The sequence below is a fragment of the Muntiacus reevesi genome, chromosome 3 (genome assembly GCF_963930625.1).
Source record: "Muntiacus reevesi chromosome 3, mMunRee1.1, whole genome shotgun sequence".
In the NCBI taxonomy this organism is placed as follows: Eukaryota; Metazoa; Chordata; class Mammalia; order Artiodactyla; family Cervidae; genus Muntiacus; species Muntiacus reevesi.
The window spans coordinates 144,236,777-144,351,134 of NC_089251.1; the positions used below are offsets into that span (position 1 = coordinate 144,236,777).

Consider the following 114,358-nt stretch of genomic DNA (forward strand, 5'->3'; position numbering starts at 1 on the left):
ATAAATATATACAATGTAGGAATATAGCTTTTTAAAGCATGAAAAAGGCAAAAGGAACTGCATTGAAAGTACAGGAATAGAGGACATTATTCAGATGATTACGCACAGCTCGGTAAAGATGAAGTTACAGTTTTTCTTTCAGCTTTGTTGCTATTATTTTCTTCTACTTAAATGTACACTCATTTCATTATGTGCCTTGCTCCCTGATTGTGCAAACCTATATATAGATATATATATATGAGAGATATATTCAGTACTACTGACGATGTTTTTGTTCTACTGCTGGATTAAGTTATTTTCCAAGTTACTTATTCTTGCCAAGTTACTGTCAGTAAACTATTGTAATGGCTTAGGACAGTAGTCATGCGGTCAGTGTAATTTACGTGTTTCCATTATGTCAGCTTATCCAGTCCTTAATAAAAAGAATACATAGATTCATTTAAACATCTAAACTGGACTGGACTGTTTGTGGATCGGCACCGTAAGAACCTGGTTTTGCTGTTTATGTTGAGGTACCCAAAACAGATTGTAACATGCACATAAAGTGTGAAGGTAAACTATAATTTGATGTGTTCAACTGAAAATAACATTTTTACCCCTTTAAACAACACAGTTGGGTAAGAACTAGAACAAAAGAGGTTGCTTTTTGTTTGAAAGTCTTGGTATCGCAATCATGTGTTGGACTGCCGTGTCAAGGTACGTGTGAGTGTGGATTTGAATGTATTTACAATCATGTTGCTGCTGCGTCGCTTCAGTCGTGTCCGACTCTGTGCGACCCCAGAGACAGCAGCCCACCAGGCTCCCCCGTCCCTGCGATTCTCCAGGCAAGAACACCGGAGTGGGGTGCCATTTCCTTCTCCAATGAAGGAAAGTGAAAGTGAAGTCGCTCAGTCGTGTCCAACTCTGTGCGACCCCATGGACTGCGGCACGCCAGCACTTGTAACTTACCACCCAGTGGTAAGGATTGCGGGCTTTCACTGGTGTGGCTCAGGTTCACTCCCTGGTCAGGGAACTGAGCTGCTGCACACGGCACGGCCAAAAAGCTTACTTGCAGAAATACGTTCTCAAAGACATTTGGATATACCTTGTAGGATTTTATTTAGGCCAAGTTCTTAGTACACAGCAACAATTAATTCCAAATACAGTTTCAAACTTAAAAAGTGAAATGTCCCCCCAACTCATCTGGAGGTGGTTTAATGGCACACACAAGAAACATTACTGGCAACAGATGCTCCCTCAGGTTTTCCTACATCATTCTTACTGAAGGCGTAACACCAACCCTTCCCTCCGGGAGCTGTAAGCACACCTGGCCAGATCACAAATTGTTTACATTCTTCTCTGTAAACTATTTTGTTAAGAAAAAGATGCATGGACACAAAATATGATAAAAACTGCTTTTCCATAGAATTCTGAAGTTGCAAAAGACATTTCCATTTTAATGTGAAAATAAGCTTTTTGTCTGCTTTTTAATTTTTTTACAAAAAAACCTCAAGATATTTAGCAAGGATCATTTATACACAGGCCCTGTCATTTTTTGTCAATTTTTTCTTTTAAAGTATGAGATTCTCAAATCAACAAAGCTCAGCACAAAACAAACTTAAGGTAATGAGCGCGTTGCCTCCATTCAGGAACTGTTTCCTAAGGCTCTCAAACAAGGCTGTGCCGCTCCTTCCAGTGCTGAGACACTGCCTCATGAAAAAGACCTTTGTACTGAGTGTAGTTTCAAAAGGGCTAAAATGAAGGTGACTTTTACTAATTAAGGCTGCACTCAATACACTCCTTTAAACAACACTTTGAATTGTATTAATTGAAACATAGTGTTAACTTTTCAAGTATCTTCCTGAAGACATCAAGTAGAACTTTAAAATAAACATATAACACAATTAAGACAGTTGCAGAAAGAGTACCAGGCGCTGAGTCAGGGATCCTACTGTTGTTAACTAGCTGTTACTGAAATGAAACATCTAACCTCATCAGTAAAATGAGACTGAACTAAAATTTCTGAAATCTCATCTAGCTTTGAAACTCTAAGTAAATCACGTGAGGGAAATTATCACCTTAACACTGATCAGGAGTTTCTGGCCAAAGAAGTTCAGAAGCAAAACAGGTGAGAAGTGATGCAGATCCCCATTCTTTTCCAAAATGTGTCAACCACCTGCTAGCTCCTCCATCAAAGCCTTTTCCAAGAGAGGTGGCCTTCAGGTCATGCCATGCTCTCTCCATGGAGGAAGAAAGGTAAAGAAAAAGTACCAATTCTTAATGCAGAATGGTCACCTGCTAAAAGAAAGTGAGCATAAGAGGATAAAAGCACACTGTCATTTTCATGCCTCTCAGACACAAAAATCTTAGTGATCATGAGATTGCTGAGGCGCACAGCTACATTACAGAGACCACTGTGAAGACACAGAAAAGTCTCTCTGGCTGGGTAATAAACAGCAGCAGGAGGGGAAGAGGAGGAACGAAAATGTCTCACTCGGTGACTCTTAGGAACACAGCAAAATGCAGGTCCTTAACCCTGCGGTAGGAATAGCAGGTGTCCTGGAGAAGACAGAAAAGCAAGTCGACAAAAGATGGGAAGTACTAAACAAGACACTGTAAGGGATTCATATGTATTTCAAACAGGCTCAATCTCTCAAATCTAGATTTCGACATGTTGACAAGATTTAGGTTTTCAACTTATTGCCTAGGTCATAAGGTCACCAAGAAAATATGCTTTCGTTGAAATCCCCATGGCCTGTCCAATTGTAATACTTTTAAAAAGGGAACAACTTGTAAGTCAAATCCCTCCCTCTTTTTTTTTTTTTAAAAGGCAAAAGGGAGTGGACACAAGTCAAAAACACTTCAAGAGGAAATGGACCTCCTCTAGCCCAATAAAATGGTTGCCTATTGGTCAGCAGATTTTATACCTGAATCACCTTTGCCACAATACTATGTAGCATGTAAGATTTCTGCACTCGTTTAGAATTCCTACTACCAACCATCTTGTAGTTTATTTTACAATGGGATGAACTTACAATAAAACAAATACTACCCTCACAGACTATTAATAACATGCAGTCTATGAAATATTAAAAGTCTCCAATGACTTTAAGCCTGGCCCATCATCATTACATAGTATCCTTCCAAAACAATATGCAGAATTTAAAACTGTACAAAAAACATAAAATATGCAGAAAATCCAACAGGTATTGTTTTTAAAACAAAAAACTACACACACACTAGTACTAAAAAATATAGGAAAAGTCGGCTGACCCATGGATCCCTGTGCTGCAGGTCTTCAATAGTATCTTCTCAGCTCCCCAATCCAGCAGGGGTCCAACAGGCGAGCTGACCACCACCAACTTTTTTTTCCTTCACCACCAACTCTTTATGCACAGTTGTCTTCTGGGCTTCTGAAGGTGGGAGCTGTGGGAGCTATTTGCTGGATTTTAAAATACCTTCTGCTTTATTAGTCCACTAAGCTTTCTCAGCAAAAAACTATTTAAATAACTTTGAACATCTAATTTCAAAACAGTTTTCCTAGTTACACACCAACACTAAAAGAGTTTAACCTCTCCAAGTCTAGTCTTGGTTGCATCCATAATGAAGCTGAAGGCTCAGAGGACACTCAAGGGCCATTACTTTGAAGGAAGACGGGGAATTAAGAGTATCAAGGTGACCTAACAAAGTATGAAGTGTAATTTACAGTGTACTGGAGGCAAGTTAATGAAAATGAAATGCAGTCTCCGGGAAATCTTTGCTAACTGCAATGTGTGAGGAAAAAAAACCTGCAACTCTGAAACAAAATTCTTAAGGAAACACTATCTGGGTCTCAGCTACACGGTGATGAGTTTTGTGCTCTGGTAATAGATTCATAGGTAGAGTATTAGCTCTGTCTGCACTCCCTCACACCTACTACACTTGCTCACTTTTCAGTCACGTTCCTCACCTGCGCTATCATGTTCAAGGCCCATGTCTGAAATACACTCGGCTGCCGCCTCTCACCTCTCACCCAGCACGGGGAAGTCACCTGCAAAGCTCTCTCCCGGCCAGGTCACCGAGACCAGGACGGACCCGTGGCAGCTCTGGCCTGTGAGCGGGCGCGTCACCACGGTATTTACCTGCCCAACAGCCCGGCCTCCTGGATTTTTTTCAATATCTATTACACAAGAGATGACTAAAGTCATCTGCCTTCCAAACTCCACTGAATTCAAAGTTGTAATTGTGCAGATGAAGGAAAAAAAAAAAAAAAACTTGGATAAGCACTTGGCCTTATACCACTCATCCCACTATTCTTAATCTGAAATAGAAGGTTGAGATTCTCACCAAGAGCAGCTACTGCAAAGGCCAAACACAGAATCAGAGGAATAGTTATCTTTTCTAAGTGAGTAAACAAATTCAACAGTAGCTAACACTTGCCATTAATAACATTCAGAGAGCACAGGAGCGAGCCTTTTATTCCCAGTGACTCTCAAGAGAATTGAAAATAAACTTAAAAAAAAATTTTTTTGTTTGTTTCCTAAATAGTGAAAGAAGTAAAGAAATAGTTGGTCGGACCTCTAAGATCCTACTCCTCAAAACGGCACCTAAGGCCAGGGTTTAGGAACTGAACCTCGTGAGCAGGGCACTCCTCCTGTCCACCTGTCTAGAACCTCAGGAGCCTTCCGTCTACCTCGGCACGCCCACCTGAGCCCCTGCAGCCGGCCGCACCGTCACCCCGGTGGGCGCACAGCCAGAGCAGCCCAGTAAGACAAACCACCCTCAGAATGGAGACGCAAATCGATCTCATAATCTACGAACTGAGAAACATGAAGGGATGCAAGTCAGCTCAACATTAACTTGTTCGGAGCACTCAAGTGCTGAGAAAATGCAGAATTTACAGTGCCGAAGAGGAAATAGGCCATCTGAAACAGTTACAAAAATGGTTATGTATGATACTTAAATATCGGTTCCCCCTCCTCATACAAGTGGAAGCAAGTGTGGGCTCGGGCACGCACTGGGCCACGCGGCCACCCTTTAGCACAGGCACTGCAGGTCGCCCAGTGCCACAGGCTCCGCAGGAGGAGAAATCCCAAGGGGTACAATATTCCTGAGAAAGATCCCAGATTTTTTTCTGAATCAGTCTTAACCTGATTTGTTTCACATAGTTACGCTGTTATACCTCTGATATATTCAGAAACTGTCACTTTATTTCAATCCAAACAGCTCAGCATAGTATAAGTGATGGCAGAAAGATCCATTTGTTCAAATTCAGCTTGCTTTTTTGTTTTAATACTGAGGGATAAACCAAAAAAAAAAAAAAAAAAGGTAGCTTTTGTCATTTGTATCCTTCATTCATTTCACTGGAGGGGAATCCCCAGGGCCTTTCGATAATCTGGGAAGACCTGACTATTCCTGTGAGGGAGACAGCCCTGTTGAGCTTTACTCAGAATAATGCATGATAGACTCCACGTAATTCCCAGGAAAAAGCCCAGTCACTCCATTCATAACTCCCTCATACCAACCATCGTCATTCTTCTTGATGACATAAATAATGGCTCCTTCCTGAAAGGACAGCTCATCTTCCTTGTCTTTTGTATAATCATAAATTGCCACAACTAGAGGAGGGAAAAAAAAGGATATGAAAGAAGAATAACATTCATGGAAAGGTAGAACCAAATAATGAATACCCTTTCGAACTTCTGCAACACATCAAAAACTGACTTTCTCAACACAGGACCCACCCCGCCTCCCACCCCCAAGTTCATTGCCTAATACCCAGCCTCTACAGTGGAATTCCATGTTGAAGTTAGGTTCAAAACTTCATAAATGGCAAAAAGTAATGTTTGGTCAAACTTACTGATCAGTCTTGTTGAAGAGATACACACAATCCGAGAATGGGGAAAGATGGCTGTTTCTTCAGTAGAGCTTGTGTTAAAGCACCATATTACGTAAAAACATGCATCTTTAAACACTGGAGTGACACTAGAGCAATGAGATAAACTAGGAGAGGCCAGTGAGAAAGTGAAACTGAGGGACTAGCAGACTGTGTCTCTCTTCTCAGAGAGCCTATGCCTGTTAACTGAGAACAGTGACAATGTGTGAGTGATGGCATCTACCATATATATTCTTTGAAAACACATGCTGTCTTATGCCACCAGTTTAACACCTCCAGGGTAACAGACTGAAAGTGTTAAGAAAACAGATACCTGTGAGCGCTCCTGTGATTTTCATTACTTAAATCACTTGTTAACTGGGGCCTGTCAATGATTTCTCGGACAATCTTTGGTTCTTAAGTATTACATTTTCCTCAATGGTAGAGTTAAATTGGGACACCCTATATTGGGCTTCCGCACTGCCTCAGATGGTAGAGGACCCGCCTGTAATGCCAGAGATCTGAGTCTGATCCCTGGATAGAGCAGATCCCCTGGAGAAGAGAATGGTAACCCACTCCTGTATTCTTGCCTGGAGAATTCCATGGACAGAGGAGCCTGGTGGGCAAGAATACCCGAGTGGGTAGCCATTCCCTTTACTAGTCTCCCTCAAACTAAACCTTCTATAAAAAGATCTTCTGTACCTTTATTATGCCACTCGGAATTTCACTCAATAAAATCTCTGTTTTGAGAAGCATATATTGACTGTTTCTTATGCAACCTTAATCCTAAACAAATAAGAAACAAACTAAAACAGGGACTTTTGAGATAGTAAAACTTGCTCCAGTTAACTTGGATTTCTGGCCTGCTTTAGTGAAAATTCAACAGCTTTCCTAAACTCTGAATATTTGCCAGTAGTGTGACGGAGGATGCCAGAAAATACTTTAGCGGAAACTATAAAGAGTCTGTGTGTATTTCTCAAAGTATAACCAAACACCTAAACAAATACAATTAAATGACATACAAGTTTAAAGAGAATACAAGATATGTAGAGTATTTAGTATTCCCAGTCAACTTAATATTTTTGACTTTTGTTTTTTTGGATTGATAACATTCCTGATGCTGACAGAAATGTAAACCCACTGCAAAGTAATTCAGAGGAAAGTACCGCAAATCCTGTTAATCCCAGGCCTTCTGAACCTCTCAGACCCACACTCTCCTCCACCGTCACAGTCAACGCCCTCGTCGTGCTCAGTCTTCAGGCTGGAATACACGTGTCACCAGGGGCACCTGAAGACTTTCTAAGCAGCGTGAGTGACATGATTTTTTAAAATCCTGCATCTAGATCTGTCTGCCTGGGACGATACCATCAGTCAAGCATCAGTCATAAAAGTTCTCATTTCCTGTTTATCTTTCTCCTACTTAACAAAACTACAGTGGTGCGCTATGCTTATGTGCAGAAACACCCTGGGGGCCAAAGAGCCAATTCAAATTACCAGCATGGTGTTAAGTCGAGAATGACTCCCCAGACCACCCCACCGGTTCACAAGTGGGGAGGCTCCCATTCCTTCGCTTTCAATGACAGTTAGGGTAGACTTTAATGAGGTTATCAGATGACACATCATATAAAACATAATTTTTAAAGACAGAACATCAACTGATTTTTGGCAAACAACTCTGAAGGAGTTAAGAGAACTGAGAGTCAGTGCTGCGGGAAGAATACTGCCATTTGCGTCTGTTTATTTATGTGGACAACATCTGCAGCACCGCCACCTCAGCTGAGGCCCTAGTCTCTTGCTGAGAAAGGTACCCAACTCCTATTTTTCTTTCTTTCTAATGCACTCTACACTATTATCAGGTATCTTTAAAAAAAAAAATTATAAGTAAATGGGAACTTATCATTAACCTACTTAAGATCTTCCACAATTTTCCTTTACTATCAGATTTTTCAAAAAGAAAAAAATTCCAAACACCCTCTTCCTGGTATTCAAGGCCTCCCAATATTAATTATAACTCACTTCCCTTCCGGCACCCTTAGCTCACCCCCTCCCTCCTGACAACTCACCAGGTCCCCGGGCACAGGACATTAGTCACCATGCCCTTTCAACTCAGAGGATTCTCTCTGACTGGAGGGCCCTTCCTCTCTCTCTTCTCTGCCTGAGAAACTCACACTCAGCATTCAAAGCACATCACACATGCCATGTTCACTGAGAAGCTTTCTGGACTCCTCAGAATGACTGGCACATTCATTTTTGGACAATCATTAATGGAGCATCCATTCTGATTTTTAGAGATACAAAGATGAATAAGACAAGTCTTGTGAGGACAGAAATGCTATCTGATAAATTATCATACACTGCTTATGCTTCTACCAAGAAATTATGTCACTGAGCTGGAGGAACACATGAACAGATGACTTGATAAGAAAGGGAATTAAAATCGGCACTGACAAATAAGTCATTTTGTCACAAATAATTTAACGCCAGTAAAAATTAGAGCCAAGACTCGATCCCAGGTCTGTGAGAGTTCAAGCGTAAGCCAATGTTCAGAATGTGGGCTCAGAAGTTAGGCTGTCAAGTTTAGATCCCAGCTATACCACTTAACATTTTACAGAACATATTTCACTTTCCTAAACTGCTTTTTACTCAGCTATATAATGGGTATTATAATAATGCTAATACCTCAAAGCACTGTTATAATAAATGAGGCAATGCACATATAATATGTAGCCCAGGGTCTTGTACATAGTAAACATTCTATATAAATGTTAGCCCTTTTTATTATCATTAATAACTATTGTGATATACTATCTCCAACACATTTTCTGTTATATAAGTTACTCTGAACCTCAAGTTTTCTAGTTTGCAAAATGGGCTGTCTCACATGTAATAAGTCTTGCATTATGCCAGGCACACAATAAATACAAGAAAATGTCTTTTCTCTACCGATGTTCAACCAAGATACTTATATATACAAGTTATCTCCACTTAGGATAAACCTATGCAGTGCTGCTCAACCTTGAAGTTATCTGAGGAACTTTAAAAAATTCTGATGCTTGGGTCCCCTGTCCACAGACTGATTTAATAGGTCTGGAAGCACGGACACATTAAGCACTCCCGAGGTGACCCTAGATGCAGGCACACGTGAGAACCAGGGCTAAGTCTACAAACTTTGTTAGCAAAGTCTATGAATCTAAGTCTAAGAGCAAAGACAGACATCGGGCAACAGCCTTAACGTGGATACACACTCAAAGAGCAGTCCAGTCATAAGCTGAACACAGCTGGTTATTTTTGTTTTGCCAGAAAGAGGAAGGAAGAGCTTATCTGATTTTTACATTTTAAAAGATTTGAGCTTAACAAAGATAAACTTTGAAAAATATCAGGCATTTTCTTTTAAAGAGTTATTTGGACTGAAAATAAACTTACTTTCCTCTCTTACAAGTCTCCCCAGATTCTTGCATATTCACTGAGGAGTAGATTTTTTAACAAGCGTATCTTTTCGTTATGCTTTCCTCTTAAGGAATCACTAAGCTGGTTTTTCAGAACTGAAAACGGTCATCCCTGTCCTGGCATCCCTCTGTCCAGGACCATGTTCAAGTCAGCTAACAAGTTTGCAGAGCCTGCCAATGTCCAGGGCCACACCCTAGAGAGTACTTCTTTTCTTAGAAGCAGCTTTATTAAGATGCAATTTAGACACAACACAATCAGTTAAGCGTAAAATTCAGTGCATTCTGATACGTGTATGTACCAGGACACATACAAATGAACAGCTTCCACCACAACCGTCGCACTGGACCGTGGTGGTCATCCCCGTGTCCTTGTGCCCCTGGGTGAACTCCCTCACCTGCCAGCATGTCTGTGGGCTGTCTGACTCTCTGCGACCCCGTGGAGCCCACCAGGTTCCTCTGTCCATGGGATTCTCTAAGCAGGAATACTGGACTGGGTTACCATGCCCTCCTCCAGGGGATCTTCCTGACCCAAGGGTTGAACCCGCATCTCTTAAGTCTCCTGCATTGGCAGGGGAGTTCTTTGTCACCAATGCCACTTGGGAAGCCCAAACCACTCATCTTCTGGATCTCATTTAGAAAGAATCATAAAGCCTGAATCTTCTGTGCCTTCTTTCTTTTTCATGACGCTTGAGGTCCATTTAGACTGCTGTGTGTGTTAGTTGCTCAGCTGTGTCCAACTCTTTGAACCCGATGAACCACAGCCCACTACACTCCTCTGTCCGTGGTATTTTCCAGGCAAAAATACTGGAGTAGGTAGCTATGCCCTTCACCAGGGTATCTTCCTAACCCAGGGATCAAACCCACGTCTCTTAAGTCTCCTGCATTGGTAGGTGGGTTCTTTATCCACCGTTACCCGTTCTTTACCTGCTGTCAGAGCCAGGAAGAACCAGTAGCTTAATCCTTTCCACTGCTGAACAGTATTCCATTGAATGGATGGATGACCCACAATTAGCTTATCCATTCACCAGCTGAAAGACATCTGGGTTGTTTCCAATCTTGGCTATGATGACTAAAAGCAGCTATGAACACTTGAGTTTAAGTACTTGTGGGACTGTACACCTTCGTTCCTCATAAATTAATGTGTGGTAAGGGACTGCCGAATCAGCTGCCAACAGTTTTCTGAAGTGGCTGAAATGTTGCATTCTTACCAGTGATGTATGCTGTACCACCTCCTATTTCACCACATTTCTCCAACATTTGGCATCTTGTTTTTAATTGTAGCCATTCCAGAGGGTATGTTCTGGTGTAGTTTGATTCACTGTAGCTTTAATTTGCATTTCCCTAATGATTAATAATGTTGAACATCTTTCCATGTGCAATTCATGCATCTTTTCTGATGAAATGTTTTTCAAACTTTTTTTTCTACAAGTTGTCTCCTGAGGTATTTTGTAAATATTCTTCTCAGTCTATATGGCTGGCTTTGTCATATAACATCATTCTTAACATCAGAGTTAAAAAAGAAAAATTTAATTGAATGAAATTCAATTTATTGACTTTTTTCTTTTAAGCTTCATGTTTTTTAATGTGCTATCTACAAAAAATTTTTCCTATCCCAGAATACAGTTTTTCTCCTCAATTTTCCTCTAAAAGTTTTACAGTTTTACACTCCAGCCTAAATACATTCTGAGTTAATTTCTGTGTACAGTGAGGTAATAAATGTGGAAGTTCATGTTTTGCAGATGCACGTCCAGTTGTTAACAGTTTATCTTTTCCCCATTGAATTATCTTGCACTTTCATCAAAAAACACATGTGGATCTTTTTCTGGGTTCTATTTTCTATACCGCTGTTTTTTTATTTCTATACCAATACCACACTGTCCTGCTTACTGTAGCTTCACACTAGAACTCTGAGATCAGGTAGTTTAAATCCTTCAACATTAGTCTTCTTTTTCAAAACTGTTTTGACTAAACTCAATTTCTGCAAGAATGACTGCTAGAATATTTACTGAGGTTGCATTCACTTTATATATTAATTTGGCAAAACAGTCTCTTCGCAATAATGGTCAAAAAACATTTATTTCAATTTAGACTTTTATTTATCTTCAGTTTTATAGTTTTCATCATACAGGTCTTGCATATATTTTATCAAATTTATCCCTCAGTATTTCATATTTTTGATGTTATTACAGAAGGTATTATTTTGTAAATTTGTCTCTAATTGTTTGTTGCTAGTATATAAAAATGCAACTAATTTTGCAAATTAACTTTGTAGTCTGTCATCTTGATAAGTTCACTTTTTAGTTCTATGAGCTTTTTTTTGTAGATTCCTTCCTAAGGATTTGCTACATAAAAGATAATGTCTTCTGTGAATAAAGTTTATTTGATATTGCTTTACGCATCTGTTGCTGGTTTTGTTTTTTTCCTTTGTGCCTCATTTTGGATAGTTTCTAATGTCATATTGTCAAGGTTGCTGATCTTTTCTTCTAAGTGTCACTCAGATATAGCATTTTTCATCTCCAGAAATTCTATATGGGTTTCTTTTTAAAAAAACAACAACAACAACATATTCTACTTTTCTCTCATGTTCATGTTTTCCTTTACCTTCTTGGATATATGTGGTATTTATACACTATAGCCATGTCTGCTAATTCCAACATCTTGCCACTTCTAGGTCTTTCCTTTTGACTGTCTTTCTTTTTAGTTTCGAGTTATATTTTCCTGTCTTTTTACATGTCTTGTAATTCTTGACTGGATGCTGGTCACTAAGAATCGTACTGTTTGGTGCACTGGTTTGTTAAGTCCTTTCAACAGCGCTGGGTTTTGTCCTGGAGCCTTAAGTTACTTGAAATCAGTTGGATGTTTTCAGAGTTTGCATTTAAACTTTTGTTAGGGCAGTCCAGGGCAACCTATATAGTCTAGTGCTAATTTGGCCCCACAAATCACAATTTTGACACAATTCTGGGGCCTCTTCTCCATGCCTTGTGTATTACAAGGTCTTTCTATTCTCACTGGTTTGGGAGCATGAACTATTCCCAGGCCTGTTATTTCCGAGACTTTTTTCTGCCTTTTACTTTCTAATTGTTCCTTCTCCAATCTTAGGTAGTTTCTTCACATGCATGTACAGATCGGCACGCTGTCAAAAGACTCAAGGAGACTCTTCTGCGGTTATCCCAGAGCTCTGTCCTTTGTCTTTGTGTAGTTACCTATACTCCGTGGCCTCCCAAAACTCTGATCTCTATCTTCTCTACTCAGTGAGACGTCCAGGCTTATTGGGGTTCCACCTCCTTGCACCGTGGCCTGGAAACTACTGCTAGATAGCAAAGCTAGGACAATTAAAGGCTCACACCATGTTTGAGATCCTTCTTTCTGGGATCATAGTCCACCAGTACTTGTTATCAGTGTCTGAAAACTGTTAATCTTTCATATCTTTTCCTGGATTCATTCTCAATTGTTTTAGGAGGAAGGGTAAATCTGATTACTGTTGCTCCATCTCAGCCAGAAGTGAAAATCCACTACTTGTTAATGCAAGCTCCCAGGTGATTCTAATGTGCAGTTTTGAAACCCAGTACGCTAGTGGCTTTAACTTCCTTAACAGAAAATTCCTGAGACAACACACATTTTTCCTGAGCTGACCAGTCGTGATGACACCTGGAAGCCTCTGTCCCCAGACTGCCATATGATGGTTAGCTGATACATTCAGAGAAACTTTTCATCCAAAGAAATGCCAAACAGCTACTTTACAAAGAAACTGAGAAACCATTCTTCTCTGGAAGAAGGTTTCATATGGAGATACTTCTGATATAAGATACCACAAAAGAATGCTTTAAAGCATGGGAGCAGAAATAAAATAATTTGGAAAAATCAGTCTCTTCCTGAGTCATTCCAGAAAAACCCTATCTTTTTAAAATTTTTGCCTTACAGAAACCATTCATAAAAAGCATGTTCAACAGGAAAAATTATATAATCAAGCAAAAAATCAGTCACAGAAGTTTTACTAGTGTGACCTTCAATACATGGAACCTTGTAAATGAAATTAATTAAAGTACACAGGCTCCTGTATGTACATAAAGGTTTCTTCCCATCCTTCCAGACATTCCTCTGAAACTCACCCTTTTCCAAGTAAGACCGTGGGGCCCACGGTGGGTCCTCTTCAGCATAAGGATCACTATACTCAACCACGGCGGCCTCTTCCTCTTCGTAGTCTTCTGGAGGCGGCGGCGGCGGCGGGGATTCATCAAAGACTGGCTCTTCCACAGGCGGTGGGGGGGGTGGCGCATCTGAAACTAAGAATGTATCAAGCTGGTGACGAAACTACACACTGGGCAAAGTTCAGTGTTTCCTATCCAAGCGCCTATGTTCAAGGAATATAAACCTAGACCTGAAAATAATAATCTTTAAAAAAAAAAAAAGAGTAGGCAAGAGAAGTGTCCCCACCAACTACACTGTTTCAAATCTCCAAGCTTGACTTCCTCCTTCCTTTGGGTTAGTGCTAATAGATGATGAATAAAGAATAGCCAAAATTATTATTATTAACTAAGCTTCTGGACTCTGTTTATGCTAATACATAATCCTTTCTTTCAAAGAAAGATCAGTACAACATGGTTTGGCTTCACATTATATCCAAGGAGGAGTGGTTACCAGAAATACTAGCAATTTAGACATTTTAGCCATACTCCATTTATAACAAATTATAATGAGTCCAGTGAACAGATTTTAATAATCTGCCACATTCCTCTCAATGAGTTTAAAATATTTTTTTTACAAAATTAGTGGGGTAGAAATCACAAACATCTCTGGGTAACTTGATCCATGAAGATATTTGTTGTCTGTTTCATTTTATTTTTATTCTACAGAATTTCAAGTAATTCAGACTAACTTATGACCCAGTAATTTAAAATATTTGAATTGTGTTCTTACAGAAATCTGCTTCCACAGTTCAGGTATCAGAATGCAGTAATGTCTAAAATATCATCTCCAAACTCTGGGAACCCAAGCCTTTCAAAATGCTGAGTACATATTTGAGCTTAGCTTAACAAAATAAACCAAATGAAGCTGCATTTATTCATCAGTGCTCCAATTTTAATGAACAGTATTAATGCTTATTTATGACGTACCAGTACTATTACCATGAAATTCTCTGAGCAATCCTCTTTATTTTCTCTCTTTGATCTAAGCTGAGGGATCTAATTAAACGGATTTTAAATCAAATGGATTTTAAAATATGAAGATTAGCCATATCAACATCATACTCTGTTGTGTTCCAGTATCCTTCCAGTCTGCAGTGCCACTCTGTACTCATGACCTGTCTACTTTATGAACCTCAAAACTTTCTTTACTCAGTAGAAATAGTCATTTTAGTTCTAATGGGATTTTCAGTAAAGAAAAAATATAGACACACGATTTTTGCATATACTTTATGGACAAATTACATGTGGTTATGGTAAGAATCAATAATATATCCTAGTTGCATTTATAGGGTAAGGTGATTAAACACACACACAGAAAAGGATCCTAAGAACTTTGCCTTTCAAAACAATCACCTTGGGAAATTATACCAGAAAATTACTCCAAGATGCTGCCGCTGCTCCTTTTTTCTTAAAACTGCCTCAGAGTCAGTGTAATAAGATTAACATAAGCTACTATTTTTACTTAAAATGTTCCAATTACTCAGCACTTCACAATACAGTATTCATTTAATCTTTATTTTAATCTTTACCTTGGGAGATGGTGTTTTTAATCTTCATTTTATGGATGTGGAAACTAGCCTCCCAAGATTAAGTAAGTACTCCTAAAGTAAGTGGACGAGCAGGAATTTGAACCCCAATGCCTCTTACCTTAAAAGCTACACTGATGAGATGAGCAATTCAGTAACTTTAAAGTCATGTTTCATTATTCATTCAGAAACGTCAACTGTAAGCCTGCTATGGCCAGCTACTATGCTCGGCACTGGGAATACAGCAGTGAGCAAAAGGCATGGAGACATGGACAACCAATCTTCCATTTATAGTTAAGTGCAGCCAGTGCTTCAAGTCATCATGGCAAACAGCAATAGATCAAATCTCTTATGTGGGTCAGGAAAGACTTCCTGGAACCTGAAGGATGAGGAGAAGTTAATGGCCCAAGGTGGGGGTAGATATTTCATGTCAGATGTAACAAAAACAAAGGTAAGAAAGTAGGAACCCTTCAAAAGAGCTGATCAAAGTTCAGTAGAAAGAGGCCTGAGGATGCTGAAGAGTACTAAGCAGAAAGGGTCTTCTAACAGTCTGACCTCTCTCCAAAGAGCAACGGGGAGCCAGAGAAAGGTTTAAGAACAAGATTATAGCTGTACTACTTAGCCCAGTATAACTGGTTCCAAATAATTCCAGTCTTCTTCCAAAATATCTGCTACCAGAGAGAATCTTCAAAATAAAGTACTTGAAAGCTATAAAGACAGCTCCAAAAGATAGGTGTATATCTTTCCAAGGTGAATGTTTTGAAGAAGACAACATTCATTTGAATGTATAAGTCCTGCTATGTCTATAAAATTAGTCAGGGCTCACCTCATATACAGAGTTTCTTGTTTGTATACACTTTGTAGGTGAGAAAATGTATACAACTATGGAAAGAAATGACAAAAGATCATCCTAAAAGGTAATCACACTGTGGGAAGTATTGGAGGTGCTCATGGGTACCATCCAATAAACACAAGTAAAACAGACTATTTTCAGAAATTAGCAAACAGAGATGCAAAGGTACCCGAAAGAGAACTGAGCCCTCAGGCCAATACAACTGGCTTATAACCAGTTAAAATACAAGAAAGAAATGTATTGATAAAAAGGGGGCATTTAGTTAGCTGTGGAAGCACACACACAAAAAAGGAACTAAAAGTGTCTGTTATGTGTCAGACACTTTTCTAAATGCCAGTGAAGAAAACAAGCAAAAATCCCTGACCTCATAGAGCTTCCATTCTAGCACTGGCGATGCTCATTTCCAAAGGAGCAGGAGTCTTAAGCAACAGAATGCAAGTGTTTCTGTCCCACTGGTGAGGCCAGCCCTGCTATGAGATGTAGGCACTGGGCTACATCAGCCTGATGATGTTATCTCTTTTATGAGTGTAATTCCCCTAGTTCAGATTTCACACCCATCGTGCAACCTTTTGATTGTGCCATGCCTCCTATATAGACTGCTCACAAGAGAACTCATCTATCGTACAGATTATGTTCACTGGTCTCTGTAACAACAATTCCTCACTAAACGCTGATACAGGTCTCCTGCTTTGTAGGTATCAGTCTCCTGAGCTTCCATTTTAATGCTTCCCTAGAAGAAAACTCATCCTGTCAATAAAATTAGTTACCTGTTCCTGCATTGCTCAACACCAGACCACAGGCCAACTTAAATTCATTGCCAGTCTATGAGGCATCTTGGGAGACAGACTGACAATTTGGTTCTCTGGGACCCACCATGGCATGGTTCATCTTTACACCTGGAATCACAGGACTGGAGAAAGATTCTCAGGCCAGCCACAAAACCGTAAAACTCCAGTGACAGACTAAGTGTCTGAGCAATCCAGAGAGAAAAAAGAAAAAGGTGGGCTGCCTGGTAACTAAAGAGCATCTCCTCAATTAGATGTGATTTCTCTTTTTACATGTGCCTTATTTTATGTTTGTCTTATCTTCACTAGCAGACTTTAAGCTGTTTGAAAGTAGAGAATTTCATCTTCGTTATTTTATCATCCACACTAGTGGCTCATACAGTGAGTGACTTGTTCATAATAATCAAATATCTGACATACTGGTGAATGAATGACTATTCAGCCAATCATATATAAATGACATTTTACACCTATAATCTGATCTACAGCATAAAGAAGACATAAACTTACTATTTTCTTGGACTCTGGCCACAAATCCCATTAAAGGTAACTGAGGAGTTACCTGTAGGATGGAGGGAGGAGGAGGAGCAAGAGATACTGCAAAAACAAAAAAGGTGTGGAGGATAAGGGGTAAGGGCAAGTCACATTAAAAGGAAAGGATAACACAATAAAACAAACATACATGGGGGGAGCCACTGTGCATCACCATTTTACAAGCAGTCTTAAGGCGCTCTTTTGAGGGATAAGTCATTAACACAAAAAACAAAGTGTGAGGGAAGTTTTAAAAGCTTACAACAGGAAGCATTTATCATATACCCATCTATTCTAAGATACAATGGCAAATTATCTTTTCATACAATCGCATGTCTTCAAAAAAAGGATTTCTTCAGATTACCATGAGTAGTTTGGTTTTCCAAATTTTACCTTGAAGGTTACAAGTTTAAATGTTCATCAATACAAGGGAAAAAAGACCATTACATGCCAGCATCCTAATTCCATACTTTTCATTACTTCATTAAGCAGGAAAAATTAACTGGTGATTAAACAAACGTTTACCTACTTCCCATTAAGGGGCAAGCACTCTGCTAAGAGACCAGTATCAAAACCATTCTCTGTGAGTAAGGTTTGTATCTACCGTTTCTCACAGTCCCAATTCATACCACCTATTTCAGGGACATTTTCACCGTGACCCTATAGAAAAACGCTCGCCTCATTCAAATCATTCCTTTCCCCACAAAGCTGTCTTTCCCTCTTAAACACCTGGTAAGCATCTAGCACTAGTGAGTCTTCAACAAACATTTAATATAGGTAAATATACGCATAAACCAGATACACGTCAAACAACTTCCGAAGATTAACTCTACAATTACGGTTTCCTTCAGAATGGGTAAACAGTATGATGTGTATTTTCTTATAAAGAGAGAACAGCTTTATGAGCTTCAAATCACAGGTAAGACTAATAAAACTAAAAAAGATAAATAAGACTCACTGCTCTCAAAAAAATCACATTCTAGTTGGGAATGGAAGGTAAAAGTATAGCACAACCCAATAATAGTTGCAGCATTCCCTGCAGGTGGTGGTGGTGGAGGAGAGGCAGTGGTGATGATGTGGTGTTACGGTGATGAGGAAGGGGGCCAGGGTTTGGGCAGGGGTGAGGGCTACACAGAAATAACCTCTGAGCAGGTACCTGAAGAACAGGAGTTCGACAAGCAGACAAGGGTTGAGAAAGACAAGCTGAGAACCAAATGAGGGGCAAAGGCTTTGAGGTATAAAGCAGCATGACCAGTTTACAGACCAAAAGTATTTCCATATGGCTGGCATAAGATGCCTGAGAGAAAAAGTGCAAAACTTTTTTTTTTTTACAGGTGGGTATGTAACAGGGAGGGATCTTAAATGGTAGGTGAAAGAGTGCTAAGTGGAAACAGCTTGGGACTTCAAAGTCACCTAGCGGGTCTTCCCTGGCAGTTCAGGGGTTAAAGCTGAGCTTCTTCTGCAGAGTATAGGTTATCGGGGAACTAAGATCCCACATCCGAGGCGGTGCTAGTGGTCAAGAACCCGCCTGCCAATGCAGTAGAGATCCAGGTTCCATCCCTGGGTTGGGAAGATCCCCTGGAAAAGGAAATGGCAACCCACTCTGGTAAGTACTTTCGCCTGGAGAATCTCATGGACAGAGAAGCCTGGTGGGCTACAGTGCATGGGGTTGCAAAGAGTCAGATATGACTGAGCAATTTAGCATGCTCAACACACTAGATCGCACACACCTCGAGGTGCAGCCAAATAAATAAAGTCACCTAACATCAGAAGCCTGATTTGCTACTTCCTTACTATTAGAGCAAGTTATTTAACTTTTTCAAATTTAAACCATAAATGTGAAATGAAAGATATAATGCAACCTACTTTACAGTGTAACTGCAAAGATTAAAAAGGAAAAAAAATGTATATAGGAAGTCTAACTCAGGGCCTGGGACACAAAAATCAAGGCAATAGAAGCAGAGAGAAAAAGAGAGAAATTAGTAACAGTGTGGACAAAAAGAGTATTTGGTAACTAAGGATTTAGGTACCACATGAAGGAAACAGCTGAAGATATTCTTAGATTTTTTTTTTTTCCTTCCTAACTATGAAGGTAGAGGTGCCATTAACCACATTAATGTTGGTGAGTAGTACATGGGATGAAATAGGCTCGAAGTACAGGGAACGGCAAGTCAGGAAGAAATAATGGCATGATAAATAAGATGTGTGAAAGTAACTTAAGTATAAACATGGGAGGCCACTGGAAAGTCTGGGGTGAGTCTGTAGAAACAACAAGAGGTCCAAAGGTGGTAGCTAGGAGCGATAACAGCTGAGCTGTGGGTAACTGCAGGGAAAACATGCACACGTATTGTGCGAACAGGAGTTAACCAGGTGATTCTGAAGAATAGCCCAGATTGAAGGGACAGAGTCACCTAACCCTAGAAATTGGTAACTTTCTTTAAAAGATACCTTTTGGATATGTTTTTATACTTCTTGGCTGCAAACCCGTAAGTCGTGTGTCTGTCTCCCACTCTTAGAGGCCTAGAACAATTGCTGATATGTTCACAATACTCTGTTTCCAAACTTGGGGAAAGAAGACACAATGACCAGAGAAGGTAGCAGAGATAAAGCAGGTAAAACTGAAAAACAGCAGCAGAGAACTGGCTGCAGGAGAGAAAGTGCACATGTTCATTTCAAACAAGATGGAATTCTCCTCTGACCTGTGAGCACCAGTACCACCCCACCAGTGATGGAAAAGGAGGAAATTTCCCACTTCAGTCTTTACCATTAAAAAAAAAGAAAAAAGAAAACAACCTAGTATTGAGCTAAAAAAGAACGATTAGGCACCTAACTTAGAACAGATTTTTTGTATGTAAATTAAGTGCTTTTTTTTTTAATGAATTTTTTTTTCTTTCCTAGTTCTGAAAGTGAAAACCTGAAACTACTGTGGTCTTTTTAGGGACGTCCACCAATGGCAGCACAGGTAAAAAGATCTGGTCCCAGATCTTCCTTAAATGGAATTACTTTATAACAAAACAAGTTAGGTTTTTTCAAAGCCAGTCCAAGGCATGTTAAAAAAATTCAGTTTCAAATGGAGTTTACAAATGTTGCCCCAAATTCTATCTTTGCCCAAGGCAAACATTTTACATAATGATCCAAATTAATTTAATTACCATAGCATTTTCTTTCTGGTCAGCAAGATTTCATCAGAAAACCTGTGAACCAGAAGATCCTACTTTAGACTAGATTTATCTTCCTTAAAATTGAATTGAAAATGAACTATTTTAGGTGAATTTAAGCAGGATTTTGATGTGAACAACTGTTTACAATATTCAGTTCTAGTCCAAGTAGCTCAGGAACAGGCAAGAGCAAAAAGCAGCTATGAATTTGTTTCCATTCTCTCTGGTTGATTCCTCATAGGACAACCCTTTCCCTATAATCACCAAAAGATCTCAACATTTAAGATTCAGTAATATTATGTTCACATTACACAACAATGAAGTTGATGTGAAGAGAAAGGCTCAAGAAGACACTGGAGTTAATAGAGAGATCTTATGTAGAACAGCTATAAAACCTATAGCTTATGTGCACTCAGCAACGTGTAGGTATAAAAGGTAAAGCAAACCAAACCGAGAGGATGAGCCTGCGCTGATGAAATATACAGAACTCCTAGCGTGAGCTTCCTGATTAGTCACAAAATCATGGAACACTCTGTGTGTTAAAAGGTAAACAGAGTTTTGAAGAAAAATCAGACTACTACATTGTTGTGTGTGTTTTTTACAGCTTTCTAAATACTCTAAGAAAATTAGACAAAAGAACCACTCTAAACACTATTTCTGAAACCACTAAAGATATCATCTTTAGAGGCCATCCATTTGATAGTCCATTCAAGTTTAGTTGCTAATATTTTACATTCCAGTGATGGAATTAATGTAATCATTTTAAAAGGGAAATATTTTCTAAACATGGATAGGAGTATTACTTAGGAGTATTTAAAAGTGAACCTAACTAATCATACTCAGTAAGAAGAGCTTTTTTGATGGAAAAGAATATGGTTATCAAATAATTATCACTCCTGTAAGTCTCAGAAGAGTTAAATGAATTCTGTCACTTTTGTTATTCCTTATCAAATGAAAAAACAATATTATGCCAAGAAAAAAACAGCAAATTAATCCACATAATTTAAAAACACAGCGTGTATTTTTAATGATGAAAAGGGTCTATTTGGTTACTGATTCGTCTGACAATATACTTACATTTTCCAGCTTTTTCCTTGCTTTTTTGTTCTCCCTAGAGCAAGCATTCACTGAGAGGGCAGTAGCAGCCCACCCCAGTGCTCTCGCCTGGAAAATCCCATGGGCGGAGGAGCCTGGTAGGCTGCAGTCCACGGGGTCGCTAGGAGTCGGACACGACTGAGCGACTTCCCATTCACTTTTCACTTTCATGCACTGGAGAAGGAAATGGCAACCCACTCCAGTGTTCTTGCCTGGAGAATCCTAGGGACAGGGGAGCCTGGTGGGCTGCCGTCTATGGGGTCGCACAGAGTCAGACACGACTGAAGCGACTTAGCAGCAGCAACAGACACTAAAGACTGCCAAAAAATGAGGATTCAAAAACAGCTTCTGGATACGGCTCTTTATTTATACTTTCCTAATCCCTCTTCCTACATCTGTATTCTTCTGGAGATTTATAGTAATGTTATAAGTTAATTATCATTTAGAGAATATGTGTTATGGCTTTTCTTTTACAATACCACCAACCCAACATTGCTTTCTCAATGTTTCTTTTTAGTTATTTATAATAATATTCAGGGAAGCCTGACATCTTCCCTGTATAAAACACCATACTCATTCAGAAATTCCTTTCTCACATAATTATACACAGTCACGTTGCTTGGAGCCAACATTCCACTTTATGGATTAGATTTTTTTTAGTCTTTGTTATAATATGAATGGTAAAATTTAAGATACCTTTTACCAAAGGCCTTAGTACTTAAAACACCACATTACTGATTTCCTATTGTTAAGGACTGAATATATCCCCCCAAAAATTCACATGAAATCCTAACCTCCAACGTGACCGTATTAGGATGTGGGACTTTGGGGAGGTGTTCCACACAGTGGGATATACTCAGTCACAAGAGGGAACAGAATGTTGCCATTTGCAGCAACATGGACAGACGCAGAGGGCATTCTACTAAAGTGAAATAAGTCAGACAGAGAGACATACTGTGTGACACCACCTTCATGTGGGGTCTAAAAAGTACAACACACTAGTGAACACAGCAGGAAAGCAGCCGAGTCACAGACACAGAGAACGAACCAGCGGCCATGAGCAGGGGGTACAACACGGGGACTGGGGAGTGGGAGGCATAAACTGCCGGGCGAAAGACAGGCTCAAAAAGTATATTAGGAAAAACTGTTAAAAGGCACTGCCACAACAAACAAACAAAGACAACCCCCCCCACCCCCCAAGAGTTCTCTCTCTCTTTCTGCCATATAAGGGTACAAGAGGTTCCCAGGGGCTCAGGGGTAAAGAGCCTGCCTCCCAGTTCAGGAGACATGGATCAGGAAGACCCCCTGGGGAAGGAAATGGTAACTCACTCCAGTATTCTTGCCTGGAAAATCCCATGGACAGAGGAGCTTGGCAGGCTATAGGCCATGGGGCTGCAAAAGAGTCAATCATGACTTTGCAACTAAACAACAAGGACAGAAGACAAGCAGCCTAAAACCTGAAGAGGGTTCTCACCAGAACTCAACTGTGTTGGCACATTGATCTCTGGCTTCCAGCCTCGGAACTGTAAGCAATAAATCTCTACTGTTTATAAGCTACCCAGCCGATGGTACTTTGCTATAGCAGCCCAAACTAAGGCACTTACCAAAGTAGGTTAACGTGTTACAGATGTGCAAGTACAAATATACATGTATATTCTTCTTTACCACCGAAGTGCTTCATATTTATATTGAAGGTAAAAACTGTCAAAACTTGTGATTAACCCTAGTTGTTTCACTGCCTCTCTTGATGATGACAAGATGAATGATAAACTAATATTCTTGTTTCTCTGGTTGGATTAGATTAACAAACAATAAGAACCACATAGGATTCAGTTCTGTCCTGATTCAAGTGCTCCTTTCATAAACTTGTTTCTGAAATAATCCCATTAGAAAACAATCACTGTGCTTCCAGAACTTGGCACTGCCTATCAGGTGTTCCATGTTTTCATCCCTATGTTATGACGGCCATTTCAAACTCAACCCAAATATAGGAGCAGTGCTGTTAGACGTAATGTTGCACAGAAAACCTCACTGAGTTTACACTCATGTGAATCCTGCCTGTCAGCTCACTTCCTCAGAGGCACAAAGCCAGGTCAAGCCTCCAGCTGCAAAAAATATGCTCATAAAACACAAACCTGGGATCATTTTGTTAAATCAGGTAATTAGTTACTTAAGAAAACACAACAAATTTTCTCATTCTAAATGCAAAAAACAAGGCCCATTTTAAGACAAGTGGGAATAATGTGAGACTTACGTCTCTGAAGCAGACAAAATGAAAGTCTATCTAACAGCCTTAGAATACTGGCTTACAAGGCATTAAGTCTTGCAAAAAGAGGATTTCAAAGAACATGATTTAATTAAAAACTTTTTTAGTTAAAAAAAAGCACTTGATTATTCAACTAATAGTTGAATTCAACTGTAGTCATCCTCTTTAAACAAATACCAAATACCAAACCTCTGGAGAAGAAAGACAGAACTTAATCAAGAGAAGTACATAAAAACTAACTAAATTGCTTCACACATTATGCTGAAGGCTCAAAAATCCAATTCACTTTATACTTCTCATGAGTGTGAAAAATGCTTTAACACTCATTCCTTAGAGTCAGTTATTTTCTACTTTAACATATACTTTCAAAATATGTGCAAAATCAGATTTACAGAGAAGTGTTAAAATACATATTTAAAATACATTTAAATACATACTTAAATAAGCTTCAAAGAAATTCCACCAAGAGAGTTCTCACAGGACTAGTATATTAGTATGTACATGTACATAGCATGAAATACCCCTATATATACTTTCTGAATATCATGTATACTTGGTCCCAAGCTATAATAATGAAGCATCTCCCAGTTCCATTATGGAATCGGGCCATTTTGGATTGACACCATTCTTTTAAAACACTATGTAAGGATAAAGAAGGGCATAAAGGCCATAAGCAATAACTGTCTAGACTTCCAAAAGGGTCAGGGAGAGAGCTTATCTTTAGCAGAACTATGAAACAGGCCATATCTAACCAATTACAATTTAAAAATGAAATATGCATTTAGGTACAAAATAGCATCTGTACAAATATGGGTTTGGAACACAATTTAAAAGTAGAACGTAAGAAGACAGGCGTATCTGACAAAACGAAGCTCAAAATGAGTTAAAAAGAATGGCACACTCAAAATCATTAAGTGTGATCAAAGACAGCAGTAAGAGATATATGCCTGTATCACCGAAGCACTTTGCTATACACCTGAAACCAACCCGACACTGTAAATCAACTACACTTCAAGAAAACAAGATCTTAAAAAACAGAATAACCCAAAGGGTTTTAAATTAATTAAATTTTAATTATAGGTTTTAATTTGGTGAAACACTTGGAAAAGAGCAACTACTTTTATTTAAGACTCATTAAAGAGAGCCCCCGACCCTGCAGCAGGCCGCCACCAACCCACACCTCCGCTGGAGACTCCTGGACAGTCACGGTGCTGTATAGTTGGAGGAGTCTTGAGACTACTGGAAGAATAAAACTGAAATCCAGAGGCAGGAGACTTAAGCCCAAAACCTGAGAATACCAGAAAACTCCTGACTACACGGAATATTAAGTAATAAGAGACCATCCAAAAGCCTCCATACATACACTGAAACCAACCACCACCCAAGAGCCAATGGGTCTGATAATCTATGTGAGCCTACTTCTGCTGACTCCAGAAATCCTGAGTCTGCCGTTAGATCCTCAAGACAATGACTTCCTGTCCTGGGCTCACTTCTATGCTGCATTCCACAATCAGTCTAACTGCTGGGTCTGTGAACCACTCCCTTCTTCATCCGTGAAAGGCATTCCATGGTGGACGTCTCCACTTCAAGGAAAGGACTTCCTCCAAGTCTGCAAATACCTTCAACAATCGCATGTGATGCCTCTTCTTAAGCTGATGACATCTAACAACATTAAGATGAACTGATGTAACTATGGACATAATGTGACTTTTCATTTTGATTTTAACTTGGTTTAATGACTATTTTGCCTTACATCTGTAACTGTATAACGGGGTTTTCTAACCGTCTAAAAGCTTTTAATTTACAAATAGTTGTCCGAGCTCCTATGAGTGCCACAGCCTCCTCCAACTATTACTTGGAGCGCCTGGATCAGACATCCTCACTATGAGGATTAGGAGAATATGTTGCCTCACCAATTTAGGGACAACGCCCCTTGTCAGCTCGGAAGCAGTTATGGAATGAGAACGATGCCCCTTTTCCCTAGGCAACATAATTCTCCTAAAAGAAAAGGGGGGAATGAGAGAGTCATTTCCTAGGCAGGTTGATAAGAAGTCTAGGGGTCCCCAAGGAGAGAGAGATCTGGGATATTCAAGGAGGAAGAAAGGACAAACTTTTTTACTTTTTTTCCTCTACATTCCTTAGGATTATATAACAATAATGTATCCTGCCTGAGGACTGTCTTTGGATCAAACCCTCTGGCTAATTCTGTTATCTTAAAATGTAAATTATGGGAGTGGGTCTGGTCTTTACAAGGATGTATCCTGCCTGAGGACAATCTTTGGATTAAACCCTCTGGCCAACTCTGTTATCTTAAAATGTAAATTATGGCAGTGGGTCTGGTGAGGTCTTTACAATCTCCAGACATTCTTTGGATTCACTGGAGAGTATATAACTCCATTGCTAACACTAGCAAGGGGGCACTCTTTCTGCCCCCTTCTGATGCCTATGTCAGAAGCTTTCTCTATCTCCTTTATACTTTAATAAAACTTTATTACACACACACACAAAAAGACTCATTAAAAATGCACATGCATGTTTCTCAAAATAATCTAATGTAAAATTTTTTTTAAAAACATGTCTATTTAAGTGTCACTTGTGTCTCTTTGTGACCCTGTGGACTGTAGACTGCCAAGCTCCTCTGTGCACTGATTAGACTATAAATGTGGCATTTAATTTACAAGAGGGACCCAAAACAATGAGAGGATCTGAATAACAAGGGATTCATTCCACATTCAACAAGTAGCTACCAAGCATTATTGCCAGGATGAAACAGATGAAAAACTGTTTACAGCTTTTTACATTACAATGTGGGCACCCTCCTTTCCCCCCTCCTACTGTTGGGAGGATAAAAGAAAGATTTTTTTTAATCTTAAAAGTAGGATTAGTTAAGTCGCTCAGTCTGTCCAACTCTTTGCGACCCTGTGGACTGTAGCCCACCAGGTTCCTCTGTCCATGGAATTCTCCAGTCAAGAATACTGGAGTGGGTTGCCATCTCCTTCTCCAGGGGAACTTCCCGACCCAGATGCTTTAATCTCTGAACCACCAGGAAATAACAGGAAACTTAAGAGTCAGATGACCTAAATTCAAATCCTAACTTGACTACTATCTTAGTCTGTTTCCTCACTTGTAAAATACAGATGAAAATGATCACATGATTATAAGAATCAAATGAGGTAAAAAACAAAAAAGTATTCTTTAACCTCCATTTATGTAACAGGAAGATCAAATTTGTTCTGTAAGACTCCAAAGGATATAACAAGGTTTCATCATAACGTAGACAGATTTTAGCTCCGTACAATGCAGGGCTTATCCAAAATGGAATAATACTAGAGGTGATCACACATGGGCTTACTGGTCTCTTGGCAAAAATCCAGAAAAACACACCAAGTTCACATAACATGTCCACAGCAGTCACAGAGAATAATATTTGCTCTTACCCTCTCTGGGGAAGAAGCAAAACAAATGAGTGTTAAGTATTAAATACGTGCTATTTTAGTTCTTCTGTACACATGATGCAACTGGAAGATGACTGTTACATCTGGATCAATCTGTTTAAGGTGCAGTTGTTCCATCAGAGGTTCAGTAGCAGAACTGAAGAAGACAGTGTAAATGCCCACCACAAAGCAGTTTCAAAAAATATTTCCCTTTTCCTTTGCTACTTATAAACCCTGTTCATGTATGCTCAAATTTCATTAATTGCTATTCATATAGCAAGGATATCTAACTAAATAAGAAGGAAACACTGATCACCACAGTATTAATTAAAAAAACAAATAATCACTTGCATTCACATTCAAAAATATTCTATTCAGAAAAATTAAGTTTTAAAACTCTATATGGAAACCATATGTTGATTTTTCAAAAAAACTGGTAGATACAGTATCGGCAACCTGTATTCATTCTTCCACTCATTCAACAAATAACATTAATCATCTACTATATACCAGTCATTTGCAATTAAAGATTTTTTTCTCGGTAATTGAAGATTTTTAAATTAGATACATTCCATAAGCTGCAAAAGAAAGTCTAACCTGGGTTCTGGCTATAAAAAGGTCCTCCGTTCATCTGAGTCTGAAGGCTTGTTTGTGAAGTGATGGAAGGAGGGCGTCTATAGGGCAAGGAGCCCCCTATGGTTGGGGGAGTGTGGCGAGCGGCAGGTCTATTCATGCTGTAGAACTGAACAGGGTGACCTGGAAAAGAGACAGAACACACATTTGTCATTAAAATTATCTCAGACAATAAAACACTTTAGGTAGAATGCTTGAATCTCACCAAGATTATTAAAAAATAAAAATATTTAGTTAACTGCCATCTGACAAATATTAATGCAAACTGACAGTTAATGCTCAGTTGACAGTATATCAAAGTGCAGAAACAGGAAAGTAGGTAAATAAAATTATGGTTAGGTTTGGAAAAGCTATATCTAAATACACTACTAATCAATATTATGAGTTTATTAAATTAGTAGTTTGACAGGGTTTCACAATCATCACAATTAAAATTTATGGCTCACTTCCTCTGCAAACACCAGCAATTAAACACCAGAAACTAAGTTTAACGAGGTAAGAATAACATTTAGGAAAGCAAAAGAAAAAATGTTTGACACACAGTCTTATTCCAAAATAATAATAATAGTAATTTTAAAGTAGCAAGCCAATTTGTTTAAAGGAAATCATAAAATATTTCAGCAAAAGGTCAAGTGACATAATTCTGAATCACATTTTTCAATCAAAAATATCCTTCTCTAAAATTAGAGTTTAGAAAATTTAGTTATCAAAAATAGCTAAGACACAAAATGTGTATCAAAATATATCTAATTTTAGTATCATCCTGGAACTTGTTCATATGTATCAGCAATTTCACTACATTTTGCTCAGAGTACTTCAACAACTAATGCAAACAGAAGACACTCTTTCCTAATCCATCCAATCGCCTAATGCAATCAAGTTCTTAAATTTTATCTTGATTGCGCTCCAACTTAAAATCATTAGCTAAGGGCCTACTACACAGACAGATCAAGTCCTGGAGCACCCATGAGGGAGCAGGGCAAGAGAAGAGAAGAAGGGAGGGGAGGGGAGAGAAGAGGAGGGGAGAGGAGGAGGCAAGAGAAAGGTGAGGGAATCAAAGGCGGAGGGAGGGGAAAGAAAAGAAGAAGAGATGAGGGAGGACTGGAGGGAAGAGGCGATAAGAGAAAAATCCGACAATTCATCTTTTCCATGACTGTCAAATGGTTTTACATGCCTAAAACTGATCTACAGGAGCTATAAGATTGATCAAACTTGGATTCATATGGATACTCATATGAAGAATGTTATAAAAGCACTCAAGAGCTGCTACAGGGTTTACTCTTCATATATATGACAGTATCAAAACCTAAAACTCAATTCTGTTGTATAAAAATCTTGAGTAGTCGAGCTTAAACGTAATCCACTGTCAAGTTTACATAGCCATGGTAAAAATGTAAAAGCATGTAAACTATTAAACAATTATAAGAAGGTATATTCTGTCATTTGAATCACCAGATACACATTACTGGCATTTTAGGAATCAATCTGTAACATCCTAATACAAACCTAGAATCACTGAGTTAAAAACTCTGAAAACACCATTATGAATTTCTTATAGTTAGATTCAACCTAAAATCTCCCATGTTATAAGCCCTCAGTGATCCAAAGACATTACATAATAAAGATTCTATTCAAACCATTAACAAGGGCATTTATTCTACTTTGAGTTGAAAAACAAAACTATAGTTCAATTACCACAGCCCTAACTATAAAAACCTAAGACTAAAAACTTCTAGAAGAAAATAAGACAAAGATCTTTTTGACCTTATGTAAAGAGTCTGTAAACACAACATCAAAAGCACAATACACAAAAGGAAAAAAAAGCAATGAACTGGACCTAACCAAAATAAAGAGCTGCTCTTTAAAAGATACCACTAAGAGAAGGAAAAAGTAAGTCACAAAATGGAAGAAAACATTTGCGAACCACAAAATTAATCTGACATATTCAGAATATATAAGAATTCAATGAGAAAACAAACAAACCAATTAAAAAGGTGTGGGAGGGAAGCAAAAACATTTGAACAGACATTTCACCAAAGAAGATACACAGATGGCAAATGAGCACATGAAAAGATGTTCTACATCATCATTCACTGGGGAAATGTCAATCAAAACCACACGAGAAACTATTATACGCCTATTAGGATGGCTGACTTAAAAAAAAAGAAATATATATATGTAATGACAATTACACAGTCCGCCAGGCTCGTCTGTCCATGGAATTCTCCAGGCAAGAGTACTGGAGTAAGTAGCCATTCCCTTCTCCAGGGGACCCTCCCGACACAGGGACTGAACCCAGAGCTCCTGCACTGCAGGCACATTCTTCACTATCTGAGCCACCAGGGAGGCCGTTATGCCAGCACCCTGCACTAACAAGTGTGCAGAGTGACTGGAAGTCTTACACACTGCTGGTGGGTGTGCAAAACTATACAGTCACTTTGGAAAACAGCTATCCAATTTTTTATAAAGTTAAGCATTCATTTACCATACAGCCCAGTAACCCTAATCCCTAAGTCTTTTACCCAAATGAAATGAAAGCCTGTGCTCACACACAAGTCTGTGTACGAATATACTTGGCAGTTTTATTCATAATCACCTAAAACTGTAAATAATCCAAATGTCCCTCAATTGGGAAAATGGTAAACAAACTGGTAAATCCATTCAATAGAACACTACTCAGTGATAAAAAAGGAACAAAATAACAAAACATGTAATAATGGATAAATCTCAAATGCACTGTGCCAAAAAGCCAGACTCAAAAGATTACATTACATATGCTTCCATTTGTGATATTACTACAAAGGCAAAACTTTAGAGGGGAAAAAAAAAAAAAAAACAGATACAGAGCTTGCCAGCAGCCAAGAGTGAAATGAGTAAAACGGAAGGACTGAGTGCAGAGGGGCATGGAGAAATCTGGGGACGACAGGGCTGTCGTGCACCTTCACTGTAGCTGTGGCTGTATCACTGTGTGCATTTGTCAAAGCTCAAAGAAGTCACTAGAAAGGGTGAGTTTTACTGTACATAAATTATACCTTAATAAAAAGAAAAAAGTATCTGGAAATTCAAAAACAGTAAAGAGATTATATAAATTGTTATTAAGGCATTAATTATGCTTTTTGTTTAAAAAAACTTATTGTTCACTCATACAACAGATATTACTCAATGCAGACTAGGAACCAGCCCTGTTATTAAATTATAATGCTGACTCTAGGTGGGGATGATTCGTCCTTTCTAGACCTACAGCAGATTTCAAGACATGTTCCTTACTCCACCAACATAGGAGCGTAACAGGGCTTCTACATTTAACTAGCATGTGGCCTAACAGAGCTGTATGTGGATCAAAAGGACAGCTCAGCTTTAAATACACCCAGTACAGAATGCTTTTCTTAAAAAGTGCTGGTACAGAAACTAAGCCATAATACACCATCCAAAACGGGTGAATTAAAATGAATTTTTTAAAATGTCTTTTAAAACATGCAAACATTTTAAAACATTAAACATCTAGATACAGCAGCAGCACAACACACACATTCTACGAAGTGCTTTATTAACTGGACTTCCAAAGTGCTTCAGCGGTGAAGAACCCAACTGCTAATGCAGGTGGGTTCAATCCCTGCTTCGGGAAGATCCCCTGGAGAAGGAAACGGCAACCCACTCCAGTATTCTTGCCTGGGAAATGCCATGGACAGGGGAGCCTGGCGGGGCTACCCTCCACGCAAAAGAGCCAGACACAGCTGAACTACTCGGCACAAACACATTAGAAAGATGATAAACTTGACCCTGATTTCCTCAGCTGATGCTACTCTTAGGTCATGAGCCACTTTCCAGTTGGTGTATTATTCTGCAGATGTGTTTTTTTATACAAAGCACAGACCAAAAACATGAAGCCAGAGTTCCAAGTTAAGAGGAGCCAGAGCCAGACGACTGAGTCGGCCTGCAAGGAATAAGCCAATACTCACCTGTCGGGGGAGTGGAGGAAACAACAGGGGGAGTTGGAGAAGTGAAGCCATCGGCAAGGGTCTGGGCGCCCCCAGCGGCGGCGTCTGGGGCCGCGGAAGGAGGGGCGGCGGCAGGGCCGAGCGGGGTGGGGGCGGACGCGGGAGCGGCAGGAAGGGGAGGAGGAGCGGCAGAGCCAGCGGGGGCTGCGGGCAGAGAGGAGCGAGAGGCGGCGTTAGCGGCGGTGCCGGAGGCGGGGTGTGCACAGGCGCCAGGAACTTAGGGTTAGACGCGCAGTGCTCGTCAGTACCAGGGGATAAAGGGGAGGGCTAAAAAATAAAGAGAGTGAAGCTATGGTAAAGGGTTATTAGGTTTACAGCAAGTAATTCAAGATGCTAAGGATAATGCCCAGAGTTATCAATTCATTAAAAGCATTCCTTTTTACCTGAGAGCCAACACACTGGAAGAAAAGTGACCCTTTATGTTGTTGTTTTTAACATAACATTCGGGAAATAGTACACAAAGCTAAACATAACACTGGAAAACAACAGTATTCCACTCTGAATCATACAAATCAGAAAATAAACATTCCAGACATAAAAATCTCATCAGGTAAAAAGGATTTAGAGAAATACAAACCTCTTTTTCATGATTTTTTTAAAAGATATTGTCTCTTTGTTATAATAAGTAAATTAAAAATGTAATTTTCTATCCTTGTGTCTTCTGTGTCGGGTATTTAAAACTAAGTTTCGTATCCTCAGATGAAACGAGTACATTTTTCTGTTTCAGAGAAAAGAGGATAGAGTCTCAGCAACTCAAGTTCCAAGAGTCCACTAGGTTGAACTGTTGAAATGATATCTGCCCAATCCTGTTACCGACATGGTTCCTCACACTGACGCTGCACTCCATCCAAAGGCATGCACTGTCCTTACACCCGCTGCAGTTAAATGCGTCACCCATTCCAGGGTGCAACCTCTAAGCGCCAACCAAGACCCAGCAGCAAATCACAGAGAAGTAAGTGGACATAAACTGACAAATAATGTGGTTAAAAATAGCAAAATGCAGAAAGATTTCTCAACATTTACAGGGTCTTCAAGAGAAAAAAAAATCATGATTATGAGGAAAGCTCAGTGTAATTACATTAGAAACTGCAAGGACAAACTCAGCAAGGACAGGTGAAGACGAAGCACAGTTCATGCTTTACCTGGAAAGACGCTGGGAGGAGAGGGGGTGGGAACGGCGATGGGGACCCCCACACTCCCACTTCCACTGTTCTCCCGACTGCTGCTCCGACTGCTCGGGTGGCTTCCCCCACTGCTCCCGCTGCTGCTACAGAAATAAGAGTCACCGAAACATGAGCGTCCATGCACAGAAAGACATCACCAGCATTTTCCAGAATGTTCTGAAATGAATATAGCTACTAGATGGGAATTCAAAAGCCCTCCATTTCAGAGATGAATTTCTTTATAAAGGAAGGGAAAAAAGTTGAGTTCAAGAAACTTGTTTTGGCCACCTTTTTTTTTGGCCACCTTTTAATAAACATATACTAAAGAAATTGAGAAAAACAAAAATTCTCCATAAATATAAGGGATAAATGATGGGGCTCAACACATGAAAATAATATTACTTTCTTTTATTCCAGTTTAATGGCTGTCTGAAGAAATAGCTTTTATAATAAAAAACAGTTTTCCTAAACAAATTATTTGTCCAATTTTATCTGTAATGATATCATGACATATTATGCCATATTAATGTTTTATTGCATATGGTTTTTCATCTGTAAAGTACCACCAAAAAACAACTTGAAATTCCCCGTATCTGGTCAGTGATTTTCTTTTTCAGGTCAACTCTAACTATCAGTCTTGCAGAAAAGTTTGCACTTTGAGATGTCTGTTCTTTTTCAACTTCCTGGCTGCTCAAAGTTGCATCAGAACATGAGGAGAGAGAGGTGGAATTAGATGAGGTTTGGGGGAGTAGTGTGAGGAAAAGAACTTAGTGCTTGGAAAATGAGAGAGATTTAGCTGAAGTTATCTGAACAAATTATGGTGCTGTGACCATCCCACTTTGCACTGAGGTAGAGAAAATACCTGTAAGTTCGATTTCTCTGATTCACAGAAGCTGTCCTCACAGGGCTCTGCTGCGAGGGAGCCATGTTACGGGTTGGGCTAGGTACGTAATCATTTGGTACCACTGGAGGACGCACTGGCTCCAGTGTGCGATAGGGGGAGTGCCGCCTACAAAAAGAAGAGCGTATGTATCGTGTGGTTAGCAAGTCTCGGCACAAGAAATTCAGAGCTGCCAGTAGTGAAATACAACTTGTACTTAGAGGTAGTAAAATGTGTTCTAATAAAACCCAGCTACCAATTTCCATCTTCCCTTAAGTATCACTTCTCCACCATTAGGGCTTTGATGCGTATTGTTATTTTTTTTAGTCTTTGACCTCATTTCCCTACACTAATTTTGTTCATTCATTTTGAGAGCATGAAGTTTCTCCCCAAGGTAAGCCAATGCTTCCCAGACTCTCTTCTTAGATGAGTTCAAATTTGTTTACTGTCATGTTAAATTCTTCCAACTGCACTTCACAAACGCACTAATTATCTTCCTCACCACTCTCTCCCTAACCAAAAATAATCAAAGGTAGGGTAAATAAATCTACAGAGTCTGGCTCCACAACCCCCACATTGATGATCAACAGCAACCATTAACAACTCATTTCTCTTTCTATGTAATAAGTACATAGAAATAAAACTACATCCACACACAGAAATACATAATTTAATCTCCTCTCCTTATATTCTCACTTCACATCCTCCTTAACCTTTCACCATGATCGCTCTTACCTCTTACCCTCCTCAGAGCTCAACATTTAAAAGAGAGAAGAAAAAAAACAGATCACCTAAGTCTTTCTACCTTATTTACTTTGAAGTACAGAACAGACTGTATTTCATTAGCATACTTCTCTTTTTCTCAAACTTTCTTCTTAAAAGAATGACGACCAAGAAAGGAAATATAGGAAATAGGATGCACACTGGTACACCAGTAATTATTAAGCTAATTCTCATCTTTAAGTTTCCATCTTTATGGCTATGATTAACACTCAACTGACATGAAATTGATATTGTGTAGATGAGATTCTGATCTTTAATGGGATCTCAAGATATGAAAATTAAAGAGTTTTTTTCCCTTAAAATGATGATGCTCACCTGACTTCTGTATTTCTCAATAATTCACTTCCTCAAAAGCTCCCAAGGTTCCTTTAAATATTCTTCTCTCTCATCCATTCAAGTTTTGGCTCACTGATTCTGGATGAGATTACTCTGCCATGACCCTGTCTACTACTCTCAAAATCCTCTTGCATAAACAAATATACACATTATTAAAAATAAAGAAGGGGCAGTAGATAAGATATTGGGTCAAAAAAAAAAAAAAAGGAATGTCAGGGCCTTGAGTTTAAAACATTATAAAGAAGTTTAGGCATCTCTGAAATTATGACGTACATATAAAACACCATAAATAGGAAACTGACGGATTTCCAAACAATTTTCTCCAGACAATAAAAATGCTCTTGTGTCATCCAAGGGAACAGAACAAAAACTTTGCTGACTAAGAACTACACAGTGAAGGGAAAGTTGCTCAGTTGTGTCCGACTCTTTGTGACCCCATGGACTATATATACAGCCCACGGAATTCCCCAGGCCAGAATACTTGGAGTGGGTAGCCTTTCCCTTCTCCAGGGACCTTCCCAACCCAGGGAATGAACCCAGGTCTGCCTCATTGCAGGTGGATTCTTTACCAGCTCAGCCACCAGGGAAGCCCATACAGTGAAGACAATGATAAAAACAAGGTAAAGAACTAGGGAGAGAGGACGAAATACGGCGGCCGAGCCAAGACTGTGAAGCAGCCGGGCTGTGGCCATCAAGTGGCTGGTGGTGCTCGGCCCCCCTGGCCTCCAGGGATCCCGCAGAGCCCTTGCTAATACACAAGGAAAACAAATACGAGTGTACAAGTGAATCTGTAAAATTGGGGAGCAATGGATATTTTTATTTTACTAGGATTACCTTGCCAACAATCTTGATTCAAAACCTAATAAAATCCATTAGAAACTATACATGACAGAAATACAGACATTTCGCAGGAAAATAAAACAAATACTCCCTCTTGACCTGATCTCTACTCTTGCCCTGTACAATTATGACATACCATGACATCTACATTCTACTCTGAAGCTTACATCTTATTTAAGCTAGTAGAGCTTTCCTTTCTAACCTAAGCAGAATTTTTTTTTGTCCTCCCCAAATAAAATCACCCTATTTCTAGCCAGAAATCTGATTTTATTCTTTTTTTTTCCACTGCCCTAATTTTAATTACTCCTCCAACATTATCTTGCTTTGATTGATTAGGTTGCTGGGTTTTTTGGTCTGGTTTTCTTGTTTGCTTTTTGGTGAGGGGGCCAAAAAACAAGATTTCCAATTAAAAACTGTTAAGCATATATCACAAAGCCAATGGTAATAAAGGCATTTTGTCTTTGTCTTACACATTTTTTTTAAAAAATCCAATTCATGGTACAGTGACCCTGAAAAGTTGACAGAGGACAAATATTACCCCCTTTTACAGATGAAAAAACTGAATTGCTAAGAGGCTTACTATGCAAGACCACACATCAGGACAGAGCAGGACCACGAGTTTAGTCACCCAACTTCTGGGCAATATTATGCCCAACTGATCACAAGCCTTGATCGTGATAAACCAAGTTTTTGTATTAAGATGCTATAAAAGAAACAAGGTCAAGTTTTTCTGTTAATTGACCATTTATGTCAAATCTGGAGCCCAAGTCTGTAGACGGAATGAAAGCTCATAATTTCTCATAAAAAAACAAGATACACAGAATTCGGTAATCTGCACAGTATTTTCTTCAGAAGACTAGTCAGAATAAGAAGAGTCAATTATAATGCAAAAGACTAAAAAGTTTTTGAATAGCAATGAGAGTGCAATTTATAATAAGCCATGAACTTAGGCTTGGACTTTACCTCATTTAAAATTTATTAGAAAATTAATTTCTAAACAGAGTATTTTTTAAAGTAGAGAGATGTCTCCCAGGTATAATTTAAAGTGTAAAAGATGTTTTCCTTTTGGGAAAGTTACACACAAAATGGATAATCTTAGGAAGAAAATATTCTCTTTTCAAATATTTAAAAATAGTGTAAACATACATATAGTGTTTAGTTTTCACACAGGCCATGAAATGGTTTGCAATCACCACTTAGTTACATACTCACCCAAGTGTCCCTTTGCCTGACAGAGGGGGGCTGGGGGGCTTCTGTGTTGGAGGTGTTGTACGCGGCAGCCCACCCATCTTCATATTCTGGGTACTCACCTAAAAAAATTTTGAGGAAAACTCAATTTAATTTGAATGCAGTGAAACAAAGTGCCACTTTTGGGAAATAACATTATGCTATTTAACAAAGGAGGGGAAGGTTTAAATAGGAAAAAAAATTAGAGGCCATGCATTTCATATGCAATTTCTACTCTACTACCAGTCTACAGTTGTACTCAAAGGACTCTTCCTAACATGAGATTTCCAAATGATTATAAACGTGTATGCAAAGACTTTATTTGCCATTAGCTCATCACACCAACAGATCACTGGTTAGACTGTTTGATACTACATTCAATTGAAATTAGATAGGTTAACTATAAAAATTTCAATTTTAATAAAGAGGAACTCAATCAGAAACAATGCCTTTAAGCAATTCCTTGTTTTTTTAAATAGCAAGCTTATCATAAGAGAACAAAATACATGTTTTCCCCCAAAAGTATGCAACTTTAGACTTGATCCACTCTAAGTAGAGAATATTATATAAAGTTAAATCATAAAGAGAAAATTTCCTTTTTATAAATTGTGGATCAGCCTTACAATTCAAATTTCATTAATGTTCTCTTATGAAGGAATCACCTACCTGAGAACTGCCAGAAGGTAAGGCATGTCCCTAAACATCTGACCCAGAAAGGTGGGGCTGAGGTATACCATTCAACTGTGAGTGGTACAGTGGCCACTGGCAATGCCCTAGTGCCAATGGGAATTAAACCCACTCAGGCCCAAAATGAAGATTAATTTAGGCATGAGAAAGATGCAGCACAGTCCTAAGAGCTAAGAACACAGAGCTAAGCTATCTGTTCTATCCCCACTATTCTATCCTCACTATTCTATCCCCAGTTGAAAACCCAAGTGTGGGAAAGTTGGGTGACCTGGGAACAAGTGTGGACTGCCACCAAAGGAGGAAGTGAGCACTTACACAGAAGGCCCTAGAGATCTGGGTGTCTTAAGGCGCTAAGAGAAGTCATGCATGAGTATAGTTCAAATGCAATCTCAAGTTGTTTGAGATTACCAACGGGTTAGAGTTAATAATGTTCACCACGTGTGTTCATGCCTGACCCTATTTTAAAGCTCCTAATATTCTGGACTGCCGAACACTTCAAAAAAGGATCTTAACTTTTCCACTAAGAGTATGTTCAGAGTATTAAAATTATACTTATAAAATGAAACTGTAAGACATTATACTTTTGAAATCAGAATACATTTATAAGCTTAAAATACAAAATCTAAGAAAACAAATCATAATTACATACAGAATATTGAGGCTGTCAAAATTAACTCTGGCTTAAATGGAATATTTTTAAATCCTAAAATACCGCTTGTTATCTGAATAGGCAAGAAAAAATATACCAAGAAACAAACTCTTCAAATGAATAGCCCAGTGAACAAGTTGTGTGTGATGTTAAAACAATCTTTAATGACAAATGATACCTTTGAAATAGCAATATTTTTAAGGCTATGCATTTTTCTGCACTCCTTTGTTATTACTTTTAAACAACAAATACAAAACAAACTGGTTATCAAGGAAGAATAAAGATTAACTTATCTGTGCTCTCCCCCTCATTAATAAGCAGAGGGTATACTGATCATATCTTAAAAGTACCAGAAGTTTTTAAAAAATTAATCCACATTGGGGCAAATTTTTAGGAGTAGTATGACAAATAACCAGTAGCTTAAAAAACCGTATATCTTAATTCATGATACCAGGAGATTTTTTTAAAGTAGTAACCAAAGTCCTTTAAGCTCAACCTTAAACAACATAAAACCCAAGGTCACAGTATTTAAGTGATGAAGGAGAAGTAGGTGAGCCAAACACTAAACTACATCAATTTGCTAGAAATAGGAAGAAAAAGGAGCAAGGACAGAAAAGGATAAAACAGAATTTTATTCTATACATGGAATAGCTAAAATATTTGAAAACAGCTTTCCAACTTTAATTTGTTTAAGGTTTTGGTATGTAAGGTGTTCTGTTTAAATTGCAGTATCTTCTCTATAAATCTTGAAATCTACCCAAAAAAATAATATGAAATAGACAACCTATAAATTGAAACATAGTGGACAATTCCATACATAAACTTTGACCTGTAGAATCATCAAATGGTTCTATTTGTTTGGTTAATGGGATTTGCATGAGTAATTTTCACTTTAAAAAACCAAAGAGTCCCTATGGAATGTCCAACTAATATGTAGTTCTGTACTACCTGTGTATTAAGCTAAAAGAGAACTCAGTATTTCTTCAAGGTAGTTTTCCTTGAGAAAAATGCTTCTGTACTAAAAGTAAAACAATGAGTATGCTATGCAGAATATAAATACTGCCATCTAATTTGAGGAAAATGAAAAAAAAAATAAGAAAAATTGCCAAACAGAACAATTTTCATGGGTGAAATCTATATTATAATTAAAATTAAACTGTATCTCACATCTAAAATAATTTGGTAAAAAATTATGTATGGGATAGTTATCATGGTTCTAAAAACTACTTTGAGGGAAGTTACAGGGCAACCCAGTGTTTCCAGACAAGAAGCAAAACACAAGACTAACTGAGTGTGGTGAAGGAGAAGGTAACTAGAGAGAGAAGATACCACAAACTCGGGACAAAGAAGACAAAGTGACACTGCTCCAATTCATAACAGCAATTCCACATGAAACTTTAAAAACACCTGGGCAAAACTATCATCTGACACCAAAGTGTGTAGTGTAGTTAGAGGTCTGAATCATGAATAGGAGTGCTAATTATTCTTTCCAAAGTTTTATCTGGGAACTGGAATGAAACTTTGGTGGCTGATTCCAACAATAGTTCAATTAATGTGGGTATTTTTTGATGCCACGAAGGGAAAAAGTCATCACTGAGAGCTGAGTGAAACAGGTAGCAGGCACATGGAGAAACAGCAGGAAAAGTTTTTTTTTTTTCTTCTTCTTCTGCCAGAAAGAAACACTCAAGAACAGAAGAAATATTTCATTTAGGTGACAAAAGGTTAACGCACGACCAAGCTCAAATACTTTCCCACTGGCCTGGACTAAGAAATGCAGACATTACTGAGAGTAAGAGCAGTTCCTTTAGGACCAGAGTGGTCTTCTCTGATCTCCAAACTCTGGAGATCACAACTAGCACCAACTCTCAGGCCAATCATTATACCTTAATACTGTTTCTAAAGGGCTCCTATCTTTCTGGCCCTAACCTTTTTTCATATATGCAGTACCTCCTTGAACCTTGATATATTAATATCATGCATATCATATGTAATGCTCATTACAAATCTCAGTGCTTTCCAGTACCCTGTGAACTCTAGTATTTGTTAAAGAGTATTTACAAAGTATCTTTGTATCTTTAGTTCATAGAGCATATCACCTCTGTTATGAAACAATCTCCCAGGAATAGATAACTTGCTGCAAAAGTGGGGGAGACATTCTAAAATGACACCTGTGCTATATCACTCATTTAAACCACCAGACCTCTAGGCACAAGAGTAAAAGAATAAGAAAAATAAGGGGAGACAAAGGTCTATAAAATGATTTCTCTGCTTTCAAGGAACTTATTTTAGCATAACTAAGACACCCTGCTTAAAAAGTGATTTCTACAGAGGAGTATGTATAGTTTATGTCTGGATGTGGCAAAGCGAGGATGGGCAGAGCTGTGGGCAAACACCTGAAGGCTTTCATTCCGTGTCCAGTGTTGTTCCCAGCAGTCCCATCCACTGCATAACTTCTGGCTTCCTAGAGACCTCTATCCCTCTCCTCAGAGGATATATGTTTTTATTTAAATTCTCTGAGCCAACAGGAAAAGGACCAGGAGATTCTCTGAGGGAAATCAAAACTGAAATCAGGAATTTGAGTGTAGCTTCAGGAGAAAGGTAAAATTTTTAGTAAGACAGGAAGACAAAAAGCCTAAGGTAACAAGAGTTTTAATATGATCCACTACAGAGCAAAGTAGGGAAAACCACTAGGCCACTCAGGTGTGACCTGAATCAAATCCCTTTTGATTATACAGCGGAAGTAACAAATAGATTCAAGGGATTAGATCTCACAGAGTGCCTGAGAACTATGGATGGAGGTTCATGACACTGTACAGGAGGCAGTGATCAAGACCATCCCCAAGAAAAGGAAATGCAAAAAGGCAAAATAGGTTGTCTGAAGAAGCCTTACAAATAGCTGAGAAAAGAAGAGAAGCTAAAGGCAAAGGACAAAAGGAAAGATATATCCATTTGAATGCAGAGTTCCAAAGAAAAGCAAAGAGATAAGAAAGACTTCCTCAGTGATAAATGCAAAGAAATAGAGGAAAACAATAGAATGGGAAAGACTAAAGATCTCTTCAAGAAAATGAGAGATACCAAGGGAACTTTTCATGCAAATATAGGGACAATAAAGGACAGAAATGGTATGGACCTAACAGAAGCTGAAGATATTAAGAAGAGGTGGCAAAAATACACGGAAGACCTATATAAAAAAGACCTTCACAACCCAGATAATCACGATGCTGGGATCATTCACCTAGAGCCAGACATTCTGAATTGCAAAGTCAAGTGGGTCTTAGCACCACTTCAAACAAAGCTAGTGGAAATGATGGAATTCCAGTTGAGCTATATCAAATCCTAAAAGATGATGTTGTGGAAGTGCTGCACTCAATATGTCAGCAAATCTGAAAAACTCAGCAGTAGCCACAGGACTGGTAAAGGTCAGTTTTCAGTCCAATCCCAAAGAAAGGCAATGCCAAAGAATAATCAAACTACCGCATACTTGCACTCATCTCACATGCTAGTAAAGTAATACTCAAAAGTCTCCAAGCCAGGCTTCAACAGTACGTGAACTTCCAGATGTTCAAGCTGGATTTATAAAAGGCAGAGAAACCAGAGATCAAATTGCCAACAGCCGCTGTATCATCAAAAAAGCAAGAGAGTTCCAGGAAAATATCTATTTCTGGCTTCATTGACTATGCCAAAGCCTTTGACTGTGTGTATCACAACAGACTGTGGAAAATTCTGAAAGAGATGGGAATACCAGACCACCTGACCTGCCTCTTGAGAAATCTGTATGAAGGTCAGGAAGCAACAGTTAGAACTGGACATGGAACAACAGACTGGTTCCAAATCAGGAAAGGAGTATGTCAAGGCTGTCTACTGTCACCGTGCTTATTTAACTTAAATGCAGAGTACATCATGAGAAATGCTACACTGGATAAAGCACAAGCTGGAATCAACACTGCCGGGAGAAATATCTAGAACCTCAGATATGTAGATGACACCACTGTTATGGCATAAAGCGAAGAACAAAAGAGTCTCTTGATGAAAGTGAAAGAGGAGAGTGAAAAAGTTGGCTTAAAACTTAACATTCAGAAAACTAAGATCATGGCAACTGGTCCCATCACTTCATGGCAAATAGATGAGCAAACAGTGGAAATAGTGAGAGACTTTATTTTTTTGGGCTCCAAAATCACTGCAGATGGTGACTGCAGCCATGAAATTAAAAGACACGTGCTCCTTGGAAGAAAAATTATGACCAACCTAGACGGCATATTAAAAGCTGAGACACTGCCAACAAAGGTCCGTCTAGTCCAAGCTGCAGTTTTTCCAGTGGTCATGTATATTATAGTCATGTAGTAGTCAACCTGAGAGTTGGACTGTAAAGAAAGCTAAGTGCTGAAGAATTGATGTTTTTGAACTACAGTGTTGGGGAAGACTCTTGAGAGTCCCTTGGACAGCAAGGAAATCCATCCAGTCAATCCTAAAGGAGATCAGTCCTGAATATACATTGGAAGGGCTGATGCTGAAGCTGAAACTCCAATACTTTGACCCCCTGATGCAAAGACCTGACTCATCTGAAAAGATCCTGATGCTGGGAAAGATTGAAGGCAGGAGAAGAAGGGAACACAGAGAATGAGATGGTTGGATGGCATCACCGATTCAATGGACATGAGTTTGAGTAAACTCCGGGAGTTGGTGATGGACAGGGAGGCCTGGCGTGCTGCAGTCCATGGGGTCACAAAGATTCAAACACGACTGAGCAAGTGAACTGAACTACAGAGATAAGAGTAAGAGATTAGGAGTAAGGAGGGAAGAACAGTTAAAAAAGAAAAGAAGAATAAAGATGGATAAATTTCTGCTTGAATTTTGAAATTATTTTCCAACAACTGGCTTTTGCCAAGACTGAATTGGTGGCTCAAGACTGGAACAAAGAGGCAAACACAGACGATCCTCCCAAAAGGTGTTGCTCTTGTGGTGTTTTTCTTCCAAGTGTGTCAAATAAATGCTTAACAGTGAATCCTCAGCTGTACCCAAAACCTAGAAATGTGAGGGGCAGTTTTCTGTAGATAATGACACACACAAGATGACACTCAAACTGAAAAGGTTAAATCATATTTTACAGAGTTAAATTATGAATCTTCATTATCCCAAGCAAAACTTTCCCAAAGTGTTATATGCTTAATGTGTTAAACGTAAATGGGACTTCCAAGCCTTCCTTGTTCATCATTAAGAATCTGCTTGCACAACGTTCAACTGAAAAGCTACATTAACAGATCAGAAGCCTTTACTATTTTTGACTGAAATAAATATACTTATTTTAAAAGTACTTAAGTGTAGCTTCAGTAGTGGACAACTTTTTCACTTTTCAACAGAAAAATCTGTTTCAAATACATCAGTAACAAGACCTTAAAAGTCTTAAATATTAAAATAAAGAGTGGGGAAAGGATATCCCAGTTCAAGGTATGTGCCACTTTTATATGACCTCAGATACATATCAAAATACTTCCATACAGAACAGACTTTTGGACTCTGTGGGAGAAGGCGAGGGTGGGATGTTTCGAGAGAACAGCATCGAAACATGTATATTATCTAGGGTGAAACAGATCACCAGCCCAGGTTGGATGCATGAGACAAGTGCTCGGGCCTGGTGCACTGGGAAGACCCAGAGGGATGGGATGGGGAGGGAGGTGGGAGGGGGGATTGGGATGGGGAACACATGTAAATCCATGGCTGATTCATGTTAATGTATGACAAAAACCACTACAATATTGTAAAGTAATTAGCCTCCAACTAATAAAAATAAATGAAAAAAAAAATACTTCCAATATGGCACTCTACCATCGACTTTGTATGATATTACCCACTGCTTTCCAAGGTCTTATGAATTAAATCCTACAATTTATTCTTATTTGACTGAAGGAAAAACAATTAACCCAAATTTCACCAGAGAAGAACTATTAAACACAATCAGGATGTAATGTATAAAAGGTTAAACTTTTAAGCATGGAGGTCTCTTTTGAGTCACATCCCATGTGTCTGGTCCCAAAGATGGTATTTGTTAAGAGTATACCTGAAAGCCATCAAGTCTGACAAGACTGGGAGCAAAGACAGAGCTCACAATGAGATGAGGAGGAAAGCAAGGATCAGGAGACTTACAGAGCACACCTGATGTCATCCATGGGTCTCCAAAAAACTCAGCTGGAAAACCACTGGACTAGTTTACTATTTGCAAGTTCCTTCCAACTTCAACATTTTAAAATTCTATTTTCTATCTTAATACATTAGATTATTCCATTAATCAACCTTCTGAAGCCACTCATTTTTTTTCTACCAGCACAAAAAGTTAACAACTTGCTATATGATGAATGGTTTTTTCACTTTACTTTGCTTTGGTTCACCCAAAATGATCCACTGTGTGCCACAAGTTTATGGAGGAGACAGACACACTTCAAAGAAGGACAGGAAGAAAAGATAGACCGAGGACTGTCACAGTCTAGCTTCTAGGATGATCTCAGGCTACACTCCTTACCCTGTCCACCCCAGCCCAACAGAGCAGAAACAACTGCATTGAGCCACAGTCTCGGGGAGTGGGTTTTTTGTTGCAAAGAGCAAAGATGTTAAGGAATCTTCTCCAAGTGGGATGTTTCCTTATTGGATCTTTCTTCCTAGGAACCTCTCATTTCCCACTCACTCTGGCCTCTCTCTCACACAGAACAGGATCCTGAACCCAGAAAGGTCAAGAAGGAGTCATAGTAGGGTTTAGAGGAAATGAGCCAGGGGTAGTTCTTTAGGCAAGATGGTCTAAACTTGAAGGAGAAAGAACTGGTCCATTGTTTTGTTTTTCCTTCGGTTGAATTTTCTGCACACTTCTATCACTTTGGAGGTTCATGTATCCATAGCCGAAATTTGAACAGAGAAAAAGCCGAGGTAGCCACAAACACTACTTTTGGTCTATTTCTACCTCTTTTATGCAAAGGAATCTCCTCACAGCTCCACATGCTTCGCTCACTCACATGAAGTACATCTGCCTGGGCTCCTCCAGTCACATCTCTACCACAACTGTTTAACTTTCTGTGGCTGTGGTTAGTAGCTAGTTAATGATTCAGGCCTCAGTTATCTTGTCTTCTTGTTATCACTTTCTACACTGAAGACATGGCAAACAGCACAATATATAGTAAGAATGGTAAAAATATATACGTATATATATATGTGTGTGTGTGAAAAGGAATCACAGAATTCAGCTAAGAAAAAAAGTTAAAAAAAGAAAATGCACTTTCAGTTCAGTGACAATAATTTTAGGATCGCTCTATCTGACAAGCTCCTTGATTACTCTTGAACATCTTTTCCCAGTTTTCCCTCCAATGTTACTGAAACAAGTAAAAAAAGGTGATATCTCTAGTTCTTAACTTGCATTTTGTTAAACACTATCATGAGCTTTTGATGTTTTGCATGTAATACTACCCAACTTGAAACCTCTTAAAGTGGGTTATACTGAAATATATAATTTATAAGCAATTTGAAAAAAAATGCTAATTTTATTTTTTGCAAAATATATGATACTGCAACTTAAAAAACACCCATAACACTGAATATTTTCCAATTATCAATTTTTTTTACAGTGATTGAGTCAAGAGATAATGACATAGTGGCCATAAGGTGTATCATCAAGCACACCATTTATAGAATAAAAAGGTATTACACAGGGGGAGGGTTAAACAAAGCACATTAGCAGCCCTCCAATCCATAACAAAATGTCTCCATTTACAAAAATCCAGCTAATTTTATTTCATAATGACATTTTATGATAGGGTAACTTACATTTCAGTTTCATAAAATATATTAACATTGCAAAATAATCATTTATTCAACAAATATTTACTAAGTGTCTAATGTGTGTCAGGCACTATTTCAGGCACACGGGATAGGGCAATAAACAAAACGGTCAAAAATATTTGCCCTCATGGAACATAAAGACACACAAAGTTGCATGACAAAAATAAAATAAGAAAAAGGAATTATTTCTTGGTTTTTAAAGGCCAAGTGCCAAGTATCTCTTCACTCCCCATATGTAATAGTCTACATAAGGACAAAGAATGGAAATCCAGCCCTGGAATCTCTTACCTTAAATCTAAGCAACCACTTAATGCATAAATGGAGCAAATAAAAGAGGTAAGGGAAAAAAAGCATTGAAAGGTTAGTTGGAACTTCAGGATGTGAAGAGAAAGGAAAAAACAAAAAACAAGTTAAGCATTCAGCATTAAAAAATAATGTTTCAGTAGATCATAGAAAGAGTGGTTAAAGCAGAATGTGTCATGAACGGGAGTTTTTGGATGAAATTATATAAGACACCTTTATTTAAAAACAACTTTATTCCTGATTTCTTCAAATTAGTGGCCCCTAAACATTAAAAGTCCAAAAAAATAAAAGTGATTACAGAGTTCCTAAAGAACAATTACTTGAGAATTAAGTAAGAGTTGGGGATAACCTTTTTATTATTACATAAGTGGGCAAGTACAAATATGATGTTTTATATTTTAAGTGTCTTTTTGCCATTAGATTCTGGAAGGATCCTAAAATTTTCTCTTAGTTGTTAGCCTCAAATAAATCTCAAAAAAATTTCCCAAGTTAGAATAAATCTCAGTTATCCATCCAATTACACATCCTATTTTAAAAAGCTCTAATTTGTAGTGCAACCTAAATGTATTAGGTGTTCCTTATAAAGTTAAATATCAAATCTCAGATGATAGTGCTTGATTCAAAACTTTGAAAAAAAATTGTTTTGTTTTAAAGTTACACTGTACATATTCTCTTACCTAGATCTACATTTAATTTATTAGATTTAACTGATTTCTAGCCATCCTTGTGTGGGATATATTTTCTAAATTTGCTTATATAAATCAACTGCATGAACTGTATGGTTTTACTGACAGGCATATATACACAGTTGCTCAGCATCACATTTGAAAAGTTATTGTCTTTCAAATCACTGAGGAGACGCAAACTTTAAATAAACTAATACTTAGCTGAAGCTCTGAACAGTTTCTTAAGTATCAACTTAAATGAAAGTTTTAAGTTCATCAGTTGTGATTACTGTACTTTATGTACATAGCAGGCACTTAAATACATTTTAAAAGCCAAAATATATAATGGCTATATACTGAAAAGCAGTAGAAATACTAAATTAACTTATTACTTTTATCTACATTATCCTCACCCAAAATGTTGAACTAAATTTGTTCTAGAAAAATTCAAAGTACATGTTTATATATATTCTTTCTGAAAACTAATGCCAGAAATATGCTGATATTTTTGAGATAAAGCGAATACTTTAATAACATACTGAATATTTAATTAGTCATATTAAATCATTAAAGGATTTAAAATATACTATGTTTATTTCCAGATGTACATGATGTATTTTCATAACTGATTAAGCAAATGCAATTCACTCAAAGATGACTGTTTAAAACTTGAGAATCCAACACTAGGAAGAAAGGTGACACAGTTATTAGTGGTAAGAAATCTTCAGAACTACAACTAGGCCAAGAATGGTCCTCTGGAAAGAAAAGATTAGCATTTAATTTTCTAAAGAGTTAGCTCCATCATAGGCTATTTTTTTTTTTAAAGTTTGACAAAACTTATGCTTACCTTTACTCCATGTCCAATATCATCTAAAATTGTATAGTCGATAGGTTTTCTAATATATCGAACTGGTCGTTCAAGGTTGGCTGGAGCAATAATCTTATGTGTCCTTGAAGTGTTTTTATTGGTAGTCAAAATACCAATTTCTCTTCTTGCAACTTTCTCTTTATGAATATCAACGGTCTACAAAACATAAACACAAAAATGTACAGCCCTAATAGCCAGAAAAATAAAAACATAAATACTTAGAGATTTAACATCATTATTCATATTCTTAACTGCAATTGTGAATTTCTCCTTTTGGGACCAATACCGACTTTCTCCATTTTCAGGCTAAAAGAAGGGTTGAGAAACCCTGGCTGGCAAAACAGATCTGGCCCATCACCCATCTTTTTACAGCTGAAAAACTAAGAGTGTTGTTTACATTTTTTAATGGTTAAAAGAAGTCAAACGAAAAATAAGATCTTGACATGTAATTATATGGAATTCAAACATCAGTTTCCATAAACAATATTACTGAAATACCAGTCATTCTACCTCCTTAAATATTTTCACAATACAATGGCAGAGGTGAACAGCTGCGACAGAGACCTTATGACCTGCAAAGCATAAAATATTCATTAGCTGACCCTTTACAGGAAAAGCTTACCAACCTCCAGATTAAAGCATGCTCATTTTTTCCTTCTCCACTAAGATTTAGCCTAATTAAGAAAGTACCAGCAACTATTAATCTGGTAACATTTAAAGATAACCTATTAGTATAACATCTTTTAGTGTTTAAACAGCTTTTTATTTAAAAAGGCCTAAAATATAAATACAATGTTAAAAATAAAGTCATCTTTTACAAAGAAATGAGTGTGCTGAGGTAAAGTTGCTTATATTTTATCATGATAAAATGCTAGTAAAATATTTTCATTATTTTATTAAATGCTCAAAACAGGATACAATTACATAACAACAATGTGTTTTTACTCAATTTTCCATTTGCTAATAGAGTCGGTGAACTTCTCCATAAACACAGGTAATTAATACACTAAAACAGCATTTTTCAAATTGCAAGTTACAATTTAGTGAGATAATGAGCAGCAATTATTTTAAAAGAAAAAGAACAGAACTATCAGACAACATACACACTGTAAGGTATTTTTCTTAAAATATTTGTTATGTACATAAATACATACATTAAAGTGTGTACGGATGAAATATAAGATATATTTTTAACTGTGGGTTTCAGTTTTAAAAGTTTTAAAACTTTCAATTTTAAAGTTTAAAACTTTCAGTTCTAAAAGTTTCAAACATACTTCACTAAATTGTTTACCTCTTGCCTCCATTCATGGCTTAAGCAGGAATTATTGCTGATTCTTCCCCAAACCTACTTCAAATGTACCCTTTCCTAAAGAACAGCCAGGTAGTAACGCAGAAATGGAAATGAAAGACAATATTATGACATTATTATGTCATATTATGACATTATGACAATATTAAATACAACTTTAGGAAATCTGAACACTGATTACTTATCCTTCTAAACTACATGAAGTCTGAAGGAAACCTGAAACAAATTTGAAGCCCCTTATTTCAAACAAGAGATTTTAAAGGCAACAGACTCTTTAAGTGTATAATAAATACCTAAGTGAAGCATCAGATCAAACATTGGTGAAGGTAGGAGAGACCTTAGCATTGTTAAGTATTTCATTTTAAGACCAAAATAGGCTTTGAACTTTCTCGGGGCACATTAGACAAGTTACAAAACCTGCTTTCCTTTTACACTGGTTGGGGGAGCTATAATACAAAATAGAAGTTTGTGTGTTAGTGACAATATTGGAATTTATTTATTTTTAAACTTGGAAAAAATAGAAATTAACCACATTTACTTTTGAATAATTTCTAAAGAGTCATTCTGAAATTATTAAAAATATGAGCTAGGAAAATTTTATATTTGTCAGGTATACGTCAAAATAAATGAAAAAAACACAAAATACGACCATTATTTTTTGTATATAACTGGTCTCTATTGTATTAATAAAGAAAATTTATTAGAGAATGTTATCCTTTCAACATTGTTTTCATTCTGCTTAGCTTTTAAAAATATAATTATCTCATCCAGAAATGAAAATATAAGAATGTAAACCTAACCAACAATAACAGAATTCTAAATTTGAGGCAAACTGGAACTTCAAATTCAAATTTTCCTGCTAGAAATATCGATATGTCTCTGGAGAATGAAGAGGGGGTAACACTTCACTTATTCTTTGCACTAATATATAGTTATATTTTATAACAAACACGTATTTTAAATTCTTTGAAAAAAGTGAGACTCTAAAAAGAATGAAAACAATCAGATTAAAGCCAGGCCCTGTAGGCACTTACATCTTACTTATCTATTCTCTTCATGTACACATAAACACACAGCCCAAGCCTGTATCTACCATGACAGGAAGCATAAAAGGAAAACCAATATGGCAAAAGAAATGATCACAGAACTTTCATAAATAATCCTAAATAAGGGATAGCTGCTATAATTGGGCATAAAATGAGCCTCTCAGTTCAGATTCCTAGAGAAGGCAAAACAGAAATCAGTTACAAGGAAATACATACCCCTTCATTAGGAAAGTGACCATTTGCCCAGCACTAAACTCTTAAAGGAACTAGTTGAAGGAGATATGAGAAAAATGTTCTTTGTTGTTTCTTATATTAATTCTCATTAAACTTGAAGGCATATTTTAAAACATAATTCTTAACAGTATATTTCTATATTTAGAAAGCCAGAACAGTTTGGTTACACATTTCTAGTTGTCTACTCTAAGACTGCCTATACCTCAGGAAACCAGAGCAGGGTTTAGAAAATACCTCAGATATCTAATACCTACTGGTCCTTAACCATTCTACCAGACAACCCTTAACAACAACTCTTGACACCAACTATTCCTATATACACATCATCTCACCTTTGACCTGACTAAACTTCCAATTCTTTGCTTCTTCAATTCCTTTTCTCTAAATTCCCCCAACACAGTATTTTTGACTCAAATGTGAAAAAAACTGACCTCAAAATATCTTAATAATTTTGACTCCCTCCATAAACAAAATAATGTTTTAATAAAGCATAATGACAATAAAATTTAAGTACCACACATTTGAAAACCATTATTTTGTAGAGCAAGAACGTCTAAACTAAACCATACATCACAAGACTGGCCCATTGTCTGCTGGTATATGGTGTACAAGCTAAGAATGTTTTTTACATTTTTAAACAGTTGCTTAAAAAAATACAACAAAAAAATAAAATGATGCTGAAACCCTCTATGGTCCACAAACTCAAAAATATTGACTATGTAGCACTTTACAAAAAAGTCTGCCAATCCTCGTTTACACCATTTACTGAATATTTGTTTTAGAAAACATTTCCTCTTATACTATGGAATAATAGAAAAATGGAATAATATTCCATTCTGATGAGCATCAAATAGCTTTGACATTGAGTTGACTTTTAAAACAAAGGACTCTACCTGTACATTAAACGTAACAAAAAAATTTTAATCCTTAAGGTAAATGCTTTTAAAAATTATGTATATTTTAAAAAAATTACTCGTTTATTTGCTATAGCTTCCACTAGCCCGTTTCTCCTACTCAACTCTTCATCCAACTACTTGAATATATTCTGTATAAAGTTAACAGCCATTGCATAGTTGCAGATCCTTTGCTTTTCCAAGTATTGCCCTCTATAGATACTTGACTCCAAATGAAAGTGGCACAACTTATTCTCGAAAGTTGTGACTCAAGCCCCTTATTTCTAGTCTACAAATCTCTGTCCATTCAACTCTCCCATTTTTAATTTATTCCATTCAGTTCAGTTCATCGATCAGTCATGCCGAACTCTTTGCGACCCCATGAACTGCAGCACACCAGGCCTCCCAGTCCATCACCAACTCCCAGAGTTTACTCAAACTCCTGTCCATCGAGTCGGTGATGCCATCCAGCCATCTCATCCTCTGTCATCCCCTTCTCCTCCTGCCCCCAATCCCTCCCAGCGTCAGACTCTTTTCCAATGAGTCAACTCTTCCCAGGAGGTAGCCAAAGTATTGGAGTTTCAGCAATGAACACCCAGGACAGATCTCCTTTAGGATGGACTGGTTGGATCTCCTTGCAGTCCAAGAGACTCTCAAGAGTCTTCTCCAACACCACAGTTCGAAAGCATCAATTTTTTGGCGCTCAGATTTCTTCACAGTCCAACTCTCACATCCATACATGAACACTGGAAAAACCACAGCCTTGACTACACGGACCTTAATTCACAAAGTAATGTTTCTGCTTTTCAATATGCTATGTAGGTTGGCTATAACTTTCCTTCCAAGGAATAAGTGTCTTTTAATTTCATGGCTGCAGTCACCATTGCAGTGATTTTGGAGACCAAAAAAATAAAGTCTGACACTGTTTCCACTGTCTCCCCATCTATTTCCCATGAAGTGATGGGACCGGATGCCGTGATCTTAGTTTTCTGAATGCTGAGCTTTAAACCAACTTTTTCACTCTCTTCTTTCACTTTCATCAAGAAGATCTTTAGTTCTTCTTCACTTTCTGCCATAAGGGTGGTGTCATCTGCATATCTGAGGTTATTGATATTTCTCCTGGCAATCTTGATTCCAGCTTGTGCTTCCTCCAGCCCAGCGTTTCTCATGATGTACTCTGCATATAAGTTAAATAAGCAGGGTGACGATATACAGTCTTGACGTACTCCTTTCCCTATTTGGAACCAGTCTGTTGTTCCACGTCCAGTTCTAACTGTTGCTTCCTGACCTGCATACAGGCTTCTCAAAGGCAGGCCAGGTGGTCTGGTATGCCCATCTCTTTCTGAATTTTCCACATTTATTGTGATCCACACAGTCGAAGGCTTTGGCGTAGTCAATAAAGCAGAAATAGATGTTTTTCTGGAACTCTCTTGCTTTTTTGATGATACAGCGGATGTTGGCAATTGATCTCCGGTTCCTCTGCCTTTCCTAAATCCAGCTTGAACATCTGGAAGTTCTCGGTTCATGTATTGCTGAAGCCTGGCTTGGAGAATTTTGAGCATTACTTTACTAGCATGTGAGATGAGTGCAATTGTGCGCTAGTTTGAGCATTCTTTGGCATTGCCTTTCTTAGGGATTGGAATGAAAACTGACCTTTTCCAGTCCTGTGGCCACTGTTGAGTTTTCCAAATTTGCTGGCATATTGACTGCAGCACTTTCACAGCATCGTCTTTCAGGATTTGAAATAGCTCAACTGGAATTCCATTACCTCCACTAGCTTTGTTCATAGTGATGCTTTTTAAGGCCCACTTGACTTCACATGCCAGGATGTCTGGCTCTAGGTGAGTGATCACACCATCATGATTATCTGGGTCATGAAGATCTTTTTTGTACAGTTCTGTGTATCTGTGCTACCTCTTCTTAATATCTTCTGCTTCTGTTAGGTCCATACCATTTCTGTCCTTTAATGAGAACATCTTTGCATGAAAAGTTCCCTTGGTATCTCTAATTTTCTTGAAGAGGTCTCTAGTCTTTCCTATTCTGTTGTTTTCCTCTATTTCTTTGCATTGATCACTGAGGAAGGCTTTCTCATCTCTCCTTGCTATTCTTTGGAACTCTGCATTCAAATGGGAATGTCTTTCTCCTTTGCTTTTTGCTTCTCTTCTTTTCTCAGCTATTTGTAAGGCCTCCTCAGACAATCATTTTGCCTTTTTGCATTTCTTTTCATGGGGATGGTCTTGATCACTGCCTCCTGTACAATGTCATGAACCTCCATCCATAGTTCATCAGGCACTCTATCAGATCTAATCCCTTGAATCTGTCACTTCCACTGTATAGTCATAAGGGATTTGATTTAGGTCATACCTGAATGGTCTTGAGGTTTTCCCTACTTTCTTCAATTTAAGTCTGAATTTGGCAATAAGGAGTTCATGATCCGAGCCACAGTCAGCTCCCGGTCTTGTTTTTGCTGACTGTATAGAGCTTTTCCATCTTTGGCTGCAAAGAATATAATCTATCTGATTTCGGTATTGACCATCTGGTGATGTCCATGTGTAGAGTCTTCTCTTGTGTTGTTGGGAGAGGGTGTTTGCTATGACCAGTGTGTTCTCTTGGCAGAACTCTATTAGCCTTTGTCCTGCTTCATTCCGTATTCCAAGGCCAAATTTACCTGTTACTCCAGGTATCTCTTGACTTCCTACTTTTGCATTCCAGTCCCCTATAATGAAAAAAGGACATCTTTTTTGGGTGTTAGTTCTAGAAGGTCTTGTAGGTCTTCATAGAACCCTTCAACTTCAGCTTCTTCAGCGTTACTGGTTGGGGCATAGGCTAGGATTACAGTGATATTGAATGGTTTGCCTTGGAAACAAACAGAGATCATTCTGTCATTTTTGAGACTGCATCCAAGTACTGCATTTCAGACTCTCTTGTTAACCATTTGACTAGCTTTAAAAGATATTAATTAGACCTATTATTTAAATCATAGAGATTTATGTGAAACTCAAAAAGAAAAAGTTCTTATTCGCTAAATACATATTCTTACAGTTTATTAATAACTTAATCACTTTTGTCCTTAAGGTTGCCACACTTTTCTACCAAAGAATTACAGAATTCCAATCAGAATACAAATAATTACTTTTGTTCTCATTTTCTTATTGTCATCATCTATCCACACCATCTCACCTATTTTCTCTTGCAAACTAATAAAAAGTTGTCACTCCTTTCTAGAAACTCTAACATATTAATTTCTCTTTGGCATTTGCACTTTTCTTCTTAATTTCTTTTCTGGGTTCTTTGCCCAAATTTCAACTATGCAGAAAGGTTAAGACTCTGATGTATAAATCCCAAAATTTTATATTAAGATTAGTGATTTGTCAACATCGCTTTTTCTACAGGAAACCAAGTTCATATATTTCATCATTTAAAATGCCACTGACTATTTCCTCCAGGAGGTCCTTTCAGAATAAAAATTTACCTCTCTCTCATTAAAACTCACCAATACTTTTTTTTTGAAGTCTAAGGTACATAGCAATACGACAAGCAATGAATTATATGTTGTCTACAGAAGTTTATATGGAATGTGAAAAAACCCTTAGAATGGCAAATTCAGATTTAAGACTGCATACTATTAAATAACAAGAAAACCCTCTGAATGGTCTGATGAATTTAACAGAAATATAAGGTAGACTTTACATAGTAATTTGATTAGGTAGAATACATTCAATTTAATTACATAAATTAAACATCAGACTTTGAAAAACTGATGGACTGGTCAATTTCAGAAGAGTTCTGAACTCTTAAGATATACAAAAGAAGATAATATGCACATTTTAAAACTCTTTCTATTCCAGAAGAGTTCTAATCATTTAGTTCTAAAGAGTACTGAATGCCACTAAGTTATGCAAATGACAAAGTGCTAAAGTAGAAATGCTACAAAGATCTCAAAAAGAAGATCAAAATCTTTTGTTAGTATTTTTAAAAATGTATTTTGAAATTATAAACTGTTTTTACCACAGTAATATTTTAAATGGTCCCCAAATATAGGAATGGTTATGAAAACTATGATATAGATATGCAACATTATCGAGGCATTGAAAATGTTTATGAAGAGCTTATAACATCAAGGAAAGATGTTTGCTGTAATGGTAAGCTAAAAGAGCAGAGTTCAAAATTCCATCCATACAATAATTCCGGTTAAATTTTAAATAAAAATTATTTAGAAAAAAAAGAATATTGGACAAAATATACCAAAATATTAACAGGAAAAGTTTGAGTAGTGGGGAAAGGGTTTGTTTTTCTACTTTTTCTTTTCTATATATTCATGACATTTATAATGGAAAAAGTATTACATTTATTTTTTCTAAGTTCTATACAAAGATAATTTTATAAGGTCACATATTAATCTTTACATTACTGAGGTAATAGAAAAAGGCATTTAAAGAAATCATCAAGCTACCACATTTAAAATGTAAAATTCAGTAAAAATTGGAAGAAACCAGGCAAAATTTCACTCTTGAGGCTGATTTGATTATTTTAACTTGACAACTGAGGTTTTTTTTTTTTTTTTAACAACTGAGTTTTAATGAAACCATTAAGGTTTTCTTCTCTATGAAAATCACAGAGAAGATAATCATGAGACAAAAAAGATGGAAACAAAAAAACAACCTAACACTGAGTTTGTATCTTCCAAATCATACATGTGAGTAAAGTCACACAATAAAGGCTGCCAGCACTATAGACTGCATCTGTTTATTATGTATTCCTCATGGACAAAATAGGAAAACAGTGTGGTCTCACTTGTGAAATATGATTGATTGAAGACTCCATCCTTCGTAGTTGGGATGCCTGGATATCCAGCATCTGCAGGACATTGTTGGCCAAGGTATTGATCAGATAGGCAACACTTGCTAAGGACTGGGTGGTGTAGGCTTTGGTTTCTTCTAGGGCCCGCTGCTTATCCGCTGACTAGAAAAACAAACAAACAATCATTACTTCAAAGATAACCCATTCTATCAATCTAATCTTCAAAAATACTCACCCAAATCATTATGTTGCTGAATCTATATGCACTAATTTAAAATGCTTTGAAAACCAATTATCAGTATTCATGTAACCCCAACAACTACATTATTGACTTGAGTTCATTAATGTTTTCATGTTGAATAGATACATCTTTGCATAGATGCAAATAAAATCCTGAAGCCACTGTTTACAAATGAGGTCTGATGGATATTTTGAAAAATGGCAGCAAGCACAAAAACAGCCTCATGGCTGCTGCTTGGAAAGGTAGCACCTGTTTGAAAGCGTAAATCCGGTGCACATTTTTCTACGCTCCTGAGATATCACTTTCCTTTCACTCTAACATACACAATGTGACTATAAAGTAATGGTCTGATAATAGTTATAATAACAAAATAAGAATGATAATGATAAAATGCTAAAGTATATAATACAGTAATAATTGTGATAATGATAAAATAAAAATAGTAAAAGGATCCTTTCTTCCCAAGCATCTTAAGTTATAACCCTATGGAACATAAATAGCATTATATCATAAATCCTACTTGATAAACAGAAACTACACAGTAAAAAAGTGGTGAACTGATTATTTCCAAGGTCACAAAGCAAAGCAACAGTAAGGTTACATATTCTATGCTGCAACTGCCAAATACCATTTTCCTGCCCTAGTTCTATACAAAGACTCTATGGTTCAGTAGGAAGGACATAAGACTCTGAATAAAAATCCTTTTACCTTCATGTCAGTTCTACTACTATAGTATGTCATATTCTAAGTAGTTTTGAACATAAAATAGGATAATGACTATAAAACCACTTTCCAAAACTATACATCATTTAATCTAACAACTGTCATTCCATCTTTGAGTAGTCATCAAGTGTTCAAAATCCACTACGTTCCACTCTGCCTTCTGCCGCACAGTATAGGACTCAGAATCAGGAAACCTAGACAATAATTTCTTCCAGAGGGAGCAAAATTCTTTTGAAGAAGTAGTAGTTAAAATAAATCAAATAATGTTGCTTTAACATGAAAGGAGTTAAGAATCACTGAATTGATTTTTTTTTCTAACCTCTAGTAATCTCAGTTTTATTAACACTTTAAATTTACAAGAGTTGAAACCAAATCTGGTTAAAGATAAATACTTGTTTAAAAACATCATATAGATTTCCAGATTGTTGTTGATGTTCAGTCACTAAGTTGTGTCCGACTCTTGGTGATCTCAGGAACTGCAGCATGCCAGGCTTCCCACCCCTTCACTATCTCCTGTAGTTTGTGCAATTCATGTCCATTGAGTCGGTGATGCTATCCTAAATATCTCATCCTCTGTCGTCCCCTTCTTTTGCCTTCAACCTTTCCCAGGGTCGCATCAGGTGGCCGAAGTATTGAAACTTTAGCACTAGTCCTTCCAATGAATATTCAGGGTTGATTTCCTTTAGGATTGATGGGTTTGATTTCCTTGGAGTCCGAGGGACTCTCAAAAGTCTTTTCCAGCACCACAACTCAAAAGTATCAAAAAATTTCCAGATTATGGTAGCATATATAAGGAATTTGTAAGTCACTGGTCCATCCTAACAAGTAAAAATCTGAACAGACTTAAAAATCAACAACTTTTGACTTCAAAGTAGAAAATAGCTAAGCCAGTAACACTTTTCAGATATTATTCTAAATCAGAGTATTTATTACTGAGAATAACCAGAAATTAAAATTTTTTTTTAATTTACTTGTTAGTAGACTTCAAATGATCAAGGGGAGGGATGGATATTTGGACAGATACTTTCCAGGCAACCTTTTTTATATAGGTAGCTTTTGAGATTTTTTTGAAAAGCAAATAGTATTAATGTAATTCAACCCTCAAATCACTTGATGCTATGCCTTTACTCCTAGCATGTATGCAAAAATCATGTGGCTAACTGTTGAATCAAAGATATGAGAGGCTGTTCCATATTAGATGAGTTTCATGTATGTCTACTTTTCTATGGAAGATTTCTTTTCCATGGAAGATTCCTTGTTGCTTTTAATATTTTTTTCTTCATCTTTAATTTTTGTCACTTTGATTAATGTGTGTCTCAGCAAGTTCCTCCTTGAGTTTATACTGTTTGGGATTCTCTGGGCTTCCTGGACTTGAGTGCTTCCTTTCTCAGATTAGGGAAGTTTTCAGCTATATCTTCAAATATTTTCTCAGGATCTTTCTCTTCTCCTTCTGGAACCCTGCATTATAATGCAGATGTTGTTGCATTATAATATATATAAATCCCAGAGGTCTCTGAGATTGTCCTAATTTCTTCTAATTCTTTTTTCTTTATTCTGTTCTGTGGCAGTGATTTCCATCACTTTTGTCTTCCAGATCACTTATTCAATTACTCTGCCTTAGTTATTCTGCTACTGATTTCTTCTAATGTATTTTTCGCACTTCCCCAGTATCTCAGTGGTAAAGAATTTGCCTGCAATGCAGGAGATGTGGGTTAAACACCTGGGGAGAGAAAATTCCCTGGAGAAGGAAATGGTAACCCACTCCAGTATTCTTGTCTGGGAAATTCCATAGAAGAGGAGCCTGGCAGGCTACATACAGTCTATGGGGGGTCGCAAAGAGTTGGACATGACTTAGGAAGTAAACAACAACAAATTTTATAAGAGCTGATATTCTAAGTTTGAGAATTTTGTGCTTGCTTCAGCAGCACATATATTAAGCTTGATATTTTTTTCCTATAAAGTGTTCAACAAAAACTGGAATAAATTCAAACAGAATCTATTCCAATAAAAGTGATATAAAAGTTGCTACTTTAACCTAGAAGCTGTATAAATGACATCTTATTTTACATAAAAGCACTATAACCAAGGTTATTTTATAATAATTAAAAAAACAATTTCTCATAAGTAAACATCTGTGATGGTATTCTTATCTTTTGCTACAAGCAAATTTAATTTTCAGAGTTACAGTTTGTGCATTAAAGGCACTATATAGCACCTCAACCCATTTATCTGATATTCCTACTTAGATGGGATTTAATTCCTGGAAAAAAGAAGAAACTTAGATAAAGGGAAAAAAATCATAGGTTTATAGAGGAATATTATAATATATGCTATGTTTAGTACAAATAGTGCTATGAGAAAAGATTCTTACATAGAATAAAGTGACCTATTGCCAAGATCCATTCTAGGCGATGATTAACCCTTCCTACTGGGTTATTTCTTCACTTTGCCTCATGATACTGATTTCTTATCTCTTCACAGAGATAAGAAAGTCTTTATTCCCAAAGACTGTCTTCAGGCTGCTCTTCTTGCTGTACCTGAAACCCTTAGAAAGAAGTTTCATTCCTTCCTAAGCTATCACTTCCAAGCACAGAATTTTTAAATCTATTTACATCTTACCTTCTATCTCTCCCAAACTTGTATTTCTATTTACATGGCACCTCACCTCATATAATGCACCATATTAGTGTATCTATAACTCATCACCTGCCCCCAAACTACTACTTCCTACGTCTCTTAACAACACCGTTACTCTATCACCTCGAGTATTTTCCAAGTCTCTGTATCCTACACCTTAACAGTTGTCATGATACTTATTTTCTATCTGTGCCCTACATTCTTTCCTTTCTTTCAACTGTTCCTGCCTACATTCTACTTTAGGTCCTCATTATCTCTTGCCAGGACTGCTATACCTGTTTCCAGGTATCTTAAACATGGTCCTGCAGATTCATCTTTCTAAATCAGTTCCGAAGCCCCCAGAGCTTCATCTTAACTACTTACATAAAGGCTCCTTTACTTTTCATTTACAGTCTTCCTTAATATGGCTTAGAATTTATCTTCCATTCAACCCTACTAGAATCTTAAATTACAGTTGACTTATGGTTCTCAAAACAGACTTTGGTTTCTTACCTTTGTGCCTCTGCCTTTTTTTTTCACTTGTAACCCATCAACTTCACCAACAACTCATTCCCTACCTTATCTTCCCAGACTGTGATACTCATCATTTCTAACTGATAACAAAATGTGGGAATTATCAGGTTTACAGCACATACTTTATACTATGTGTGTGTTTCATTGACCCAAACTCCCACACTCCCCCATGTGGGAAGACCTTGAAGGTGGTATTATGCCTTACACATCTTCGCATCATATTACATACACGAGTTACATATTATCTGATGAACTGTATCCACCAAAATGTTCCAAAGAATCAAAGTTACTTTCATCACCCAAGTGATTTCTTTGATCTCCAGAAGCTCTGGCACCATCCATGGTACTCATGACTTACTAGTAAATTCAAACTTGTTTTTCAATTTGATGTTCTGGGATGGGCACTGAGAAATATGAAGACTAAGAACCTTTCATCTATCTGCTAGAGCAGCTCAAGACTGTAGTATTATTATACTAGATTATTACTATTATTTATTTTTCTTCTACACTTCTACAAAAAGGACAACAGATTTGGTATATTTAAACATGTAGACAATGGGCAGGAAAAGAATGGTAATACTTAAGGTAAATAGTATGGACATGCAGGCAAGGATTCTCCTTTACAGATCTACTGTCTTTCCTTCTCTTCTCCAACAGGAAACCTCTCACTCACTCTAGTCCAGTCTACTACACTACCTGAAAAATATGTAATTATTTTGGCTCTGGGTATAAATTATTACATTAGGTAAAGTACTGGTACTTAGTTCTCATTTAATCGGCTATCTTACCTAAAGTATTAAACAGTTTCTTCTAGATCTGCCACAATTAATTCATCAGTTCATTTCAATAAATTCTTGTAGACTGAATGTTACAGGACAGACATCATACTACATACTAGAATATGAAAATGAGACTCATTCTCTGCACTCTAGAAAGTTTCCGTCCAATACAGACAAAGGCATATAAACAGAAAATGTTAATGCAGAATGGTCAGGAATATCAATAGTATCCAAGAAGGAACACTTAGATGACCATCCAAGTAGAGTCTCAAAGAACAGAGTCAATTCTGCCAAGCAGGAGTGAGAGAAATTATTCCAGGTAAAGCAAACAGCCTAAATAAAGGCACAGAGGCATGAAAAAGATTCTTGACTCCAGAACACATGTAAGTTTGGTATTATTAGCATATGATTAGCTCACTACTGTATTATTAACATATGATTAGTTCACTACTGTCCCTACTTTTGGAGAAGGAAATGGAAACCCACTCCAATATCCTTGCCTGGAAAATCTCATCGACAGAGGAGCCTGGTGGGCTGCAATCCATGGGGTCACGAAGAGTCGGGCATGACTGAGCGACTAACATGTACACATACGTCCCTACTTTAAGACTGAGACATGTGATGAAATTTAAGGTTAGTATACTAATGAACTGTTAGGATAGTAGTGAACCTTGATCTCTCACAAAATTACTCAGAAATTATAATATCACATGTATAATTACCCCCAGTAAAGTTATGGCTAGATCTGATAGAGAGCCTGATGAACTATGGATGGAGGTTCGTGACATTGTACAGGTGACAGGGATCAAGACCATCCCTATGGAAGAGAAATGCAAAAAAGCAAAATGCTTGTCTGAGGAGGCCTTACAAATAGCTGTGAAAAGAAGAGAAGCCAAAAGCAAAGGAGAAATGGAAAGATACTCCCATTTTAATGCAGAGTTCCAAAGAATAACAAGGAGAGATAAGAAAGCCTTCCTCAGTGATCAATGCAAAGAAATAGAGGAAAACAACAGAATAGGAAAGACTAGAGATCTCTTCAAGAAAATTAGAGATACCAAGGGAACTTTTCATGCAAAGATGAGTTTGATAAAGGACAGAAATGGTATGGACCTAACAGAAGAAGAAGATATTAAGAAGAGGTAGCACGGATACACAGAACTGTACAAAAAAGATCTTCATGACCCAGATAATCATGATGGTGTGATCACTCACCTAGAGCCAGACATACATCCTGGCATGTGAAGTCAAGTGGGCCTTAAAAAGCATCACTATGAACAAAGCTAGTGGAGGTAATGGAATTCCAGTTGAGCTATTTCAAATCCTGAAAGACGATGCTGTGAAAGTGCTGCAGTCAATATGCCAACAAATTTGGAAAACTCAACAGTGGCCACAGAACTGGAAAAGGTCAGCTTTCATTCCAATCCCTAAGAAAGGCAATGCCAAAGAATGCTCAAACTAGCGCACAATTGCACTCATCTCACATGCTAGTAAAGTAATGCTCAAAATTCTCCAAGCCAGGCTTCACCAATACGTGAACCGAGAACTTCCAGATGTTCAAGCTGGATTTAGGAAAGGCAGAGGAACCAGAGATCAATCGCCAATATCCGCTGTATCATCCAAAAAGCAAGAGAGTTCCAGAAGAACATCTATTTCTGCTTTATTGACTACGCCAAAGCCTTCGACTGTGTGGATCACAATAAATGTGGAAAATTCAGAAAGAGATGGGCATACCAGACCACCTGGCCTGCCTTTGAGAAGCCTGTATGCAGGTCAGGAAGCAACAGTTAGAACTGGACGTGGAACAACAGACTGGTTCCAAATAGGGAAAGGAGTACATCAAGGTTGTATATCGTCACCCTGCTTACTTAACGTATATGCAGAGTACATCAAGAGAAATGATGGGCTGGAAGAAGCACAAGCTGGAATCAAGATTGCCGAGAGAAATATCAATAACCTCAAATATGCAGATAACACCACCCTTTTGGCAGAAAGTGAAGAGGAACTAAAAAGCCTCTTGATGAAAGTGAAAGAGGAGAGTGAAAAAGTTGACTTAAAGCTTAACATTCAGAAAACTAACATCATGGCATCTGGCCCCATCACCTCATGGGAAACAGATGGGGAGACAGTGGAAACAGTGTCAGACTTTATTTTTTTGGTCCCCAAAATCACTGCAGATGGTGACTGCAGCCATGAAATTAAAAGACGCTTACTCCTTGGAAGGAAAGTTATGACCAACCTAGATAGCATATTAAAAAACTGAGACATTACTTTGCCAACAAAGGTCTGTCTGGTCAAGGCTGTGGTTTTTCCAGTGTTCATGTATGGATGTGAGAGTTGAACTGTGAAGAAAGCTGAGTGCCGAAAAATTTATGCTTTTGAACTATGGTGTTGGAGAAGACTCTTGAGAGTCCCTTGGACTGCAAGGAGATCCAACCAGTCCATCCTAAAGGAGATCAGTCCTGGGTGTTCAATGGAAGGACTGATGCTGAAGCTGAAACTCCAATACTTTGGCCACCCCATGCGAAGAGCTGACTCACTGGAAAAGACCCTGGTGTTGGGAGGGGTTGGGGGCAGGAGGAGAAGGGGATGACAGAGGATGAGATGGCTGGATGCCATCATCGACTCGATGGGCATGAGTTTGAGTTAACTCCGGGAGTTTGTGATGGACAGGGAGGTCTGGCGTGCTGCGATTCATGGGGTCGCAAAGAGTCGGACAAGACTGAGCGACTGAACTGAACTGAACTGAAAGTTATTGCAGAGTCATAGCACCTGACTCAATAATGGTCTGAGGAGAGGGGAATATTCTTAAGATTACCTATTTACTAAGCTTTCAGGTCTGCACTCCAAGAAATCATGTAACTAAACCAAATTGGAAAGAAATGCTCCATTACTCAATCTAACTGAGACTAAAGAGGCAGCTTCTAAAATACATGCCAATCATTACATATAAGTGGAAAATGTTTGCCAAAAAACCACACAGAATACTACAAATGTACTCTTATGCCTTAAGAATTGTTCAAATATTAATTTCTATGATAACTAAGGGAGAATGGGTATTTTCCTTCAACCCTTTTTGCCTCTTTCACGTTTCCTTTTTCATTAGACCATTGATCTCCACATTTGCTTCCAGACTCTTAGAGAATGCAGTCTAAAAAAAAAGTATGGCATTCAGAATTAGAATGAGTTATGCAAGTCATAGTGAAAAAGAGCAAGGGATAATTAGATAAACATGCAACATTCACCAAGGAAAGAACACAAGACAACACAAACATGGGAAAACATTCAGTCACACTAGTGATAGGGAAAAAAATGACACAATAAAGCACCATTTTTACCAAGTAATTAACAAGAAAAAAGTTTCAAAGAACATATCTGCATGGCCTTAAATTTGCTTTGTGGTTATTTTGCTTTGGTGATGAAGAAAGAAAAGCATATGCCAAGAATGCCAAACACTCTTACGAAAGGAAAAGAAAAAAATACTGCACTTGCCAGGAGACTGCAGAAATCAAGAGAAGGGACTATTTCAAGAGGAAGACACAGCCACACTACTGAGAAGACAGAAAAGACGAGGTCAGAAAAGCCTCCAACATAATAGCTGTGGCAGTGTGGAATTGCTTGATGAATTTTTAAAAAGCATTTTCAGCTGAGTAGTAGCATAGAAATCAGATCAGAACCATTTTAAGCATTGAAGAAAGCATATATAGATAACTCTTTGTTGGCCATATAACAAATTAAAGAAATGGAACCAGAGCTTGAAAAGATTAGAGTGGTAAAGAAAGGTTTTCACCAGGAGATATCGGTTTACATGCAGAGATAAATGATCTGATGAGAAAGGAAAGGTGGAAGATGCAAAAAGTGTTCAAGGAAAAAAACAAAATATTTCAGAAGGGGAGAGTTCAACTGGAGTGACTAGAGGAGAACAGTTCTTCTGGAAACTGCCCTTTTTGGAAAAAAGGAAAAGGAGAAAGTTGCTGCAGCTGTGAAAAGGTTCATAGATTTTAAGGTGGAAAGATGAAGATTTAGCCTAGTTTTAATCTCTGAAGTACGAGGCATGGCAATATATAAAACTGAAGAGGACAAAGAGACAGATGAAGATGTGACAGTTATCTCAGAAAGTGAAAAACACAGAGGATTAACTGAGATCCTATGTGCCAAGAATTTAGCACAGAACTTGGCATAACAGAAGAGCTCAATAAATGATGGCCCTTTTATCTGATCTGATCTCTAGATGGAGGAAACCTTTTACATATACAGCCATGGTCAGAAAGGACAACTATGATCTTTCAAACTGCAATACCATAAAACTTTTAAAATAATATAATAAAGCTTCAAAATATAAACAAGCAAATAAAAAACCAGCACCCAACAGGGTAAAAAAAATGTAAATTTAAATACATAAATTTAAGACAGAAAATTTAAAACCCACTTTGTAAATGATAGTTATTATATTGAAAAGACAAGCCACAAAGTGGGTTAAAAAATTTACAAAATGTATTTGATAAAGAACTGGTAACCAAAATACACAAGGAACTCTTAAAACTCAACAATAAGCAAAGTTTTCTAACGGGCCAAAGAACTGAAGAGATACCTCACCAAAGAAGATAGAATGTAAATAACCATTTGAAAAGATTTAACATCATATGCCATGAGGGACCTGCAAATTAAAAACAAGACAGCGCTACACACCTACTGTGTTCAGTCGCTCAGTCGTGTCCGGCTCTACCCGACCCCGTGGACTATAGCCCACCAGGGTCCTTTGTCTATGGAATTTTCCAGGCAAGAATACTGGCATGGGTTGCCATTTCCTTCTCCAGGAGATCTTCCCAATACAGGATCAAACCTGCGTCTCTTGCAGCGGAACAAAAACTCTCACTCGTCGGTAGGGGGAATGCAGAACAGCCACTGTGGAAGACAGTTCGGTTTCTCACAGAACCAAACTCTTACCACACGATGCAGTGAGCATGCTCATCAGTATTTACTCACATGAGCTGAAAATTTTCGTACCAATTTTACACAAGAACGGAGGCTTCCCCGGTGGCTCAGACAGTGAAGAATCTGTCTACAACGTAGGAGACCCAGGTTTGAACCCTGGGTGGGGAAGATCCCTTTATCACAGGATTCAGCACTTGGTATTTTCCCAAAGGAGTTGGAAAATATGGCCACTCAAAAACCTATACACAGATGCTTATAGTAGCTTTATTCATTATCGCCAAAGCTTAAAAACAACCAAGATGAATGGACAAATAAACTGTGATACAAATAACTGAACACTGTCTAGCACTAAAATGCAAATGAGGTATCAAGCCACGAAAAAAGACATAGAGGAATCATAAATGTGTATTACTGAGTGAAAGAAGCCAATCTAAAAATGCTACATACTGTATGAGTCTAACTATATGGCATTCTAGAAAAGGCAAAATTATGAAGACGGCTAAAAAGATCAGTGGTTGCCAGGAGTTCGTGGAAAGGGAAGAAGGGATAAATAGGTGTAACTCTGGAGATTCTTAGGGTAGTGAAACCATTCTGTTTAGTACTGCAATGGTGGGTATGTGTCACTTTACATTTACCAAAACTCACAGAATGTGCAAAACCAAAAGTAAGCCCTAATGTAAACGACAGACTTTATTTAGCAATTACAATATTGGTTCAGCTGTAATAATGTACCACACTAATGCAAGATGCTAATAAAAGTGGCAAGTAGGGGAGGAGTTTAGGGAGATACGAGAACTCTCTAAAACTGGTCTAAAACAAAAACCCTATAACCAAGGTTCTTATAAGACAGCTCTAACCAGCTACATTCTGCTCTACTTATTAAGCCCATGGGGGGGGGGGCAGAAATCAATATTTTTGCCCCTCCAAACTCTAGAAGTACTAGAGCCTCCCAATACAGCCTCCTCACTTTGCTCCACACTTCAGTGGGATTTAATCTTCAGACTTTCCTCAAGAAAAGTCAGGCAACAATTTCCACGCCTACTCCTATATCATGTCCAGTTTCGACTACAGTCATCACCTACCCACTTCTCTCCTGGTGCGCAGCTCAAGTATTTCTACAGATGAGCAAGCCTCAAACTGGACATGAGATCTCAATCCTCCTTTTCAATAAAAAACCTCAATCTCTATGACTGATTTTCATAACCTCTCCTGATTTACTTTAAGATGAGGGAGAAGCACAGCACTTCTACAAACCCTCTGATAAGTAATCTTCAATCATTTACATACACATATGTATGTAATACACATTCATGTACACACACATATGAAAATGAATGGGTATATATCCACATGTATGTACATTTATGGATATACAGAGAATAAAGGGATAAAAAGCAGTCTCATCTCTCAGAAGGTCCAATACAAGCAATCTAACATCCTTTTTTAAAATATGGAGGTAACTGTTAAATATTTTCCTCACCTTTGGAGCCTGAACTATAACATGAAGACAACAACAAAAAAGTCTCATTTAATATCCAGGTACATAAATAATTAGAAACCATGTAAAATGTCCAACAACAGAGAAAGAGTTAAATAAACTTGCACAACTATATCATATTAAAAACTGCTTATGAACAACATTTATGTTGGAAAGAAGAATGGAAAACTAATTAAAATAAAATTCTAAATGATGTACTCACGACAACAAATCTGATTATAATGCAACTATCTCCAGACAGCTGCAACATGGTCTTGAATTGTATAAACTGCAAAAAAAATTAAAACTTTTAATTTTTAAACTTTATAGCACACATTGGTCAGGTTTTACTGTATCTCAACTGTGTAAAGTGGTGTTATATTGTTTCATATATGTTTATGTATATAAAATTATGTATTATTTATTAATAGACATTAAAAGGAAATATGTAATCATGTATTATATATTAGTTACTAGAAGGAAATAAATGCTTTACTGGTAATGAAACAATAGATAATTTTATTCTGTCTACATCTCCATTTTCTGTTATGTATTCCTCTTACAACTAAAAGTATTTTTTCAGTAATCATCTTCTACGCTTACATGAAAACAAGACCAACACTGTCACATTCTGATCATGCCACATTACCTTTATCCTCATATGTATCTTTTAGTACAAAGCTAAGTCTTTGCCACAATTATGCAACTGAAGTAGCTGAGCTACTGTCACCATAACTGAGGTCACAGGAACTATGTCATTCAGGGCCCAGCATACAAATAAACTAGAAACATATCACCATGTTGATCAACTGCAGAGCTCTTTTCTTTCCAAACTGATCTGATGCAAGTAGAACATATCAGAAACATTTCCTCTAAACAACAAAAAAGTTCTTTTGAATTACATCTCCTAAAACTTCATGAAGGGCCACAAAGGAAGTAATACTTTTTCACTGGCCTCCTCAGTAATAAAGCAGAATCCCTCAAATTCTGCATTCATGTGGGAAATTCAGTTTGTGGCAGTTGACTCCCATTCTCCTTCCACCTTACCCACGCTACAGGTGTGAACGCGTGACCCAAGCACACCTAAAATTCACCAATCCTTTGGACACTGACTGATCTAGGGGGCACTGATTCAAGTTAAGCCAATAAGATTCTCTGGAACTTTTCTAACAGATTAGAAAACATTCTTTAGCAAAGGTTGCTGTGGTGGCCACAGAGACACATGCTCTGATTTCCCTTCAAGAGACCATGCTTTAGGGAGCCCAGCTGACTGACAGTCACCAGCTGCACCTTTAGAGATGGTGCTCATGCTGAGCAACACTTCTAAGAAATGTGCTATCGCTGAATAATAAAGTAGAGATCATACTTGGAAGTATTTACCCTGATTTTGATCCTTACTGGTATTTTGTATATGATATCACAAGAGCCAAGACAGACAATCCCTTTGTTGGGTCAACATTTTCAACTCGGAAGTAACCTGATCTTGGAGGCATGCCTTTAAATACTGGTACAGGCTCTGGTTTTTCAAGAGAGCTTCCTTTTCTTCTTGCAGGGCTCATCATCTGGTGCTTCTTACGTAGGCCCTATGCTGAGCCCAATTCTATGGTCCCTAGGCAAATTCCCTTTTTACTATGAATCAGATCATCCCTAGTATTGATTTCTCCTTTATACCTCTCTTGCTGAACCGCTACTTTGGCCTGTTCATACCTCTCTATTATACCATCTCTGTCTTCCATCGGCTGTGGTGTTCTTATTTTTCTCACTTCCTATTTACAGCTCTTCAACTGCCCTAACCTAAAAACCACTAAATTTGTTTCCCCTCATTATATCCCATTATCACTTTCCACTCTCTCAAAACTCAGTGAAAAAATCCTCTCAACCCAAAACTGCACCATGTGTTTAAAGTATTCTTTCAGTTCAGTCGCTCAGTCGTGTCCGACTCTTTGCAACTCTATGGACTGCAACACATCAGGCTTCCCTGTCCATCACCAACTCCTGGAGCTTGCTCAAACTCACATCCACCGAGTCAGTGATGCCATCCAACCATCTCATCCGCTGTCGTCCCCTTCTCCTGCCTTCAATCTTCCCCAGCATCAGGGTTCTTTCCAATGAGTCAGTTCTTCGGATCAGGTGGTCAAAGTATTGGAGCTTCAGCATCAGTCCTTCCAATGAATATTCAGGACTGATCTCCTTTAGGATGGACTGGTTGGACCTCCTTGCAGTCCAACGGACTCTCAAGAGTCTTCTCCAACACCACAGTTCAAAAGTTCTTTGGCGCTCAGCTTTCTTCATAGTCCAACTCTCACATCCATACATGACTACTGGAAAAACAACAGCTTTGACTAGACAGACCTTTGTGGACAAAGTAATGTCTCTGTTATTAAATATGCTGTCTAGATTGGTCATAGCTTTTCTTCCAAGGAGTAAGCGTCTTTTAATTTCATGCCTTGCAGTCACCATCTGCAGTGGTTTTGGAGCCCAAAAATAAAGTCTCTCACTGTTTCCACTGTTTCCCCATCTATTTGCCATGAAGTGATGGGACCAGATGCCCTGATCTTAATTTTCTGAATGTTGAGCTTTAAGCCAGCTTTTCCACTCTCCTCTTTCATTTTCATCAAGAGACTCTTTAGTACTTTGCTTTCTGCCATAAGGGTGGTGTCATCTGTATATCTGAGGTTATTGATATTTCTCCCTGCAATCATGATTCCAGCTTGTGCTTCATTCAGACCAGGATTTCGCATGATGTACTCTGCATGTAAGTTAAGAAAGTAGGGTGACAATATACAGCCTTGATGTACTCCTTTCCTGATTTGGAACCAGTCTGTTGTTCATGTCCAGTTCTAACTGTTGCTTCTTGACCTGTATACAGATTTCTCAGGAGGTAGGTCAAGTGGTCTGGTATTCCCATCTCTTCAAGAATTTTCCACAGTTTGTTGTGATCCACACAGTCAAAAGCTTTGGCATAGTCAATAAAGAAGATGTTTTTCTGGAACTCTCCTGCTTTTTCAATGATGTTGCAAGTTGATCTCTGGTTCCTCTGTCTTTTCTAAATCCAGCTTGAACATCTGGAAGCTCATGGTTCACATACTATTGAAGCCTGGCTTGGAGAATTTTGAGCATTACTTTGCTAGCGTGTGAAATGATTGCAATTATGTGGTAGTTTGAACATTCTTTGGCATTACCTTTCTTTGGGACCAGAAAAAAAACTGACCTTTTCCAGTCCTATGGCCACTGCTGAGATTTTCAAATTTGTTGGTATATTGAGTGCAGCACTTTCACAGCATCACCTTTCAGGATTTGAAATAGCTCAACTGGAATTCCACCACCTCCACTCTCTTTGTTTATAGTGATGCTTCCTAAGGCCCACTTGACTTTGCTTCCAGGATGTCTGGCTCTAGGTGAGTGATCACACCATCATGATTATCTGGGTCATGATGATCTTTTTTATATAGTTCTTCTGTGTATTCTTGCCACCTCTTCTTAATATCTTCTGCTTCTGTTAGGTTCATACCGTTTCTGTCCTTTATTGTGCCCAACTTTGCATGAAATGTTCCCTTGGTATCTCTAATTTTCTTGAAAAGATCTCTAGTCTTTCCCATTCTATTCTTTCCCTCTATTTCTTTGCACTGATCACTGAGGAAGGCTTTCTTTGATCTCCTTGCTATTCTTTGGAACTCTGCATTCAAATGGGTGTATCTTTCCTTTCCTCCTTTGCCTTTAGCTTCTCTTCTTTTCTCAGCTATGTGTAAGGCCGCCTCAGAAAACCATTTTGCCTTTTTGCATTGCTTTTTCTTGAAATTGGTCTTGATCACTGCCTCCTGTACAATGTCACGAATCTCTGTCCATAGTTCATCAGGCACTCTATCAGATCTAATCCCTTGAATCTGTCACTTCCATTGTATGATCATAAGGGATTTGATTTAGGTCATACCTGAATGGTCTAGTGGTTTTTCCTACTTTCTTCAATTTCAGTCTGAATTTGGCAATAAGGAGTTCATGATCTGAGCCACAGTCAGCTCCTGGTCTCTTTTTGCTGACTGTAGGGAGCTTCCCCATTTTTGGCTGCAAAGAATATAATCAATCTGATTTCGGTGTTGACCATCTGGTGATGTCCATGTGTAGAGTCTTCTCTTGTGTTGTTGGAAGAGGGTGACCAGTGTGTTCTCTTGGCAAAACTCTGTTAGCCTTTGCTCTGCTTAATTTTGTACTCCAAGGCCAAATCTGTCTGTTACTCCAGGTATCTCTTGACTTCCTACTTTTGCATTCCAGTCCCCTATAGTGAAAAGGACATCTTTTTTGGGTGTTAGTTCTAGAAGGTCTTGTAGGTCTTCATAGAACCCTTCAACTTCAGCTTCTTCAGCATTACTGGTCGGTGAATAGCTTGGATACTGTGATATTGAATGGCTTGCCTTGGAAATGAATAGAGATCATTCTGTCATTTTTGAGATTGTACCCAAGGACTTCATTTCGGACTCTTTTGTGGATTATGAGGGTTACTCCATTTCTTCTAAGGGATTCTTGCCCACAGTAGTAGATATAAAGGTCATGTGAGTTAAATTCGCCCATTCCAGTCCATTTTAGTTCACTGATTCCTAAAATGTCGATGTTCACTCTTGCCATCTGTTTGACCACTTCCAATTTACCTTGACTCATGGACCTAACATTTCAGGTTCCTATGCAATATTGCTCTTTACAGCATCGGACTTTCCTTCCATCACCAGTCACATCCACAACTGGGTGTTGTTTTTGCTTTGGCTCTGTCTCTTCCTTCTTTCTGGAGTCATTTCTCCACTGACCTCCGGTAGCTTATTGGGCACCTACCAACCTGGGGAGTTCACCTTTCAGTGTCTTTTCTTTCTGCCTTTTCAGACTATCCTTTACCCTCTTATGAATTAGAACCTTTGTCATTCAAGAACTTACATGACAATACAAACCACATCATTTTAAAGTTTTCTTAAAAGTCTAACACAAGATAAAGCAACTGAATACAAACTTATACGTGCCTTATGTGTAAAAACTGCTTCTGTCTGTAAATACCTAACTCTATATGTACCAGTAGAAGTACTGTATATGTATAAAGACAGGATCAGTGTGTGTGTGTATATATATATATACACACATATATATACTATATATATTAAGAATATAAGCTGTATATTGTTCTAACTATACAGATGAAAATGTTAATTCTTTCAGATCAAACAAGGTATGAATTTGGGATCTTTTTAGATTCTACAAATAAGGGAAACTATAGGTGGAATTTTCTAAAAATTTTTTAGTAGACAGAGATTTAAGAGATCCAAAGAAGGAAGATACCTACCCATCCCTACCTATCCCCACACACACCATTCTTCAACACAGAGAGAGCCACAAAAAAGAACATGGAGGAACTCAGATCTGAAACAAAACTCCTTGTGATTTGTAAGTTACCGTTTAACAATTATAAATGGTACATGTTTGCTGGAAGAACCTTCCCAAGAGGGTTTTCTATCTTGAAATGTAAAGTGGAGACATTTTTACTGATAAAATTAAGATGTCATTAATTTACAGGTAGTCTAGTGAAAATGTAATCAGTGAAAATTCATCTATCTGCCTAGGAATTAGAAGCTAAATTCACATGGGATTAAGGGAATTAAAAAGGCATCCATAAAATACTGACAGTGATCTTTATGAAAAACGTTATTTAACTTGCCATAGATCATATTTTTACTTAAGAAACATTCTTTCCATCTTGATTCAAGAAACTTCTCCTCTCCAGGTCATAGCGAGGGTCTGATCTTCTTCTTGTCAGTTGCTCAGTCATGTCCAACTCTTTGTGACCCTATGGACTGCAGCACACCAGGCTTCCCTGTCTTTTACCATCTCCTGGAGTTTGCTCAAACTCATGACCATTGAGTCGGTGAAGCCATTCAACCATCTCATCCTCTGTTGTTCCCTTCTCCTCCTGTCTTCAATTGTTCCCAGCATCGGGGTCTTTTCTACTAAGTTAGCTCTTCGTATTGCGTGGCCAAAGTATTGGACCTTCAGCTTCAGCATCAGTCCTTCCAATGAATATTCAGGATTGATTTCCTTTAAGATTGACTGGTTTGATCTTCTTGCAGTTCAAGGGACCGTCAAGAATCGTCTCAATGCCACAGTCCAATTCCAGTAATTCCAATACTTTTGCCCATTCCAGCCACAGTTACTGTCTTCCAGAGAAAGACAGATATATCTCAGATTGATTTTTCCAACTGATTCTAGAAGACAGAACTGCCTTTTCCTCTTATCTTAGATATACATGAGGTGTGAAACATATGTAAGACTATCTCACAGTGCATAGCATATGCCTATCTGAAAGGATAAGGCCAGCATGCAGAAAGCAGAAAGAAACAGAAATGAGAGACACAGTTTGAGTCCATGCTTCAGCCATTCCTGCTTTTTCACATGGTCTAGTTAGTAACTAATAAATGCACATTTCTGTTATTTGTTATTGGGCAGAAGGAGGTGCTGACTGAAGAGGAAGTGACCACCACACTCCAGGCACAGTGCATGCCTGCTGAGGAGTTCAGAATTTGAAGATGAGGATGAATGGGGAGATGATAAAAGGGAAGAGGACTGTCTAACAATCACAAGCGTCCTTAAACTCAAAGCATCACGGAGACAGCTTCTTCAGAATGCTTTGCTGACCCTGCAAACCTATGCCATGGACTTATAAACTGAGCAAGATTATTCAGTAATAAGGAAGTTCCCACCAAACTCAGCTGCAGGTAACAGAAGGCCTCACAGGTCTGTTATGCTCAGAAAATGACCTTCCACCCCAGCTGGAACTGACAAGTTAGCAAGGCCCCCTGCTGCCTGAAGGGGCATCCAGGAGAACCTCACTGTAAGCTGATAATCACTGATGCTTGAAAAGGAAAATCTGGACCTTCTGCTTTACTTTATACTGTATACCAAAAGGAAAAGTTTAAAAAAAAAAAAAAAAAGTTTTTTTCAAATTGAGTTTCTGTCATTTGAAGCCAACAAGTCTAAAATACTTAAAAGTGTTACTTTTAATTGCTTAATATATACTGGCCAGGGCATCTTTAAATAGGTAAGTTGGTATGTCATCTACCTAGACAAGCTATATATAGGCTAACTGGAAACAACTAAGGCAGATAAACTTGACATTCACCTCTAACCCTGAAGTTATCAGTGGAGAAGGAAAAAAAGGGCCAATTTAGAAATGAGACAAAAGATGACAGATTAATCAAAACAAAGTTATTTGCTGAGATTGTGGTTGGCTGTTTCAGGAAAACCTATCACTAAAGGCAAAGTGAGGTTTCTAGAAAATGATGAGGGCAATAGAAAAGATAGGGTTCTTATTCTAACTCAGCCACTATCTTACCAGGTCATGAATAAGTCATTTATACTCTCAAGGACTCCGTCCTTGTAACTATTTGTAACTACTTGTTACATCAAGAGTAGATCATTATGTCTCTTTCAGCTACAAAATACCATGATTCTTTTCTGGAATTTGAAAGTAGGTCATTTTAGATTCAACTATGTATGCTTATCTAAAGAGTAAGAGAACACAAGTCTTATAATAGTATCGATTTTAGGTTAGGAAAAAATCCATCTGTTTAGTAAATCTGACATCAAATATATTTCTTAAAGCAGACACAAAAGTTTTAAAAACACTTTCCTCATTATTTAAAGATCCTCTCCTTTACTCAGTTGTCTTTTAAGAAACATTTTAGGTTTGGGAGAAAATATTTGCAAATACATGACTGATAAGGAGTTAATATTCAAAATATATGAACAGCTTGTACAACTCAGTATCAAAAGAACAAACTCAATTTTTAAATGAGCAGGAGACCTGAATTGACATTTTCCCAAAGAAGACATACATATGGTCAACAGACATATGAAAAGATGCTCTACATTCATCACAAGAACACAAATCAAAACCACAGTGAGGGAACACCTCACACAGGTCAGAATGGCTATCAGAAGACAAAACCACAGCCGACAAATGCCAGCGAGGAGTGGGGAAAAAGGAATCTACTTGTACACAATTAGCAGGAAAGTAACTTGGTGCACCAGCTGTGTAAAAGAGTCAAGAGACCTCTTCAAAGAAAAGAAAACCACCAAAAACAGGGCAAATTTTTAGAAATTCAATCCAAGAAGTCCAAATTTGACTACAAAATCACAAAAAGAGAAAATGGAGCAGAAACATCAATTTTCCAGACTTAAAGAATATGAGTCCACTAAATGTACTTATCAAATGCTTAGTACAATTAATGAAAAAAGAGCTATAACAAAAATCACCATCATGAGGAATAAATGATCCTACATACCTCCAGAGAGGGAGAGAATAAAACATAGAAAAAAATCAGGAAGCAGAATGGCACCTGACTTCTCAAAAGCTGTATCAAAAACTAATAGAAAATGAAGAAAATAAAAGAATGCCTTTACAATCTGAGAGAAAATTATTTCCAACTTCTAATTCTACATCAATCAAACCACCAATCTAGAGAAAGTTGAATAAGATTTTTAGCACACAGTGGGTTGATTTTTTATTTTTAACCTTCCATATATTCTTTCTCAAAAACCACTGGAGTATGTGCATCCTCAAAGCACAAAGGGAAGAGAGAAAGCATGGAATCCAGAACATAGAATCAACATCAAAGAGGGCAAAGGAAAGTCCAAGACAAATGGCAAAGGAAATTTCTGAGACGAAGTTGGGTTAATAATTCACATCATCAATATTAGAGAAGAATGGCCAAGCAAGGGCTCCAAGAATTACACCTCCTGGGGAAGAAGTAAAACTGACACTGGGAGACAATTCTCCATGACTCCTCTGCATTTTGTACAGTCTGGCGAGCAGAGGTACTGGTGGCCTTTGACTATCTTTTCAGTTAAGTGTGTACAGAAAACCCGCCTCAGAAGATGAAGAGCGTATCTCCCTCTGGAGCAAAGGGCAGGTATTTCACCGGAGAAGACATAAAGCTCCAGCTTCCCTACACTCAGGGCTGCTCCCAATCCTGCAACCTACTGTGTGTGCGGCTATCGGCTGGCCTTCCTCGGGCCACGCTGGGATCAGGGCTTCAGGAGTTAAGTGCAACGCAAGAAAATGCCAATACTTTTGCTGATGCTACTGCTATGAGTAATAAAATCTTATGTCTCTGACCCAAGAGTCTCATGCCTTCTGCCACAGCAACCATGAAACTGTGGCTAGCTAGCCTGTTAGGTTGAAAACAGTGTTAAATTTCAGACTCTTCACAGTTATTAACAAATGACAGATCACTAACATACTTTAACATAGTGAGGTAAGATTCTACATCCAAGAGAATGTTTAGAGATGAATCAGGGATAGATAAGTAATTAAGTCATCCAAGAAATGAAGTAGTTATTAGCCCCAAGGGAAAGAAAAAAATTGCTTAGGAAAGAAAATAAAATCACCAGTCCACTGCATGATTCAGCTACGAATATTTACATAGATATAATGGACATACTGAATAAATCCAAAATTGCTACAAGCTATGTTGAAAATATGGGAAGAACTATAAGAAAGTCAAGTCTGTTTCTCATAGCAGAATTATCTTAAACTTTTAAAACGGCAACATGAACATGTACATATGGAGGTAAACATCAGAAGAACGTAAAAGCTGAAAGAGTCTCCAGACAGAGGAAAATGTGAGGCAAAAGGGGTACTCTTCTTTTTAGGGGTGGGGAGACAATGAATTACAAAGTTGGAAATAATCTAATCTGTGTATTTCAATATGGCAGTCACTAGGCACATGTGACTATGGAGCACTTGAAAGGCAGACAGTAGAAATGTAAAACTGAGATTGACTTTTAATTTAAACTTCAGTAACATAGAAGATCAATACACAAAAACAACTGTACTTGTATACAACAGTAATAAAACAATTCAAAAATGAAATTAAGAAAACAATTCCATTTACAATAGGATCAAAAAGAATAAAATACTTAGGAATCATTTCAAAAACAGAAGTATAAAACACTGAAAACTACAAAATGTTATTAAAATAAAGAACTGATGAAGTGGAATCCCATCTCATGTTCACTGACCAGAAGACTTACTATAATTAAAAAGGCTCCCCGAGTGTATCTACAGATTCAACAGAATCCCAATCAAAATCCCAGCAGCCTTTTTTGACAGAAATTAACAAGGGATCCAAAAATTCATATGGAAAATTAAAGGGATGCAGAGCAGCCAAAATAATCTTGAAAAGGAACAAAGCTGGAGGACACATACATCACAATTTCAAAACAACAAAAGTATAATAATCAAGACTGTGGTACTGGTATAACATGTACATACAACATATAACATCCAACATGAATCAGTTGGATTAGAATTCAGAGTTCAGAAACAAAACATTTATGGGAAATTAATTTTCAAGAACGGTGCCAAGATAATTAAATGGGGAAAGAAAAATCTCTTCAACAAATGATGCTGAGACAAATAAATATGCAAGAAATAAATATGGATCCCTACCTCACAACAGTGGAGTGGAGTGGTGATGGTTAGATAGTATCACTGACTCAATGGACATGAATTTGAGCAAACTCCTGGATACAGTGGAGGACAGGGGAGCCTAGCGAGCTGCAGACCACAGGTTTGCGAAGAACTGGACATGACTTAGCAACTGAACAACATCACCTCACAACATACCAAAAATTAACTCAAAACAGATCAAAGATCTAAATGTAAGAGTTAAAACTCTGACTCCTAGGAGGAAATACAGGAGTAAATGTGACCTTGGATTAGGCAATACTTTCTTAGATATAACACCTGAACTATACAAAAATAAGGAAAAAATAGGTATGTTCGGCTTAATTTAAATTAAAAACTTGTGCATCAAAGAAATGAAAAGAAAAAGCACAGATGGGAGACAACACCATCATTCCTCAGTATCTTCAGGGAATTGGTTCCGGACTCCCTGCAAATACCAAAATCCTCCATTGCTCAAGTGCTTCTGGCATACCCATTTTATATAACCTCCATATCCACGGGTTCTGCATCTGCAGATTCTGTATCCTCATTTTCAACCAATTTGATCTGCAATTGATTGATTCCAGAGATACAAAACCCAGGGATGGAGGGTGACTGTAAATCATATATCTGACAAAGAACCTGTATCCTATAAAATATATGAAGAATTCATACAGTTAAAAAATGAAAGGACAATCCAATTTTTAAATGTGGAAAGGATTTGTCTGCATATTTCTCCAAAAAACATATACCAGTGGTCAATGAGCACATGAAATGATGCTCAACATCATTAGTTGTTAGGAAAAAGCATACCAAAACAACAAAAAGGCCACTTCTCACCCACTAAGATGGTTGTAATCAAAAAGACAGTCAATAACAAATACTGGTGAGGATGTGGAGAAATGAACTCTTGTACAATGCCGGTGGGAATGTAAATGGTGTAACCAGCTTGGACAACAGGCCAGCACTTCCACAAATAGTTAAATATAGTAACCACATGAACCAACAACTCCATTCTTAGGTTACACATTCAAGAGAAAGAAAAAAAATATATGGCCACATAAAGATTTATGCATGATTGTTTATAATGTTATAATGTTAATGTATGTTGTGGTAGCATTATTCATAATAGCCAAAATGCTGAAAACTTGAAAATCCATCAACTGATGAATGGATAAATAAAATGTAGTATATCCATTCAGCTATAAAAAGGAATGAAGCACTGATACATAACACAACCTGGATGAACCTTGAAAACATGTTAAGTGAAAAAAATCTAGATACAAAAGGCCACATGGCATATGATTTCATTTGTATCAAATATCCAGAATACTAAGGAAAAAAAGTATAGTAAGTAGTTGCCTAGATAGAGGTAAGTGGGAGGATAAGAGGTGACAGGCTAAATGGTATGAGGTTTCTTTCTGAGATAATGAAAATGTTCTAAAAAGTAACAGTACTTATGTCTGCATAAATCTGTGAAGACACTAAAAACTCCTGAACTGTACATTTTAAATGGGTAATTAAATGGTATGTGAATTACATCTCTATAAAATTGTTATTTTAAAAGAAGGCAAAATGATGTACTGATATATTACAATACAGTGAATCTTGAAAACATTATGTTAAATAAAAGAACCTGGACACAAAAACCACATACTGCATGATTCCATTTATATGAAATGTCCAAAACAGGCATATTCCTAGAGATAGAAAGACTGATGGTTGACAGGAGACAGAGGAAGAGAGGGATGGGGAAGTGATGGGGAAGTGATGCGGAAGTACAGGATTCTTTCTGGAGTGATGAGTATGTTCTGGACTCAGTGATGATCAATGGTGGCATAACTTTGTGAATACTAAAAAATCACTAAACTTTACACTTTAAACAGGTGAATTTTACAGTATGTGAAATATATCTCAATTTTAAAAATCTGACTGGCCATGAACGGCCAGTGGTTGCTGTACTGGACAGCACAGACATAGAGAGTGCCTAAATTCAAAGCAGACTTGCTTCAAGCCCTGTGGGAAATGGGGGTTGGAGGGGGAGTACAAGCAGACAAATTTAAGAGTGGCAGAGAAGTCCTAAACATCTGGACTGTAGCTGCTTAAAATTTTTGAATATAAATTCAGATCGAAGTCCAAAAGCTGTAGCCCAGGGATAGACGAATTCAAAACAATTTTTAACCTCTACAGGCCCAAGTCTCTGAATTTATAAAAAGATGAACTACAACAGCATTTTCCAGACTGTGCTGTGGTACTTATTAATAACCACTGGGCACTGAAAAATGGCTCTGAGGACTAACACATTTTATTAAATACTACATATAGGTAAGTTAAACAGGTTTCTTTACTGCAAGATTTTCCAGAACATTTAAAATGATACTGTGTTTTGTAGGTTCAAAAAGGGGCAAAAATGCAGTATCCACTTTACAACACAAATATTTTTACATATTATCCAATGTTGGTTTGGAAAATATTGGACTATATGAGTTATAATGGTTCCACCAACTTCAAAGTTGTGTAAGTCTTAGAAACTTTTTGCTCCATTTTTTAATCTTTATTTAATTTGGCTCGGCATAATAGTAAACTGGTAATTTACAAGAAAAAATATTCAGTTACCTCTTAATAACTAGCATTTATCAATAATAATAGCTAATTATAAGTTATAACTAATAGTAACTAAAAACTAACAACTACTAGTTACCATTAGGTAACTACTAGTTACCTAGTAACTACAATTTACCATTATGCCAAGCCAAATTAAATAAAGAACAAAAAACAGAGCAAATAAGTTTCTAAGACTTATACCAGCTTGGGTTCTTAAAGTTCTAGTCCTAAAGTTACAAAGATGTAAGCTAACATGTCAATATCATATTCAAAAAAGTTTAAGAAGTAATTCACAGTATGGAATACACCTACATACGCTTGTCTAAAGCCTAAGCACAGGCTTCCCTGGTAGATGAATGGTAAAGAACATGCCTGCCAATGCAGGAGATAGGGTTCGATCCGTGGGTTGGGAAGACTCCCTGAAGAAGGAAATGGCAACCCACTCTAGCATTCTTGCCTGGGAAATCCCATGGACAGAGAAGTCTTGCAGGCTACCGTCCACGGGGTCACAAAAGAGTCAGACATGACTTTGCAACTAAATAACAACAACAAAAGCCTAAGTACACGAATGAGTAAGTGAAGTCACTCAGTTGTGTACGACTCTTTGCGACCCTGTGGACTGTAGCCCACCAGGCTCCTCCATCCATGGGATTCTTCAGGCAAGAATACTGGAGTGGGTTGCCATTTCCTTCTCCAGGGGATCTTCCCGACCCAGGGATCGAACCCAGGTCTCCTGCATTTCAGGCAGATGCTTTAACCTCTGAGCCACCAGGGAAGCCCCAACAAATTATTATATAAACATAACTTCTGTGACACTGTTCTGCTAACTACTGATTGCTTCTACTCAGGATATCAAAGTGGCTGAAAGAGTGTCCTACGCACAGTCTATTTGATTGCACTGATTCTGAAATTTTCCCTAAGTTATAGTCCATTTCAGTATCTCTGTGTCCAAAACAAGTCACTTCTCTGTGACAAACATTAGCACTGCAAAGAATTCAGTACAAAGATTTTTTTTCCTTCCTTAAAATATTCATTTCATTTTTAATTGGACGTGACCAACTGCAGCAGGCTTGGGGTGTTCAATACCTACCATTGCAAAGAAAGGACTGACCCTTGTCCAGATCCTGGGAGAAAAGGTGTAAGTCCCTGGAATATCTTGCCTGATTAGAGTATCTTTGTACACCTGTGAGCTGGAGCAGCATCAGACAGCTTGCTAACAATGTGATTTAGACAAACACCTACTGTGTTCATAAGAAGCCCAGGTTGATCTCTCAGGGTGGGGAAGGGGAGCCTAGGGCTAGCTTAGTCACAAGAGCACTCCATACAGACATGAATGAGCTCCTCCAGTTGGCAACATCTCACGTGTCGTCACACGATATTGCCAGAAGGGTTACATGCACTTGCACAGCTCCACTGGGAGAGGAACACTGGATGTTCGGGTATGGTCTCTCTGGGCTCCATCCAGCCTATGTGCCTTTTTTCTTTGCTAATTTTATCCTAAATACTTTAGTGCAGTAAATCGTAACTGTGAAATAACACTGGTTCTGAGTTCTGCGACTCCTTCCAGAAAATTGTCAAACCTGAGAGTAGTCTTGGGGACCTGCATCACTTCAACTTACTATGGCTTCACTGGAGACATTCCCGGGTTGTAAGAACTTTCAGTGTATTCAAATTTCCAGTAATTATGAAGGATCATTGTTATAGCTAAGTACCTGTTGCAGTAAGGCTGCTGGCTGGCAGTAGGCCAACTAAAGGCATTCACACATCTCTGACATGAGCAATATTTTCAGCAAAGATTGTGTATCTCTATACTGTCTGAGCACCAGGAAAGCCCTCATTTGAAACACTGAAGAAAAAGAGATACAGTATCAAAGAAAGATGTTTTCATCACAAATAAAAATATAAAGGGGCCATATCTAAGGCAATTTGAGCCTCAAATAATGATAAAAATGGTTATAACCCACTGAATAAAATGAGCTAAAAGTTTAATGACGAATGAGATACACGCATAGTAACAAGGTGACGGTAAAGGACAGGGAAGCCTGGTCTGCTGCAATCCATGGGGTCGCCAAAAGCTGGACACAACTGAGCGACAGAACCACCACCACCACCTTCCCACAAGGTATTTAATATTTACAAAGAGAAATGTTTTAAGGATAATTTCACCAATGGAGAAACCTGTCAAACACACTGGTAATCAAGTGATCGAAATGAGTATCAACTTGACAGGAAGAAAATAACAGCATCATCTCTGTGACATTCCCATCAAAAACATAGAACTTGAATCTACTCATGAAGAAACTAGAATATAGTAACTGAAGGACACCATTAAAAAAAACTACCTATAATCTTCAAAAATGTTATGGTCATAAAAACCAAAGAAAGGTGAAGAAATAAGGAACTGTTTCAGACTCAATGAAACCAAGAGTTTTGAAAAGTAAATGTAATACTATTTCTGAACTGGATTCTTTCTTTATAAAGATCTTAAAAGGGTAGTTGGTAAAACCTGGATGAGAATCTGAGGATTTCACAATGAAAGTAATACATCAACATTATTTCCTGATTTTAATGGTTTTGTGATTATGTGTAAAAATGGTCTTTTTTGCAAGAAATACACACTAAAATCTTAAGGAGTGATGAGACATCAGGTCAGCAGCCTATTTCCCAATGATTCAGAAAATAAGAAAGTTTAAATTAAAACTGCAATTCCTTACTTCAACCTAATGGAGTTAAATTATTGTTGAGTTTTGAAAAAAATGAGATGCTTCCAGTAACTTAAGGTTTCACCATCATTAAATTCTGACTCTTAGAACAGACATGTGGTTGCCAGGGGGGATGGGGATGGGGGAGGGAAGGAGTGGGAGGTTGGGGTTAGCAGATGTAGGCTTTTATATATGGAGTGGATAAGCAGCAAGGTCCTACTGCATGGCCCAGAGAACTATGTTCAACATCCTATGATAAACCATAATGGAAAAGAATATATTAAGAAAGAATGTGTTATTATATATACATTATATATATATATATACATACATTATATATACATCATACATGTGTGTGTGTATATATATATATATACAATACAGCAGTAACTGGTACAAAACAGGAAATCAACTATACTTCAACAGAAACAATTTGGCCCTTAAGTCAACTTTTAATAATCCTGTCAACATATAATTAAGCATATAAAGTCTTCAATAGTCACTTAACTATTTAAAGGCTTACATATAAACTATGCATGTTTTTTTTACCATTACTTCTTAACCTAATTACCACCTGTGTGCTTCAATACCAATTAAAAGAACAGCTTTAAGGAACTTTTCACGTTTAATGCGGAGACTATTAGGAGGAATAAATAAACTTAAAAAGACAAACCTTATAATATTTATTTTTACTTAAGATGCAGTTGCTAAACACTTTCTCTTTCAAATAATTTCCCTTTCATGTTAATACATCACCACCAGGTTAATGACCAAATTCTAATATCTAGAAAGCACAAACTATGGTTTCTGACATTACCAAACAAAAAACAAAAAAACACCTCTTATATGGTTTTTTGTGACACAACTATCAGGCCTTACCCAAACTACCAAACCAAAAACTCATTAGCCCAAGATACAATAATTAAACCAGCAACTACAATATTCCAGTTTGAAATCTAAGAGTCATACTAAGTGTTATATAATACGGTTTGTTCAGAATAAATCTAAAGTATTTCAAAACTATCACCTCAGTCTTCATATAATTTCTATTCCCAACTAGTTAAAACAGGGCTTCTTTACGACTGTTCTCTCAGCTGCCCAGAAAGCCTGTTACAAATGGAAATCAACAAATGTGTGATGAATTGAGCTATCAGAAGACAGTTCCCATTTCTTCCTGCACTCTTTCCGTGGGAGGTAATTTTATCATGCTGTGGTTATTTCTGTGTGGACATGCCAGTCACTTCAGTTGTCCCTGACTCACTGCGGCCGTACGGACTGTAGGCAGTCAGGCTCCTCTGTCCATAGGATTCTCCCCTCGGGAACACTGCAGTGCGTTGCCATGACTTCCTCCAGGGGATCTCCCTGTCTCAGGGATCGAACCTGTATCTCTTATGCTTCCTGCACTGGCAGCCAGCTTCTTCACCACTAGTACCACCTGGGAAGCCTTATATTTATCCTAGTTCCATTATGGGGTTGTAGGGCTAGATGATCTTGAGAACAGTTTGTTTATTTTCAATTCTTAGGAGAAGGGAATGGCAATCCACTCCAGTATTCTTGTCTGGAGAATTCCGTGGACAGAGAAGCCTGGCAGGCTACAGTCTGTGGGGTCGCAAAGAGTTGGACATGACTGAGCAACTCACACGTGCCACCAGAATCTCACACTTAAGAATAATTATTAGCTGAAAACCAGTATATCTTTGATTTATAAACAAAACTTAAGTAAACAGGAGTCAGGATATCATCCTTTCCATTTTCAGTTGAAAAAAAGCAAAAAATAAAAAATGAATCACTAGTAGAACTGTAGAAATGAAATTTAGATCTCATGATATTTATGCTAAAAACAAAAGCTTTCCACTCAACTCACTTCTATGGTTTGGCCACAAACTAATCCATCACTTTTTTGCTTACCACATCTTGATGAATCACTATTCTCTGAGGGACATTCAGTGCCTACAAACCAACAACAACAGAAGTACCTGATGCTCAGCTTGGGCAATCACTGCAGCTTAATTAAGATTTAAGGAGAAAAACTCCACTTGATACTCAGAAAACAATACTATCTAAATAAATGAAAACTACACAAAATTAAGACAAATTCAAGTTTAGTAAATAAAAATTAATGATTGGGTAAATTTAGAACTCCACTTCAGCATATGAAGTAGGGTAGCAAAACCAAGGGTTCTAAGTACAGGGTCTATTGAGTTAATTCCAAAAGCTAACAAAGCAAGAGTGTGGCTTCCCTGGTGACTCAGCGATAAAGAATCCCCCTGCCAATGCAGGTTTGATTCCTGGGCTGGGAAGATCCCTTGGAGAACAGGAAACAGTAACGTATTCCAGTATTCTTGCCTAGAAAATCCCATGGACAGAGAAGCCTGGTGGGCTACAGTCCATGGGGTAACAAAAGAGTCGGACATGACTGTTCCACTCAACAATAACAGCAAGAGTAAAAGGTGAAAATGTGAAGGGAACTACAATTCACAAAGCATACCCTCCTTCCAGCCACAGGTTTACTGTTTTATCTCTGCTCTCCCCAGAGCAGGTTGGTTCATCTTTTCCTACTTTACAGGTTAATGTCACTCCCCCCACAGGCAAGTCTTAACAGAAAGATGGGATCAGAGGAAAAGAACACAGGTTTACAGCCCCTAAAGCTAAAAGGTGGGGGAGGAGTGGGGTGGAGAAGAAAGGTATTTAACATAACCGAAAACAGTAAAAAGGATTCAAAGACTGTAGGAATTATGAAAAAGAGAAGTATGCTCTCTTTATGATCCCAAAACTCTAGTATTGGATAAACAAAACCCAAGAAACAGCAGATTACTTCTTTCTTATAATTGATGTGATTGCTCAGTTAGGAACATGGTATTATCATACAAATAAGGTGACAGACATGTTTAGCAGCCTCTTATTTCTCCAAGCAGAAATATTTTCCACAAAGACACAATAAAGTATTCTTTTTTATTAGCATAAACCTGAAAAAGATGCCAAACACCAGTAGTACTTGGCCGACTTCTTTGGTTTGTACATGTCTGCAATACTAATTTCTCAAAGATTTTAGTAGCTGGGAAAGAGCTTATTATTCTGAAGTCTTATTTGGAAAACTCACTATAGAATTACAAGCTAATTTTTAACACAAAGCAATCCCATCTAATTTTAATTTACAAAAAATTATATTATTCTTTGCTTTTTCATCAGAATATATTTTTAGTACTTAAAATTACTCACACAGTGGGTTTTTTTAAACTATCATTAAAAGATTAAGTTCTCTTTCTATGAATAAAATGTTCATGATAGATAGGCTTTAGGGCTAATTATGAAATAGTAACTTTATGCTATTATGTAGGATCCTTTTTAAACAAACTAAAGCACAAAGTTTTACTGTGAATGTAAGGGACACGTGGGAAAGTATAAATCAACAGTAACATTTGGCACTTCAGGTCCGAGTAAACTAGAAATACCTCTAAATCCTTAATTGGCTTTATTTATACCTGGATTAACAAAAAACAAACAATTAAACTCCAAAAACTAACAAGATAAGGCCATGAAATATTTTCTCCCCAGTTCTGAAATAATTTATAATTACAATTACAACACTGGAGCAATTATTTATAGATTGATTTTCCTATCAAAAAAGTATCCACAATGAGGGAAAATATTAAAGAACAGATGATCACAAATGTAAATAAAAATTCAAGTTAGAAGTCTCAACAGGCTAGGTAAGACAACAGACGTCTTTGAAATGTGTTCCTTCACCTCTTCCTTACAGACAGAAAACAATCATATGACACTAATTCCATGGCAAGATAATTAGAATTTCAATCAGCAGCAGTGCAGCACAAATTTAAATGCATCATAGTTTCTCTCTATAGCTAAAGACAACTAACAATGTCTTACCAGTAACACACCAAGCTTTACAACATTTGCAGAGGCAAGAAAAAACTAAAAAGCACAATTCAATTATATGGCTGAGTACTATGTTAAATAATCCCCTTGGAGACCAGAGGCATATCAGTCAGGATTCTAAGAAACAGTGCCACATTTCTCACAGAAATAGAAAAAATAATTCTAAAATTCATAGGAAATAACAAAAGACCCTGAATAGCCAAACAATCCTGAGAAAGAAGATTAAACTCGAGGCATCACACTTTCTGATTTCACAATTACTACAGAGCTGAAATGAAAGTGAAGTGAAGTCACTCGGTCATGTCCAACTTTGTGACCCCATGGGCTGTAGCCTGCCAGGCTCCTCCATCCATGGGATTTTCCAGGCAGGAATACTGGAGTCGGTTGCCATTTCCTTCTCCAGGGGTTACAAAGCCAGGGTAATCAAAACAGAATGATTACTAGCATAGAAAAAGACACCGGTGGAACCGAGGGTCCAGAAGTAAAACCTTCAATACAAATATATAGTCAATATATCTAGTCAACTAATATTTGACTAGGAAGTTAAGAACATTCATTGAGGAAAGGATAGTCTCTTCAATAAACAGTGCTGGGGAAACTGGATAAGGATATGCAGAAGAATAAATAAAACTGGACCCCTAACTTGTACCCCTCAGCAAAATTAACTTAAAATGGAGTAAAGATTTAGATATAAGACCTGAAACCCCTAGAAGAAAAACTCCTTTAAAAAGGCAGGGAAAAAAGCTCCTTGACACTGGTCTAGGCCAACAACTTTTTAGATGTAACACCAAAGTACAAGCAAAAACAAACAAGTGAAACTACATCAAAATAAAAAACTTCTAAACAGCAAAAAGAAATCAACAAAGTCAAAAGCTAACCTATCTAATGGGAGAAAATATCTGCAAATCAGGTACCTAATGAGGGATTAATACCCAAAATGTATAAGGAAATTCATACAACTCAAGAGCAAAAAACGAAATAACATAAAAAATGGGTAAAGGAACTAAATAGATATTTCTCTGAAGAGCACGATACAGGAAAAGGCGCTCAGCATCAGTAATCACAGGGAACACAGACCAAAACCACAGTAAGGCGTCACCGCCCACCCGTCAGAATGGCCACCATCAGACAGACAAAGGTAACAGGTACATGAAATCTAAAATAGCCAAGCAAGTAGGGAGAATGGTAGTTGCCAGGGGGGAGGGATGGGAGAAGTGGGGAAATGTTGATCAAAGGGTACAAACCTTCAGGATAAACAACAAAGTGCCACAGCATAGCACAAGAAAATATATTCATATCCTGTGACAAACCGTAATAGGAAAGAAGATGAAAAAGAACCCATATATATATATATAATTGAGTCACTTTGCTACAGAAGGAATTAACATTATCAATCAACTGTACGTCAATAAAAAAAATTTTAATACAAACTTCAAGTTATTAGATGAATCAGTTCTGGAGATCTAATGCACAGCATGACTATAGTTAAAATACTATAGTATACACATGAAAGTCACTAAGAGAACAGATCTTAAATGTTCTCACCACAGATTTTAAAAAACTTAATCACATGAGGTGATGGAGGTGTTTACTAATCATACGGTGCTAATCAGTTCCCAGCATAAAGGTGTAACAAATCATCACACTATCAAATCATCGCATTGTGAACCAGTTATAAATGATCATGTTGAACACAAACTTACAATGATGCATGTCAATTATATCTCAATAAAGCTTGAGGAAAAAACAGTACATAGTCACTTGGAGAAATTTATACAAGGCCCCTGAGTATTTACCAAATAATAAGAAATACTAGAGGACTGAGTGCTAGATGTACATGTACCTAACATGTTTACACCACAAACTAAACTGCTGACATTAAATTTAAATTATGAGTAGATTTTATTACTTACACATGAATAAAATCCATAATTATATTAAAACACTATAAACAGATGTATGAATGACAAAAAAACCAGAAACAAAATAAATTTAATGTCAATAAACTTTAATTCTGTGTTCTCTCAAAAATATAATAGTGGTATCTATTAAGTTAAGTGATTCAAATTCTTTTTGTGAGTCTGGCCTGCTCTTGCAGACTTAAAATAAAAGATTTTAAATGAGAAAATAAGGAATCATTATTCAAACACTATCTCCTGGCAGAAAGCATGTGGTACCACATATTGAAAATGGCTGGTATTCCTTACTGGCTTCCCCTATTCAATCTTGTTTTGTAGATTCTGGTAATGCCTCACAATGCATCTTCTTGCCTCTATTCAAAGTCTTCAAGAGATAAGTGGATACAGCCAAATAACAGTCAGTAAGAACAACAAAAGAAAAATAGGCTCATGTTATCTTTAGTTCAAATCCCACTCATTCAGAATTTACAACAGAAGCTCTTCATAGGAAACACAATAGGTAACAAAATTAAGACCCTTAGCTCCATTACTTACTTACCACTGATTTCCTAGCATGGATAAATGCTCAATAAATATTTTTCAAATGAAAAATACATATAATGAAAATCTGAAGTGGTGCGAGTCTTAAGCGCAAACATCCTAACAAAGCACAAGGGACACAGAGGACATATTAAATATGCTTTCCCCCCTTGCCAAATTTTACTTTAGCAGAGTCGGAGGTAACCTTGAGTTTACTTCTCTGATTTTTAAAAACAGGAATATCTCTGCTCCTTAGTTCCCAAGAAGATGTAGATCAGTTCAGACATCTGATGAGCATCCTCTATAGAATAAGCCCTGCACTAAGTCAATGACTTAAACTGAAGAAAGTAGGGAAAACCACTAGACCATTCAGGTGTGACCTAAACCAAATCCCTTACAATTATACAATGGAAGTGACAGATTCAAGGGATTACATCTGATTGAGTGTCTGAAGAACTATGGATAAAGGTTCCTAACATTGTACAGGAGGTGGTGATCTAAATCATCCCCAAGAAAAAGAAATACAAAAAGGTAAAATGGTTGTCTGAGAAAAGTCTTACAAATAGCTGAGAGAAGAAGAGACGTTAAAGGCAAAGGAGAAAAGAAACGGTACATCCATCTGAATGCAGGGTTCCAAAGAATTGCAAGGAGAGATAAGAAAGTCTTCCTCAGTTGATCAACGCAAAGAAATAGAGGGGAACAACAAACAGATGATGGTGTTCAAGTGATGCACTCAATATGCCAACAAATTTGGAAAACTCAGCAGTGGCCACAGGACTGGAAGAGGTTAGTTTTCATTCCAACCAAAAGGAGGACAGTGGCAAAGAATGTTCAAACTACTGCACAACTGCACTCGTTTCACATGTTAGCAAAATAATGCTCAAAATTCTCCAAGTTAGGCTCCAAGAGTATATGCACTGTAAACTTCCAGATGTACAACCTGGATTGAGAAAACGCAGAGAAACCAGAGATCAAACTGCCAACATCTGTTGGATCACAGAAAAAGCAAAGAAATTTCAGAAGAACATTTACTTCTGCTTCATTGTCTATGCCAAAGTCTTTGTGTGGATCACAACAAACTGTAGAAAATTCTTAAAAGAGATGGCAATACCAGACCACTTGACCTCCCTCCTGAGAAACCTCTATGCAGGTCAAGAACCAACAGTTAGAACAAGACATGGAACAATGAACTGGTTCAAAACTGGGAAAGGGGTATGCCAAGGCTGTATATTGACACCCTGCTTATTTAACTTACATACAGAGTACATCATGCAAAAAGCCGACTGGATGAAGCACAAGCTGGAATCAAGGTTGCCAGGAGAAACATCAATAACCTCAGATGCAGATAACACCACGCTCATGGCAGAAAATGAAAAGGAATTAAGGAGATTCTTGAAGAAGGTAAAAGAAGACAGTGAAAAAGCTGGCTTAAAACTCAACATTCAAAAAATGAAGATCATGGCATCCGGTCCCAAAATTCCCTGACTAACAGATGGGGAAACAATGGAAACAGTGACAAGAGTTTATTTTCTTGGGCTCCAAAATCACTCCTGGTAGTGACTGCAGCCATGAAATTAAAAGATACTTGCTCCTTGGAAGAAATGCTACGACAAACCTAGTCAGCGTATTAAAAAGCAGCGACACCACTTTGCCGACAAAGGTCTAGTCAAAGCTATGATTTTTTCAGTAGTCATGTGTGGATGTGAGAGTTGGACCATAAAGAAGGCTGAGCGTCAAAGAATTGATGCTTTCAAAATGGAGTATTGGAGAAGACTCGAGAGCCCCTCTGACAGTAAGGAGATCAAACCAGTCAATCCTAAAGGAAGTCAACTCTTAATAATCATTGGAAGGACTAATGTTGAAGCTCCAATACATTGGTCACCTGATGCGAAGAACTGACTCACTGGAAAAGACTGTGATGCTGGGAAAGATTGAAGGCAGGAGGAGAAGGGGACAACAGAGGATGAGATGGTTGGATGGCATCACCGATTCAACAGACATGAGTTTGAGCAAACTCTGGGTGATTGTAAAGGGCAGGGAAGCCTGATGTACTCCAGTCCACGGAGTTGCAAAGAGACAGACGTGACTGAGCGACTGAACAACAACAAAGTGAAAGGAATTTAGCTGAATGAACTCTACAGCACCAGCAGCGTTTGAAATGTGTGCATGTGTGCTGAGCTGCTCGGCTGTGTCCAACTCTTTGTGACACCATGGACTGCAGCCCGCCAGGCTTCTCTGTCCATGGGATTCTCCAGGCAAGAATATTTGGAGTGGGTTACCATTCCCTTCTCCAGGAGATCTTCCAGACCCAGGGATCGAACCCAGGTCTCCTGCATTGCAGGAGATCCTTTCACATCTGTGCTGCCAGGGAAGCCTGTTTGAAATAGCACTGTCAGTTCTGTCAGTCGTATCTACAGTAAATATGCTGGACAAATGAAAAGTATGCACCAGTTTCATTTACACATACATAAATCTACCACCTCTTCAACTTTAGCAAAGTAATTTATTTCCCTTCTCTCAAATATATTTTATACTGCTTAGCAGAAAACACCTGATTTACTCACTTAACAAACACTGAATATTTATTGAATGCCTATATGGCACTGTTCCATATGCTGATAGTGAAAGAAGCAAAACTCCCCATCTTACTTATATCACTCACATGCCAGAAAGTGAAAGTCGCTCAGTCGTGTTCGACTCTTTGAAACCCCATGGACTATACAGTCATGGAATTCTCCAGGCCAGAATACTGGAGTGGGTGGACTTTCCCTTCTCCAGCGGACCTTCCCAACCCAGGGATCAAACCCAGGTCTCCCGCACTGCAGGTGTATTCTTTACCTGCTGAGCCACAAGGGCAGCCCAAGAATACTGGAATGGGTAGCCTATCCCTTCTCCAAGAGGTCTTCTCAACCCAGGAATCGAATGGAGGTCTCCTGCATTGCAGGCAGATTCTTTACCAACTGAGCTATCAGGAAAGAGGGAGATAAATAAATACACTGCTTGTTAAATTATAAGTAATATGAAGAAAAATAAATATGGAAAGAAAAGTACAAGCAAAGAGGAGTGTGAACAAAGGGCAGGGACTATGTTACAATTTTACACAGATCAGGAAGGAATCAAGAAGACATTTGAGCAAAAGCCTAAACGAGGTAAAAGATTCAGTCACAGTAAATGCAAACTAAAAAGGTCCTAAGGAAGAAGTAGGCCTGGTATGTTCAAGAAAAGGAGGCCAAGGAACTTCCCTGGGCGTCCAGGGGCTAAGACTCCCATGCTCCCAGAGCAAGGGGCCCCAAGTCTGGTTAGGGAACTAGATCCCACATGCAGCAACCAAAGATCCCGTGTACTGCAACTAAGATTCAGCACAGCCAAAGAAATATTAAAAAAAAAAAAGAAAAGAAAAAGGAAAAAAAGGGACACCAGTCAAAGTGGCTGGAGCAGAATGAGCAAAGGAAAGGCAGACAATTCAAGACCAGAAACTAGATCATCCGTGCCCTGCATGCAATTTTAAAGATTCTGGTTCTTACACTGAGAAGTCCCTAAGTTTTTAACACAACAGTGGTATCGTTTGATATAGATTTTTAAAAGCTCATTCTGTCTGCTATTCCAAGACTAGCTGAAAGGCTATTGCTATAATCTAAGTAAGGGATAATGGTGACTTGGGCCAGGATGGGAGCAGGAGAGGTAGTGAAGAGTAGTCAGATCCAGGAATATGAAGATAGAACTACTTGTTATTGCAAAGGAGAAGTCAGTGGTGATACTAAGGTTTTTGGTTTCAGTATTACGAAGTCAGAACTGTCATTTACTGATAGAGAAACTGCTATGTTCAGATACTGTAGTAGGCTGCATAGTGGCCCTTTCACAGATGATCACATCCTAATCCCTGGAATCTATGAGTATGTTACCTGACATGGCAAAAGGGACTTTGCAAATGAAAAGTTAAGATCCTGAGATGGGAAGGTTATGCTGCTGCTGCTAAGTCGCTTCAGTCGTGTCCGACTCTGCGACCCTACAGACGGCAGCCCACCAGGCTCCCCTGTCCCTGGGATTCTCCAGGCAAGAACACTGGAGTGGGTGGCCATTTCCTTCTCCAATGAATGAAAGTGAAAAGTGAAAGTGAAGTCGCTCAGTCGTGTCCGACTCCTAGTGACCCCATGGACTGCACCCTACCAGGCTCCTCCGTCCATGGGAATTTCCAGGCAACAGTACTGGAGTGGGGTGCCATTGCCTTCTCTGGAAGCTTATGTGACTGGATCCAATGTAATCACAAAGACTTTATAAGAGCGAGGGAGAGGATCAGGATCAGAGGAGGCAACAGGGCAAAAGAAGCAAGACAAAGAGAAGGGGAAGTGATGATGGTCGCAGGGGGACAGTCAGAGATGTGGAAATGGAAGCAGGGTCTGAGCAATGCCATTGCTACCCCAGGAACTGAAAGAGGGGCACCAACTAGAGAATGTGGGCGGCCTCGTAAAGCTGGACAAGGTAAGGAGACGGACTCCTCCCTACAGCTTCCAGAACGAAACATAGCTCCTGTGACCCATTTCAGACTTCTGACCTCCAGAACTATTAAATAATAAGTTCATGGTACTTTAAGATGCTAAATTTTTGATAATTTGTTATAGCAGCAATAGGAAATTAATGCAAGAGTTTCAGTATTTAAAAATTAAAAACTACATGTATCAGAATTTTTGTAAGACAAATCTTCATCTGACTTTGAAAATACCTTTAAAACCATATAAGGTTGTACACTCAAAAGGTATAGTATCAAGTTAAACACCTTAGCATTTAAAATAAATTTCTTCATCCATCTACTTCAAAATAAGAGCAAGTGTGTGTGTGTGTGTGTGTGTGTGTGTGTGTGTGTGTGTATTAGCCACTCAGTCGTGTCCAACTCTTTGTGTGTGTGTGTGTGTGTGTGTGTGTGTGTGTGTATTAGCCACTCAGTCGTGTCCAACTCTTTGTGACCCCATGAACTGTAGTCCGCCAGGCTCCTCTGTTCACGGGGTTCTCCAGGCAAGAATACTGGAGTGGGTTGCCAGTTCCCTCTCTAGGGAATCTTTCCAACCCAGGGACTGAATCCCAGTCTCCTGCATTGTGGGCTTCCCTTGGGGCTCAGCTGGTAAAGAATCTGCCTGCAATGCGGGAGACCTGGGTTCAATTCCTGGATTGGGACGATCCCCTGGAGAAGGGAAAGGCTACCCACTCCACTATTCTGGCCTGGGTAGATTCCTCACCGTCTGAGCCATCAGGGAAGCCCAAGAATGACAGTGGTCTTAAACCAAATCATAGTATTTTGTCATATGTAACCTGAAGACTCAGCTCTGAACCTCTGAACTTTGCAGAATTTGTTACCTTGATAGATATTTACTCTAGAAGGCCTAACTCATGTAAATTCCTTCATCTTGGCAAATTGCTAGAAATGCTGAAAGTTATGGTGGTTACGTTCTAAGTCAACATATAACCATAAACTGGATAAGAGAAGGTGGCTGGCTGATTTTCGTTTTTATCAAAAAAGGGCATGAGATGTAAAAAGTCAAGAAGTATCACTCTAAAGCAATTAAGTTTGGAGACAAAGTACTTTAACCCAGGATATCCATAAGTATTCATAGTTTGTCACAATTTCCAAAAAATTAAAATGAACTACTTATACATCTGTGAATGTGAAATATACCTTTATATAATGTAGTTTAGTTATAAAAGCTATGAAATTCTGCTTAACTAAAAAAATTCAATCACAGTACAGTTGCACACGATAAGAAAAATGAAATTAGCATGGAAGAAATCTAGCATCTTATCCTATCAAAAATCTTAAAGAAAGTAACCATTATAAGACATGCCCCCCAAAAGAGTTGTGTAAAAAAAAAAAGACAAAAATAAATCATATAAGTCTTCAATATACATCAATAATGATAAACCATGTTTCACTGATTGTAGCATGAATAGTTTTTCATATTTTACCATTACCAAAACTGAAACGCATCATGAGGGTTAAGTAGCAGTATTTTAAGTGTTTAACTGGCAATGTTCATTAAGTTAGTGGCACATAATATAGAGCATCTTAAAAATTGACAGTCTTAAATTTGATTAGACACGTATTGTTTTAGCTATATTATCTCATTGAATCTTTACAACTACCCTATGAAATAGCTGCTATAATTCTAACACCTTACAGATTAACAACTGAGACAGATTAATTTTTCAGTCACACGGCCACTAAAATTATCTTTACTATGTACAACACTATTTAATTGGCAAAATTACAATTTAAAATAACCTACATATTTTCAGGATTTTGTAGCTATTGTGATGCTCTCAACATGAAAAGAAATTTAAGGTTTTTAAAATAACAATGCATTCAGCCTTTATAAAGTCCTTTTGCATACACAAATAAAGCACATAGCACAGTTGCAGTTAATATACAATATATACCTGTTTGACCAAGGTTAATGATTATAGCAAATTCCTAGACATTAGTTTAAATCCATTTCTTGCAAAACAAAGTCATATAACTCAGAATGCACATCACCTCACTAATCAAACTTCCTTTAAGTGCAGATTTTTACAAAACCCATAGTATAATCAAACAATGTCATTTACCTTATTAAGACTGAAAATAAAATGAGCATCTCAAAAGATGCAGGAAAAAAGCATGTAACAAAATATAAATCAATCCTGATTTTAAAAGATTTTCTGAGCAGACTAAGAATAAGAGAAGCTCCTGCACCTGGTAATGGACACACATGAAAACTGACAGCTAATAACATAGTTAAGGGTGAAAGACTGGCCACCTTCCCTCTAAGACTGAGAACAAGTGAAGGATATGAGCTCTCACCACGCCTCTTCAACATCGGATTGGAGGTTCCAGCCAGTGCCATAAGGCAAGAAAGATAAATAAAACAAAGACTGGAAAAAAGAAATAAAACTAGCTTCATTTGCTGGTGATTACCTACATTTAAAAACTTCCAAAGAATCTTTAAAAAAAAAAAAAAAGCTACTATGTTTAACATGTAAATTTAGCAAGGTCACAGAATAAAAGGGCAATATACAAGTCAGTCCTATTTCTATGCACTAGTAATGAACAACTGCAAACCAAGATTTTATAAAACATAACTATTATAGTATAAAAATCATTAAACAATTAGGGATATAGAAGATAATGTGCAAAATCAGTATTCTAATCACTAAAATGACTAGATAAATCAAAGAATACTTAAATAAATAGAAATACCAAGTCCACAGATTGGAGGACTCAGTACTGTCAAAAGTGTAAATTGCCCCCAAATACCTACAGATTCAGTGCAATTCCATTAAAATCCCAGCAGGTTTGCAGAAATGAACAAGCTGATTCTAAAACATATACTGAGAAAGCAAAGAACCTAGAAGGGTGAAAACAAATCTGATAAAGAACAAACTGTAAGATTCATACCACCTGATTTCAAGACTTACTACAAAGCTACAATGTGATATAGACAAAGGATATATACTGACATGTATGTATTAAAGGAACAAAATAGAGTTCAAAATATACCTGGACACATATGGTCAACTGATTTCAACAAGATGCCAAGGGAATAGAATGGAGATGATAATCTTTTCCTCAAATGGTTCCTAAGCAATTAGATAACAATCTGCAAAAACTAAACCTTGACATAGTTCACTTCCTATAGATAAATTATAGGTGGATCACATACTTAACTGTAAGATCAGGAAGTACAAAACATCTAGAAAAAAATAGGAGAAATCTTTGTGATTTTAGATTAGGCAAAAGCATTAACCAAAAAAGAAGCTGACCTATCAGCTTCAAATATATAAAACTTATGCTCTGTTAAAGACACTTAAAATGCAAACACAAGGCACATACTAGGAGAACTTATTTGCAAAATATGTATCTAATAAGTATGTGTACACAGAATAATTTAAAAACTCTCAAAACAAAAAAAAGAATTTTAAACAGATGAAAGATCTGGACACACATCTCACCAAAGATGGTATAAAGATGGTAAATAAGCACATGAAAAAATGCTTGACATCATTAGCCACTGAGAAAATGCAAAACGAAACAAATGTGACAGTACTAATATCTATCACAACAGCTAAAATTTTAAAATCTGACAAAACCAAGTACTGACAAGGAAGAAGAGCGACTGATACTTCGCTGGCAAGAATACAAAATGGTACCATCACTTTGAAGAGTTTGGCACTTTAAATGAAGTTAAGCATCTGTTTACCACATAACCCTATAAAATCAGTGTTATAAATATTTGCTGTCAAGCAAAGGCAAGGAAAGACTTGACAGACTGTTCCAGCCCTAACAAGCTCCTATTAGATTCAGAAAGCTGGGTGCTTACATAGAGAGTAAGGAATAAGGAGTAAAAGCTGAGGTCCTTGAGCAGAGCCACACCAAAACACAAGGGGCCACGTGGTTACAGCATGGGCGCCATGAGCCTGCGGTGAGGGAGGAATCAATGCCATACTAGTGCATGAAGTTGTACTGCCACGGCTGTGCCTAAAAGGATGCAACAGAAAGCCTCATCTCATCAGAACCAGGAGCTGATGAGAAACTGTATCATGCGGGAGACAGGGAAAGGAGAGAAAGAAGCCTACCAGGAGCTCCCTCCAAGCTTCACAAGTAAACCAAGTGCTCTGGCAAGACTCGGGCCACCTGCACTTCAAGCCTTCCGCATATGACCTGTGTGGGTACACGCGAGGCCATCAGGGGGCCGTCGTAGAGCCAATTCCTTAAACTCACCCAAGTGAGTTAACTCACTCAACCATGTCCCACCAAAAACCATTTGCAAATGTTCATCACTATCATCATCACTGGCTAACACTAGAAAAAATTTATATCATGGTGGTTTATAAGTTTGTCAAAATTCACAGCCTTTTTACCTAAAACAGGTAAATTGTATTCAATGTGTATTATACCTCAATAAACCTAACTTTAAAAATCAAACTGAAAAAAATGTATTGCAAATGATTCAAGATGAAGCTGCTTTGTAGTCCAAAATTTCTACATATAAGTATGTTATTTGTATATGAATAAAAAGTAAAACTCTATTTCCTAAAAGGTAATGAATATATAGTAATGTGAAGAGAATATAAATGCTTCTTACAGTATCTAATAGGGAAAAACTTGCAAGGCAAGTTTAGAGGTCATTACATCCAGTATATAAAATTATTCAGTGCAATCTCTGATATATTGCAGTATGTATTTCTGACATACAGTTACTGTTATTTAATGTCTACAACATCCTATGGCTAATGAAAGGATATAAAAAAAACTTTTAAGATATAAATCTATCCTCTGGAAGCTTTATACCTGGACAAGGAACACAAAATAAATGAAAAATTCAAAGGTGTCATTCCAGTTGCTAATTCATTAAGCAAGCCTATTAACAATTCTCATAAATATTCAACCATAAGCTATTAAAGGGGCTTCCCTAGTGGCTCAGCTGGTAAAAAACCCGCCTGCAATGTGGAAGGCCTGGGTTCAATCCCTGGGTTGGAAAAAATCCCCTGGAGAAGGGAACGGGTACCCACTCCAGTATCCTGGCCTGGAGAATTCCAAGGACTGAATAGTCCATGGGGTCGCTAAGAGTCGGACATGACTGAGCAACTTTCACTTTATAAGCTATTAAAAGTCTGCAAATACTCTAAATATAATTTTCAATATACTTCTCTTTATCCACAGAAGATTACATTTATACACATCGCCACTGCATGTTATTAAAATTCTTTACATTTTAAAATGTAAGTAACCATCCAAAGGATCTCACCATCAAAAATATCTCCTCTATATATTTTACACATAAGTAAGTCTATTTGGTTATAAACTATTCTGTGGGAGAGGGCTTCTCAGATGGCTCAGTGGTAGAACCCGCCACCTGCCGATGCAAGAAACACGGGAAATCCCTGGATTGGGAAGATCCCCTGAAGAAGGAAATGGCAACCCACTCCAGTATTCTTGACTGGGAAATCCCATGACCAGAGGAGTGTGGCAGGCTACAGTCCATGGGGTGCAAAAGTGTCAGACACAACTCAGCAACTCAACAACAGATTCTTTGGGAGACAAAAGAAGACCCGGAATGAAGCAAATCTATCACACACTACACATTACGCACCTCAATCTAGGGAAATTCCATCTCCCTAATTCAGCCTGATGTTCACCTACATGGTTCACCCCTCTCTGTGGAGGTAAAAAAACAAAAGTCAAGGAAAGGATGTAAACACCAGTCCTTAGATTTCTACTCTGTCTCCTCCTTCATTCTAGGCACTTTTAAGGTTTCTCTATTTGTGAGAACAAACAGAAGTTAAACACATAAATATAAACCTTTCTGTATACTCTATGGCCATTCATAAAAGACAAAGTCAAGACTAGCACCATTAAAAGTTTCTTTTTAAAGCACGGTATAACACACCCTAATATTCACTGCAACACTGTTTACAGTAGCCAAGACATGGAAGCAACCTAAATGTCTATAGAAAGAGTGTGGTAAAGAAGATGTGGTAAATATATACAATGCAGTATTGCTCAGCCATTAGAAAAGAATGAAATAACACCATTTGCAGTGACATGGATGGGCCTGGAGGTTGTCATACTGAGTGAAGTCAGACAGAGAAGGGGAAATATCCTATGACATCCCTTGCATGTGGAATCTAAAAAGAAATTATACAAATGAACCTAAAAAACAGAGACTCACAGATTTAAGAAAACAAACTTTGGCTGGTGACAGGAGAAGACGGGGAAAGGAACATTTAGGGAGTTTGGGATGGACATGTACACGCTGCTGTATTTAAAATGGATAACCAACAAGGCCCATGAAACTCTGCTCGATGTTACGTGGCAACCTGGATGGGAGGAGAGTTTAGGGGAGAATGGATACATGTATGACTGATCCCCTTCACTATTCACCTGAAACTATCACAACACTGCCATACCCCAACACAAAATAAAGAGTTAAAAAAATACATCAAGTTATAAAGGTAATAAAGAACATGAACCTAATATTTTAAAAATATACACGTGTGTATAAAAAGATTTAAAATTATAAATCCCAGATATATATTCAAAATGACTAGGCAATTTTATGTTTCTTCCTTCTTAAAAGATATTACTTTGCCAACAAAAGTCCATCTGGTCAAAGTTATGGTTTTTCCAGTGGTCATGTATGGATGTGAGAGTTGGATTATAAAGAAAGCTGAGCGCAGAAGAATTGATGTTTTTGAACAGTGGTGTTGGAGAAGACTCTTGAGAGTCCCTTGGTCTGCAAAGAGATCCAACCAGCCCATACTAAAGGAGATCAGTCCTGGATATTCATTTGAAAGACTGATGCTAAAGCTGAAACTCCAATACTTTGGTCACCTGATGCGAAGAACTGACTCACTGGAAAAGACCCTGATGCTGGGAGTGATTGGGGGGCAGGAGGAGAAGGGGACGACAGATGATGAGATGGTTGGAAGGCATCATCAACTCAATGAACATGAGTTTGAGTAGGCTCCGGGAGTTGGTGATGGACAGGGAGGCCTGGTGTGCTGCAGCCCACGGGGTCGCAAAGAGCTGGACACAACTGAGGGACTGAACTGAACTGAATAATTTTTCAACAATGAGTATGGTTTTTATTAAGAATTTTAAATATTTGTATCATTTCAGTAACTACTTTTTAATGAAACTGACAAGTAAGCTATAATTCTATTATCCCCTTACAAAGCTTCCCTGCAATTTTTAACAAATTCTGAGTATCCTTGTTGACAGAGGAAAACAAATGACATCTTTCCTGTTATTTAAAACAAAGAAATATTCCAGATAAAACATAAAGTAAATTCTCAGTTTCTATTCTTATGAGCAAAGCCATTTTATTGGATGACTTTGTTCTTACTCTGAGTAATGGATGATGGGAGTTTACTATGTATCTATGTGAATTATCACTCACAAAAAGCAGTAACTTTTTTTTATCTAACAAAAGGAAAAATACAAAAATGAACAAGTTGGTTTTCCAGTCTTAGTAAACATCTAGTCTTATTTCATCTACCAAAACATTAAAGCAATACATATTATTATAATGTTCTTCATTTATAACACATAGATCCAAGTTAATCAAAACATTTTAAAAGTTTCTGGACACGTACTAGATTAGGAATCAATGTTTATAAATGAAGAAGAAAAACACAAGTGTTATATATCTCCAAAAAATTAAACAGTAGCTAAAGTCCTTTTTCACAGGAAAGAAATAGTCAATCAGGAAAAGAGGAAATTGTAGTTAAGAACTTTTCTTTATCACATTTTAGAAAAATATTTTGGCAATCACTTTTTATTAGAGGTTGAAATAAAACAAAATCATCTAATTTTTTTTTTACTAAAGATGATTTTTTAATTTATAATGTAAACTAGGCTAGTAACCTTGAAAACTACCACTTAAACCCTTTGGTAGATGTTGTTTGTGTTAATACAGGCACTATTTGATCACTCTTAATGCCAAAAGATAACATTTCTAAAGGACATTTTCATATGATAGGAACAATTTAAACAGTATGCCTCTTCAGAAGGACAACACCATTTTTCTTCCTTTCCTCAATTTTTACACTAAATGTAATCCACATTTAGAATATTCTTACCTATCTTATTTTTATATTCCCATGGATAAAACCAGGCATTTAAGGACACTGAGCAAAGAACCTTATCAAGTTACCTACCAATAAATTTGTCTTTTTCCTGTTTTACAGGCAAAAACTGTCCTTGCACAAAATAAAATGAGTATTAGGTGAGTTAACTTGAGCTAGTGGTTAGGACACGTTGCTATAAAAAGGCTAAACTGACCAGCGGATCACTAATTGACTTGCATCTATTGCAGGGTCACAGGCTGCATCAGAACCCCTGCTGGTCAGTTCGATGGTTACAAGAAGAGCCAGCCAAATGTGCAGCTGAGTCAGCACAAATCCACTATCATCAGGTTCTATTTATCAACTTTACTACAAACAAATCATGTACAAGTTGTTGCCTGGTGAGAGAACACCAATAATATACCCACTGGATCCCAATAGCGTCTATTTTAGGTTCTAAATTGAAGAAACAAGGTATTTTAAAATCCAAATCCATTTCTATTAATCAGCACTTATATTCTGAATTTTAAAATAGCACCGCATTAAATTCTGAGTCCCACTGCTAAGACAAATGATGGCAGCCACATTCTTCTCTTTTGAACCGGAAGAAATGTAGTGATGACAATTGTTGATCCCTTTACTCTCTTAGCTTTATCAATTCAGGTACTTTTACCTTTATGTAACAACTGCAAACTAAGAGGATCTATACCTTCAAATTACAATAAAAATTATCTTCCAAACAAAGAGAATTAAAAAAAAAAAAATCAGTACTGATTACTGCAACCTGATCACTTTTCCACCCTGTTTCTCTTCTGAGACCTATAACTCTTTCCCATAATATATTGCACAAGGGATTGTAATGACTACTTCAGTCCTTTTAATTTGCCCCTCCTAGAGACTGTGAATTTCCAGAGTGAGGATAGCATAGCTTCCTCCAGTCCTTCTTCTCACCTGCAGCCCATTAAGAATATAAATTGAGACTCAAAATGGTATTCATCTGCTACAGATCGGTCTTCCCACTAACTATATACTATGAAATTCTGTAGACACTAGGTACATAGCAACTCTTAACAGTGCCAGGCCCATATTAGACTTTCAAATATATTTAGTGAAAATTAAGCATGTCAACCTTTTACTCTCTCCTATCACACTCAGTATCAGCAAAGCACCCCATGAATATGGACAACTGTACTGTTTGTATGAACCTTTGACCCAAGACACACTCTGTCTTTTCCTACTGGCCATACTTTCAACTGCCTCTTCAGAGGGAAAAGCCTTGGATTATGTCTGATTCATTCTCCAGTACAAGTATTCCATACAAGAAAATACAGTGCTCAGGATATGTCTCATCAAGTAATACCTTACAATACAATCCTTGATTAACCATGTGATCCTTACAAAATTTATGAACTTATAAATTTTAACACCTATTTTTTTCTTTGGTTCACACCAAGACTTGAGAATGCTTCCCAGTATAGCTGATGTTAGTGAAGATGCCTGGATAGATGGAGGTGGGAGAGGAAAAAAGGCCATAGTGAAGAAACAATTTAACATATTGCTTCCATTTCCACCTATATCCCAAGAGAACTTAAATGGGAAGGGAAAAGATGGAGGTAGAACCTATGATTCAGAATAAGCTATAAAGAAAACAAAAGATGCTGACTTTGCAAATTGTGCATCTTAAGCTATCCTTTCAAATAATTTTTTAAAAAGAATTGCTTTTAATCCACACAATCTTGCGTCTTCCAGAAGCAGCTCGATTTCATCTCACCCAATATCATCCGCCTTCATACACAAACATACAGTGCTACCACTGAGTCCCGACGCCAAACCAACCATCACAGGAAAATTTAAACCGTGAGAATTATTTCCCATTTCTCTCAGAAAGATAATCACAAAAATTTTCCCTGCAGGCAAATTAGCTATTTCTAACGGGCTTGGAGGGGGGTGGCGGGAGGGAACAGATCATTATCATGCAGCTTCCCATTCTCCATAGAGAAGAAAACTGGCATTAACTTCCAACAAGGGGAACAGCTGCTCTTATACTGTATCCCCAGTTAGAACCTAAAAACAAGCCAAAAAAACCACGCTGATCTTTTGATGCATTCAAATGAATAGAAAACTAAGGCATTTTTACTTTGCAGCAATACAGCGCCTCAAAAATCCTCCAGAGATTGGGGGGTGGGGGCGACCCATCAAACCCCAAACCCTTGCCATATGGGGGAGTAGGATTCTGTCAAACAGAAAATGCCACTCTCCGACTCCTCCGCCATCGCGAAAACTGACGGGCACCGATTGCGGAGGCGGCCGAGGGAAGAAGAGAGGAGGCGGGGACACACACGCACACACACACCCCGCACCGAGAACTGATTCATGGCTTTTGAAAAATGCTTGAAAGGTACAATTTCCTCCAACCGGAGAATTCTCACTCCTTCTCCCGCTCCCACCCTGCTTCTGCCCCTGCATGGGGGCTCAGCTGCACTGTGTCCCCGCGGCGGCCTCGGCCCCGTGCGCCCTACGCCCCCGGGCGCGCGGCCCCCGGGCCGGGGGTCCCCCACGCGCCGCTCGGCAGCCAGAGGCCCAACACGCCCAGGCCGGGAGACGCGTCGCACCTGGATGTAGTTGTTCTCGCAGTAATCGGCCACCCGTTCCAGATTCGTGTAACTGTCGAAGAGGGCCCGGCGGCCCCCCGGGATTTCCTCCTCCAGCAGCATCTGCAGCTCCGCCATCTTCACATCCTCCTCCTCATACAGACCGCAGAGGCAGCGGCGGCAGGAGCGCCAGGGAAACCCAAGACTGGGAGAGGAGGAGCCGAGGCGACGGCGGCGGCAACCCGGGAGGAGCGAGAAACACCCCCCGCGCGCGCGACAGGGGAGGGGGCAGCGGGAACGGGGGCGGGGCGCGAGCCGATGGACTCGAGGACCGTCACCGCGGCGACAGCCGGCCCGGCGCGCGCACGCGCGCTCCTCTTCCTCCACCCCCGGGAGCCCGAAAAAGGTTCCCACCCTTGGTCGCGCCGCCCGCCCCTCCCCCACATCCGGCGTCTCCTAGCGACCGCGGGAGTGGGGGCCGGGATGCGCGCGGGAGCCGGGCGCGCGGTTAACTCTTCGGCCCCCGCAGGATGCGTGGCTGGGGCAGTGCACCCCGCGGCCTTTGTTAGTCCGGCGTGAACGCCCACCCGGCTCTGCGGTCTTCCCGCCCGCTTCTTCAGCGACTCTCGGCGTTATCCTCAACCTGCGGCCCAACCCTGTGGTAGTGGGCCTGAGGGATAATATTAGCCCACCGAACTACCTTGCAGCTTTAAGTGCGCCCCACTTTTAATTTTTCTCTTCATCTTTGTTCACCTTCTTTGGATAAATAAATTTCAGTTTCCTGAAATTTCCTACCCTCCAGCCTCTTTGCACCTGTTTGCCCATTAGCACCGTTTCCCCTGCCAGCTGAGCCTCTGCTCTTTCCTCCTTCGCCTGTCCTCTGGCCTTCAGCTTTTTCCACTTGCTCTATGCTGCCCTTCGTCAGTGACAGTCTTTTTTTATCATTTCTCTGAATCTGTCAACTTTTTTCCTCATCAATTAAGGATTTAAAGTTTCAAAAATGATTTTGCTGGCACTTTCCTTCCTCACAGGGCTATTACATGGATAAAATAAAAGTTTATGTGAAAGCACCTTGGAAAACGTTAAATGCCACAAAAATTCAAGACACATCATTTTGGTCTTGCAGTTACTATTCTGTATTGTATATTTTTTTTCCCCTAAATCTGACTACTCCACATAATGTAATTTTTAAAACCTGAAATTTCTGACAACTGCTGACATAAAGTCCATGACCTTTATTTGTACCATGAAAAGTCAAGGTTGACGGCCTTTGCAATTTAGAGCAAGATCTATTATTTCAAGTCTGGTATTTGTGATCTCTTGGCCCTCCTAGTGATTTTTTCCCCTTTTGTTTTTTTCTCCCCTGATAAGGAGGAAACTACTGTCTCAAATCACTTTAATGCTTTACCATTGTTTTATTGGCTTTTTGACATACACATTAGCAAATTGTTTTGAGTTTTTTCTGTGGAACCCAAGTTAAAGGATACTGAAAATGTTCCAGTCTGACTGGTTTTATTCTGAACCACTTAAGATGTCTTCTGTATTAGTGGTTCTCAAACTTAAGTGTGAGGTGCTTTTTAAAATGAGAACTTTAGGGTCACACTCTAGAGATATTCATTAGCCTTAGTGATGAATGGAGTAGTTACTTAAATGGCATGTAAACTTGCTTCAGGGATTAACATTATTAGATCAAGCAAACTTTTCTTTTAGACTTAATTTCAATGAATCAAAGTCTACTGTTGAGCTGTAAGATGTCCAGCAGGCTAAGTTAAATGCTAAACACTCTCCCCCCATTACCTGTTTCCACCTGGCATTCTTTCAAGTATTGCTTAGTAATAAACCCAATAAACAGTTCTCCGCAGAGGGCTGACTCATCATCCTAGGAATCTCTGAAAGAAGATTCTAGTATGTACTTTCTCAAATTAATTTGTGACAACTTCAGATTTTAGCTTCCTTAACTGAAAAATCAAAGGGTTAAACTCAGGTCAGTTCTCAAACTTCTCCTTGGAGAACAATCACCTCCAGGGCTTGTTAAAACACAGAAGTGCGAGGCCGCACCCCTAGAGTTTCTGAATCAGTTGGCCTGCCCCCATTTATAGTTCTAACAAGTTCCCAGGTGATGCCAATGAAACTGCCCTTCTGGCTATGAAGGCCTAACTGGCACTCTCTACCGAGAGAAGGCCTTTTAATATTCAGCAAAATCTAAGGATCAAAGAACATAGATATACACTTCTGTTGCCACCAAGGTCATTTCAGTAAAAAAGACAACTACAAAACCTATAAAAACTACATACATCATGTGTGCATATATAATTGGTGGGATTGTAGGGCATTTGTTCTTGCTCCTCTTAGCTTTTCTAAAATGAGTATGGATTATTTTTCTAAGAGACCAGTAAGGCTATTATCTCCCCAAATCAGAAAGAACACTTATAAAAAAAAAAAAGAACATTTTTATTAATGCAGTCCAAGACAACATTTTTAAGTAATTTTATCACCAATTTGCTTCAAAGTAAGCATTTAAAATTTGAAGATTATTTTATATATTAACCCAGTCATGCTGAGTGCAGTTGACTTTTTAAAAATCAAACTGCAGGTCCTAATATTTATTTCCAATTAATTGTGCCTTGACTTTTCACCAAATTTAAATCTTTATTACCATCTATTTAAATAATCTTGATTCACATCATCTACATATTTAATAAGCAAGACTTTGGGGTGCATTATTGCCTTTAATAAGAATGTTGAGTAAATAAAGGTCAAGAAGAGGGCCTAATGGCTTGGCCCTGTAAGACTGACTTAGTTGGTCAGAGCCACAATCAATATACCTTGAATTGGGCCAGTTGTGATTGTACCTTAAAGGACTCACATTTATCAAATATTTCATCATGATCACATAACTGGTGAAAAAGTATCAAATTCTTCTGCTGAAATAAGGATACTGTGGAATTCTCTGGATGTATATCACTCCTAAATGAGAAAACTAAGGTAAAGCACAATAATATATTGCCTTAAAGTATGGGTTCTAAGTAAACAAATTTGCTTAACTGAGAAGGTTACAATTGCTTCTCTTACATCTAGAAGATGTGTCCATTCACTTTGGACTTTCCCCTCAGATTCTTCCTGCACACTGACATGATAGTTCATTATAAACACTGCTTTCATCAGTAAATCTGTTTTTCTCCAGATTATCAGTCTCTCTTTCCAGGTGGCTCAGTAAAGAATCTGCCTGCCAATGCAGTAGACACAGGAGACACAGATTTGATCCCTGGGTCGGGAAGATCCCCTGGAGAAGGAAACCGGAACCGCTCTAGGGTTATTGCTTGGGAAATCCCATGGACAGAGAAGCCTGGATGGCTACAATTCATGGGATCACAAAGAGTCAGACATGACTTAGCGACTAAACAGGAAACAACAGAAACTTCTAAATGACATCAACCTACCAGCTTTAAAATCCATAGTCCTGAGTATTAATTAGTAGTTAACATTATTGTATTTTCTCATACATTTTAAAGATTAAAAAACAAATAGCATTTATGGCACCTAAAGAATAATACAATCTGTTTCATTTACACACAACAGAACTTCCTGGTTCTGCCTTAAATGTTTGGAAACTATTAAATAAGAATGCCATCCTTCTTCATGAAGATTTATTGTCGTTGAGTGACTTAAGTCGAGTCTGACTCTTTTGTGACCCCCTGGACTGTAACCTGCTAGGCTCCTCTGTCCATGGGACTTCCCAGCCAAAAATACTGGAGTGGGTTGCCATTTCCTTCTCCAGGGGATCTTCCCCACCTAGCGATCGAACCTGCATCTCCTGTGTCTCCTGCATGGCAGGTGGGGCCTTTATACTGCTGAGCCACCAGGGAAGCACTCTTCATGAAGACACTTTGGACTGTTTTCTTTCTTTATCTTGAGAATCTCAAAACTAGTTTTCTAGCTGCTATATAACTTTATCAGGCAATAGTTGATATATATGTGCATATACAATTCAATGAATGTGTATTTCAATGAAATTTAAAAGAATTCCTTTTTAAGTAATTAAGTTCCCTGTTTGATATATTACACAGTAATAATCAAGAGAAATGCAAAGCAGAGTTTTTTATTCAAGCAATGACATGGGTAACTTACTTCCCATTCTTACCCCAAACAAGAAACATAGTTATCAGTGATTAATATGTTCATACACATTTTTATATATTTTACAGTTTTAATTAAATTTAAGACTACTGGAAATTTTAATACCAAGTGCATATAATTTGAACATATTAAATCTTCGAAACAAATTTTCTATATGTAATAAAAAAATAAATGACTGGGATCTAAGCCTTATATTTTTAGGCACACTTTATCATATGAAACTTTGGTCTCAGTTTTAATTATTTAAATCTTGGTCTCAATTTTAGGGATATTTATTTAATGGTTTAAAGTGTACCAGACTATTTTTTTTAAGCCTTACTGTGTAATAGAGTTTCCCACGCTTTGTAACTGTATGAATGCACATTTTAAGAAGTAAGTTAAAAATGATTGGAAAGAATACACATTCTCCAAAATTAGTCTGTAAGAATAAAAAAATCCCCTCCCATTTTCAGGAAGTCAATAGTCCACAAGTCTCAAACATATATTTTCATTTGTACTGAAAGTCATTTTTTGTCTATTTTGGAAATTACAAATATACAGTATGGAAAATGGTGTAATTACGACACAAATATCCATTGACTAAATATAACAAATAGCTTCTATTTTACTTCATGAAATATTATTCTTATGCTAAATAATTTTAAATAAAATTATAGTAATCATGACATTTAACTCCTAAATGCTTTATTACAAATTTCCAAAAAAAAGGGTATTTTGCCACATAACCACAATATTGTTAGCAAATCTAACAAAATCAACAATAATCCCCTCACACTACCAAACAACCAATAAAAAGCATTTTTCAAGAAGACATTACTCTTAGAGAGGAAATAACATATATCCCAAGATAAAACCTGAAAGGATTATATTTAAATATTTAGAATCCTAATAGTTTCCTGTGATAGACCACAAAATTGCTCCCTCCCCTGTGAAAAATAAGACGTTTTTTCCCATTAAATTATGAGAATGGACAATACAAACCTGAAATTCTTCCATGATAATATATCTCTGTGTATAGATATAACCAACTACTCTATGGTAGCTCAGATGGTAAAGCGTCTGCCTACAATGCGTGAGGCCTGGGTTCGATCCCTGGGTCGGGAAGATCCCCAGGAGAAGGAAATGGCAACCCACTTCAGTATTCATGCCTGGAAAATCCCATGGACCAAGGAACCTGGTGGGCTACAGCCCATGGGGTCGCAAAGAGTTGGACACGACTGAGCGATTTCACCTCACTTCACTTCATAGATATAACCAATGGGGTAGGTAACTGATCTTGAAAGGTATGTTTTTGAAGAATACAAATTCCTCAAATCTTTAGTTTCCACTGAAATTGGCTTTACATATTCCACACACACACACACACACACAAGAAACATGTAAATTTCAGAGCTAAAGCATAAAATAGATCATTGTTTCCCATAACAGAACAGATCACCAATCAGGTCAAAAAAACTGAATTTCTAAAATCAGCTACTTTTGCTCACACTTTGTCTTAAATTATGTTAAAGTTTTATAGAGTGTCAAGTCTCAAAATGTACTAACTAGGTTTTTATTACTGATAACTAGGAGGAGGAGGAGGGGACAACAGAGGATGAGGTGGTTGGATGGCATCACCGACTCAATGGACATGGGTTTGGGTGGATTCCAGGAGTTGGTGATGGACAGGGAGGCCTGGCATGCTGCTGTTCATGGGGTCGCAAAGAGTCGGACACGACTGAGCGACTGAACTGAACTGAACTGAATACTTCCCTTAATAACATTAATTGCTAAGAGTTTGAAAGGTACCAGTTTTTCTGATTATGCATTAATACCATTAGAACCTGTATATTGAATATTCACTGAAGCATGTATAATTTCCAAAGCTGCTAACTTTTTTTAATAACAATATTTCCTGTCAGTTTCAGTAATATTGCAAACAAATAGGTTATACTTTGACAAAATTTCTAACTAAACACCATGGTATATGTTAACAAGACTCACATGTATAGTACAAGGTTGCTAAGAATAAGAATACTGTTCACCACTGATTGCTATGTTCATGAAATGGAATGTAAAAGAAGTTAACAGCAAAAAAGTGACTCATGACTCTCTTTGTCAAAGTAATTTTATGTAGCCTCCTGGAAAGAAAGGACTAGAAGAGAATAATTTTGGTATTTTAAAATGGAAAGGAATGCTGAATTTAACTACACTTAAAATATACTGGTAGGATTTCTTACTTCCTCCTCCACAAGAATTAACAATATATTTCTCCCAGATTCCTATTATCTAGATGTCCAACCATATGAATAAGTGAATGACTCATATCATTGAAATATTTCATAGGGTTTTATGTTGATTATTTCAGGGGAAAAATCCCACTTTATCTTCCAGCAGAAAAAATGTTTAGCAATTATGATTAAAATATAGGAAATAGGAGTTTAAACGGGGTTTAAGATTTAATCCACTATTAGTGTACTGGATCACTTTTGCAACTTTAATAAAAATGTGTATTAGGAAATTGCTTTTAAGTTTGGCATCTATTTGTTGTTTATTTTGTAAATAATTTTAAGACATCCTAGAGAGGCTTAAATCGCTTGATGATAAATCATAAAAAAGACATTTATGGGCATTTGCAAGAACGACTGGCATAAACCAGAAAACACAGTGCTTAAAAACCACTGAGTCACAGTTCAATGATGTAAAAGGAGAGATGTGCCCAGGGCTGGTTTCATGGGCTGCAACCAGTGCAGTCCCTCAGAGGCCCACAGATCAGAAGGACCCCGTGCTGGGGTGTGATACTGAGAGGGCACTGCAGCGAAATTCTCACATTTTACTTGTGAATTTGTATTTTGTAAATGAAGTCCAGTGGGACTCTGGAGTATATACTAGGGACTTAGAGCTTACTTCCTTGCCTCCCTAGACATGTTCTGTTACCAGCTTCCTGGGGCCCTGGACCCTGCCTGGCCTCCCTCTCCCCATCCCCACCCATTAATTCCCATGGCTGCTTACTACCCAGAGCAGCAGTAAGATTGCGTTAGCAGGAGAGCTGATGAGGGAGGCCCACTTTCTGCCACGTCACCCTCCAGTGCGGGGCCTGGAAGCAGGTGGCAGGGCAAGAAGTCATGTCCGCCTTGGGCTGGCCCCACCCCAGTATTTTCACCAGATGGGGCTTCTTCACCTATCTCAATTCAGGTAAACACTGTCCCAGCATGGGGACTTCAATCCCTTGGGGGTCACCCTCTCATCAACCATGGGTTACAGGAGCGACTCATGTGAAGACAGATTGACTTCATCGCCAGCTAAGACCCCACATTTTCACTTTGCACTGAGCATACAAATTATGTAGCTGGCCCTGATTGTGCCTCTTATAAAATAAACACACAAACCTTTATAAATATCATAGCATGGCCCATTCACAGATAGGACAACTGTTTTTAAGTGTTTGTTTTTAGGAGATGATTATCCTATTTCTCCCAGTTATCAATAGCATAGTATACTAAATTAGGCAGTTTTTGTTTAGGGGTCCTCTCCTTGGTTTTAAATTCATCCTTTAGAGAATAAGATAAAATCAAAAGAAAATCACATTTGGAAAAAGTTTGAAAAAAGAAACTGTACTAGTATGGGCAAACTCTCATATAAAATCAGTTGTCTCAGCTTTGATTTTCCCCTTTTATAAGGGTATTGGATTAGAACATATCCATGGGTTCTCTTAAATGTAACATAGTTTTACAATGTCTATAAGACTAAATCAAAGCTAGCACATTAGTAGATGATACTTCTAACCTCACCTTAATTAATTACTTTCAGGGGTTCTTCACTGTCCTACGGAAGAACTAAAATATAAAACATAACAGCTCTTTTGCAAGCATCTCAAAACCTCAAGTAGCCATGTCAAGAGTTAAGTTCAAGTCATAGTTACTAAAAGGCACCAGTGACCACCTCCTTGTTCCACTGCTAAATAAACTCGTATTTCCAGAACTAAGGATGAGAATTCCTTTCTTCCAAACTTTGGGTGTTCAAAATCCTAGCACTCTTCTCCTGGCCCCTGACATGCAAAAGAGAGCCTGACAGACAAGGCTATCTGAAGTGCAGTAAGAGGAAGTGAAGAGGTCTGATAACGGTATCTCTCTAGCATTGCTGGACTGGAGTTCAGGCCAGGAGTCTCTGCAGTTTCTCTGTGCACATGCCTGGCCATTGCAGAGATGCATCTTGTGGTTGGAGTCAACCTATGCTATCAACTATGGATTAGATTTAATGATCCCAAAGAGAGGGGATCAATTTGGGGGGGGGGGGTATCCAAGAGATTTAGTACAAAATTTCCCACACCACCAAGTGCTCTCCTACAAGTCCTCTAAATACAAAAAAACACAAACTCAGAACAGACGCATGATTCTATTTGCATCCAGAATTTCAGCTTAGGTTTCAAGCCAGATCAATCTCTGATCATGGAGAGAACAAGATGAAATTTACCTTGGTGGGATCACCATGCTATACAACTGCTGTAATACTTGATTTGCATCTCCCAAAATTACATAATTCTCACAGGTCATCATCTAGCTAGAAATAAACCACAGTGCCCAATTCTTGTGATTAAACCCTGTATTGGGAAAGATGAAAGTCTCAGAGACAGACATAAATTTTATACACACATTAAGAAAGGTTGTCATGGCAACTTTGCTTGAAGATATGTATTTTTAAATCTAAGTAAGTTTAACATTCAAAACACATTTGCATCTTCCTCAAAGGCTCTGCATCAAGAATATTAAAAAATTTTTTTCCCAATTCCTTCTGAATCTACACCTCCTTGAAAGCTTAACAAAATCCCTGTGAATATAATAGCAGCACTGACTTAAGCACCTGTCTTCAGAAAGCTATGAGAAAATCCAAAATGAAAGCCCAATAATATTACTCTTCCACTCCCAGAGGCTCTAGGCTTCTCCCTCCAAAATTTTAAACTGTGAGCAGGTTGCCATATAATCTCTACAACATCCTTTTAAGCTCTAAAAATTAATTATCTATTAGCTGATGACCTTACAATACAAACAACAAATCATAAGAGATAAACCACTTAGTGCTGCAGTATAATTGAGCAATTCATAGAAATTTGGACAAGAATCTCTCTTTAACTGAGTCAAACCAATTCCTAGCTTTGTTTCTCCTCACTCTAAATGATCTCCAGTATTCCTATTCATCATCAATGTTGACAGTTTTCCTTGGTAAGATACGTAGTGTAATTCTCTTGCTCCTAAACTAAAAATAACAAAAATAATGGTTTGACTCCCAACAGCACCTTGTGCTTCTTCCCTCCTTGTTCCTGTAACAGGAGACTTCCGTTCTTTGTCCTGTAGACAGCTACAAGTTCCTTCTTCTGTCCTTTTCAGCCAC

At 38.0% G+C, this 114,358-nt stretch overlaps 1 protein-coding gene across 16 annotated transcripts; it reads right to left on the reverse strand.

Moving 5' to 3' along the window:
• Positions 1–1,073: 1,073 nt before the first annotated feature.
• On the reverse strand, positions 1,074–105,202 carry ABI2 (abl interactor 2). 16 transcript variants are annotated; one of them, XM_065930766.1, is made up of 12 exons: positions 104,876–105,202; positions 56,241–56,408; positions 47,944–48,120; positions 36,960–37,057; positions 33,771–33,917; positions 32,888–33,012; positions 31,707–31,889; positions 27,712–27,870; positions 17,141–17,227; positions 13,389–13,562; positions 5,480–5,576; positions 1,074–5,253 (listed from the first exon to the last, which is right to left on the reverse strand). In XM_065930766.1, exons 1-12 carry the CDS (start codon positions 104,990–104,992, stop codon positions 5,172–5,174), a joined length of 1,614 nt encoding a protein of 537 aa, XP_065786838.1. In that variant the 5' UTR covers positions 104,993–105,202; the 3' UTR covers positions 1,074–5,171. The 16 variants fall into 16 exon arrangements, with proteins under 16 accessions (XP_065786838.1, XP_065786841.1, XP_065786832.1 ...); XM_065930769.1 differs by lacking the exon at positions 31,707–31,889 and having other exon boundaries at positions 32,888–33,009; XM_065930760.1 differs by lacking the exon at positions 31,707–31,889 and having other exon boundaries at positions 5,484–5,576.
• Between the last annotated feature and the right edge of the window lie 9,156 nt (positions 105,203–114,358).

What these genes read in the sequence shown, in the direction of transcription:
- ABI2 (XM_065930766.1), bottom strand. Translation starts at nt 104,992, where the DNA reads ATGGCGGAGCTGCAGATGCTGCTGGAGGAGGAAATCCCGGGGGGCCGC. An exon ending in CAGAGAAATCGAACTTACAG is followed by an intron (nt 33,013 to 33,770) that starts GTATTTTCTCTA and finishes TTATTTCTGTAG; the next exon opens with CAGCAGCGGGAGCAGTGGGG. An exon ending in GGCCAGAGTCCAAGAAAATA is followed by an intron (nt 13,563 to 17,140) that starts GTAAGTTTATGT and finishes ATACATTCTTAG; the next exon opens with TTTCAGATGCGCCACCCCCC.